This window comes from Pleurodeles waltl, chromosome 6 (genome assembly GCF_031143425.1).
Source record: "Pleurodeles waltl isolate 20211129_DDA chromosome 6, aPleWal1.hap1.20221129, whole genome shotgun sequence".
Classification (NCBI taxonomy): domain Eukaryota; kingdom Metazoa; phylum Chordata; class Amphibia; order Caudata; family Salamandridae; genus Pleurodeles; species Pleurodeles waltl.
Genome location: NC_090445.1, coordinates 402,246,342 through 402,390,520, shown reverse-complemented (window position 1 = coordinate 402,390,520; position 144,179 = coordinate 402,246,342).

Here is a 144,179-nt window from a genome sequence, read left to right as displayed (position 1 = left end):
TCATTCAGGTGCTGAGTATTTTTGGCGTGGCACTTTCTTTCTCTTTGATCTCCTATACTTGACCCTCAGCATCCCTGTCACTTTGACTTCTCACGAATATTGAACTGGATTTGAACTGTTAAAGCAAAAGTGTACAAATTCCTTCTCCCTGTCATGTGCAGCAAAATATGTCAATTCAGGTGCTGAATATTTCCAGCTTGGCACTTTCTTTCTCTTTGATCTCCAGTTTGCTTGACCCTCGGCATCCCCGTCACTTTGACTCAACCCTTCAATCTCATCAGCAATAGACGGTGGCACTTGCATAGCTGGCATTGAGTGCTCACTTGGTCAATTGTCTCCTGGTACAGCTCTTTTATCTACAGCAACTGGTATTGTATCAGCATCCTTGCTCTTGATTTTGTCTCGACCCTTCTTCACCATCCACTGTTGTTATTTAGTTATGTTCATTATTTTGATGGAGTGCTGGAATAGGCATCTTGGCGCTAGTTGAAAGCCATGAGAAATGTCCTAGTAGCCTGAGTCCTGGTAAACATCACAAAAGCCTAATTCCTGATACAAAGCCATGTTTTCAATGTATACTTGTTGAAAATGGCCTTTCTGCAGGGTCCTCCCCAAACTTTTTGCCTTCCTCCTCCTCTTTTTCTGACCTCATTTTTGCTGGCTTTAGGACTCTGCACACTTTACCATTGCTAACCTATGCTAAACTACATATGCCCTCTCCTTAAAACATGGTGACATTGGATCATACCCAATTGGGCAATTCAATTTACTTATAAGTCCCTAGTAGAGTGCACTATATGTGCACTGGGCCTGTAGATTAAAAGCTACTAGTGGGCCTGCAGCACTGATTGTGCCACCCACCTCAGTAGCCCCCTAACCTTGTCTCAGTCCTGCCATTGCAACGCCTGTGTGTGCAGTTTCACTGCCAATTCGACTTGGCATTGAAAAGTACTTGCCAAGCCTAAAACTCCCCTTTTTCTACATATAAGACACCCCTAAGGTGTGCCCTAGGTAACCCAAAGGGCAGGGTGCTGTGTAGGCATGAGGCAGGACATGTACCTATGTAGTTTACATGTCCTGGTAGTGTAAAACTCCCAAATTTGTTTTTACACTGCTGTGAGGCCTGCTCCCTTCATTTGCTGACATTGGGGTTGTCCTTATATATTGTTTGAGTGATAGCTGCTGATATGAAAGGAGTAGGAAGGTCATATTTAGTAAGGACAGAATGGTGATATAAAATCCTGCTGACTGGTGAATTTGGATTTAATATTACTGTTTTAGAAATGTCACTTTTAGAAAGTGAGCATTTCTCTGCACTTAAATGTTTCTGTGACTTGCAATCCACGCCTGGCTGAGTTTAGTTGATAGCTCCCGGTGCATTTACTCAGACACACCTCAAACACAGGACATTCAGCCTCACTTGCATACATCTGCATTTTGAATAAGTCTTCCTGGGCTAGGAGGGTGGAGGGCCTGCTCTCAAACAAAGGACTACCACACCCCCTACTGGGACCTTGGCAGACAGGATTGAACTGAAAGGGGACCTGGTGGACTTCTAAGCCACTCTTTGAAGTCTCCCCCACTTCAAATGCACATTTGGGTATATAAACAGGTCCTCTGCCCCTTCCAAATCATACACTTGCTGGAGAAGAAACTTGTAACCAGAACCTGCATCCTGCCAAGAAGAACTTCCTGGCTGCCCAAAGGACTCACCTGACTGCTTTCTGTGAAGGACTGCTGCCTTGCTGTTGCCCTACTGCCTTGCTGCTCCCTGGCCGTGGTGAAGAAGTGCTCTCCAAGGGCTTGGATAGAGCTTGCCTACTGTTCCCTGAAGTCTCAGGACCAAAAGGACATCTCTCTTGCAACTGAACTCCTTGTACGGTGAAAATTTGACGTACAGCTTGCTAAAAACGATGCCCAACCTGCCCGCGGTGAAAGATTCACTGCACGCCGAACCGGAGCGACGCAGCCCGACTTCGCAAGGAGAAGATTGTCACGGTGCCTGCGTTGCAACCGGAACTTTGATGCACGGCCCACCGGCTCGACGCAAAGCCGACCTGGGATAACGCAGCCCGACTTCCAGAGGGGAAATTGACGCAGCGCCTGCCCTGCGGGAGAAACTTCCCCGCAACGCCCACCGGAACGACGCAGTGCTTGCGATTTTGAGCCACAAGCCCAGGATTCCATGCACAGACGGGGCGTCTGAAAACCCTGCAACCCGAAGAGGATCCACGACCAAGCGCCGGAATTCAATGCACAGCCATCCCTGCGTGGCAACTAAATGACGCATCACTGTGTGCGGCCCAAGAAATCAACACACACCTCCTCTGTTTCCATGCTTCTCCTCCTCTGCGGCCCATTACGGAGATTTTTCACTCAAACCAGGTACTTTGTGCTAAAAGAGACTTTGGCCCTCATTACAACATTGGCGGTAAAAGCCGTTTACCGCCGTGCAGAAGACCGCCAACACACCGCCGCTGCTGCGGAATTCCGCCACAGCTATTATAACCCACATCTCGGAACCCGCCAAAATTGAGACACACGCACAAGTCCGCCACACCAAAGGTCAGTAATAAACTGGCAAAAACAAAACCTCCACCATCATGCCAACAGAAATACGCCCACACTATCACAACACACAAATCCCCGTGGTGGTCTTTCAACCACGGTATTCCATTGGCTGTACACACCGCCGCGCTCAAAATACACACACTCTTACAAAACACAGCCACATTGGACAATTCAAAATACACACACCTGATACACATACACACACCACTCCCACTCACCCAATACAATATAAAACACACACCCACATCACCCACAAACCCCTATGACAACAATTGAGAACGAAGCACAGAGAGAGACACCACCAGCAAGTACAACACCATCCACAGGCACATAACACCATCACCCACACAACTTCCACGCACCTCACACAACACACCACTACATATCACCACACTTATCACCACACACCCCACCCCACACATCACCTACACCACCCCATGGCACGGCAAAGACACCCCAGGTTCTCGGAGAAGGAGCTCAGGGTCATGGTGGAGGAAATCGTCCGGGTAGAGCCACAGCTATTTGGATCACAGGTGCAGCACACCTCAATTGCAAGGAAGATGGAGCTATGGCGAACAATAGTGGACAGGGTCAATGCAGTGGGACAACACCCAAGAAACCGGGAGGACATCAAGAAAAGGTGGAACGACCTATGGGGGAAGGTGCATTCCGTGGTCTCAAGACACCACCTGGCGGTTCAGCGGACTGGTGGCGGACCCCCATCTCCTCACCCACAACTAACAACATGGGAGGAGCAGGTCTTGGCGATTCTGGATCCTGAGGGCCTTGCAGGAGTAGATGGAGGAATAGACTCTGGTAAGTCAAATCTTAACTATTAAATCCCCCACCCTACCTGCATGCTATCACATACCCCCACCCTCGCCCTCAACCCTATCACTCCAACTCCACACAAATGTACCAATATCACAAACCACACATCTTAACACCAAGCCCTGCATGCAACAACAAAGCATGGACACCCATCACCAAAGCATGCACACTGCACATAGCCATACCCCCCCAAACCATCATCACACAAGCTCCCACACAGGAATGCCAGCACTGGAGTACACGGTCACCCACCCATTGCACACCATGCCACACACAGATGCAACAATCATGCCTTTACACCCCTGTAGGACCCCTACCCAACGTCACCAGACAGGAGGGTCCAGACATGTCCACTCCACCCACAGAAGAGGCCCACAGTGATGACAGCACCTCTGTCCAACTGGATCTAGATGACCAGCCCGGACCATCGCGGGCCTCGGGACAGTCGGTTCCCCTCACACAGGCACAGGCCACCACAGACCTTCCCCCCTCTGGAAACACCAGCACAGCACCCACCTAGCGGGCCCATACCTCCGTCCCCAGGACACGTCAATCAGCTGTGTGTCTACTACTACAAGGAACCCAGGATAACCCACCACCCCAACAACAACAGGGACCTGGGGGCAGTGGCAGTGGGCACACGGCCGAGGGGACAGAGGCCCAGGAACACAGGGGAACTGGGAGGGCTGCCGTGCGACAGAGGGCGGACAGGCCAAGGGAACCCACTCTCCACGAGGCCCTCTCCTCCATCATGGAAGCATACCACCACTCCCAGGAGATGATGGCAACGGTACTGGCCAAGTTTCAGGAGACCCAGAGCCTGCAGGAGGAACAGTATATGTGCTTCAGGGAGGAACTCAGAACCATCAGCTCCACCCTGGGCACCATCGTAGGGGTGCTGAAGGAACTACTTAACACCAGGAAGGACACTGTGGCACTCCAAGGGGCCCCTGACACTAGCATGGACGATGAACTGCCCACCACCTCCGCCGGCGCTAGTGGGCAGGATGCCCTGCCACAGGATCACCACACCAGCAGATGGAGAATCACCCCGCAAACAGTCCCTGAGATCCAGGAACAAGACAGAGCACGATGCCAAGACCCCCGCCAATAAATGAGACCACACTGATTGTCATCCCACTGTCCCACTTTGTCACCCTGTCCATACTTAAACTGCCCCAGCTCCACTTCCTATCCCCATATGGGCAATGCACCTGTGAGACTAATAGACTGGACTCTTCCATGGACACTCCTCCGCCATAACCCCTCACCATTTAACTTCCCCCTCCAATATTATGCATTTAAATAAACATACCTGAAGCACAAAATTATCTGGAGTCTGTCTGTGATTTCGAAATAGTGTATTTGCAATTACAGTGACCAAATGTTCTTGAAATAGTAATGTCAACATACCTATGTCACACAGCTCTAGTCCATGAGGAATGTAAGCAGATGACACACGTTGGGACCCACATCTGTGAAACAGTAAGGGAAAGTGACAAGTCAGTGACATTACACTGGGTGAAAACGACAGACAGTAGAGAGGTAGTAATATAAAAGTACATGTAGTAGGCAGGAATGTATTTCACCTGTGTTTCACTGGAAATATTGCAGGATCACTGAGTCCGTGTTCTGCATGTCTTCTTCCTCTGCTTCATCGTCATCACTGTCCACAGGCTCCACAGCTGCCAAAACACTGCAATCTGGACCATCAACCTGCAGAAAAGGCACCTGTCATAGCAAAGCCAAGTTGTGAAGCATACAGCAGGCCACGATAATCTGGCACACCTTCTTTGGTGAGTAGAATATGGATCCACCTGTCATGTGGAGGCACCTGAACCTGGCCTTCAGGAGGCCGAAGGTCCACTCGATCACCCTCCTAGTTCTCCCATGGGCCTCATTGTAGCGTTCCTCTGCCCTGGTCCTGGGATTCCTCACTGGGGTCAGTAGCCATGACAGGTTGGGATACCCAGAGTCACCTGCAAATGGCGAGGGACAACTGTTAGACACACACTAACTCGGAGGGATAACACGAGACAACCATTCCCACTGTCTTGCTTCCAGGGGCTCACCTAATAGCCACACACGGTGCCTCTAGAATTCACCCACCACATTAGGGATGCTGCTATTCCGCAAGATGTAGGCATCATGCACTGAGCCAGGGAACATGGCACTCACATGGGAGATGTACTGGTCTGCCAAACATACCTTCTGTACATTCATAGAATGATAACTCTTCAGGTTTCTGTACACCTGTTCACTCCTGTGGGGGGGACCAAAGCCACATGGGTCCAATCAATGGCACCTATGATGTTTGGGGATATGTCCAAGGGCATAGAAGTCACCTTTCACTGTGGGCAAATCCTCCACCTAAGGGAAAACGATGTAGCTCCGCATGTGCAGACAACACTCTGGACAATACGTTGGAAAACATAGGCTGGGACATCCCTGATGCCATGGCCACAGTTGTTTGAAAAGACCCACTTGCAAGGACATGGAGCACTGATAGCACCTGCACTTGAGGGGGGATTCCTGTGGGATGGCGGATTGCTGACATCAGGTCTGGCTCCAACTGGGTATACAGTTCCTGGATTGTGGCACGGTCAAACCTGTAGGTGATTATCAAATGTCTGTCCTCCATTGTCGACAGGTCCACCAGCAGTCGGTACACCGGAGGATGCCGCCATCTCCTCACATGTCCCAGCGGACGGTGCCTAAGAAGGACAACAGCGACCACAGAGTCAAACAACTCAGAGGTACGTACCCACAGTTTACACAGAACACCAATCATACACAAAAGGTGGCCTGTATGTGTGTTAAATCTAGGCCTAGGTATGTGTGACGCAGTTGGAAATTAGGGCATGTGGGCCCCTGAAATGGCGGCTGCCTGAGCTCTGAAGTGGGACAATGGGATGTGAGGTAACTGCGCTGGCGTTGTACACTGTTGCGGTAGGCGGTCGGAGACCGCTGCGCAATGCTGCATTGGTTAACATTGGACCCTATGGGTCCCAGGAGCCAATGACGATGTATGCCGGTGGTGATGGTACACACCGCTGCGGACGTGACCGCCATTTTATATCTATTGAATCACTCGATATCTGATCTTCGACAGGAGAGGACCTACACTGCAATTGCTGCTGTGACCTCAGTCTGGAAGAGACAATGGCTCGTGCGTCTGGAGAAAGGGCCCCTGCCTTCACATCGGAGGAGTTGGAGAAGCTCGTTGATGGGGCCTTCCCCCAGTACATGCTACTCTACGGTCCTTCAGACAAACAGGTAAGTACACAGGGAGCATGTTGTATGGGCTATGCCTGTGTGGAGAGGGCTGGATGTAACAAGGAACGGGTCAGAGTTCTGCGTGCATGTGCCACATGGCAAGGGTAGGGATGGGGGCCACTCACTTTGACGGTGCAGTTGGTAATGACTTCTCTTCTTCCCCTGTACATTTCATGTAGGTCAGCGCCCACCAGAAGAAAGATATTTGGCGTGCCATCGCCAAGGACGTCCGGACCCTGGGGGTCTACCACAGACGGAGCACCCACTGCCGGAAAAGATGGGAGGACGTTCGCCGCTGGAGCAAGAAGACGGCGGAGGCTCAGCTGGGGATGGCCTCCCAAAGTGGGAGGGGTGCCCGTCGAACCATGACCCCCCTGATGTTCAGGATCCTGGCGGTGGCCTACCAGGAGTTGGATGGGCGCTTGAGGGCATCACAGCAGACACAAGGGGGTGAGTACACTCTCATTTAGCTGACTTTGCGCGCAGTGGAGTTGTCCCGGTGGGGGAGGAGGGCTGTGGGTTTCCAGGGTGAGTTCCATAGGCTAGGCCCTTCCATAAGGCATGGCCCTGTGGCCCCCCCACCCCACCTCTGTAGAGTGCCAAGTACAGCTATTCATGCCCCTGTGCCATCTATGTGTGCAGATGTCGTCCATAGCCTTGTAGGCCATTTCTCAGGAATTGCACTGTAGAGCCCAAGAGCGCGGCGTAGTGCAGGGGGCTTCTGTGTCTGTCTTGTCGGCCAATGGTAGCGGTAATCCATGCACTCAATTCAATTCAATTCAAAGAAGCTTTATTGCGGCTACAAGAGCCAAAAAAGCGCGAGCAGTAATAAATACAAGTAAATGCACGTAATAAAATAAAATTGCAGGTAAATATGGTGATAAAAGGGAGTAAAACATAAATAAAAATTAAAATGGAATAAAAATGAGATAGAATAAAATGGAATAAAATTAGATGAAATGAAATGAAATGAAATGCACTGTGCAGGATGTTGGGACAGTCTTATTTGGAGTCTTTGTCCAGGAGAGTTTTCCCTCTAATAAGCCAACTAGCTCCGAGGAATTTGGCGATAGCGATCACTAGCGTTGGCCTGGTGTCTGATCTAAGGATTCGCAGAGCTAGCGCAGAGCAGCGTGCTCCCAGTAGTCTGCATGCCGGGGCCAGCCATTTCCTACGGGGGCAGTATACGCGGGGCATGCAAAAAGGAGGTGAGGGAGATTCTCGACGGGGGCTTTGCAAGCAGGGCATGCAGTGGATTCGTTGCGTGACCAGCTGCTGGTGAAAAGACTTAATGGGAGTGTTCCAATGCGGAGCTGGAAGTACAGTTTCCTTTCCCTTGGGACCGTGATTAGGTCCCAAAAAGATTCGTACTTCCATGCACTCAACCTGTCTTTCTTCTGTCGCCCCCCCCTTTTTGTGGTCTCCCTGTTCTTGTGTGCATCAGCATCATCAGGCGGAGGTACAGTGGCACCGGAGCACGAGGGAGCTGCATCCCACATGGCCATGGAGGGCCACACTACAGACTCTGAGTTCACCAGTGGGACGGAGGGTGAGGGGAGCTCCACGGCGGGGACAGGAGCTGAGACCAGCGACACGGACTCGTCCTCTGATGGGAGCTCCCTACCAGCACCGCCCTCCCAGCAGCCCCTCAGCCTTCGCCCGTGCCCGCTCACTCAGGAGGGTGGGCATCACCTTTGCCCCAGGCACCTCAGGCCCTGCCCCAGTCGCCCCTGCTGCCCTTAGTGAGGAGGCCGTTGACCTCCTCAGGTCACTCACTGTTGGGCAGTCTACCATTTTGAATGCCAGCCAGGGTGTAGAAAGGCAGTTGCAACAAACTAATGCATTCCTGGAGGGCATTCATTCTGGTGAGGCGGCCCTTCACCGAGCCTTTCAAACTCTGGCCTCAGCACTGATGGCAGCCATTGTACCTGTGTCTAGCCTCCCCCTCCAACTTCCTCCACCCAGACCCAATCCCCTGTACCTCTGCCTATCCCAAGCACACCATCAGACCAGTCTGCACACACCTCACAACACAAGGGAAGCTCAGGCAAACATAAGCACCACACATCCCACAGGCACTCACGCAAGCATCAGACACATGCAGACACACCAACATCCACTGCCTCCACTGTGTCCCCCTCGTCGTTGTCTCCCTCCTCCCTCCCAGTCTCGTGTACACTCACACCTGCATGCACTACCTCTACAGCCACTACGTCTCTCACCAGCACACCCACCAGCACACCCCGCTCACGTGCAGTCACCACCCCCACTACCATTCACACGTCCCCTGTGTCCTCTCCCAAGATACAGAAACGCAGGCACACACCCACCCAACAGCCATCCACCTCATGACAGCCTCCAGCGCATGCACCTGTGCCCAAAGTCACCAAATGTACACCTCCTACTACCACCACCTCTTCTTCCACTCCCAAACACCCTCCAGCTACCCGTCCCAGTGTGTCCAAAAAACTTTTCCTGTCCAGCCTTGACCTTTTTCCCACACCTCCCCACCCTGTCCATCTAATAGGTCCCGAACTAGCACCTCAGCCACAACATCTCCGGGACCAGTGGTGCCTGTAGTCACAGGTATGTGGAGTGCACCGGCCACCAGGACAGCCAGTGTGACACGGAGCCACAGCACAGCCAGTCCCCCCCTGTGAAGCATCAGAAGTTGGCCAGTGCCCAGCGGCAGAGGGGGAAGACTCCAGCCACCAAATCCGCTCCCAGGGGTCCCGGTGGGAGTGTGGACTCAGCTGTGATACCTCCCAAAGTGGGGAAGGGCCACAAGAAACCCAGCAAGTCTGTGAAGAGCAACACGGCGGAGAAGACCGCCATCATCCCCGCTGCCCAGGAGGCAACGCAAGCCCCATCCCAGCTGCCCAGGAGGCCACCGCCAGCCCCATCCCAGCTGCCCAGGAGGCCACCGCCAGCCCCATCCCAGCTGCCCAGGAGGGCCCTGCCAGCCCCAGCCCAGCTGCCCAGGAGGGCCCGCCAGCCCCAGCTCAGATGCCCAGGAGGGCCCCTCCAGCCCCATCCCAGCTGCCCACGAGGGGCCCGCCAGCCCCAGCCCAGCTGCCCAGGAGAGCCCCGCCAGCCGCATACCAGCTGCCCAGAAGAGCCCCGCCAGCCCCAGCCCAGTTGCCCAGGAGGGCCCGCCAGCACCAGCCCAACTGGGCCATGAAGGACCGCCAGCACAAGCCCCGCTGGGCCATGAAGGACCGCCAGCACAAGCCCCGCTGGGCCATAAGGGACCACCAGCACAAGCCCCGCTGGGCCATGAAGGACCGCCAACTCAAGCACCGCTGAACAGGGCACCGCCAACTCAAGCACCGCTGAACAGGGCACCGCCAACTCAAGCACCGCTGAGCATGGCACCGCCAAATCAAGCACCGCTGAACAGGGCACCGCCAACTCAAGCACAGCTGAACAGGGCACTGCCTACTCAAGCACCGCTGAACAGGGCACCGCCAAATCAAGCACCGCTGAACAGGGCACCCCCAAATCAAGCACCGCTGAACAGGGCACCACCAAATCAAGCACCGCTGAACAGGGCACCGCCAACTCAAGCACCGCTGAACAGGGCACCGGCAAATCAAGCACCGCTAGCCCATGAGCGGCAGGGGCATTGACGCAACTGGGACCGTCACGGGATGAGTGATGCACTCTGGGCACCAGTCTCCCTCCAGAACCAGTGGAGAGATCCATCCACTTCCTCTGTCCTTCACAGGATGAAGCACTCTGGGCACCTGTCCCCCTCCAGAACCAGTAGAGACATGCATCCACTACCTCTGTCCTTCACAGGATGAAGCACTCTGGGCACCAGTCCCCCTCCAGAACCAGTGGAGAGATCCATCCACTACCTCTGTCCTTCACAGGATGAAGCACTCTGGGCACCAGTCCCCCTCCAGAACCAGTGGAGGGATCCATCCACTACCTCTGTCCTTCACAGGATGAAGCACTCTGGGCACCAGTCCCCCTCCAGAACCAGTGGAGACTGTTATCAACTTGAGAGACTGTGGCTTTGCACTCCCCAGGACTGAACAGTGGGCAAACCATCCACTGTAGAGACTTGAGAGACTGTGGCTTTGCACTCCCCAGGATTGAACAGTGGGCAAACCACCCACTGGAGAGACTTGAGAGACTGTGGCTTTGCACTCCCCAGGATTCAACAGTGGGCATTGAGACCCCTCATGGATGTGGTGTTGTGCACTCATCCGGCTGAGGTGCCCTCCCTTTCTTCCCCCTGAGGTGCCTGTTGTATTTCTATCTGATGCCCCTGCAGTGTTCTCTCTGTTTTGATCTGGTATCGAGTGTGGGCCTCGCCAAAGCATTTTGGGCCCAGTGGTCCACGAACTATAAATGGTGCAATACCTGGACTTGTGTTATTGGTGTATTTGTTTATAGTGTATATATATTTTATAGTACTGTATTTTAATAGATTACAATGGTTACAATTGTTTCCTTTGGTCTTTGCATTCTTCCAGGGGGATTGGGGGGTGTAACTATAATGTATAGATATGTATTAGTGTGTGTGTTGTAGTGGGTGAGGGTGGGGGTGGGGGTGGCGGTGTTACGTGTTGCTTGTGTGTGTCACTCTCTTTTCCCTCCCCCCCCGTGTGTCGTAGGTGTAGTACTCACCGTGGCCTTCGCCGCCAGCGTTCGTGCTCCTGATACAGGAGCAGGAAGACTATCGCAGGTAGAATTTGGAGTTCTGGGTCCATGGTATCCTCGTTCCTCATGGAGTATGTAGAGGTGAGCGTTTTCCCTTCGAAATTCCTGTTTCCGCTGTGTTTTTATCCGCGGTGAATCCGCCCCGGAAAAGGTGGCGGATTGGCCTGTCATAATGGTGTGGGCGGTACATTGTCTTCAGCCTGTCTGTTGGCGGTGACCGCCGCGCTGTTTGTTTGTACCGCCGTGGCGGTCGGAGTGTTAAAGTGGCTGTCTTTGTTGGCGGTTTCTGCCATGGTCGTAATTGCTCAATTTTTACCGCCAGCCTCTTGGCGGTCTTACCGCCGCTTTAACACCGTCCGCCAGGGTTGTAATGAGGGCCTTTGTTTGCTCTAAAAAGACTTGAGACACTTTGGGGGGTCATTACAACATTGGCGGTAAAAGCCACTTACCGCCGTGCAGAAGATCACCAATACACCGCCGCGGCCGCCGAATTCCGCCACAGCTATTATGACACACATCTCGGAATCCGCCGAAATTCAGTCACCCACACAAGTCCGCCACACCAAAGGTCAGTGTTAAACTGGCGAAAACAAAACCTCCACCTCCACGCCAACAGAAACACGCCCATGCTACTACGACCCACAAATCCACGCGGCGGTCTTTCAACCGCGGTATTCCATTGGCGGTATACACCGCCGCGCTAAAAATGCACACACATCTCCAAAACACCGCCACATTGGACAATTCCAAATACACACACCTGATACACTTTCAAAGAACACTCCCACACACCCAATTCAATATAAAACACACACCCACATCACCCACAAACCCCTACGACCCAAAATTAGTCACGAAGGCCAGAGAGACAGCACTGATTAGACAATCCCACCACACAGAGTCACACAACACCATCACCCATACACCATCCACGCACAAAACACCACACACCACTACACATCACTACACTCATCACCACATACACCACCTCACACACACCACCCCATGTCACGCCAAAGACACCCCCGCTTTTCCGAGGAGGAGATTAGGGTCATGGTGGAGGAAATCGTATGGGTAGAGCCACAGCTATTTGGCTCACAGGTGCAGCACACCTCCATAGCCAGGAAGATGGAGCTATGGCGCAGAATAGTCGACAGGGTCAACGCAGTGGGACAGCACCCAAGAAATCGGGAGGACATCAGGAAGAGGTGGAACAACCTACGGGGGAAGGTACCATTCAGCGGTCTCCAGGCACAACATTGCAGTACAGCGGAGTGGTGGCAGACCCCCACCTCCTCCCCCACAACTAACAACATGGGAGGAGCAAGTGTTGACCATCATGCATCCAGAGGGCCTCGGAGGAGTCAGTGGAGGAATTGACACTGGTAAGTCTAATCTTAACTATCATATCCCCCACCCTACCTGCATGCTATCACACACCCCCACCCTCACCCCCCCTTCACCCCAAATCCTCAATAATGCACTAATAACACAAACCACTCATCCCAACACCAAGCCCTGCATGACACAACTAAGCATGGTCACCCCTCACCAAAGCATGCTCACTGCACATACCCAGAACAACCCCCTAACCATCATCACACAAGCCCCCACACAGGAATGCTAGCACTTGTTTACACAAACACCCACCCATTGCACACCATGACACACACACATGCAATAATCATGCTCTTATGCCCCTGCAGGATCACGAAGGACCGTCACCACACCGGAGGGTCCAGACATCTCCACTCCACCCACAGAAGAGGCCCACAGTGACGATAGCAGCTCTGCCCCACTGGAGCCTGATGACCAGCCCGGACCATCGTGGGCCACGGGACAGTCAGTTCCCCTTGCACAGGCACAGCCCAACACTGACCTTCCACCCTCTGGTAACACCAGCACAGGACCCACCCAGCGGGCCCAAACCTCTGTACCCAGGACAGGTCAATCAGCTGTGTGTCCACCACTACAGGGAACCCAGGATAACCCACCACCCCAACAACAACAGGGACCTGGGGGCAGTGGTAGTGGGCATACGGTCCAGGGGACGGAGGCACAGGAACACAGGGGAACTGGGAGGGCTGCTGTGCGACAGGGGGTGGGCAGGCCAAGGGAACCCACTCTCCACGAGGCCCTCTCCTCCATCATCGGAGCATACCACCACTCCCAGGAGACGATGGCGACGGTCCTGGCCAAGTTTCAGGATACCCAGCGCATGCAGGACGAACTGTATTTGGGGTTCCTGGAGGAGCTCAGGACCATCAGCTCCGCCTTGGGCACCATCGTAGGGGTGCTGAAGGACATACAGCAGACCTTGAGGGACACCGTGGCACTCCAAGGGGCCCCTGACACTAGCCAGGACGATGAACTGCCCACCACCTCCGCCGGCGCTAGTGGACAGGACGCCCCGCCACAGGACCACCACACCAGCACCCCACGCCCTGCAGATGGACAACCACCACGCAAGCGGTCCCTGAGATCCAGGAACAGGACAGAGCAAGATGGCAAGACCCCCACCAGGAAATGAGACCACCCTGATTGTCCCCCCACCGTCCCACTTTGTTACCCTGTCCACACTTAAACTGCCCCAGCTCAACTTCCTATGCCCAGATGGGCAGTGCACCTGTGAGATTAATAGACTGGACTCTGCCATGGACATTCCTCCACCATCACCCATCACCATTTTACAACCCCCCTCCATTTTTGAGCACTTAAATAAACACCCTTGAACCACAAAACATTCTGGAGTCAGTCTATGATATTGTAAAATGTATTATCAATGACATTGTCAAAATGATTTTTTAGTTGTTAAGGCAACATACCAATGTCACACATCACAAGTCCTTGAAGGATGCATGCAGATGACACACGTTGGTAACCACACCTGTGAAACCATAATGGAAAGGAACAACTCAGTTACCAAATAATCCCAGTAAATTACACACAGGATAGAGTAAGACGTGTGACAGTGAATGTAAAGTAAAGAATGAAAATGTTCTCACCTGTGTGTCACTGGAAATATTGCTGTATGACTGACTCCCTGTTGTCGTTGTCTTCTTCCTCAGCTTCCTCCTCATCACTGTCCACAGGCTCCACAGCTGCCACAACACCGTCATCTGGACCATCCTCCTGCAGAAAAGGCACCTGGCGTCGCAAAGCAAGATTGTGAAGCATCAAGCAGGCGATGATGATCTGGCACACCTTCTTCGGTGAGTAGAATAGGAGGCGCCTGAACATGGCCTTCAGGAGGCCGAAGGTGCGTTCGATCACCCACCTAGTCCGCCCATGGGCCTCATTGTAGCGTTCCTCTGCCCTGGTCCTGGGATTCATCACTGGGGTCAGTAGCCAGGAAAGGTTGGGTAACCAGAGTCCCCTAATAACCTCACACGGTGCCTCTGGAGTTGACCCATCATATCAGGGATGCTGCTATTCTGCAGGATGTAGGCGTCATGCACTGAGTCAGGGAACATAGCATTTAACTGGGAGATGTACTGCTCTGCCAAACAGACCATCTGTAAATTCATCGAATGATAACTCTTACGGTTCCTGTACACTTGTTCACTCCTGTGGGGGGGGACCAGAGCTACATGAGTCCCATCAATAGCACCTATGACGTTGGGGATATGTCCAAGGGCATAGAAGTCACCTTTCACTGTAGCCAAATCTTCCACCTCAGGAAAAATGATGTATCTCCTTACGTGTTTCAGCAGGGCAGCCAACACTCTGGACAGCACGTTGGAAACTATAGGCTGGGACATCCCTGATGCCATGGCCACTGTTGTCTGAAAAGACCCACTTGCAAGGAAATGGAGCACTGACAGCACCTGCACGTCAGGGGGGATTCCAGTGGGATGGTGGATTGGTGACATCAGGTCTGGCTCCAACTGGGTACATAGTTCATGGATTGTGGCACGGTCAAACCTGTAGGTCACGATTAAATGTCGCTCCTCCATTGTCAACAGGTCCACCAGCGGTCGGTACACCGGAGGATTCCGCCATCTTCTCAAATGTCCCAGCTGACAGCGCCTAGGAAGGACAACAGCGAGGATTGAGTCAACTTTTTTCCAGGTATGTACACACAGTTACACAGAACACGACACCAAACACAAAACCCTTCCTTTATGTGTGTTGAGTGTAGACCTAGCTATGTGTGACGCAGAAGTAAATGAAGCCATGTGGGCCCCTGAAATGGCAGCTGCCTGAGCTCTAAACTGGGACGATGGGATTGTGGGGTAACTGCGTTGCCGTTGCACACCGTCGCGGTGGGCGGTCGTAGACCGCTGCGCAATGCTGCTTTGGTTAACATTGGACCCTATGGGTCCCACGAGCCAATGAGGAAGTGCGCCGGCGGTGATGATACGCAGTGCCGCGGACGTCACCGCCATTTTCTATCTGTTCAATCACTAGATACCTGATCTTCGACAGGAGAGGACCTACACTGCAAGTGCTGCTGTGACCTCGGTCTGGAAGCGACGATGGCTGCTGCGTCTGGGGAAAGGGCCCCTGCCTTCACTGCTCAGGAGTTGGAGAGACTGGTAGACGGGGTCCTCCCCCTGTACACGCTACTCTACTGTCCTCCAGACCAACAGGTTAGAACACAGGTAGCACGTTGTATGGGCTAGGCCTGAGTGGAGAGGGCTGGTTGGAAGAGGGAAGGGGGCAGAGTTCAGGGAACATTAATGCATGTGAATGAATGTGCCACATGGCTAGGGTAGGGAGGGGGGCCACGCACATTCATGTATATGACTTCTCTTCTTCCCTTGTGCATGTCATGTAGGTCAGCGCCCACCAGAAGAAGGACATTTGGCATGCCATCACCAAGGACGTCCGGACCCTGGGGGTCCACCAGAGACGGGGCACCCACTGCCGGAAAAGATGGGAGGACATTCGCTGCTGGAGCAAGAAGACGGCGGAGGCTCAGCTGGGGATGGCCTCCCAACGTGGGAGGGGTGCCCGTCGCCACATGACCCCCCTAATGTTCAGGATCCTGGCGGTGGCCTACTCTGACTTGGATGGGCGCTTGATGGCATCACAGCAGACACAAGGGGGTGAGTACAACATCATTCTGCGGACTTTGCGTGCAGTGGAGGGGTCTGGGTGGGGGAGGAGGCCTGTGGGTGTACCTAGGCCAGGCAGAAATAGGTAGACTAGGCCCCTCCATAATGCAGGCCATGTGGCACCCTACACCACCGCAGTAGAGTGCCATGTACAGGTATAGATGCCCCTGTGGCATCCATGTGTGCAGATGTCCACCATAGCCATGTAGGCCAGATCCCAGGAATTGCATCTGTAGAGGCCAGGAGCACGGCGTAGTGCAGGGGGCTGCTGTGTCTGTATTGTCCGCCAACGGTCGCGGTATGCCATGCACTCAACCTTTGTTTCGTCTGTCTCCCCTCCCTTTTGTGCTCTCCCTGTTCTTTTGTGCATCAGCATCATCAGGCGGAGGTATAGTGGTACCTTGGCCTGAGAGAGCTGCATCCCACATGGCCATGGAGGGCCACACCACGGACTCAGAATGCACCAGTGGGATGGAGGGCGAGGGGAGCTTCACGTCGGCCTCCGGATCACCAACCAGCGTCACAGACTCGTCCGCAGATGGGAGCTCCCTTGTGGTGGCAGCACCATCTGTGCGCCCCCTACTTCTACAGGTACAGCCGCCACCTCCCCTACCAGCACCGCCCTCCCAGCAGCCCCTCAGCGTTCGCCTCGTGCCCGCTCACCCAGGAGGGTGGGCACATCTTCGCCCCAGGCACCTCAGGCCCTGCCCCAGTCACCCCTGCTGCCCTCAGTGAGGAGGCCATTGACCTCCTCAGGTCACTCACTGTTGGGCAGTCTACCATTGTGAATGCCATCCAGGGTGTAGAAAGGGAGTTGCAACACACAAATGCATTCCTGGAGGGCATTCATTCTGGTCAGGCTGTCCTTCAGCGAACCCTGCAATCTCTGGCCTCAGCACTGATGGCAGCCATTGTCCCTGTGTCTAGCCTCCCCTCCAACCTCCTCCACCCAGACCCAATCCCCTGTACCCCAGCCTATCCCAAGCACACCATCAGACCAGCATGCACACACCTCAACACACAAAAGTAGCTCAGGCAAACATAAGCACCACACAACCCACAGGCACACACACAAGCATCACCCACGTGCAGACACAGCAACATCCACTGCCTCCACTGTGTCCCCCTCCTCGTCATCTCCCTCCTCCCTCCCAGTGTCGTCTACACTCTCACCTGCATGCACTATATCTACAGGCACTAGGACTCGCAGCACTACACCCAGCACGACACCCCGCTCACCTGCACTCCCCACCTCCACTCCCATTTACACTTCCCCTGTGTCCTCTCCCAGTGTGTCTGTGATGCCCCCTCCCAAAGTACACAAACGCGGGCACCCACACACCCAACATCCATCCACCTCACGACAGCCTCCAGTACCTGCACCTGCACCCAAAACACCTAAAGTGACACCTCCTACAACCACCTCCTCTTCCTCCACTCCCAGACCCCCTCCAACTACCCACCCCAGTGTTCGTCAGAAACTGTCCCTGTGTAAAGTTGACCTTTTTGCCCCCCCCTCCAATTCATCAGTCCCGTTGTAGCGCCTCTGCTAAAAAGCCTCCAAAACCAGTGGTGCCTGTTCAAGGTGTATGGAGTGCACCGGCCACCAGGGCAGGCAGTGTGACCCGGAGCCAAGGCACTGGCAGCCCACCCCCTGTAAAGGCTCTGAAATTTGAAAGTGGGCGACGGGACCCTGTGAAGACTCCTGGAGGCAAAACAACTCACAGGGTTTCCAGGGGGATTGCAGAGTCAGCTGTGACTCCTCCAAAGGTGGGGAAGGGCCAGAGGAAGTCTGCACAGCCTAGTGTGAGCAGCACGGCGGAGAAGGGCGGCATCCTTCCCGGCGGTTGGGACGCCACCGCCAGAACCGTCGTCACTGGTCAGGAGACCACCGCCGGAGTCATTGCCCAGGAGGGCCCAAGTATTGTCACTGGTCAGGAGACCACCGCCGGAGTCATTGCCCACGAGAGCCCAAGTATCGTCACTGGTCAGGAGACCACCGCCACCACCGGAGTCATTGCCCAGGAGGGCCCAAGTATCGTCACTGGTCAGGAGACCACCGCCAGAGTCATTGCCCAGGAGGGCACAAGTATCGTCACTGGTCAGGAGACCACCGCCAGAGTCAGTGCCCAGGAGGGCCCAAGTATCGTCACTGGTCAGGAGACCACCGCCACCGCCGGAGTCATTGCCCAGGAGGGCCCAAGTATCGTTACTGGTCAGGAGACCACCGCCACCGCCGGAGTCATTGCCCAGGAGGGCCCTAATATCGTCACTGGTAAGGAAACCACCGCCAGAGTCAGTGCCCAGGAGGGCCCAAGTATCGTCACTGGCCAGGAGACCACCGCTGGAGTCAGTGCCCAGGAGGGCCCCAGTTGCCACAGCCCCGCTGGGCAATGAGGGAATGTCATGCCACACACCAATGCCCAGTCCAGAGAACGTCATGCCACACACCAATGCCCAGTCCACAGAATGTCATGCCACACACAAATGCCCAGTCCAGAGAACGTCATGCCACACTCCAATGCCCAGTCCAGACACCGCCATGGTAAAGCACCGCTGAACAGTCCAGAACAGCCATGGTAAAGCACAGCTGAACAGTCCAGATCCGCCATGGCAAAGCACCGCTGAACAGTCCAGACACCGCCAAGGTAAAGCACCGCTGAACAGTCCAGACACCGCCATGGTAAAGCACCGCTGAACAGTCCAGACACCGCCATGGTAAAGCACCGCTGAACAGTCCAGAACCGCCATGGTAAAGCACCGCTGAACAGGGCATGCACCGGGGAAGAATGAAAAGGCCGCCACTTCAAGCATCGTTATCCCATGTGCAGGTGGGACAGTGACGGGACAGGAACTTCCACGGGGAGACCAATCCAGTCTGGGCACCAGTCCCCCTCCAGAACCAGTGGAGGCTGTTATCTACTTGCGAAACTGTGGATTTGCACTCCCCAGGATGGTACAGTGGGCAAACCACCCACTGTAGAGACTTGAGAGACTGTGGCTTTGCAATCCCCAGGATGGAACAGTGGGCAAGCCACCCACTCTAGAGACTTGAGAGGCTGTGGCTTTGCACTCCCCAGGATGGTACAGTGGGCAAACCAACCACTGTAAAGACTTGAGAGACTGTGGCTTTGCACTCCCCAGGATGGGACAGTGGGCAAACCACCCACTGTATAGACTTGAGAGACTGTGGCTTTGCACTCCCCAGGATGGTACAGTGGGCAACCCACCCACTGTAGAGACTTGAGAGACTGTGGCTTTGCACTCCCCAGGATACATCAATGGGCATGGAGCCCCGTTGTGGATATGGCTTTGCAGTCATCCTGCTGAGGTGCCCCCCTTCCATTCCCCCTGAGGTGCCTGTAGTATTTCGATCTGATGCCCCGGCAGTGTTCTCTCCGTGTGTGGACAGGTATCTTTTCTGGGCCTCGCCCATGCATTTTTGGACTAGTGGTGCACGGACATTGATATATTCACATCTGTACTACTTCTCGGAATGTATATACTTTTGTATGATTTTCTAATATATGTGTATATTTTTGAGACATGTATATTGATACATTACAATGTTTGGACTGATTTCGTTTTGTCTTTGCATTCTTCCAGGGGGGTTGTGGGTTGTTACTGTGATTTTTGTGAATGCATTGGTGTGTGTGTTATAATATGCGAGGGTGGGGGTGAGGGTGTTGTGTGTGTGTCCCCCTGACTTTTGCCTCCCCCCCTCCCCTATGTCATAGGTGCAGTACTCACCGTTGTCTTCGGCGCCTACGTAGATGGTGATCGTGGAGGAGCAGAAAGACAAGCACAAGGAGTATTTGGAGTTCCGGCTCCATGGAGTCCTCCTTCCTCATGGGATGTGTTCAGGTGAGCGTTTTCCCATTGAAATGGCTGTTTCCGCTGTGTTTTTATCCACGGTGAATCCGCCCCGGAAAAGGTGGCGGTTTGGCGGGTTGTGATACTATGGGCAGTACATTGTCTTCCGTCTGTCTGTTGGCGGTGACCGCCGCGCTGCTTGTCTGTACCACCATGGCGGGCGGTGTTTTAAAGTGGCTGTCTTTGTTGGCGGTTTCCGCCATGGTCATGATTCCCTTTTTTTGTCCTCCGGCCTGTTTGCGGTATTACCGCACCTTTAACACAGTCTGCCAGGGTTGTAATGACCCCCTTTATATCACTTTTCAGTGATATCTCTACATTTACTTATTGCATCTTTGATTATTTTGACCTGCAAATATCCAAATAAATATTATATATTTTTTGAAACACTGTGTGGTGTATTTTTGTTGTGCTATATTGTGTTATTGTCTGATTTATTGCATTGCCTTCTATGCTAAGCCTGACTGCTCAGTGCCAAGCTACCAGAGGATGGGCACAGGATCATTTGGATTGTGTGTGACTTACCCTGACTATAGTGAGGGTCCTTGCTTGGACAGGGGGTAACCTGACTGCCAACCAAAGACCCCATTTCTAACAATACTTAAAAAACATAATCAAGGGCAATGTTTTTATGACAAAAAAGAAGATAATTCCAAGCCATTGCCGAATTAAGTACGAAGCCTCTGCCACCCCAACTAGAATGCTGAAAACTAGGGAGAATCAGGTTTTTTTTGTAGCTAGATCTCAACAGGACCCTGGCCATGCAGAACCTTATAGGTGAAACAAAGATCCTTAAAAAGATCTTTAACCAATGCAAGCTCCGAATGGCCAAAGAAGCAGAATTATATTTTTTAATATGAATCAGACTTCTTGCTGTCACATTCTGCAATGTTTAAAGTTTATTTAAAACATGTTGATAAGCGCTTTAGTAGAATGCATTAGCATAATCGATTTTAGATAGAACCAAGGCAGTAGCAACAGTTTTTTGAGAAATTATTGGTGTTAGAATGAGGTCTCTGGTTGCCAGCCAGTATGCACTCTGTCCAAGCAGAGACCCTCACTCTAGTCAGGGTAAGGGAAGTACACAGGTAGGAGAACCCCTACTCACTCCCTTGGTAGCTTGGCACAAGCAGTCAGGCTTATATCAGAGGCAATGTGTAAAGTATTTGTACTACCATCCACAGTAACACAGTCAAAGCACTACAAAATCACTCAACACCAGTTTAGAACAATAGCATTTATCTGGGTAAAACAAGACCAAAACGACAAAAATCCAACAGACACAGGCAAAGTAATACATTTTCAAAGATTAAACTTCAATAAAATGCTTAGGAACACAAATGCTTCAATTTGGTGCTATCACGGCATCATGACAGAGTTGTTCCCAACAATGCGACGCCAATGGCACCAGTCACAGACTCACACAGGTACAGTACCTTATGAAAATGAGTAAACAAGCTGGTGCACAGAGTCAGAGATCGATGTTTCTGGATCTGGTGCAGCGCCGGTTCCAGTGCTGAGGAGAAGGGGAGCTGAGGCATCAATGTGAGGCATCGGGTCCTTGCTATGGAGATGAGGCTGTGTCGGTGCGAAGTGTCAGTTCCGTATGCTCCGGTGGGGTCCTTGTCGGTGGTTCAAGATGCGGTGGGGCAACTTCACAGGGTTACGGTCACACCATGAGGCTTCAGGCACCACGGCGAAGTTGGGTGTCACAGACGTCGGTGACACAGCACTTTGGAACTCATGGAGTCAGGCCTGCGGGGTCGGTTGTGAGCGTCGCACTCCAGTGGGGACCATGACTTTAGTTGCAGGTGGGGTTGCTGGATCTAGCAGTGACAGCAGTCTGGGCATCGTCCAAAGTCAATGCACTTGTTTTTTCTTGTTTTTTCACAAGCTTCTCCTTTCAAGGGCCCAGAGACTGGATTAGGCACCACTTGGCAGGGTAGGAGCCTCAGCAAGAGAGTCCAAGTGCTGGCAGAGGAAATTGTTGATGGCCCTGAGCTTCAGAACAGGGGGCAAGCTCAGTCCAAGCCTTCGAAGAACCTTCACAAGCAGGATACACAGGAAAGTCCAGTCTTTTCCTCCTATAAGGCAGTAACAGCAACTGCAGGCCAACCCAGCAAAGGACCCACAGCAAAGGAGCAGTACTCCTCCTCCAGCTCACCAGCTCTTCTCTTTGGTAGAGGTACCAGTTGATCTAGACGTGTTCTAAAAATCGGGGGTTTTGGTGCACTACTGATACCCCTTTCTGCCTTTGAAGTAGGCAAACTTCAAAGGAAGTCTCTGTTGTTGACAAGATCCTGCCTTGCCCAGGCCAGGCCACAGACACATACCAGGGGCTTGGAGACTGTGACTGTGTGAGGACAGGCACAGTAATTTCAGGTGTAAGTGTCAGTTCCTCCCTCCCCACTCTAGCCCAGAAGACTCATCAGGATATGCAGGCGACACCTCAGCTCCCTTTGTGTCACTGTCTAGAGGGAATTCACAACATCTCAACTGTCAGACTGACCCAGACGTGGAATACACAAGCAGGCAGAGGCACAGAATGGCTAAGCAAAACAATGCCCACTTTCTAAAAGTGGCATTTTCAAATTGACAATCTAAAAACCAACTTTACCAAAAGATGTATTTTTAAATTGTGAGTTCAAAGACCCCAAACTCCAAATCTCTATCTGCTCCAAATGGGAAACTACATTTAAAATATATTTAAAGGCAGTCTCCGTCTTAACCTATGAGACGGATAGGCCTTGCAACAGTGAAAGCCGAATTAGGCAGTATTTCACTGTTAAGACATGGAAAACACATCAGTACATGTCTTACCTCTAAAATACACTGCACCCTGCCCATGCGGCTACCTAGGGCCTACCTTAGGGTTGCCTTACATGTACAAAAAGGAAAGATTTGGGCCTGCAAGTGGGTACACCTGCCAGGTTGAATTAGCAGTTAAAAACTGCACACAGAGACACTGCAGTGGCACGTCTGAGCCAAGTTTGCAGGGCTACTCATGTAGGTGGCACAATCAGTGCTGCAGGCCCACTAGTGGCATTTGACTTACAGGACCTGGGCACCTCGAGTGCACTTTACGAGGGACTTACTAGTAAATCAAATATGCCAATCATGGAAAAGCCAATTACACATACAGTTTACACAGAGAGCACTTGCATGTTAGCACCAGTCCGCGGTGGTAAAGGTCCCAGAGTACCAAAACCAGCAAAATCAAAGTCCAGCACACAATCAACAAAACACAGGAAGCAGAGGCAAAACTCAGAGGTAACCATGCTGAGGATGCCAGGTTTAACACATGTCACCCCCAGATGAAGGTGGGGAGAACTACATAACCTTATGGGAGTTCTCATCGCTTAGGCGGAAGAGTCGGACAGACTATCATCATTGGCGTATTCTGTTCCAGGGACGTGTTCCACCGTAAAGTCTATTCCCTCTAGGGAGATAGACAACCTCAATAGTTTTGGATTCTCCCCATCATGTGTATTAGCCATCTGAGGAGTCTGTGGTCCATCTGAACCCAGAAGTGAGTTCCAAACAAGTAGAGTCTTAGCTTCTTCAGCGCCAAGACCACAGCAAAAGATTCTCACTCAATTGCACACCACCTACGTTCCCATGGAAGCAACCTCCTACTAATGAAGGCTACAGGCTGTTCTAGGCCTCTTCATTTAGCTGTCCAGCACTGCTCCCACACCATGCTCTGAAAAGTCAGTCTGCACAACAAATTTCTTGGAGAAGTTGGATGCCTTAAGCATGGGTGCTGTGCACATGGCTACCTTCAGGGCATCAAAAGTGGTCTAGTAAGCCTCAGTCCAGATCACCTTTTTCAGCTGCCTTTTAGAGATCAACTCAGTCAAGGGGGCAACAATAGTGTCATACCCCTTGACAAACCTCCTCTAGTACCCTCTGAGACCTAGAAAGGCTCTCACCTCTGTCTGGGACTTCGGTGGCTCCCGAGCCAAAATGGTATTCATTTTTCTATTGCAGGGGAGCCTCCTGGCCAATCCCAACCTAGTGTCCCAGATAACCCAGAGATCTCTGATCTATTTGGCATTTACTAGCCTTAATAGTGAGGTCTGCCTTCTGCAGAGCCTTCCACGCTTCACAGAGGTGCCGCGGGTGTTCCTCCCAGCTGGTGCTGAACACTGCAGTGTCATCCAGGTAGGCTGCACTGAACTCCTCCAACCCAGGCAAAACCTTGTTGACCGACCTCTGAAAGGTGTCAATTGCATTTTTAATCCCAAAGGGCATAACCTGGAACTGGTAGTGCCCATCTGGAGTGCAAAATGCTGACCTCTCCTTTGCCCCATCAGTTAAGGCAATCTGCCAGTACCCAGACTTTAAGTCAAACGCGTTAAGAAACATGGCAGCTCCCAACTGATCTGTGAGCTCATCAGCTCTGGGGATGGGATTCTCGTCAGTCTTAGTGACAGCGTTGAGTCCATGGTAGTCCACACAGATCTTTAGTTCTGGAGTGGCACTGGGTGTAGCAGCCTTTGGAACCAAGACCACAGAACTCAATAACCCCCAACGCCAACATCTTGGAAACCTCATCCTTAATGCTAGCCCTAACCTTGTCATTCACCCAGTAAATATTGTGTTTTACAGGTGGACTGGCCACAGTGTCCACATCATGTGTACACAGATTAGTGACCCCTAGGGTCTAGGAGAACAAGGGGGCAAACTGTCCCAACAACTGGTGACAGTCCTCTGTTGTTTTGGGGCCAGTGTGGGGGAGAGGTGCACACTCTCCACAGACTCATGTTTCTCTTGGGCAGACAGGAGGAAAGGAAGAGACTCACTCTCCTGTTCTACCCCATAATCTGTTACCAAGAGCATTGTTAGCTCAGACCTCTCAAAGTGAGGTTTGTGGTGGTTCACATGTAGGACCCTTAAAGGGCTCCTCGGAGTTTGCAAGCTCACCAGATAGGTGACATCACTCTTGCACTACACCACCTCAAAAGGCCCAGTGCACATTCCCAGAGAACACGAGGCTCTACTGGGGCCATGACCCATACTTTCTGTCCAGGCTGAAACATGACCAGAGTGGCATTCTGGTCATACCAGAGTTTCAGGCCCTCCTGGCTTGCTTCTAGGTTCTCCTGAGTGAGTTTCCTGAATTCGGCTGTCTGTTTTCTAAAGACCAGCATGTAACTAAACACATCCTGGGGGCAGGGGGCTCACTGGAGGTCTTCCCCAAGCCGTCCTTCACCAGACTCAGAGGTTCCCTCACAGGGTGGCCATACAAGAGTTCAAACGGGGCTAAAACCAAGTCCTTTATGTGATTCCTCTGTGTAAGCAAATAGAAGGCATGGCAAGAGGACGTCTCACTTATGCCTTAAGGGTTCTGACAGATCCATAATCATGCCCTTCAGGGTCCAATTGAACCTCTCAACCAGCCCATTTCCTTCGGGTGGTAAGGAGTGGAGAACCTGTAGGTCACCCCACTCTCCTTCCACAGAGACTTCAAATAAGTAGATATGAAGTTGGTACCCCTGTCAAATACCAACTCCTTGGGGAACACCATGCGGGTAAAAATCCCCATTAATGCCCGGCCCACCGTAGGGGCTGTCATTGACCTCAGAAGGATGGCTTGAGGGTACCGGGTGGCATGGTCCAAGACCAGGATAGATCTGTTGCCCATGGCTGTCTTGGGATCTAGAGGCCCCACAATGTCAATCCCCACCCACTCAGAGTGTGATGACCACAAGGAAAGGTTGGAGGGGAGCCTTACATTTCCCCCCCTCTTGCCACTTGCTTGACATGTTTGGCAAGACCTGCAATATGCATCTGAGTACCTGCAAATTTGGGGCCAGTAAAATTGGGTGACAAGCCTCTCAAAGGTCTTTCCCTGCCTCAAATGTCCTGCTAAAGGCTCATCATGAGCCAGACTGAGTAGCAAGGCTCTGAAACACTGGAATACCCTCTACACATGTGGTGACCCAGGCTCAGCAACCATAGGCTCACTATACAGGAGGCCATCCTCCCAATAGATCCAGTGTGATCCAAACTCCTTGCCAAATGTCTGGCCTGCAGCCTGTCACTGCAGTCCCTCAAGAGAAGGGCATGATTTATGTGCCTCAGAGAAATCTTCCCTTGTGGGACCCCCTTCCTGCTGCCAATGGGTCTGCTCAGTCACCTCCCCTAGTTCAGCCACTTCTTCCCCTGTAGGCTCCAGGGCGTCCCCCTCAGGTTCAGCCTCCTCCCAGACCGTGGGAACTTCTGGGGCGGTTTCCCCACCTAACCCTTCCTCTCTTTCTATTCCTGGCAGGCAGATGGGCCACTCTTTCAGGCTTCAGGGCCTCCTGGTCACCCTGACAGGCTGCCAGGACCGGGTGGTCACACTCACCCACCCGGGAAAGACCCAACATCCTGAAGTGTGACCGGCATTCCACGTCACTCCCAAGAGGAATCCTCCAGGTCATTGCCTAGCAGAAAATCAAAAGTCTTGGATGGACTCACAGCTACTCTTAAGGCCCCTGAGACCTCCCCACTCAAAAGGAACCTGCACCACTTTACACAGGTGCTCTTAGTTGTCTACTTCAACTACTTGGTGAAGTACATGGGAACCTACCTGCTCTTCAGACACCAGGTGACACCTCACAGTAGTCACACTGGCTCCTGTCTCTCTCAGATGCTACACCCTTTGTCCATTGATGGTTACCCACTGCCTGTACTTCTTAGTGTCCTAAGGCACAAGGGTCCTCTGGACCATCTCACTGTCCCCGAGAGAGACACAGGTCATCTCAGCTGGCTCGCACTCACTAGGAACCAACTCCTCCCCAAGAGCTGTACCGGCCAAACCCGGTGACTGAGCACCAGTGGGTACCTGTGTCCCCTTGGGACATTTGGGATCCCCCCTCATGTGACCCACCTGATCACATGCAAAGCACTTTCAAGGACTTCCCTCTACAGGTTTCCCTGTACAGTCCCATGGTTTCTTTTCAACTTGGAGCTAGGAAACTTTACCTTGGGAACTAGGTTGGGGCCCTTTTAGAGAACTCCCCCTGTTTACCCTTACGCCCCACTTCTTCTGATGTGGACCCTGCCCACACTTGGCAGGCTCTCCCCCATACCTCTTCTGGTCCCTGTTGCTCTCTATCACCAGTCCTCTACTTGAGCAAGCTTCCTGGGGTCAGTCAGCTTGCTGTCAATTATGTGCTGGCTCAGCTCTGGAAACAAATACTATACAAGTGCTCCCAAGCAATCAAATCGTACAGCCCCCCCATAAGCTGTTACCTTACTGCCCTTCATCCAACCATCCAGTGACCTGCAGACAGAACCTACACATTCCAACCAAGTTTGGGACTCCTTTTTCTTATAGGATCTAAACTTTTCTTTGTACTGCTTAGGAGTGAGACCATATCTGGTGAGTAAGATGTCCTTCATAAAATAAGTGAGTCCCTGAGGATCCCCTAAGAATGTCAAAGTGTCCCTCTACTCCGCCTCAACATGCTTTAACAGACCCCCCCCCAATGTGCTTCAAAGACCATGTTCATGTGGAAAGCTGACTTATATTACTTAAACCACAGATAGATGTCATCCACCCTTTTGTAATCTTTCACTAAGACCTTTGGGATGTGTTCTCTCCTCTCAGGCTGTACTGAAAGAGCACCCTCAAACTTAATTATTGAGCCAAAAGCATAGTTTTCTCTTCTGTGGCTAATCTTCTCTCTTCCATCTCCCTTTTAAGTTTTTCTAATTCAAATTGGTGCACCCTTTCTTCCTGTCTGTCCTGCAACACCTCAGGGGTCAGACCTTTGGAAGAAACACTACTTTCTGCCCAGGAGGCCCTCCCCCGAGGCGGTTTAGGGTTACCCAACACAAATTCATGTATGCTCTACACCTCCTCATCACATTCTCCTCCTCTGTGTGCCCTCCAGACTCCTTAGCTGCCAACCAGGCCCTGAGTGCCTTTTGCAGCTCCTCCTTCCTAGCAGAGCTTTTGATTGGGCAGGAAAGTTAATTGCAATATTGTTTAAGCTGAGCCACTTTGTATTCCTCGAGCTTCTCCAACTCAAACACAACCTTTGTAGCAACAGCTTGTGCATCCCCAGATTGAGACATGCTTGTGGGTGGGGTTCAATAAAGATGCAAGCGTTCCAAAAATCCAAAAAGACAGAGCGGTCCCAAAAGAAAAATAAAACAAAAATCCACAGAGAACAAGTAGCATGTGGTCACATATACAGTAGTCTCCACTGAAAACAGTAGTGTATACCAATCACTGTATGTAGGGTACAAATATAAGTCCTATCTCCACCGCTGATCACCAAAGGTTAGAAACAGGGTCTCTGGTTGGCTGTTGATAAACATTCTATCCAAGGAGGGACTCTCACTCTAGACAGTGTAAAGGAGATACACACCTAGGATAACCCCTGCTCACCCCCTTGGTAGCTTGGCACAAGAAGGCAGGCTTATCTCAGAGGCAATATGTAAAGTATTTGTACCAACACACACATTAGCACAGTAAAAACAGCCCAAAATCACTCAACACCAGTTTAGAAAAAAAGCCAATATTTATCTGAGTAAAATAAGACGAAAATGACAAACATCTAACATATAAAAGCAACGTTATGAATTTTCAAAGATGAAACTTCAATATAGGACTTAGAAACACAAATGCTTCAATTTGGTGCTAACACGGCATCATGACGGAGTAATTCCTAGCAATATGACGCCAATGACGATAGTCATAGAGTCATATGGACCGCCACGTACAGTTTCTTGCAAAAATGAGAAAACAAGCTGGTGCACAGAGTCGGGGATCAAGGCGTCACTGGATCTGGTGCAGCATCAGTTTAGGTGCTACTGAGCAGGGGAGCTGAGGCGTCAGTGCAAGGAGTTGGGTCCTTGCTGCAGAGCTGTGGAGATGAGTCTTCGGCTATGAGAAGCATCAGTTCCGTGCCCTCTCATGGGACTGATGTGTTGTGTTTCAAGACACGGTGGGGTGACCTCACGGGGTTGCGGTCACATCATGAGGCTGCAGGCGCCACAGCAGAATCGGGTGTCACAGACGTCAGTGACATGTTACTTCAGGACTCACAAAATCGTGGACTTCAGCGAGGCTGCAGTGCTATCAGGCTTGCAGGGTTGGTCTGGGTTATGGCACTCCAGCAGGGACCACGGCTTCAGTTGTGGGTGGCAACACAGGATCAGGCAGCGATGTCAGTCCATGCTTCGCCTGAAGTCGATGCACTTGGCTTCCCTTTGTTTTTCACCAGTTTCTCGTTTCAAGGACTCAGGGACTGGATTGGGCACCACTTAGCAGAGTAGGAGTCTCAGCAAGAGTGTCCAGGTGCTGGCACAGGAAGTATTTGATGGCCCTGAGACTACAGAACAGGGGTAAGATCAGTCCAAGCCCTTGTGGAAACTTCACAAGCAGGATACACAACAAAGTCAAGTGCTTGCCCCATCTAAGGCACAAGTAGCAACTGCAGGCCAACCCAGGAAAGAACACACAGCAAAGGGGCTCTTCTCCTTGGCAAAGATTCCCCTTGATCCAGAAGTGTTCTAAAAAGCTGGGGTTTTGTGTCTGTTACTTAACCCCTTCCTGCCTTTGAAAAAGGAAAACTTCAAAGGAAAGTCTCTGTTATTGACAAGATTCTGCCTTGCCCAGGACTGGCTCCAGACAAACACCAGGGGGTTGGAGACTGGATTGTGTGAGGACTGGTACAGCCCTGTCAGGTGTAAGTGTCAGCTCCTCCCTTCCCACTCTAGTCCAAAAGAATCACCAGGATATGCAGGCTAAAGCTCAGCTCCCTTTGCATGACAGCCCAACTGTTAGTCTGACACAGACGTGGAATTCACAAGCAGGCAAAGGCACAGAATGGCTAGGCCAGAAAATGCCTACTTTCTGAAAGTGGCATTTTCAAACTGACAATCGAAAAACTAACTTTACCAAAAGATGTAATTTTAAATTGTGAGTTCAGAGACCCCAAAGTCTTGATCTTCACTTAAAATATATTTATAAGCAGTCCCCATGTTAACCTACTAAAGAGATAGGCCTTGCAACAGTGACAACCAAATTTTGCAGTATTACAGTGTCAGGACATGTAAAACACATAAGTACATGCCCTACCTCCAACATGGGGCTACCTCGGGCATACCTTAGGGATGCCTTACATATTCAACAAGAGACGGTTTGGGCCTGCAAGTGGGTACACCTGCCAGATCGAATTGGCAGTGTAAAACTGCAAACACAGACACTGCAGTGGTAGGTCTGAGCCATGTTTACAGGGCTACTCAAGTGGGTGGCACAATTATTGCTGCAGGCCCACAAGTAGCATTTGATTTACAGGCCCTGGGTATCTCTAATGCACCTTACTAGGGACTTACTAGTAAATCAAATATGCCAATCATGGAAATGCCAGTCTAATTAAGCATACAGTTTACACAGAGAGCACTTGCACTTTAGCACTGGTCAGCAGTGGTTGAGTGCCCAGAGTAACAAAATTAGCAAAAACAAAGTCCAGCACACAGTCAACAACACAGGAAGCAGAGGCAAAAAGACAGGGGAAACCATGCCAAGGATGCTAGGTCTGACAATTGGAAGGAACAGCAAAATGTTCTTGATCAATCTTAGAGTACAGTAAGCAACTGACATAATGGCATTAACTTGGTCATGAAGGGAAAGTTTGTCGTTTATGATTACTCCTAGATTCCTGGCAGTTCTGACAGGTGCAGGAAGTGTGCCTACCTCAGAGGGCCAACAAACGGAGGACCAGAAAGATGGTTTTGGGGCCGAAAAGCAGGACCTCCGTCTTAGCAGAGTTCAACTTAAAGCAGTTGCCCGTCATCCAGCAACTGATTGCCTGCATGCAGTTGCAGAAGTTCGAACCATGTGCAGCATCATCCAAATTCACAGAAACCATGATCTGGGTATCATCTGCATAAGATGTAAGTTAAAACTCAAAAGGTCTAATCAGTTTATCTAATGCTGTGAGGTAGATGCTAAACAATGTTGGACTGAGTGAGGACCCCTGAGGGACCCGCATGGCAGTCTGTTTACTAGGCCTGGGCAAAGTTCATGGAGTTCTGCTATCTGGAACTCTGCGAAGAGTCAAAAAAACTCTGCTGCATTAAGCGGAGTTCTGAGAGTGGCAGAGTTTGGTTAAGTTGCGCTGTTCATGCTGATTTTCAGTGCTGAGAGTTTCTCTATGCTGTAAAAGCATTGCAAATGGCATCTTGTAGAGCCCCAGAGGGAGCTAAGTTCTTTCTGACGTTTGAGTACATTTTCTACTTGAGCAGCAGCTTCCTCAACGTGAGTGGCAGCTTTCTCATCAAGAGCAGTCGTGGCCTGTGACCACTCTCATTTAGAAATCTCTCTGATGCTCGCCAACTTAACGTTGGTGATCGTGAGTGACAGAAAAAACTTTGCTCTGCTTCACTTTGCAAAGTTTTTCAGAAATCTGCTCCTTGCCGGGATCATGTAGTGTGGAAAACTACATGAACTCCGCCAGCAGAGCGTAATGTTTCACCCACCCCTACTGTTGACTCGCTCAGACCCCCCATCAAACCGTACTTATGCTGTAGGAGCCACTTGTCCAGCCCCAAACAGCTTGACTAACCTGATCCTTCTTGCTCACTGTAACTGACCCTTATAGAACAGGTGCTCTATCATCTAGGGTACCTGGAACTTTGCAAGTGTGGCTAGCATGTACCAAGGCAGGAAGACCAGCACACTTCACAGCTGTAGTGGTTACCAAAACCACCTAATGAGTGTCTCTTCATTGTAGTTCCAAGCATGTTTTCACCTACTTTTTCACCATGACCTAGTTGTCTGGACATAGGTCATGGCAAAGCTCCTGCTGTGGCTGTGCTGTAGCTTCCCCAACCTGATGAGACAAAAAATGTACCATGTCAGCCAGTCCCTTGCAATAATCCTGCTCCAAGTCATCTCTAATATTCACAGATGCATTCACAGGCACTGCTGGCAATCTGAATGCCCTCTCCATGACAATTTCATGAAGGGGTAATCCAGTCTTTCTGTTTGGTGTACTGCAATACTCCTCTAGACAAGAGCCAATGTGTCTGGCCATTTCAAAGTAGTAGATGCACATACATTCGTCAATCTGGACTTTGGGGTGCCATTACTCTATTTGACAAATCCTGTAGCTGTGATCTACCTATGTAACTCACTGTAACAAATGTGTGATTTCCTGCATTCGTCTGCTGGCATGTGACACATTTGTGGCTTCTGCAGTTACTCTGAATCTGGAGTTAAACCATGTTTGTCTAAAAGTTCTGAGCATTGCATCCCTACCTATATGTGCCTGTCCATGATAAAATCTAGGCATGGGTAAGAACAAGATATTGGGCAACACTGTTCTTCCTTCACTTGAAAACCAAATAGCATACTAATTTCTCTTGACACATCGTGTTCTAGCCAACTTTGCTGCTCTTCTTCTGTCACTTCTTCTTGCAGCCTTTTAACTACCTCCCATGTATCAACAGCAATTAACAGGATGGCTCATCACACATCTAATTATTTCATTCTGTTTTGAAGGAAGTACAGTTTAGGGCACAATATCTCACAACTTAATGAGAAATGTATTACCTAATGTTACATAGTCAGTTGATTTCTTATAGGCTGCACATTTCACAACAGCAACTTTTGTAGGCAGCTGTAATCCATTCAACAGATTATAGATCTTATCACCATTGCGGATCGGGTATCCATAGGAGGTCATGAACCCTCTCTGGGACCACAGCTGTCCGAAATCATGAAGGACACCAAAACCATACTGACTATCAGTGAAGAAGGTCACTGGATCTGGTAAAAGTGACCAATTCAGCTTCTTGGGCAGAAAAGACTCCTCAAAGCCAGGAGGCTTCAGTGACACCTGAAACCGTGCAAACTGTGTAACCAGCTCTCAGGGTACCATCTTTATCTCTTGAACAAGAGCCATCAACAAACATGACATAGTAATTCTCAGATAAAGAAACATCTTGAATTTTAGGACCACACAATAATTGTCATTTTCAACAGGATTTGTCAATAATGTAGCAGGATCTCAAACTGTATATCTCTTGAGGTTAACATTTGGGGAAGCGAGGATGACCCGTTCATAGTGGGTCAAATGTCCACTGGTCAAATACTGTTTTGGTCCAGGTTAACAGTATCTCCAGTATATCAGCTGACGCTCAAGGCAGCGACTGCCGTCAAACAACCTGGCCGCTCAGAAGCCATAGGTTTGAGTGTGGCAGAAAAATAAGCCACAGACTTGTTTGCATTTCCATGCACCTGTGTCAAAACTGAGAGAGCACATTCATCCCTCTTACAACAAAACAAAGAAAAACATTTGTTGTAATCAGGCATTCCAAGAGGTGGGGCTCGGCATAGACTTTCAGCTCTGTAAAAGCACCTATGCATTTGTTATCCAATGGTTTCAGGTCAAACACATCTTTGTGTGTCAGCCTCTGTAAAGGCTTGGTCAAAAGGTACAAGTTTAGAGCCCACTGGCAATAGTAGCCAACCATTCCCAAAAACATTTGGACTTCTTTCGGTGTGGCAGGGGGATTCATTTTCATTACTGCTGAGATTCTTTCTTGTGACACTTTTTGCATACCTTTCTCAATGTGGTGACCTAAGTGCAGCAAGTAAGTCATCTGTCTACTGCACTAAAGCTGAGTGGTAGGGCATTTTAAGGGATTCCAGATTCTTTTTCAAGATCTGGTTGAAAATCAAAGGACTCTCAGTATGTCCTAGTGGAATATGGCACCATGCCAAACCATGACTGCTGAATGTAAACATAAAGAGGAGTTGGCTTTCCTCATGCAATGGTATGGAGAAAAAGGCATAGCTTAAATCAATCAGAGTAACCCATTCTGCTTCGCATGGAATTTGGAATAAAATCACTACAGGTTTCGGTACCATGGGTCAACATGGAACAACAATCTCATTTACTTTTATCAGCTCCTGGGCTAAGCAGTACTTTCCATTGGACTTCTGCAGTCCTAAAATGGAATTACAAGGACTTCTCATTATATCTCTTTCAGGATACCTTGTTCAATTAAACTGTTAATCTGGGGAGTGATTCGAGCAATTGTCTTAGGTGTCATGTTATCTGGGGGAGTTCTGGATACACAGTGTTTGGCTTCACTGTTATTTTATTAGGCTCTACACATTTAATGAGTTCTATTTCGTTTCCTGAAAAACCCTAAACTTCAAGTGTGACAGTGTCTTTTAACTCTTGGCCTATTGAGCTATTCAGTACATGTCAGCATAGTGTGCTATATGACACTTGTGTACTTCCCGCAATTTTACAGGGCACATCTTTCTTATTTGTTTGGATGGCAATTCCTCAGGGTGTGCAGCTAATAGAAAAATTCAGCTTACATAATAGGTTGTGTCCAAGTGAACTTACGGGACTTAAATAAAATACCACAAATTAGTGCTCATCTTCAAATGAACTTATCTTTACAGGGGCAGATACTATTACAGGGTTGTTCAACTGTTTCTTTGCAACTTCTACAATTTGGATTCTCTTTCCTGAAAATGGGTACATTTGGCACTTCTGCTGTTCTGATAGTGAAACGTGTAGCTCTAATGTCAACCAGGAATGACACATCATGACCAGTAATCTTGGCCTTTACATAGGGACCATGTTGATCTACTTCTAAGGATGTACCTATCATGCAAATCTCATCTGCTTAAAGAACTTCAGAAAATTTCTCATTACTCAAGTCCATTAAGGGATTAAGGGGGACTGTAATGCTACTTGATCCAAATTTGTGTTCTCAATTTGATTTAAATTTTATTGGGGAACAACCAATTGCTGTTGAGCCATCAGGGCTTGTGGTACCTGCATCTGCTGTCCTGGGGACACATTTACATTATTTACTTGTGGTCTTTGAACTCTTTGAATTTGAACTTGAGTATTGTCTTGTACGTAAACAACTCCAGTATCCTGTATCTGAATATTCATATTACTAAAGGGGCAGTCTCTTCACCAATGAGCCACATTTCCTCATATGTGACATGGATTAGTACTCTTCAAAGCCTGGAAATCCACAACACCTCTACGTTGATCTATCTGAACCCCATGACCTCTACTTCTAGGCTAGACAACATTTGTTACCTGCTGTGGTACTCCTTGCATAGCACCAGCGTTCACCATCATCTGCGGGCTCTGACTAACTTTTGGTGCTACTTTCAATTGCATGACCACAACCTTCTATTTCAACTTTTTCTGCTCCAATTCCAATTCATCACTACAGTACTTTGCATACTGCAATATTTCATCAGTTGGTTTAATCTGCCAACAAATCTGGTGCTGCTGAATCATTTCACTTATGCCTGGTTTTAAATCCTTGCACAAATGTTAACACAAAATGACCCACATCTTTGGCTTCTATAGACTCTGCACCACATTGAAGTTTGAAAGCCTGCAGCTATCCTTTGTAATAAGCATGAATCAACTCCTTTGATTCATTGGTCATCCTGTCAATCTTCTGCCAATCAATATTTTTCAGTGACACCTTGTTTTTCAAAAACTCAATCGCCTTGTAATACTTTCTTATCACCTGTTACTATGTCTCTTCAGGGGTCACAATCAGGACAATTAACATTCACCTTGCATTTAGTCTACAAATCACTCAGAGCCACAATGTCAAACAATGTATTCAAATCCTCCCATAGGTATTTTGAAAGTTTCACAAATCTCTCTGTCTGCTAGTACCATTCCACTGGTTTGTCTCTCAGTCTCAGGTAATCATTTGTCACTCTTACTCCGGGGGACTTGAGCATAGCCTCCATGTGGTATCTTTCTCATGGGCAGCATTTTAGCATTTTTGCATTGTCCTCAGCTTGATTTGCTCCTGCTGGCAACACATTTGACTTTGCTTTTTTTAAATCTCTTTTCTTTGCCCATCTATCTTCCCACTTATCTATAGCACCCTATTTTTGAATGTTTGAGTTTTCATTTGAGGGTTTGTCATGTTAACTATATTTTTTGTGCTGAACTCTAATCTGTCTCTTAAAGGCTTTGATTTCTCTAGATCCGAAACATATTTCTTTGCTACTTCTGCTAATCTTTTATAAGCCTGTCCTGCACGCTGATTGGTGTTTTTGCACATGAACTGTAGTTCACCTTTAATGTAAGTTTCTAATTGGGCTGAGTCTAATGTTCCTAATATCATTTTTTTTAAACTCCAATTTCAATCTGGGCACATTCCCTGATCTATCTCTCCTTGGTGTCTCTTCTGTTCTCGCATTGCAGTTTGTTGTCTGTAGCACATATTCAGGACTCAACTTATTTAACCAAGTATTCAGCTGATCTGCACTGAAACCTTGCATTTAATATTCTGAAATATTTCTGCTCTTAAAGGACTTACAGTCTGCTTATTTGGGGTACTAAAGTATGATATGTTCTCTTGTGTGTTAAAGGTACTTCTCCTTGTTTAGTGCTGCAATTTACATTCAGGATCTGATCGGCCCTGGGCACTGAAGGAGGCTCGCTCTATATATAGGGGCATATTTATAATCCGTTTGCGCCGAATGTGCGTCAAAAATTTTGACGCACATTCAGCGCAAACATTGCCCCATATTTAAACCCTGACGCCCGAGCCGGCGCAAAAGGGAAATGGCGCTATGTGCGTCAGTTTCTGGAAGCGGCACCCCGCCCTGCGTTAATGACATGCAGGGTAGGCGTTCCCGTCCAAAAAAACACGCACACAGCGGTGCGTCGTATTTATGCTTCCGGGCAAAAATGAATCCCGGGCGGCACAAAAAAATGACGCAAAGCACGAATAGCGTGAAATTTCAACGCCTGGGTCAGGGCAGGCGTTAAAATGGGGCAAACACACCTGTACTTAATCAGAACACACAGAACAAACAACAGAGCAGCAGAGCAGCAGAGCAGCAACAGGGAGACATGGAGGTGCTTTTTCTTCAGCGTGCACGTAGACGCAGAGCCCTGCAGCAACAACAGCAGCTACAACAACAACAGCAGGGACCCCAAAGACAGCGCAGAAGGCAGGAGAGGATATTCCGCCCAAGAACAACCCTGCATGGCCTCAGGGAACGGGACATCATCCGGAGGTACCGGTTGAACTGGCAGGCCATTCAGCAGCTGCTGAGAAATATTGAACAGCAGTTGGCCCCCACTTTAGTGACACCCCGCACTATCCCAACAGAAACAAAGCTGCTTGCCGTACTTCACCTCCTGGCAAGTGGCTCGTTTCAGACAACTGGTGCCCTGGTTGGTGGAATATCACAACCATCATTCTCCGCATTCCTGCCTAAAGTACTGGATGCCATCATTCGCCTGACACCCCACCACATCTGCTTCCCTAACACACTGCCGAAGCAGCAGGAAACTAAACAGGGGTTCTACGCCATCAGTGGCTTCCCGCACGTCCTTGGTGCAATCGACTGCACACACGTACGCCTTGTGCCACCTGCTGCAACAGAACACCTCTACCGCAACAGGAAGCACACACATTCAATCAACGTGCAGGCCATAGTCGATCACCAAGGACTGATCACCAACATTGTGGCAAAATATCCTGGGAGTGTACATGACGCATTCATCTTCCGTCACTGCACCATCAACCAACACTTCCAGGATGGACGATATGGCAATGGACTACTTGTTGGTAAGGACAAAAACCAAACTCATATACACACTGCACAGAAACCCTCTAGGACAAACAACACATACACCACAATAGCAACACCTAGCCAGGAACACACTGAGGTACTCACATCACTAGCCAGGTTTCAGAAGTCACCATTGAACCTGTCACACATTGGAATTTACTCTACAGCTTAATGTGAAGACATTAATGACTGTGGTTGCCTAAATGTCACTTTGCAAATTGGAAGTCTTACAATAACTTGTACACTAATACAATGCATACGTTTAAAGGTATGGGATGGCCTGGGTTTTTTCATATGAAGGTTTCAAATACACTTTCATGTTTCAACTCTGCATGGAACTATCATCACACCCCCAGTGAGGACACACGGACACCTGTATCACAAGTCACAATGCTAGGGAGGGCACACTGTACTGGAAAAACAAATACATCCTGCTGACAAACAGTTAGCCAACAAACACTTGCTCAGCCAAGGCACAAAACTCAATGCAAAAGTTTTCACCAACAACCATAGGTTGTCACATTAGTACACAAAAGAGTCACAGACAACACAAGACAACTACTGCCATCAAAGATCCGTACAACAGTGCCTCCTACATCTATTTGATTCCATTCTGTGTTTCTCTTTCAGCTGATCAGGGGTATGGCATCCAGCCTTGGATAATGACACCATTTGGGAACCCAAATACTGCTGCAGAGCGGGCATACAATGACGCCCACAAGAGGACACGCAGCATTGTGGAGCGGACCTTTGGGATCCTAAAGTGAAGGTTCCGCTGCCTTGACATCACTGGCGGTAGCCTACTCTATTCCCCAGAGATGGTCTGTAAGATCATACTCACTTGTGCCATATTGCACAATATATGTGTAAAAAGGAATATTCCCCTCCTTGAACTGGACCCAGACATGCCTGAGGAGGATGCTGGCCTGCAACAGGAGGGGGAACAACCTAACACGGCAGCAGGAGTGCGTAGGCGCCAACAGCTTGTCAATAATTTTTTTTCTTAATGTATCATAATAACTTGTATTCCACAATTGTAAATAAACACAGATAACAAACACCACATCATGCTTTGGCCTATGCATTTCTGACCACCTTTAGTTTGAAATTGCTGAAGAAGAATGTCGTCTCATTGAGCAAGAATGCTATAACAATCATCACAACAAAAATTAACATTACAAATGTATGCACAGAGGGTAGGATGTGACATGATACATTACCATACACAGAGGCCAACAGGAGTACAAATGTGGCAATTCCACATGCCGGATCCAAACACCTGAGACAGTCTCTCACCCAGCCCAAAAATGTAGATCATTTGAAAGTCACATCACACGTGTTCAGAGACAGGGTGGGACCATCCATGTGTACGTGACCATGTCACCAATGGCTTCTCTCAAGTGTGTGATATGAGCAATACACAATTGGAACAACATTAGCTGCCACTAACTCAGGAGGAGACCTTGAAGTCACAGTGACAACATACACCCAGACAGTTGATAGTGGATCCACATTCCAACACACATGTACACATATGTCATACAATCAACCTAATATTTGAAAGTAGACCATCACAGTTGTGTCCCAGTTTGAACCTAGCAGGATGAATGTAACATGCCACTTAACCAGTTAATGCAGAAAGGGACACAGACAACAACTAAATAATTTTCATCAGCACATCAGGAACGCTGAGAGTCTTGCAAACATAGTCATTGGAAAATGGTATGCATGTTTGCTCAAAATCATCATTACTGCAAACGTCAAATGGGCTAATGAGATGAATGAATGGTCAACAGTCATTCATACCATATGGCCTTACATTAGCCTACTGCTGCAGGTTTGCCATAATATAATAAATAAAAGCCATGGATACAGTAGCTATTCTGGATGGTCAAATCCTAGGGTGCTGGGGGCCTAAGTCCACCTCTACCGCCCCCCAAACATACAAGAATCTTGTACTTGTGAACTAAACACATGCATAAGGCACATGTGTGGGCTACATGTCAAAAGTCAAACACAAATCAGAAACACAAAATCATAATAGGACATGGTTAGCCCCATAAAAACTGTAAGTGACTATTGCACTCCCTGTTAGGACTACAGATAAAAGCATCACCATCATAATTGTGGACACATTTTGGAGAAGGAATACATCATGGTTTCCCATCCATCATTTCAAAATAGCCATCAGCAATTACCCAAAATATGTTGACAAATATGGTCAATACATTATTTAACGTATCCGAAACATTACAGTGTGAATGCCTTCTATACATACAACAACGGACATGTGTCATATCCAACCACAAATGTGTATCACATAGCACCGTTTGACCATGACAAATCACCTTCCCCAAGTTAAAAACATGAAGACATAATAAAAAAAGTTGCTCAAAATTCTACGCATACAGCATGGGCGTCATAATTTGTTCACGTACATGAGTGCACAGAATGCAGAGTCAAATATAAATGTATCCAAAAGTTTCACATATTTAGCCATCAAAATATAATTTACATCATATATTTTTTTTGACTCAGCATCATGTGCACTCCTGTACGTGGAAAAAATATGACGCCCATGATGTATGCGTGGTAAAATTGACGCAACATGGACAATATGTTGGACATCTCATGTACATAAAACAATTATTAATATTCTTATCATATTTTTTGACTCAGCATCATGTGCACTCCTGTACGTGGAAAAAATATGACGCCCATGATGTATGCGTGGTAAAATTGACGCAACATGGACAATATGTTGGACATCTCATGTACATTAAAAAATTATTAATATTCATATCATATTTTTTGACTCAGCATCATGTGCACTCCTGTACGTGGAAAAAATATGACGCCCATGATGTATGCGTGGTAAAATTGACGCAACATGGACAATATGTTGGACATCTCTTGTACATTAAAAAATTATTAATATTCATATCATATTTTTTGACTCAGCATCATGTGCACTCCTGTACGTGGAAAAAATATGACGCCCATGATGTATGCGTGGTAAAATTGACGCAACATGGACAATATGTTGGACATCTCATGTACATTAAAAAATTATTAATATTCATATCATATTTTTTGACTCAGCATCATGTGCACTCCTGTACGTGGAAAAAATATGACGCCCATGATGTATGCGTGGTAAAATTGACGCAACATGGACAATATGTTGGACATCTCATGTACATTAAAAAATTATTAATATTCATATCATATTTTTTGACTCAGCATCATGTGCACTCCTGTACGTGGAAAAAATATGACGCCCATGATGTATGCGTGGTAAAATTGACGCAACATGGACAATATGTTGGACATCTCATGTACATTAAAAAATTATTAATATTCATATCATATTTTTTGACTCAGCATCATGTGCAATGTTATGCGTCAAAAAAAATTACGCACAATTGTGTATGCGTGAAAATATGACGCATAACGGGAAAATAAAAACGGCGGCCATTTTATGCAGGAAGTGATGTAATATGATATCCTGTTTACAAAATCTGTACTGGGAGTTAACTTTCACTTTCACTTTGCAGTCTCAGATTTATCTAGACTGTGTGGTTCTGTGAAAGGTGTTGTCCTGTGTTTTACTGCTTTTGTGTCCTGTGTACCTTGTATTTTGTCTTTTTGTGAATCTATTCTTGTTGCATAACATTGTCTCAGTCTGTTTAGTCTAGTTTTGTCTATTCCTGTTTTTGTTTGTATTGTCTGTGGGAGTCTGTTGTGGGTAGCATAGTTTTTGGGGTTAGTTGGGCTATTTTTCTCCTTTTTCTTTTTCCTTCCCCATTTCCCACTTTTACTTTATTATTTCATTTGTCAATTACTCTTGCTGTCAATATGTCAGGTAGGCCTCGCCTGTCCAGGATGGGTGAGGATGAATTGGGGGGATTCATATGGCTAGTTTGCCATTTCCTCCCACTGATGCTGGAGGCTGGGGGCCGGGTGATACAGGGGTATCACACGGAGGCAAGGAAAATCCGGTGGGGGAAGGCGCGCCATCACCTGGTCCGGGTCTACGGGAGCATGTGCAATGTCCATCAATTGAAGCACTGCTGGGCAGATCTGATAACCAGGGAACAGGACCTGCTGGACCACCTGGGAATCAAGATTGGTGGCCATGTTGGTGAGTACAAATCAATTACATGGGAATAATAGAAATCTGTGTGGGAACATGTGATGATTGTTACCCAATCTGCTAGATAAGTAGCTGACTGTGTGTAATGCTAGGGAAACCTAGTCCCATGTTTATACATATATATCCCCAATTTTGCACCACATTTTCACGCAAAAACAGCAGCAACTTACAACATATATCTATATTTTGCAAGTTTGCCCCGTCTCTGCGTGAAAAAATGATGCAAATGCTGCGCTACAAAGGTATACATATGTGCCCTAATGTGTATTTGTTGCACAATGTGTATGAAGACCAATGCTAGCAGTCAGATGGCTCATTTTTTCTACACATACCAGATGCCTGTAGCTGTATGTAATGTAGTGTTGCATTTGTGTCAGACAAGCAACACGTTAACGGCTCTATTTGTACTCTACATGTCATAATGGCCAGTGAGTAAGTCATGTAGAAACAACATACCTACATATGTAGACGCCATAGCTAGACAGAAAATTTGAAACCCATGATGATGCTATACATGTGTGTTGCCTTCACGTCACATGAAGTTAGATATGTTGTCCACAGATATGTCACATGTGTGTGTGGTTGCTGTGTGTTGAACATGTCCACCTAGCCTGTTTGATTGTGAGTGGTCATGCAGTCCTCATGGAACCAGTTTTTGGATGTCTCTCTGGGATGCACATGCTGAGATGTATGGATAAAAATATTGTTGGGGCATACTAATGGAGGGTTAACTTGGACAACACCTGACTGTCCTGGCCACTGCATGTGTGTAGTATGGTGTGTAACTGTAGCAGGAGACTCATCCAATGTTAATGTTGAATACAAAGTCATCCATGCAGTATGAGCATGTGGGAAAGTGTATCATTACCATGTCATATTCACACAGTGTCATTGTAACTGAAATTATTTGTCAGTTCACCCAGTCTGAGTATATTCTTCCTTTCATGCTTTACAGGTGGACCAGCCCCGTACACCGTGGGAGAGGTGGCACATTTTGAGGACCCCGATACCTACAGTGATTGTCACCTGAGTGCTATTTTCATTCTTTGGTAATGAAGCATGATGGACTTCTGAATGTTTAAGAGAATTCATGATTTGATGCACTGGCCGTTCATTGGCATTGTTGTTTTAGTGTGATATCAAATAGGACTTATGTTTCTGTAAAGCAATACCTAGCCATCTCTGAGATTGAGGGGCTGTAGGTCAATCCAGTTGGGCCGCAATGGGGAATGGGATGAGTCATTTCGAATACACTGGTCAATGTAAGACTTGGTCGGGGACTTGGCATGAACTGAGTCTGCATATCAGACTGACAGTCTCCCATATAGCTTAGGCACATGGCTTTGATGACAAGTGCTTCTTCCTAGTTGAGGATGGACTGTGTACACTGTAGGTTGGATCTTCCGGGGGCATGTACTTCCACAAGGTGAACTAGAAGTGTGTGTGACTTGAGTGCAATGGCCTAGGTGTTCTGTTGAATCATGAGAATGGGTGTTCTACCTCCTCTGTGTGTGTTGTAAAACATGCCTCACTTTATAGTATGTCATGTTGGCCTAAGTCATATCATTTTGACATGTGTGGACCTTGGATGTGACAATGTTTGGCTGACTCCAACGTGTTGCTAGCCATTCATAGGTGTTGTGTGTGAAGGCACATACTTGTTGAACTTTCTATAAACTCCTGGGTGTGCATTGAACATGGGATTGTTGGTTGTTCTTCCCACACCACCCTCAAAGACTGGGATGTTAATGTGAAACAGGGTACCTAGGACTGTAGCAACCAGTATGTTACACGTACTTGACACCTTTTGTGACTTGAGTTAGTACCTAGGGCCAGATGTAGCAAACTGTTTACAAATTGCAAATGTCATAAATTTCTGTTTGTGAGTTGCAAACGTCTGTTTCCTATTCCGAAATGTATTAGGTGATTATGAACATATTTGCAAAATGCTTTTCCAAATCCAAAATATGAAGGGGTTTTCCAGTCCTATTTGCAACTCACAGTGGTATGCAATTCCATTTGCAACCGAGTACGTGGTTGCAAAGTGAGTCACAGTTATCATCCACTTGAAGTGGATGGTAACCCACTTGCTAACTGGAAGGGGTCCCCATTGTAACCCTTCACCTTTGTGAGTGGACCTAAATAATCCTGTACAGAACAGCCAGTGGTCCAAGGGACCACTAACTGCCGTGAAATTATCCAAGATTGAAGTTGTTGTAATTTATTTCTAAGTGCAGCTCATTTTCCTTTCAGGTAAACGGCCTACACTTGGGGAAAAATAACCTGCTTTATTTAAAAGCAGTCACGGCCATGGAGGTCTGCTGTTCCCAGCAGGCCTCCATCCCCGTGAGTGCCCATAGTCGCTAAGGTGGCGCAACTTGGAACCCACATCATTGATGTTAATGAGGTGGGTCTTAGCGACCCCATAGCGACTCGCAGACGGTGTCAGAGACACCTTTCTGCATTGCAAATTGCTAGTCGCATTTTCCATCTTCCTACATCTGGCCCCTAGTGTAGACATTTGGTTATGGCCCATGGGTTCAATCTTAGCACACAACTAATTCCAAATGGCATTGAGTGAGGAGTGTGATTGTTATCACATAGAGTGACATATGTAGTGAAGTAAGTATGCGGAAGAGGTGCAGCCATGATGTCAAAAGCCTTAGGTATGATTTGGATGAGTAGTTTAGGGTGATGTCATCCATCATGTAGAGACATGGATATGCTAGGTGTGATATGCCCTTATGTATGCATGCTTCACATGTACTTCCTCTGAGCCCTTCCGTGAACTATGTTGTGACAATTGCTGCAACCAATACATTTCTAGTAATGTACAAATAACCCATTGTGCTATTCCACCCAATGCAAATCCAAAGGTAAATATTTGCCTTTTCTCTTCACAGCTGCAAACATGAGTGCCGCAGATCGCAACCATTTTGAGCGCCGTGCCATGAGATACAGGCACATCCTGCAGGTGCAGTGTGGGTATCGGAGGATGGGCCGCAAGTACCATTCTGATCGGGCCTCCGGGGCGTGGTGGGCCACACCACAGGCTCCCCCGACATTGCCACCAACATCCACCAACACCACATCCACCAGGTCTGCCCAAGTGGACCCATCAACGTCTGCAGCAATGGACCCTGCATCTTCCTCCAGACCTGGACCCAGCCGTGTGGTGGTAGCAGGACTGTCCCGTGGCCAACCAACTCCTGCCACAACATCAACCTCCGCCGGCACACAAACCAGCACAGACCCTCCTGTGGACCCAGCTGCCTTCCTGGCATTGACCAGAAAATTGGACAAGTTAGTCAAAAAGGTGGACAACCTGAGGGAGGACATGAGTTACATCAAAAAGAGGGTCCGCTCCATCAGGCGCACACTACGGAGGGCAAACCTGTAGCACGTTTGCCCTCTTGAACTTTTACCCCTCCCCTCTCACCCCTTTCCTATTTTCTACTGTTAGATGGGTTTGGGGGATTAGTATTAGGATAAGTATAGGTAATTAGCTTAGTTAGTGTTAGGGAAGAGGGTGGGGGTTCCTTATTCTTTCTATCTAATTTTTTTTGTGTGGGTGGGGGGCAATGTTGGGATTCATGTTTAAAAAAAAATCAAAAAAATCAACAAAAAAATCAGAAAATTACAAAAAAATATATGTTTGTTTAGGATAGTATAGTATGTGTGTAGGTTAGTTAGTGTTGTCCTGCATGTGTCCTGTCTCATAATGGTGGGTGGGGCGTTGATGTTTAGATCGTTTCGTTACATGTGTAGAGTAAGTTTAGCTTAGGTTAGTTAGGGACAGTTGTGGGTTATTAGTAGTCAGGTTAGATTAGTGTAGGTTTACCTTTCCCTTAGTTGCCTCTTGTATTACTCGATTGAAATAAATATATAGTTAACTCTTTACATGATGCGTTAGGTGCTACTTTATCATGGCCTTGACATCAGTGTAGCAGAATGTTTTAGTATGACATTTGTGTCCTATGCTCACCATCCCCAGGAAATGGAGGTTTAACATCCCAGCTACCCGTGTGCTAACTTGTTAAGTATCCACCATTTGGGAGACTCACCATTGGTAGTGTGCATTGATCACCAAGGTTTTGTTTTGGTATGTATCCTACTTCACAAAGAGTGCTTCCAGACTTGTTAATGTGGGTAAATTGATAGGTCGGACAGCAGTGTGAAGTTCAGGGAGATCTTTGTAGATGAGGAGTTGTTCACACTCTTGTATTGTTGCTTTCATTGCTGACCTACATCATGTGTTTACTGATTCAGCATGACTTTCCTTCATGGAAGCATACTCCGTAAGGGTGATTGATGCAGTGTAATTTGTTCAGGATTCCTTACATTATGCGGCATTAATTCTTATTTAAGTATTGCATGGTGCCTACATTTCTCAGCCACCATTTGTTCTCTGGAATAGCGATAGATGGTGCATCATTCTGTCCAACACAGCATGATTGTGTGTGCTTAGTTCCTTCATCAGTTATTTTCCTCAGTATGGTAAGGCTATGATGCAATCCTGGCCACTGCACAGATGTTTCAGTATACATGAAATCAGGACAGTAGTATAGAGAATCGACATGGTTGCCACACAGCCACTTTGGAGTTAGGTACTGCACAGTTGAAGTGTGAAATGACACAGAGACACAATAGGTGTACAAGTGCTATTTATTTATAGGTGGTGTAGTGCAAATTGTCCATTCACCATATTTGCTGAGTCCGTTCTGGTGCATTCTTACATGGTGATCCTACAGAAGGTGTGTGGATGATGCTCCTGACATGCTGGGGTGATGTCACAGACAGTGCAGAGGGACAGGAATTGGCAAATAGTAGGAGAGAGACATTCACTGGCAATGGGGACAAGTCATACAGTGGATTGCCAAACAGTCATTGAGTGTAGTTGTAGTGAGACTGGCCTTTGACAAAACGTAGGACCTTGGTCAGAGTAGGCCATGGTGCAGGGACTAGGGCTTCCGGGTACTCTTCCGTGTGAATGTTATCTGTTCCATGTCTTCTTCTTCTGATGTGTGTGTTGCCTGGTGTGTCCGTGTTGTTGTTGGTTGTGAAGGGGCAACACACACCTCAGTGTTAGAAGACATGGAGGCAGACATCCCGGGGGCTGCTCCCTGTGGAGTTATGAAGGGCAGTATTGCAGCAAGGAGGGCCTGCTGGTTTTTCAGAATGGCAGCCACATCACGATGGTAGGCAGCCAGGTCGGCCCTGAGGGGTTCTATGTAGCATTCGTGCACACGTTGACTGGCTTGCAGTTGTAGTTATTGTGTCAACTGGATGACAGCTGTGCAGATTTCCTTCTGTGTTTTTAAAAGTTCCTGCAAGAGCGATGTTCGGGCTTGCATAGCAGCTGCCTGATCAGCAGTAGACATCATGCACGAACGCACCCCCTCAAGGCTGGCTGCCATAGTTTGCATCCCAACCCGCACCTCCTTGGCCAGCTCCTGCTGTACCCCAACGACGGTTCTTTTGAAGCTGGTGCCAGTGTCGTCAGAGTCCTCAGCTGTGTTGGAGCTGGCAGGTCTTACAATTGGGGTGGCGGGTGGTTCTCCTGTGGTGGCTGCTTCTTCTGTGCTCCTCCTTGTGACTGAAGGTGGGGTTTGGAGGCTTTCAAGGACCATTTGAATGGTCTCCTGTGGGATGTTTATGGGCTCGTCATCCATGTCATCAGGGAAATCAGGGACAGGCATATCGGCAGGAGATCCGTGTTCCTCTGCAATGAAACAGGGTACAATTAGTGTGTCTGTGTTGTGACAATTTTGCACTAAGGTACAAGCCTTTGGATGCCTTAACTTTGTGCTCTGTGTTTGTCTTGGTATCTGCTGTCCGTCATAGGGCATTGTTGTAGGCCTATGGCCCACCTGTGTGTCACATGTATGATATGGAGCTATCACACATGTCTGCCTGATCGCCTCTAGGTGTTGCTTTGTAATTATTTTGGAATAGGCGTGTTTTTGTCCTACTCCTCCCTCGGTGTTTAACAATTGTTATGGAGGGACATTTTGTTGGGTGGGCTCTCATTATCCTACATGTGATTACTGACTTTCTAGGCAGCATGATAGCTAATGGTGTGGGGGACTAAGTCTGACCCACTTGTAAATAACTCTGTCACCCTGATATTTCTTTTTGGTCAGACTAACTAGCAGTGCCTCTGGTCTCCCACAGCAAAGGAATGTTTAGACATCCGAGCGCATGACATCTTTGAAACTTCTCAGGGAAGTCGTGGTCACTCAGATCCTACACAATTCTCTCTTTTCCGGTATGTTCCCATACACAAATGACAAAAAAAGTATTTGTTTAATATGAGGTTTCATTGTACAACTGACTGGTTGATATTTAGGTGTGAGCCACAATAACCCAAACAATACACACTGTTAGAATTGAAATAGTCCGCAGGAGAGTAATACATTAGTACACATCTATCATGGTGCCTAACAGTTTCTACTCTCCCTCTGCTTGTTCTATGTATAGCACAGCATGTTAAGTTTGGAGCTTGCCTGTCGGAATCACTGGGGAGACATCATCCCTCATATCAGAGGAATGGCCTGGGATCTGGTTGTGCATCAGCAGCAAGGCAGGCACCATCTAGTTGTGTTTCTCTGTTTGGAAACTCCCTCTTGCGTGTCTTGGGACAAGGAAGTGATTTTATAAGTCATATGTCATTGTGATGACAAAGCTTCCCTACGCAGGAATGCCAAATCTTAACCCCTACCACATCTATCAGCAAAGTACCAGACTGTATCCTTGACTGGGACACAGAGTGAATATGTTCTGGCAAACTCCAGTGCAGAAGTAGGCAAAACAGTGTGATTTGACTAATTAACAACACCCTAGGACTGGCTATTTGCTATATTAACTGATAGGAAGGCCAATGAGAACCATTTAGTGCAAAGTGCTCTGAGGCTCTTAGATGTGAGCAAATGAGTAAAAGTACATTCAGGGTAAGGTGCACAAAGGCCTACAGCCTGAGGCTAATGCGCAAAGTATAAGTTACACTTGCCACAATACACTTTGACTGACTGTGGGTGTTGTGACTGCCCTGCCAGCACACTTGTCTCTCAGGACCTGCCCCATACACTTTTTATTCACATTGCATGAACTGTACATGTTACGTGGCATTACCTATGCATGTTAATGTTAGGATGTGGTATGGATGTAAACATTGTTGATGTTTGAAGATGATGTTGGGTCATGTGTGTTTAATTGTATTGGCCTGTTTATCGTATGAAGGTCCTATTTGGTTGTCAGACTTTGCAGGTGTGTTTCAGTGACCAGTTGCCTGTGTCCCCTCCTCAGGTGTTGTCTGCGCAGTATGACATTAGTGATGTAGCCTTGTTAGCCAGGCACGTGAGGGACCCTGACGTATGCAGCATGTGTGTGTCGTTAGTGTTGTGTGGCTCCTATTGCTGTTTACTTTGGCTTATGTATGTGTCAGGTATGGACATTCAGCATTTGAGTGTACTGGTGCCTTTGTCTTATTTCTATGAATTGTTGAGGATGTCATCCTCACACCCTAATTTGGGTATGTATATTCCATGGGGAGGTTCCTGCCATTTGGTACTGTAGCTGCACAGAGATGAGAGGTGTTATTGTAAGTTGTTGTGGCAGTTACATTGCAGTTGTTGTTTTGGCTACTGGATTACTGATAGGGACCTAGTTGATGTAGGATAGATTTTAAAAAACAAGTGCCTGGATGTGAGTTTGAGGTAGTGGCCTTCCCACCTGTCGCTGCTTTCCCTTGGCTCTATTGTTGTCATTACAGGATGTCCCCATGGGACTGTTGCTGTTGCTGTCTTTTGTCGTGCCCCAGCTTCAGTCTGTGCTGGGCATGCCCCCCTGCTGTGCCCCTTTACCCATGCCAGTTCATATATGTGCAGACTTACATGCATTGTGTAGTAGGTATTCCCCCCCCCGGTTGCAGTTATCATTATTGTATTATAATTCCCCATGCGACTTACCCTGCATGTGCGTTGTGTCGTGGTAGTCTGCGCTGTCCTGTCCTTGAATCCCTGTGACGAGCTCCTCCGGGATGACGGCTGCGACCATCTCCTCCATGTGGTCCAGGGCCTCCTGTTGTGCTGGACTCCCCCCTCCAGTCTGCATTGCTGCCTTCCTGTTCCTGGCCATTTTCTCTTTTGTCCTACGTTTGCAGTCATGCCAGCGTTTCTTACACTCAGTGACTGTGCGGCGTTCTTCAGCCACACTGTTGATCTTGTCCACTATTTGTTTTCATATGGCCTCTCTCCTACTGAGTGGCAATTTAGAGGAGATGAAAAGTTGGTGCTGGTGTTCCGTCACCTCTTTCACCAGGATTTCCTGCTCCTCTTCACTGAAGCAACACTTTCTTTTTTTTCTGAAAATGTCCTGGTTCCTGTATGGATCCTCCTGGCTGGTTCCTGGTCTGCTGTCATCCTCCTGGGGTCTGTAGTGGCATCTGGGATCCATTTTGGCTCTCCTCTGCTGAAAGGGCAGTTTTCACGCAAAAATTTGACGCAATAGCGTGAAAAAAACCAGCGCTTTCCGGATTGCGCTGTCGTAAATCGACCCACAGTGATGTGCGTCGCCTTAACGTTGGTTTCCTTTACGACGGAACGCCGCTGTGTGCGTCACGAAATAATGACTCCCACCTGTTGGTTGCGCCGCCGTACGTCAAACTATAAATTTGACGCCCGCACGGCACTTAAAAAATGGCGTTAGACGGCGCTAATTTTTTTGACGCAAAACTGCGTTAGCGCAGTTTTGCGTCAAAAAGTATAAATATGGCCCATAGTGTATAAAAATGATGTGCACTATGTATGGAGTCCAAGCCACCCCACCTTGGTTTACAGAGGTAAAAACTAGACCACCAAATGATCTAATTTTTATGGTAGCTTGGTTGAGCAGTTAGGCTAATCTTGGAGATGTGCTAAGCATTTGTTGTACTCACAGTATTAATAAAGCAAGACACACATTCAAAAGAATAACTTGTGACCAATTTACAAAAATAAAACAGATACACCTAGAGCACATCAAGTTCATGGAAGGTCTGCTGTGTTGAGCAGGTCCAATTTATTGGAGAAGTTAAATGCTTCAGATAGAATTGCAAGGGTATTTCAGTTGACAAGTCACAAAAGACAAAACCAGAGAGTAATCCAGCAAACCAAAAATCAGAATAAAGCCAACACATGTTTCCTCAAAAGATGACTTTTTTAAGGCTGCAAGTTCAATATAACACATAATCAAAAACTTGACATTCAGATTAAGAACTAAACATATAGCATTGTGGTATTGCCTCAGAAACCAACCCAATATAGTGAAATTCAAGAAAAAAAAAATGAAAAAACAATAGCAGTACTTTGTTAAGTGCTTCAATTAAGTAGAGCGAAAAAGATATAACATATCCAACTAGAAGAGTGAGTCCTATATGCTCAGTAGTGCAATAGATGGTAAGTAGATTGAGTGGAAAGATGACTAGAAAGAACAAAGTGAAGTACGTATTACTTTGAAGAAGTCAAAATGCCCATGCTGTGCGTATTAGTGACGGGTATTGTCAATATGTACCAAAATCAGTAAATAAATGACTGCATCAAAAATGAAAAACAAATGTACATTTTAGAAAAGTCCTGAGGTCCTATATCAGACAGAGATAGATGACTACACTTAGATGTCAGAATAAACAATATCAAATACCCCAGTGTCTGAGGGTAAGTTGAATATGTTTATACTGAAAGTAACAAACCTCATACCTTGAGGAAAGTAAGTGTAATCCTGAAAATAATCACAACCGGCAGGCCATAATAAGCCCCAAGCTAACGTCTGCACAGGATTAAAAAAGAGAGTCACCAACAAGCACTACCATATAAAGTGTCATTGTAACATATATAATGTGTCCAGAAACACATTCTAACTCTAAAGGTGCTTACCTCCAAAGTGGCAAATTGCTAGAGAAAGTGTAATCTTTACCGGAGTGCCAAAGATGCTTAAAAAGTGTGCAATGGAAGAAAGTGAAGATGGACTGACCACATGGTGGATGTTTCGCAAGCGCCATCTTTGAAGTCAGTCAAGATTCCACCTTGTTGCAGTAGTCTTAAACTACATTGTGGTAAGTAAAAACAAAAAGAGGGAAGACTAAATCGTAAACACCCCAAGCTTGCATAGTAACAAGTGTTAAAACTACGTCCCATCCTTAACAGATCTAAAAATATGTGTTTATGGTACCACAAGCCTCATCAAGTAAAACTTAACAGGTCGGCTAACTCTCTGAAAGAGACAGCAAAGTAAACGCCATCTTACATTTGACAAACCAAGGTAACAATGCTGTCAACAACATAAATAAGAACTGAAAGGTAAAAAGGAATTAACTGAAACCTGAAAGAAACAGAACTCAATGGAGAGGTGTGAGTGAACACTAGAATCCCCTCAAGGGAAAGTGCAAGTAGAGGAACTTGGCCTGCCTGAATGTATGTACTGTGGCAATTGAAGGCTGACCCTGCCATAAATGGGGATAAAAATAAGTGTTATAGAGACTAGAGTACCCCGAAGACTGAAATGTAAGAAAACGAAAAAAACAGAACGTTATAACACAACATGCAAAATGGTGGAAAGAAACAAAAGAAACAAAGAGGTCAGAAGCATAACAGTAATAAAAGCAATATAAAAAAATAATTTTACTGTCATCACCATGCAGTTAGAGAGTGTAAAACAAAAAAAACATTGGGTGCCATCCTAAGGCCCTATAGCAAACCTAGTCACATTTAAAATATCTGTGAAGAAAGTGAGGCCATGGTAAAGTAAATACGTACATACTCAAACCATAGGAGGTACACAAAATGAGGCAACTCAATTTAACTACTCTTGAGTCAACCACACATATTACCAAATGAGGGTAAGTAGGAGTTGGGGAGCACTTATTTATCCAAAAATACATATAGTTCAAGGTCAGTAGTGAGTCTCAGATCCACCCCCGCAGTTGAGTGATCCAGGTAGTTTCTATTTTTCGCAATGTTCAACTTTGATCACTGCCCTGGGATGTTCCTTGGCGACATCCAAAGCATGAAATCTTACTTGTGCAATTTCCGTGATCTTGTGTTTGGCGTTGAAGTCGCTGGCAAGTGGATAATTTTCATTGTGGTTCCAAAGGGCTCATATAAATTCCTAAATCCTTTCTTTGAGTGGTCTGACAGTGCGTCACACATATATAGGAGGGACACACAGAGATAATTCAATAAACAAAAATCTTTGGGTTGCAGTTGGCAAATGTATCAACCACATGTTTAGAAGATCTATTGTATTGAAAAGCAATGGTTTTGTTAACAGAAAATGAGCACATATTGCAACGGCCACATTTATAAAAAAAAACATTAGGGAGCATCAGTATCCACCCTGATTGGACTACCCTCTTGTGTGAGCCTGAAAAACTAGGGCACAGTATCTTGCGTAAGGTTTGTCCTCATGTGTATATAATAGAAGGTTTGTTGGAAATGAATTTCTTGAGTACAGAATTTGTATTTAATAGGTGCAAATGTTTGTACAAAATCCTATAAAGCAAATTAATTGAATTGCTAAAAGGGGTCATCCTAGACACAGCAATGCAGTGTTTTTTTCTTTTTAACACTATCTTTGAGCAGAATCTGGTGCTTGGTGCCTATCATACACTGTTTTGCCTTGTCTAACACAATCCCAGAATACCCTCTTTTGTTTGGTCTATTGACCAGTGTAACAAGTTGCATTTTAAAATTAGATTCCTCACTACAGTTGTGTTTGATCCCGGTCATCTCTCCAAATGGTATGGAATCAATTTGTGATCTGGGATGTGACCTAGTAGCATGCAGAATGGAATTACAAGCACTTGGCTTCCTTAAGACCATAGATTGAATCACAAAGCCTTTGACCTATAATAAAAGGTCTAAAAAGGCAATTTGTATTTGGCTATACTGATATGTGAAGGTGATGTGTTTCCATTAAAAAATGAAATGAAGTCCTTTAAAAGTGGTTCACTGCCTTTCCAAATTATAAGAATGTCATTGACATATCTGCCATAGTATACAACGTGTGTAGAGCAAGCGGGTGGACACTTGAACTAAGTGTAAAACTTCTCCAACCAACCCATACACAAATTTGCAAAGGAGGGAGAAAATTTGGAGCCCATCGCCACACCCTGGAATTGTCAGAACCAAGAGTCATTGTGTAGAAAAACATTGTTATCCAAAACCAAGAAAATCATCTCCAGTATCATATTTCTATGCTCAAGAAAGGTTGCATCTCTTAAAGAGAGAAAATTGTTAATTTCTTGTAATCCCAAATCTTTGGGAATTGATGTATACAAGGAACTGTCTAGAGGAATTGTCTAGAGTGACAAACATACAATCTGTGTCCCAAACAAAGTCTACAAGTAGACTCTACAGATGTTTGGTGTCTCGGACATAAGAAGGGAGATTAATAACAAATGTTTGAAGAAAGATATCTATGTATTCAGAAATGCGTTCAGTAGGTGAATCGATTCCTGAAATGATTGGTTTCCCCGGTGGGAAATTGACTGGTTTATTTATCTTGGGCAAGATATAAATCCAAGTAGCTGTGGGCTGGCGATTGAATAGGTATCTGTATTCCAAATCCAAAATCAAACATCTCTCTCACAAACCCTTGAGTTGTGTTCCAAAAGTGTAGTGATATCTCTGATAGGATTCTTGTCTAGTTTGGAGTAAGCTTGCCTATCAGAAAGTTGTCTGTCAATCTTAGCTATGTATTCATGATGACTATGTTGCCTCCCTTGTCTGCCTCTCGTATAACAATCTCATGAAGAGATGAGAGTTGTTTCGAGGCTTCTCTTTCACTATGGTCCAAATCATCATGTCTTGTATGTGGGCGTGATGTTTCAGAATTCTCCCATTGATACAAGTCATTGGTGATTAATTTATAAAATCTACCAATAGCATTGTCAGAAGTGAGGGGGAGAAGAAAAGTGGATTTAGGACATAGTCCACTATAAAGATTAGGGTCCATAGAGATGTTCAAGTCTGATAGAATTTCTGAAAGGAACTGTGGGAGTCACTCTGGTTTGTTCAAGGATGATACAGTTTTCAAGTATACTATGGCCCTCATTCCAACCCTGGCGGTCTCTGACCGCCAGGGCGGAGGGCAGCGGAAGCACCGCCAACAGGCTGGCGGTGCTTCCAGGGCTACAGCCGCGGTCAGAAAAGGGGAACCGGCGGTTTCCCGCCAGTTTTCCCCTGGCCCAGGGAATCCTCAGCAGCGCCGCTATGGGGATTCCGACCCCCTTCCCGCCAGCCTGTTTCTGGCGGTTTTCACCGCCAGAACCAGGATGGCGGGAACGGGTGTCATGGGGCCCCTGGGGGGCCCTGCACTGCCCATGCCACTGGCATGGGCAGTGCAGGGGCCCCCTAACAGGGCCCCACAAAGACAATCGCAACGGGTGCCACTGCACCCGTCGCACCCCTGCAACTCCGCCGGCTCCATTCGGAGCCGGCTTCATTGTTGCTGGGGCTTTCCCGCTGGGCCTGCGGGCGCTCTTTTGGAGGGCACCCGCCGGCCCAGCGGGAAAGTTGGAATGGCCGCCGCAGTCTTTTGACCGCGGGGCGGTCATTCGGCGGCCAGATATTGGCGGGCGGCGACCGCCACCCGCCAATATCAGAATGAGGGCCTATGTCTTGAATAGTCTTGTGACAGGGAACCGAACTGGTGTCTGTGGCAGAACTCCCAGATAGCGGCTTCAATGCAAAGAATTGTTTCAATTTAAGTTTGCAGATAAATTGAAACACATCAATGTGCATATGCCTGGTTTGGTCTAGAAGCAGGAGAAAACCCAAGTCCCTTTGATAGCAATTTTATTTGAGCTTCATTCAACACATGGCTAGACAAACTTACAATAGAGATGGCATCAGAATGGACAATGTTGCTTGTAGAATTAACACGTAGCAGATCTAGGCAATGATCTAGTTCCTCTGAGCTTTGGAGTAAGAAAGGTGGTGATGGGCTCATTTTTTGCTAGTGGACCTTTTCATTCTTTTATCTCTTCGTTTTTTTTTAAAGGGTTGTTTGATTGGAAAAGTTTGTTTTGGTACCTTTACAATAGCTTTCCATTTCCTTCAACAATTTGGAGTAGGAGTTCAAATTGGATGGAGCTGAAGTGTTAGAACTAGTGCTGGGTTTGTCGGTGAGGTCACTTCTAATGCTAGAGATATCCTATTCACTATTGAGGTGACAACTTTTGGATCCCAAGGTTAAGCTTCTCATCAGGTAGGTTTACCTGAATGTTATCAAATGTACGTACAAAAGTAAAGACTCACCCACTCTTGTAATAAACCTAATCTCTTTTTATTTTGCATGATTTTTTATCTTTCCACTAAAGTAGATGTTTATGCAGTACCTCTTCTAATATCTTCTAGTTCTTTTGGGGGCCTCCACTAGATTTAAATCACTAATTTATTGTTAAGTTTAAAGATTTCCACTAAGATTAACTCTCTTTTTCTTTCTGCGTGCTTGATTAGTATGAACATCATGACATAGGAAGACTTTTGAAGTTACTGTTCCCTTTCTAAAAGTAGATCCTCTCCCAAATCATCAAAAGAGGAAAAAAATATAATTATAAGCCCCCTTGGAACCTGTTTAATTTCTAAATATTGCTTGAGAACTGTGGCATCCCACCAATGGACGGCCTCTTGTTCTTCAAATTTTTCAAAGAGTATACATTTCTTCTTATGTCCTTATTTTCTATTGGGCCCTGTTTCATTTGTATGGGGAAGGATTTTATTATTAATTTAAGTAGAGCGAATAAGTCGCAAAAGATCCAACCAGAAGAGTGAATCCCATCTGTTCACATACTACATTTTGTTCTTTCTTGTCATCTTTCCACTCAATCTTCTTTCCATCTATTACACTACTGAACACATGGGATTCACTCTTCTAGTTGGATCTTTTGCATCTTATTCACTCTGCTTAAATTAAAGCATTTAAGAAAGTACCACTATTGCTTTTTCATTTTTTCTCACTTTCTTTGACTGCACTGTATTTGTTCAGTGTCTGAGGTTATACCACAATGCTATATGTTTACTTCTTAATCTGAATTCCAAGTTTTGGATTATGTGTTATATTGAATTTGCAGACTTGAAAAAGTAGTCTTTTGAATAAACACGTGTAGGCTGTATTCTGATTTTTGATTTGCTGGGTCACTCTCTGGCTTTGTGGATTGTAAAGTAAAATACCCCTGTGATTGGAAGAACTCCATCTGAAGCATTTAGGCCCATATTTATACTTCTTTAGTGCCGCATTTTGACGCAAAAGCGGCACAAACGTACAAAATACAATTGTATTTTGTAAGTTTGCGCTGCTTTTGCGTCCAAAAATGGCGCAAATGCGGTGCTAAAAAAAGTACAAATATGGGCCCTAATTTCTCCAATAAATTGGACCTGCTCAACACAGCAGACCTTTCATGAACTTTATGTGTTCTAGATGTATCTGTTTTGTTGTCCCTGTGGACTCTGTTCACTTGTTTTAAACACTAATGGGTAGCATAGTGTGTGTTGCCTATTGAGCACTCTTGACTTGGCTCATATCCCGTCACCTAACCCACACAGGAGGTGCAACATTAATTGTTATCAATTTACAAAACTACTTCAGATTTTTATAAGCTTTCAAAGACCAAGGTCATCAAAATCGTGATTTTTCAAGGGTTTGAAAGTGTCTTGGTTTTATGCATCATTACGCACCTTTGGAATGAATGGAAGAACATTTTAAAAGTGCATATAAAATCAGACAATGCTTTTACCAATGTCTGCTCTTGGGTTTAGGTTGAGGTCATCGTTGGGCCCTATGGACCATCTAGAGAGGTTTGGGCTGTTCCAGGTTTCCACGGGAGCAGCTGCTGAAATTCTTCAGAGCTGACACAGGACCACTGTGTGGGACCACTTGGAAAAGCACTGCACAGGTAGAATTCAAGGTGAGTCCACTGGGTCCCCTTTAAGTGCTGATGTCGCAAGGGGTGGGGGACCCTTTGAACATAGCTGGATCACTGGTGCAGGGCACAGGGAGGCTGGGTGCAGAACTGTGCACAAAGGTGCCCTTGGAAGCAGGAGGTAGGTCACTTTTGAGGGTCGCTTGCAAGTCAGCAGGGCCAGCAGGGCCACTCTAGTTGGTGGTTCTTGTAGTTTCTGAAGTCTCTCAACTGAAACTCCCTCCTGATCCTATTGGACTCCGGAGTGGATTCTCCTTTTGGGTGTCCAATGTTGGGTGTCTACGACCACTGACTATTGCACGATTCAGCCACTGGAGGATGCAGTGCCACCAAACATGGCACACTTGCAGGATTTGTCCTCCGGGTCCATTGGGTAGATTTTAGGTTGCCTGTGGTATCCGTTTTTTGACAGCAGCTGGTCACTTCATCGGCTTTTGGATCTTTGCTTGCAGTAGTGATGTCTTCACTCTGGAAGGAGATGTTTGGCAATTTTTAGATGATGGGATGTCCTCTGGGGGTTTGTAGAGTCTGTCCGATATCCAAGCAACCCCTCATTGGTGATTGTAGAGTCTTTGGTACAGCATTCAGGGTTTGGTGCCTTTTTCCTGGTGTAGCAGAGTAGGAGGCTGGCCTGGTTTGTAGTGGGTACCTATGGTACTTACACCCTATACCAGTTACCCCTTATTGTGAAATGTAGGCAGTGTCTAGAAGCCAGGCTCTCTAGAGGTAGCTGTAGCCAAGTGTAATGGAGCCGGTTCAGCTACATTGCAAACGGACCCCCGGGATATAATAAACAGTCTCCCGGGGGCACATTCCTGTGGCCGGAAGACGCGTCATCTGACACTGACCCAGATGTCGGATTAAATGCGTCTCAATCGAAAAATGGGCGTCCAATGCCAGAGTGAGAGACGGAACGCCGAAGAAAGGAAGAGAAGACCGAGGCGTTGGAGATCCAAGGACCGAGAGGGACGTCAGAGGGACGTCAGAGCAGGAAACGGAACGTGGAGTTGAGGAGGAGGAGGCCAAAACACCAACAGCCACGATGACTCCCAATGGAGAACGGCCGCAGGAGCAGTTCATATGCCACAGTGCCAGCCACATCCCTGGAGGGACATGGCTTTCGCAGGTACGTGTCTGCATGCTCAACCCTTTGGGGTATTATTGGTAAAGGGGCTTTGTAGCTCCTTACCACTTGCACTGCTCTGTCTTTGTTTATTTATTTTTCTTTCTCTTTCCTTTCACTGGGTGTATATCCATACTTTTCATTTGACTTTTTTCCTTCCCTGCACCGCTGCCAAAGTGAAAGGAATTCCGATCCCTAATACAGAGTTAACAGTTTAAGTAAAACCTAATATCCCTAGCTGGAAATCTTAAAAAAAAGGCTTGGTTTCTCCTTTCAAAATCCTTAATTAAATACTTGCTAAAACCTACCTACAGAGTCACATCTATTGTTTTTTTTGGGCTGTGTAAACATTCCCCCACCCCCTGTCCCAAAAAGAAGAAGGTCTGAAGGACAAGACCCTTACCTTAATTTTCTTTATTATTTTTTCCTCTCTCCGGGAAAACACCATCAACGCCACTCTGCTCAGGGAAACCAAAACCGTACCTGAGAAATAAGAAAAAGAAAAGGAGTAAGGAAGAGACTCTGGAAAAACAAAGAAAGACTCAAGAAGAGCAGAAACTAAAAACAGAGAAAAGTAAACATAAAAGAAAATTAAGAAGATACACTTAAATAAAGAAGTGACAACCAACTCATTTTTTTTTTTAAAAGCGTCATCCATCTTTATGGTACAAAGAACCAACTACACCATGACTAATCTAGAAGACATGAAAAGCTCACGCAATACCACTGTAGTCACACAGTACTCAAACACATGAAAGAAAGAACTCAGGTGGTCATTATGACCTTGGCGCTCAGGTTACTTCAACGCCGGCGATGGCGGTAGTACCGTCGCCAAGCGTAATGACTGCCATATTGTGACCATGGCAGTGATCCCTCCCATTGACAGCCACTGTACTACACCAACCACCAGTGCGGTACGACCACTGAACACGGGGGTAGACACCTACTGCCAGGCAGAAGACAAGAATCTGCCCACCATATTATAACGTAGCACGCCACCAGGATTTCCAGGGCGGTAGCAACAACACCAAAAGCCTTGCGGAAACACATCATTTAAAAGGAGACACTCACTTCCAGGGACACAGAGAAGTCCACGGCTGCCATGGAACCAGAACTGCAAGTCTTCCCGATGCTGTACCGCTCCATGGCCGTCTTGGAACCCCAAAGTTGATGATGAGTACAGCCACCTAGCAAACAAAGGAGGGAGCGAGGGAGGGGAGAGTGACTCACACACGCACAACTCACACCATACACACATACCACACACCCAGAACCAGGTGCAGAGTAAATCGACCATAACAGTACCCAGGAGCAAAGAAATTCAGGACACATACCTCTGTTTCAACCATGTTGGATGAAATTCAGAATCCAAAAACATACACAACTGCATTTGTACATTGTTAGAAATGGGGTCTTTGGTTGGCAGTCAGGTTCCCCCATGTCCAAGCAAGGACGTTCACTCTAGTCAGGGTAAGTCACACACAATCCAAATTATCCTGTGCCCACCCTCTGGTAGATTGACACTGAGCAGTCAGGCTTAACTCAGAAGGCAATGTGTAAAGTATTTGTGCAATAAATCATACAATAACACCATATAGCACTACAAACATACACCACACAGTGTTTAGAAACATATATAATATTTATCTGGATAAATGTAGGTCAAAATGATTAAAATGCAATAAGTAAATGTAGAGATATCACTGAAAAGTGATATCAAGTGTCTTAAGTCTTTTTAAAGCAAACAAAGTCTCTTTCAAGCACAAAGTACCTGGTTCACGTGTAAAATCTCCGCAAAGAACAGCAGAAGAGGAGATATGTGGAAACAAAGGTGGTGTGCGTCAATTTCTCCGCCCGTAAACGGCGATGCCTCATTTAGTTTCCACGCAGGGACGGCTGTACATCGATTTCCGGTGTTCGGTCGTGGATCCTCTTTGGATTGCAGGGTTTTCAGATACCCCGGGGGTGATGTGTGGATTTCCTGCACTGGCAGGATGAAGTGACAGGATCTGCGTCGATTCCTCTCTGGAAGTCGTGTTGCATCGTTCCGGATCGCCTGTGTGTCGATCCAGTGAGCCATGCGTCGATTTTCTAGTCGCTATGCTGGCGCTGCATTGATCTTCTCGTTGCGAAGTCAGGCTGCGTCATTTCGGTTTGGCGTGCGGTGAAATTTTCACAGCGGTGAAGGCTGTGCGTCATTTCTGGCAGGCTGTGCGTTGAATTTCACCGCACAAGGAGTCGTTCTTGAAGAGATGAAGTCTTTTTGGTGGTGAAACTTCAGGGAACAGGAGGCAAGCTCTACCCAAGCCCTTGGAGAGCTCTTCTTCACCTCAGCCAGAGAGCAGCAAGGCAGCAGGGCAACAGCAAGGCAGCAGTCCTTCCCAGAAAGCAGTCAGGTGAGTCCTTTGGACAGCCAGGCAGTTCTTCTTAGCAGGATGCAGGTTCTGGTTACAAGTTTCTTCTCCGGGAAGTGTCTGAGTTGGTTGGGCAGAGGCCCTTTGTATAAACCCAAATGTGCCTTTGAAGTGAGGGAAACTTCAAAGAGTAGCTTAGAAGTGCACCAGGTCCCCTTTCAGTTCAATCATGTCTGCCAGGGTCCCAGTAGGGGGTGTGGCAGTCCTTTGTGTGAGAGCAGGCCCTCCACCCTCCCAGCCCAGGAAGACCCATTCAAAATGCAGATGTATGCAAGTGAGGCTGAGTATCCTGTGTTTGGGGTGTGTCTGAGTGAAAGTACAAGGAACTGTAAACTAAACCCAGCCAGACGGGGATTGTAAGGCACAGAAAGTTTTAAGTGTTGTTTCCCTTGCAGCCGCTGGTTCTCCTGCATGATGTTTATCAGCTGACCCATCTTGTCCTGGGATTGTTGGGAAGCCCCCAGGACATCAGTGAGTGCCTCCTGGGCAGTCGGTTCCCTGGGCCTGTCCTCCCCCTGGTTCACAGCTGTCCTCCGACCATCCCTGGCCCCCTGTGTCTGTGTCCCCTGAATGGTGTTCCCACTGCCACTGACCCCAGGACCCTCATTGTCTGGCCGGTGAGATGTGAACTGGGGTCCCTGTACAGGTGGGCACACTACTGATTGACATGTCCTGGGGACGGAGGTCTTGAGACGTTGGGTGGCTGCTGTGGTGTTGGATTCTGAGGGGGAGGCTCTGTAGTGGACTGGGTGTGGGCTGGGGTAGCCAACTGACAAGAGGTCCCTGATGGGCCAGGGAGTTCACCCAGAGCCAGAGCTCCAGATTTGCTGTCATCACTGGGGGCATCTTCTGGTGGGGGATTGGTAGGTGTGGCACCTCCTCGCCTCTGAGATTGGCTGGGGCACCTGTGAGGTTGTAAGTGGTGTATCATGCTACATATCTGTGACATATTCTGCATCACTAGCTTCACCTATATCATTGCTGTTGCCCTACCACCTTTGTTTGTGTATGGTGATGGATTTTGGGATTGATAGTTTTCCATGCTGTGCATGCATTGGTGGTGGGTGTACATTCAGGGCTGGAAGGGATGTGCATGCAGGTGGGATGGCATGCAGGGTTTAGCATTTAGGGTCATTAGTTGTGGTGGTGCACTGTGTGGGATGGCGTGGGGTGATGGGTGTCAGGGTGAGGGGTCGTGGTGGAATGCAGGTATGGGTACGTGATAGGTAGTAAATGTTGACTCAGCAGTGTCCAGTCCTCCAGCAACTCCAGTGAGTCACTCAGGATGCAGGATTGCAAAAACTTGCTCCTCCCATGCTGTCAGCAGTGGGGGAGGAGTAGGGGGTCCACCGCCAGTCCTCTGGATCGCGAGCTGGTGCCTTGCTGTAATAGAACGTACCTTCCCTGTAGGTTGTTCCACCTCTTCCTTATGTCATCCCTTATGAGTGCATGTAGTCAAATGGCATTCACTCTGTCCACGATCCTCCGCCATAGCTCCATCTTCCTGGCAATGGATATCTGCTGGACCTGTGCTCCAAACAGCTGTGGCTCTACCCTGACTATTTCCTCAACCATGACCCACAACTCCTCATCGGTGAAACAGGGGTGCCTTTGTGGGGACATGGGTGTTGTGTGTAGGTTGTGCAAAGGGTGATGTGTGATGTGGTATGTGGTGCGTGTGGGATGAATAAGTAGTTGTGATATGTGTGTGCAGTTCTCTTTTGGAATGTTGTTGCAAAGTGTAGCCATCTTATTGTGTTTGCAAAGGATTGTGGGTGATTTGGGGGTGTGTTTTATAGTGCTGTTGGTGGGTGTGTGGGGTGTGTGTATTAGTGTCAGGTGTGGGTTTTCTGTATTGGCCAATGTTGTTATGTTTTGTATTTGGGTGGCCTTATCCTCCTTGGTCGTGTGCAGCGCCAAAGGTTTACCTCCTTTGAAATTCCACTGTGGTGATTCGTGTGTCATTATTTGGAGGGCGTAGTATTGGAGGCATAACAGTATGGGTGGTAGTTCCGACAGTTTACCACATTCAGTGGGTCTGGCAGATTTGTGTCTGTGGCTGTTTTATTTTGGTTTTGTGTGTATGTGTCGTAATCTGGCGGATGGATGTTCGCCTCAGCGGGAGTATGTTGGCGGCAGTCACCGTGGCAGTATTCGGAATTTCTCGCCAATGTCATAATGAGGGACTGAGTGTTAAAAAATAAACGTACTTTATTTTGATGACACAAGTGCCAAAAATACCATAGAGACTATACTCCTTTAAGAGGCAAGTAATACACAAATTGTCTACGCTAGTATGTAGATATAGGCATAAAACAGTTAGAAAACAATTCAATTAGTGTAAATCACAAAAGTTAGATATGTGGCTAGGTGGAACACAAACCATATACTAAGAAAGTGGAATAGGAATGCCGATTTCCCACGTAGACAAGTGTAGTGTGTAGAGGGACACTTGGAGTATTAGAAAACACCAACGGTAAGTAATAGAACCCACCCCAGAGCCCAGGAAAGCAGGAGTAAAACACAGTAACTATCCTAGAACACACAGAAACACAAGAGAGAAGATAATGTAAGAACCAGAAGAGACTGCAAGACACCAGCAATGGATTCCTGGACCTGAAGCTCTGTGGAAGAAGAGGACCAAGTCCAAGAAGCACAGAAGAGTCCAGGGAGTATAGGAGCCCCTACTAACCCGGGATGAAGGTGCAAACGATAAACTCTGATGAAGAAGAACAGTCAGTACTGCACCCAAGAAGACAGATTTGGGTTCCTGGTTGGTGCAGATGATGTCCTCCGCCGGATGGAAGATTGCAGTCTGGTTTGTGTCGCTGGAGTCCACCAGCAAGCCTTGGCACAGGCAAAGCTCGCGGTTAGCAGAAAATGGTGCTACTCGGGACCATGAGGGACCTGATGGACTCTACCTAGGAGGCAGAGTCAGAGGGGGCTCTCAGCAACTCACAGAGCCCACAGAAGACCAGGCTGCATGCACAGGAGTCCCACAGCACCGGGACAAAGAAGGTGCAAAAGGAGGCTGACGCAGCACAATGACAAATGCTCCCACACCACCGGAGAACCACTAAGGAAGATGTGCGTCACAGGCTAGAGTGCTGGGGGCTGAAGCTGCACGGTGCACAAATTACTTCATGGAAGGATGCCAACAAGCCTTGGCAACTGCAAAAACATGGTGCATGGGGGTACTGTCTTGTGTGGGGACGCAAGCTCTTACCTCCACCAAATGTGGACAGCGGGACGTCTAGCACCTGTGATGAAAGATCCATGCATCTCATCAGGAGAGGGGACCCACGTCGCCAGTCGTTAATGCAGTGAGGCCCCTGCTGAAGCAGGGGATTGACTCCTTCACTCCAACAGAGATTCCTTCGCTCTTCTTGTGCAGGCTGAAGACAGGCTGTCCTCTGAGGATGCACAACTGGGAAACAGTTGCAGTTGCTGGCAGGAGATGAAGATACAATGTTTCAGAAGTTGTCTTTTCTTCTTTGTTGCAGTTTGTAGAGTTCCTGGAGGGTCCAGATGCCGTTTCTTCGGTGAGAAGGTGAAGTGCAGGACGCAAAAGATTCCTTCTGGAATCTTGCAATCTGAATCTGAAGAATCACCCAAGAGAGACCCTAAATAGCCCTGAAAGGGGGATTGGTCAGGTAAACAGATAGGCACCTATCAGGGAATGGCTTTGATGTCACCTGCTGGCACTGGCCACTCAGATGCTCCCGGAGTTCCCTTCCAATTGAAATCCAAGATGGCAAAACCCAGGGACCCTCTGGAGGAGCTCTGAACACCACCACTGGGGTGGTGAAGGACAGGGAGGTGGTCACTCCCCTTTCCCTTGTCCAGTTCCATGCCAGAGCAGGGACTGGGGGTCCCTGAACCAGTGTAGACTGGATTATGTAGGGAGGGGAACAAATGTTCCCTTCAAAGCATTTCCAGTGGCTTGAGGAGGGTACCCTCCCAAGCCTGTAACACCTATTTCCAAAGGGAGAGGTTGTAACACCCGTCTCCCAAAGGAACTCTTTTATTCTGCCTTCCTGGACTTGAGCTCCTCAAGCAACAGGAGGGCAAAACTCTGTGTGTGTGGTGGCAGCAGCTGGGGCTGCCTGGAAAACCTCAGAAGGCTGGAATGGCAATACTGGGGGTCCTCTTAGGAGCCCCCAAAGTGCATGGAATCATAAACCAATGCTTGCAAAAGCCTTGGGGTATGATTCCAACATGTTTGATATCAAACATGGCTATGCTCAGAGTTACTATTATGTAGCTCAATATAGCTAGTGACCTATGTCCAGTACACGCATAAAATGGCATCCCCGCACTCAGGAAGTCTGGGAAACTGGTCCTGGAGTTCGTGGGGGCACCTCTGCTAGTGCAGGGCTGCTCTCACCCACAGGTAGTCTGCACCCTGCACTCTGTGCTGGAGGACCTGCTATAGGGGTGACTTGTAAGTGATCTGGTGCAGTGTAAAGGCAGTGAAAGGGTGCATGCACCATTTCACGCAGGCTACAAAGGCAGTTCTGCAGAAGCCTTTGTGTGGGCTCCCTATGTGTGGCAAAATATATGCTGCAGCCCATAGGTCTCCCCTGGAACCCCAATGCCCTGGGTACCTAAGTACCACATACTAGTGACTTATTAGGGGGCACCAGTGTGCCAATTGTGGGTGGGGGGAAATACTGGGTTACCAGTATGCAAGAACCATCATTTAAGGGAGACAGCATAACTACTGGGGTCCTGATTAGCAACAACCCCCCCCCCCCCCAACGAAGGACAATAAGGATAACCTTGGTCAGTTGAGACTTCATTGTCTAAGTGGAGAGTAACTCTGCAATAGAGTGGTTACTCCCTCTATCATCCACTATGTGTCCCTTCTCTTTGGGGAGGTGAACCACCCTGGTTGGTTACTTTTAGCTAGAGAACAGTGAAACCGCAGACTCTGAGATTCCCTATGTTTAAGGTTAGGCAAACGTTTTAAAGTGAGGGCAGGATGTCTGTGTCTGGGACCCTATGTTTTGGCAGAGTTGTTGTCCTAAGGGTTGCAATGTCGCACATGGATGCTGTCTTAGCAAGGCTAGAGCAGGGCAAAAAGTTTGTCCCCATGGCTCCACAGGAGGACAGTGTTCCTGTCCTACTTGGGGTAGAGTAGGACTGGAATGTTGTCCCAAGGACTATACATAAGGACAGGATTGCTGTCCAATATGGTTAGAGGTAGTGCAGGGGTGCTGCACCAAAGTTTCCCTGGGAGGGCTGGAGGGTTGCTCCAAATTTGCTAAGACAGGGCAGGGTTGCTGTTTTGCCTTAGGTTTCTAACAGAGAGGTACTTTTATTGCTGGGAGTTCAGCTGTGGTAGCGTTTGACTCCCTTGATACAGGCTCCACCCTGGGAGTAGTGTCTCCCACCACAGGAATGATATCCTTAGTGGTAGGGTGGGTAGGGGATACTTTGATATCCTTTTTACCTGTGGTTTGAGGAGGATCCTGAGGCTTCTGGGCTCCTTCTCTTCTTTGCTTTTTAATCTCTCTTGAGATTAATTGAACCAATTCCTTAGGTATACCCAGCATGGATGCATGGGTCATAAACTCTACTTCAGACCAACCTGAGGCCTCTAGGTAATTTCCTAGGAGACAGTCTACAGGTAAGCTAGGTGACACCACTACCTGCTTAGAGCCAGTAACTCCACCCCAACTAAGTTGCACTGTAGCTAAGGGGAGAGACTGAGTGGAGTTGTTAACATCTATGACTTGGTGTTGTGCAGGTTTTCAGTGACTAGAGTGATTCTGGCACCTGTGTCTCTGTAGGCCTGGGCCTCAACACCATTTATCTGTATGTGCTGCTTGTATTATCCATGCTAACGGGACAAGCAGCTAAGGTGGCAAGACCAGGGCCACCAGGTGAGACAGAAACTGTCTTGGAGGTTTCTACACCTACCATAGTTTCTATTATGGACCCAAATATGAACCCAACTACACCTTTGCTTTGACTACTACCAGTAGTCCCACCACTACTACTACTACTACTACTACTAAGGGCACTAGAAGTGGCTGTGGAGTTAGTAGTGGTGGTAGGTTCAGGGGCTTTACCTGGGCAGGATTTGTCCCCTAGCCTGTGGCCTTTATCTCTACACACATAGCACCAAGGCTTTGTTTTTCAATTTTTTTTATTGGCATTTCAAATAGTACAATTTGGTTCATTCATATTGCCATGTTAGACTGCTCATGGAACTACGTCACATTGGTATACGGCTTGTGGTAACCATCACCTTTTTCGTGAAACCATAGGTGTAAGTGTCCAGCACCTTAGTCAATCCCTGGCAGACAGAGTCACAGTAGCAACATCTCAGTCTCTCTCAAAGTCTCAGTTACATGTTTGCAAGACAGGGAGCTGGTGATCAGTCCACACAACATTCCAGTGATGCATACCACTCTTCCCTGTGCATAGAAGCCAAAAACAACGTGGAAAACTAACAGAACATCCAACTGAATTAACCCAGTAACTTGCCCAGCAAGTTACTGGTTTACGGTTGTCTATGCCAGCCCCTTTCCCAGGGCCCGGGGGTTGGGGGATAAGAGGGCACGCGCTAGAGTCAGGGCACAGATGGGAAGTCCATGGGGGGAGTCCCTCCCACGTCACAGCCTGACAGTGGCCCAGTCTGTATCAGGGCACAGCCACCCCTGTGTCGTTCAAGGCCAGGGCTCCACCCACATTATCGTCTGCCTCGACGTCCAGTGTCTCCCATGCATCCACCACTTCCCCCCACAAAGGGGCAATCGGCCGGTGCCTCAGTCCCTTCATCTCCTCTCTCAGGCGACCCTCTCCTCCACCCTCGTCCAATGAGTGACAAACGTCACCCATGTGGCAAGACGGGGTCCACACTTACTTTTCCAGGCCATCGTCACTCTCCTGCGTGCAAGCACCAATGCCAAATCTGAAAACCTATTCCCCACTTATTTAGCTAGGGGCTTGTCAAAAAGGCACAGCAGGCACACCACAGGCCCATCGTCTAGTTGTCTTTGTAAAACTGTATTGAGTCGGGCAGTCACCCTGCTCCAAAAGGGTCTTAGCCGGGGGCAGCCCCATGTCATATGGCAAAGGTCTGCGTCAACCAACCGGCACCAGGGGCACGCTCCCACCAACCCTCCGTAAATCTGGTTAATTCTGTGCGGTGTGAGATAGGTCTTTTGGACATAGTTGTATTGTATAAACTTCAGATGTGTATTACGTGAAATCTTAGTTGTCGAGGCTAAAGTCCTATGCCATTCGGCATCCTTCATGGTCTTATCTATGACGGCGACCCATTTGAGTCACAGTCCATCCAGTGGCCTCTAAACCATTCCATTTAGAACCTTATATATCTAGGTTACTAAGGGCCAGATGTAGCAAAGGGTTTTTCCAATTCAGTGACAATGGGAAAATGTGTTCGTACATATGGCCCTAAGTGCGTGCCTCCCCCCCACAACCAGCAGAGTCTGAAGGGCTGCCGCTGTGGGTGGTTCTTCACTACTGTCTCCCACCAGTATTTTCATGGCCTGCACTTCATAAATCAGGAATTGGCTGAGCGGTATACCCTCCTGGTCTAAGAGGTCCCAGAAGGAGATCAAAATCCCCCCTGGTATCAGTCACCCACATTAGTGATCCCTGCCTCTGTCCAACACCTAAGTTGTCCGAGGGTAAAGGCGGGCCCAGCTGCGTCACGTGGGAGTCCCACAAGGGGAAGTGCATGCGCATAGGGGTTAATTGTATTTTTTCTCCGAAGGGCTCTACACCATGCCGCCAGGGCTGTGGATACCAGTATGTTCGGTTTCGGCAGTACTGTTTTCCCCCATAGCACAAGGGTTATGGGTTCCTCACCCATGTTCACCGTCCAGCGTTGGCTCTGTCAGGTTTAGTCCATTTAACCATCTCGCCAGCCACTGTAATTGAGCTGCCAGATAGTAGACTTCAAAATCTGGGGGTCCCACTCCCCCTTTTTCAGTTGGCAGACAAAGCATCCCCAGTGCCACACGCTGGCCTCCACGTCCCAGATCAGTTCACATTGTAGAGAGTCTTTTGTCTGGAACCACGATACAGGCACAGTCAACGGTGAAGTAGTAAAGGAGTCTAGGGAGCATCACCATGTTGGTAAGCGCGATTCTGGCCATAATGGTAACTTTAAGGTTCGCCAAAAGGCTACCTCCTCTTTCAGATCCCGATACGCTTTCCCCAGATTGCCCTCTCGGAGGTCTTTGTTATTGACATAAATCTGGATCCCCAAGTACTTAAACATCCGAGGGGCCCATTGTACATCCATCGGACATAAGGGTGGGCACATCATCCCCTCTATCATAGGGAACACATACGTCTTTCGCCTGTTAAGCCGCAAGCCAGAGTGTTTACCAAAATCCTCCAGCTTATGGAGCACCTGTGGGAGCACTACGTCCCCATCTCGTACATAGATAAGGAGGTCATCTGCGTACAGGGAGATAACATTTTGGACCACCCATCTGATCACAAGCCATTCCCGTCCTCTACTCCTGAACATCTCTGCCAAGGGCTCTATAACCAGGGCAATTAATAGGGTGAGAGCGGGCAGCCCGGTCTAGTTCCCATATGAAACTCATAGCTGGCTAGCTGGCAGAGATCGTGCACCCAGTTTTAACCCTAGCTGTAGGATGAGTATAGAGTAATTTTACCCAATTCCCCCACTCCAGCCCCAGGCCCATGCGTTGCATTACGGTGTCCAAGAAATCCCAATGTACTGTGTCAAAGGCCTTTTCTAGATCTACCGACACTATCAGAGCTGATGGGTCATGTAAATGAAAGTTGTTTATAGAGCCTCCATAGGTTACTGGAGGTGCTTCGCGTAGGGATGAACCTGTTTTGGTCTTCATAGATGAGGTCCCTCATATGTTGGAGTAGTGGGTTCACTAGTACCTTGCTGAGTATTTTAAAGTCGGTGTTTAACATTGACAGTGGGCGATAATCAGCAACCGTTGCCCCGCCCTGCTTCCCCTTAGGTATCGGTATCACCAACGCCTCTCTAACAGAGTGGGGCAATTCCCTCCTCTCGTAGGCCTCTGCATACATCTCTACCAGTCGTGGCATCAGGACACCCTCAAACCTTTGATAAAATTCAGGGGGGAGACCATCAGTCCCAGGGGTTTTCCCAGTCACCAGGTCTTTGATAGCAGTCTGCACCTCTAATGCTGTCACTGGCGCCCCCAGTTGTTCACTGTCGGGTTACTTGCAGCATTCACAGTGGTAAGACACTCAAATAGGTAGCGGCAGAGCTCTAGAGTGACATGTAGTAAGATCCAAACTCATCATTAATGTGCATCGGTTCATGCAGTATAGTCCCATCGTGGGTTGTCAGGTGGGTAATTGGAGTGCCCCTGCTTTCCGGTTTTATCAACCAAGCCAGAAGTTTCCCAGCCCTCCCCTCCTCCTTGTGGATTCTATTGGTGTGTACTTTATAGTCGTGGCAGCAAAGGCGTTCCAGTGCCTCATTATGCACTTCTGTCGCAGCTGAGAGCAGTCGAGGCACCTCTGGGTTGGTGCCCAATTCCAACTCCCACCTACGTAATCTTGACTCCACATGAAGGACTTCGGACATCAGTTCCCTTCTGATTCTCACTGTTTGACCTAGGCAATGGTCCCGGATTACCACCTTCGGGGTCTCCCATTCCACCTTCCGATCTGAGGCTGTCCCTTTGTTTAACGTAAAGTACTCTGTCAGTTTAGTCGCTAAGGTGCCGCGGAAGGCCTCGTCCTCTAGGGCTCTAGGACACAAGCTCCATATCGGGACCGGTGGCAGTTTTTCAGTTGTCTGCATCGTCACTAGTAGTGGACTATGGTCTGACACTGTGCAGCCTAAATATTCTGAGTGTGTGAACGTACTGCTAATATTGGCCGTGCAGAGCATATGATCGATTCTGGTATGAATTTGATAAATGTAGGAATAGTGGGAAAACTCCCTGCTGTGCTGGTGCTGCAACCGCCAGATATCTTCCAGTTCCCAACCAGATCTCCAGCTAATCAGGCCCTTAGCCACCCGAATTGTCGTTGCCCCCCGCAGGGAAAGAGTGAAACGGTCTACATCGGGATCAGGGGCTGCATTGAATTCTCCCGAGGAGATGGGGACCGCCCAGGTGTATGGCCAGCCGAGCACACATCCTGTGTAAGAAGGAGACCTGATCTTGGTTGGGTGCATATATTCTTCCCAGTACCACTATACGTCCGCACAAGTGGCCCTCCACCTAGACATAAAGGCCCTCTCTGTCCGCGTCTACCAAGACTGGCTCAAACGGCACACCCACCCTCACCTAGACCAGTGTTCCACGGGCATAGGCAGAGTATGTGGGGACAAACAGCTGCCCCTGACATCTTTTATGGAGGCGGTCAGCCTCAATCTTAGTGAGGTGTGTCTCCTGTAGTAGTGCAATATGGACTCCCCTTCTCTTCAGGTATGTCAATATACTGTAGCGCTTCAACATACTCACCATACCCGGAATTTTCCAAGACATCAGTTTAAGAGTTGTTACTACAGGCATCAGGAAGTTAGTCTGTCGCACGCCGCCAGCCCCCCACGCTCCCCACCCCACTTCACAACCCCACACACCAATCCCCATCCTGGGTATCATCAACAGCAAGAATATCAACAGTAGTAATCAATTCCCAACTCCCCATCCCCAGGGCAGAACAGCAAGACCAACCGCCCAAATCTGTGTTAAAAGTCTAAAACTGGCCATCATCTTCACCCTATTGGAACAGTCCAGGGGCAAATGGGGGAGTACGTTCGTCTATGAGCTTTGCAATGGTGGCAATCCTCAATGTAGTCCGGACCAGCCCATACGTACACTCTGGGCGCAGATCCTATAGAGCAGAGTGCCATGCAAGAGCATGAAGCTGCCGGGGCTAAAAATGTCTTCAGCTGTTAGAGGTGTCATGTGTGGCAGGCCGCCAAGTGGGTCCACAACCGATTCATGGTCCGATGAGTCCCCTGACTCGACCATATCCGTGTGGCTTAGTTTGTGGAGTTTGAGTAGGGCGACTCCGTCAGGGATGCGGCTGCTTGAATTGCCACCCACTTGCCTTGGCTAGCCTGCGTCTTCATTGATCCAAGCACCCTACTTCTGTGAGTGCAGTCGCCGGAATGGCATCTCTTTTTCGGACGTCTAGCCGGCGTGGATTCATGTGGGTTCTGCTGTACTGTCCCATTTTTATATGTTTCAAGCCAGGACCAAGCTTAATCCGGGGTCTGGAAGAAATGAGTGCGGCCATCACACATTATTTTCAATTTTGAGGGAAAAGCAGTGCATATCGAATCCCTTCAGTCCGGAGGGTCTTCCTCACTTCGGTATAAGATGTCCTCTTGGCCTGCACCGTAGCTGTGACCCTACTGTTTTTCATGGCAAAGGGCCCCTCTTCCTGCGCTTTTTAAAGTAGTAAGTCCCAATCTTTGTAGTGGAGCAGCTTGGCCACGACAGGTCTGCGGGGTCGTCCCGGTGCAGGGGGCTTGGCTGGGACCCTGTGTGCCCTCTCCAAAGCAAAGAATGATGTGAGCTGATGAGGGTCCATAAGTCCTTTCATCCATGGTTCCAGGTAGGCCACCATGTCATTGCCCTCCACACCTTCCGGTAGGCCTACTATTCGGACATTGTTATGCCGACTGCGGCCCTCAACGTCTTCGCCCCTATGTTCCAGTCTCTGTACTCTGTATGTAAGTTGGGCAAGTATGGGTTTGTTGCGCTCTGTGGGGCGTGCCAATTCAGTCAGCCTGTCCTCTACATTGTCTACTCTCCCCACCAGTTTTTGGTGGTCCATTCTGAGAAGGCCCAGTTCCTCTGACACTTTCCCTATTTCTTGTCTGAGGGTGCTCTTAAAGTCCTCAATTGCCTCCAGTATCTTCTGTAGAGTATCTTTCACTTGGGGCGGTTGGAGTGCTCGCTGCTTGGTTGGCGCCGTGGTCCCACGATCGGTGTCTGGGCTCGCTGCCCGTGATTCCTGAGGTCAAGGGCATTGCTTCCCCATCGGGCCAGTCACAGCAGCCAGGTAGGAGTCCAAGGGGGGCCTCTTGCCATCAGTGTTGGCCCCCTCTTTAGTGCGCGGGGTCTGGTGCGTCACAGCAGGTTTTCAAGGACACCAGGCCGCCAGCAACCGAGTCGTCCATCAGTTGCTGTATGCGGCTCACCCTTTGCTCCTCTCTGGCACTGTTCGTCACGCCCAGGCAGGCTATGAGCAGCCAGACCCGCTGCTCTCACCAGCGCAGGCCCCTCCTCTCACGTCACACCCCTCGGCTCTGACCAACCACAGCGCAGCAGCTCACCTCCTGTGCCGCGAGGGTCCGTTGGCTCCACACCAGGTACCACTCGCCCCTACCCCTATATGCCAGGTTTGGTGGGGGATGGGCCCAAGCCCTCCCGGCTCTCAACTTCTCCTGGGTTGCACCGTCTGCCACCTCATCCACCTTTTGCTCCACGAGGGCCAGGGGCCCCTGTAGTGTCAGTGCGCGCCAGCGCTCCACACCAGGCACCACTCGCCCCTCCTCGTCTATGCCAGGCCAGGTGGGGAAGGGGTCCAAGCCAAGTCTGCCCTCAGCTTCTTCTAGGTTGCTCTGTATGCCATCTTATTCACCTTTTGCTCCACGAGGGCCAGGGGCCCCTGTAGTGTCCATGTGCACCAGCGCTCGGAGCACCGGCGCTCTCTGCTCACCAGCAGCAGGCGGCTCACACGGCCAGCAGCTCAAAGACGGCGCACGCCCACCATTTTGTAAGGCTGCGCCATCTCCACTCCTCCGCCTCATTCCCCAGTGGGCCGTCGCCCTCTGTCCAGCGGCCTCTCCGGTCCCCAGTTGCGTGCCACCGGGACCTGAGCCGATGCAGCCTGAGGCAGCGCTTGGGTCGCCAGCATTCGTGGCAGGCTGGTCCGGACCCACTCGTCTATGACGCCTCCATCTTCGGCGGTACGCTCCGCCCCCCCACCAAGGCTTTTTAGTGTGTGCAGAAGAAGAAGAATAGAAGGTTTTATCCCCACCCCCAGAGGTGATTTCTGGACCTGATGAGGATTCTTTACTTTTGTCTATGTCCCCACCCTTGTCCTGAAGCTTACTATCTTCTTTCTTCTTGCCTGTATGAGCTTTTCTGCTCACTCTTGCTCTGACCCATTTGTCTGCCTTCTTTCCCAATTCTTGGGGAGATGTCAGATCTGAGTCTACCAAGTACTGGTGCAACAAGTCAGACACACAGTTATTTAAAATATGTTCTCGCAACAGAAGATTATATAAGCCCTCATAGTCAGACACTTTCCCACCATGTAACCAGCCTTCTAAAGCTTTAACAGAACAGTTCACAAAGTCAAACCAATCCTGTGAGGCCTCTTTTCTGGCCTCCCTGAACTTGATTCTATATTGCTCAGTGGTGAGACTAAAACCATCTAGGAGTGCTGTCTTAAGACCACTGTAATTATCTGAATCTTCTTCTCTGACAGTGAGAAGTCTATCTCTTCCTTTGTCAGAGAAGGAGATCCAGAGAATAGCATCTCACTGCCGTAGAGGGACCCTCTGTACTTTATAGAGCCCTCCTCTGAACATGAGTGATGATGCTCTAATTCTATGGGGTCAGAATCTCCTTCCTCCTCCTGGCTACCAGCATGCTCCTGTCATCCTGGAGAAGGGGGTTCAAAAGGAAATTCTTGTTGGGGTTCTTCCCCACATCCAGTTTTCTGTTTGTACAAAGCTCTTTCAATTCCTTGAAGGTCATGCCCTCACAGGGAGTACTCATGACTTCAGAGCTAGGCCCAGCAGTAGACATGATGTGTCTGTTAGGGTGGTGTAGTGTGAACCCAACATACCTAACCTCTAGTCTCTAAGAAAGGAAAGTAATAGACTGAACCCTTATACTAGGTATATTTGTATAGCTCTAGGTATAGAGTAGTCTTTCCTGTGGAAAGCAGCAGGTGACAGAGTGATAAGGCAATTGCAAGTACTTATCCTACTGCTGCATCACCAATGTAGGAGGCTGGCCTGGTTTGTAGTGGGTACCTATGTTACTTACACCTTATACCAGGTCCAGTTACCCCTTATTAGTGAAATGTAGGCAGTGCCTAGAAGGCAGGCCCTCTAGAGGTAGCTGAGCAGCCAAGGCTTATCTAGGAGACATGCAAAGTTCATGCAATATCATTGTAGTCACATAGTACTCACACACATGAAAGAAAATACTCAGGCCCTCATTTTGAACTTGGCGGTTTGGCCCGCCATGCCAGCAGTGGCGGCTAAAGCTGCCAGCCGGCATGGCAGGCCAAACCGTCATAGAAAGAACATGGTGACGGCCAGCAGCGGCAGCCGTCACCCACCGCCATGCTCCCGCCGCTAGGCAGCCTGGCGGCGGGAGGAAACACCATCCGCCATAATGTTTCCAATGCCACCAGCCTTTTCCTGACAGAGGGGGTGCCCCGGGGCAGCCCTGGGGGCCCCTGCACTACCCATGCACTTTGAATGGGCAGTGCAGGGGCCCCAGTGCAGGCACCCGTCGCGCATGTCACTGCCCAATCCTCATGGAGCCGCCCTCAATGTTGCGGCTGTGTTCTCCGCCAGGCCGGCAGGTGGAGACACTGTCTCTGCCCGCCGGCCTGCCAGACAGTTCATTTTATGACCGGTGGGTTTAACAGGAGGCTGTCTGTCGATGGGAAGACCGCCAGCCCGAACATGGCGGGAATTCCCACTGTGTTCGTAATGAGGCCCTCAGTGTTACAAAAATAAAGGTACTTTATTTTGGTGAGACAAATGCCAAAAACAACATAGAGTCTATGGCCCTCATTATGACATTGGCGGTAAATCCCACTTACCACCATGCCAACTGCCTCCAACATAACCCCGCCACCGTGGATAACCTCCAACCATATTATGACATGCACATACCAATCCGTCACTATACAGCCACACACTCAAGTCCGCCAGCCCAAAGCTCAGTGATCAACTGGTGGTAGCAAAACCCACACCTTTACACCAACAGAACTACGCCCACAGCATTATGACCCACGAAACCATGGTGGACATTCAATGGCAGTAAACCATTGGCGGTACATACCGCTGCACTCAAAATACACACAACCTAACAAAACTACACCACATTGGACAATTCAAACTACACACACATGACACCCATACACACACCAAACCCACACATCCACACCACTATAAAACATACACCCACACTACCCACAACCCTTTACGACTAGATAGAATTGCCAACAGAGAAAGACAGCAAGAGCACACACACAACCAGAGCAATATAAAATCATCACCAATACACCATCCACTCACCTTACATCACACACCCCAAAACATCACCCCACACACCCTCACCCGCACCACTCACACTACACCCATGGCACCACAATGACACCCCAGATTCTCTGAGGAGGAGCTGAGGGTCATGGTGGGGGAAATCATCCGGGTAGAGCCACTGCTATTTGGACCACAGGTGCCACAGACATACATATCTAGGAAGATGGAGCTATGGCGGAGAATCGTGGACAGGGTCAATGAGGTGGAACAGCACCCCAGAGCAAGGGACAACATCAGGAAGAGGTGTAACTACCTACGGGGGAAGGTATATTCCACAGCAGCAGACACCAACTAGCTGTAGAGAGGACTGGCGATGGACCACCATCTCCTCCACCACAACTAACAACATGGGAGGAGCAGTTCTTGACAATTATGCATTCTGAGGGCCTGGCAGGAGTAGGAGGAGGACTGGACTCTGGTAAGTCAAATCTCTATTACCATCAGCCTCCCACCTGCATGCCATCACAAACCCCCATATCTCCTTGGTATGGTTACCCCCTGACTTTTTGCCTTTGCTGATGCTAAGTTTTGATTTAAAGTGTGCTAGGACCCTGCTAACCAGGCCCCAGCACCAGTGTTCTTTCCCTAAACTGTACCTTTGCTTCCACAATTGGCACAGCCCTGGCACTCAGATAAGTCCCTTGTAACTGGTACCCCTGGTACCAAGGGCCCTGATGCCAGGGAAGGTCTCTAAGGGCTGCAGCATGTCTTATGTCACCCTGGGGACCCCTCACTCAGCACATGCACACTGCCTCACAGCTTGTGTGTGGTGGTCATGAGAAAATGACTAAGTCGACATGGCACTACCCTCAGAGTGCCATGCCAACCTCACACTGCCTGTGGTATAGGTAAGTCACCGCTCTAGCAGGCCTTACAGCCCTAAGGCAGGGTGCCCTATACCACAGGTATGAGCACTATGCCCCTACAGTGTCTAAGCAAAACTTTAGACATTGTAAGTGCAGGGTAGCCATAAGAGTATATGTTCTTTGAGTTTGTCAAACACGAACTCCAGTTCCATAATGGCTACACTGAAATCTGGGACGTTTGGTATCAAACTTCTCAGCACAATAAATGCACCCTGATGCCAGTGTGGAATTTATTGTGAAATGCACCCAGAGGGCACCTGAGAGATGGCCCCTGAATACCAATCCGACTTCTAGTGTTAGGCTGACCAGTTTCTGCCAACCTGCCACAACCAGGCGAGTTGCTGGCCACATGGGGAGAGTGCCTTTGTCACTCTGTAGCCAGGAACAAAGCCTGTACTGGGTGGAGGTGCTTCACACCTCCCCCTGCAGGAACTGTAACACCAGGTGGTGAGCCTCAAAGGCTCACCCCCTTTGCTACAGCGCCACAAGGCATCCCACTAGTGGAGGTGCTCGCCCCTCCGGCCACTGCCCCCACTTTTGGCGGCAAGGCTGGAGGAGATAATTAGGAAAACAAGGAGGAGTCACCCACCAGTCAGGACAGCCCCTAAAGTGCCCTGAGCTAAGGTGACCCCTGCCTTTAGAAAGCCTCCATCTTAGTTTTGGAGAATTCCCCAAATAGGATTAGGGATGTGCCCCCCCCTCCCCACAGGGAGGAGGCACAAAGAGGGTGTAGCAACCCTCCAGGACAGTAGCCATTGGCTACTGCCCTCCTAGACCTAAACACACCCCTAGATTTAGTATTTAGGGGCACCCCAGAACCCAGGAAATCAGATCCCTGCAACCTGAACTAAAGAAGAAGGACTGCTGACCTACAAGCCTGCAGAGACGACTGAAGACGACAACTGCTTTGGCCCCAGGCCTGCCAGCCTGTCTCCTGGCTCTAAAACCTGCACCTTTCGACGCATCCAACAGGGGCCAGTGACCTCTGAAGCCTCAGAGGACTGCCCTGACGCCCAGGACCAAGAAACTCCTGTGAGCAGCAGCTCTGCTCAACAACCTGCAACAAGCTTCTACAACTTTAAAGACCTCACTCTTCCCGCCGGAACCATGAGACTTCACACTCTGCACCCAACGCCTCCGGCTCGAGATCCAGAGAACCAACACCACAGGAGGGACTCCCTGGTGACTGCGACCCCGTGAGTAGCCTGAGATGACCCTCCTGGACCCCCACAGTGACACCTGCAGAGAGAATCCAAAGGCTCCCCCTGACCGCGAGTGCCTGTATCAAGGGACCCAACGCCTGGACCAAGCACTGAACCTGCAGCCCCCAGGTCCTGAAGGAACCGAACCTCAGTGCAGGAGTGACCCCCAGGCGACCCTCTGCCTAGCCCATGTGGTGGTTGGCCCGAGAAGCCCGCACCCTGTGCCTGCCTGCACCGCTAGAGTGACCCCCTGGTCCCTCCATTGAAACCAATACAAAACCCGACGCCTGCTTTGCACACTGCACCCAGCCTCCCCTGTGCAGCTGAGGGTGTGTTTTGTGTGCCTACTTGTGTCCCCACCCAGTGCTCTACAAAACCCTCCTGGTCTGTCCCCCGAGGACGCGGGTACTTACCTGCTGGCAGAATGGAACTGGAGCACCCCTGTTCTCCATAGTCACCTATGTGTTTTGGGCACCTCTTTGCCCTACGGTCAGGAACTGAGACTTGTAAGTGTCTTGCTTACCTCACAATCTAACCAATACTTACCTCCCTCAGGAGTTGTTGATTTTTGCACTGTGTTTTCTTATAAAATAGCTTATTGCTATTTTAACAAAACCTGTATATGTTATTGCTCTAATTCAAAGTTCCTAACTTACCTGTGTGGAGTACCTTGCATTTTATGTACTTACTTCAAATCTTGAACTTGCGGTTCTAAAAGTTAATTAAGAACAGATATTTGTCTATGGAAAAACTATTGGCCTGGAGTTAAGTCTTTGAATGTGTGTACCTCATTTATTGCTTGTGTGTATACAACAAATGCTTAACACTACCCTCAGATAAGCCTACTGCTCGACCACACTACCACAAAATAGAGCATTAGAATTATCTAATGTTGCCACTATCTTACCTCTAAGGGGAACCCTTGGACTCTGTGCACACTATTTCTTATTTTGAAATAGTATATATAGAGCCAACTTCCTACACCCACCCTCAGCCTCACCCTCTTCACTTCACCGCGTCCTACATGCCCCACTATCACAACCCACTCATCCCAATACCAAGCCCTGCAAGTAACACCAATGCATGGGCACCCCTCACAGACCTGCATGGACACCTATCACCACTGTATGCACACTGGAGAGAATCTCCTAGCCCTCCAAATAGCTACTCACTCAAAGGTAAATCTGTCAGGGTAACAACAACCATAGAGGGCAACAGACCCATGCACAAAATGTCACATGCAGAAACAATAACACTGCCTTTAAATCCCCACAGTTCCCCCAGCCAATGCCACTGGAGAAGAGGTGCCAGCAACATCCTGTCCCCCCACAGAGGAGGCTCACAGTGGTGACAGCGGCTCTGCTCATCTGGATCTGGATGACCAACCTGTCCCATCAGTGATCTCGGACAGTCGGTTACCCAGGTACACTCTCACACCACCACAGAGCCTCCCCCCTCAGGAAACACCACCACAGCACCCACCCAGCAGGCCCATACCTCTGTCCCCAGGACATGTCAATCAGCAGTGTGTCCACTACTACAGGGACCCCAGGCCACACCACAAACACAGGACGATCAGGGACCTGGGGTCAGTGGCAGTGGGCACACGGTTCAGAGGACAGAGGCACAGGACAACAGAGAAGCTGTGCACCAGGGGGAGGACAGGCCCAGGGAACTGGCTCTCCAGGAGGCACTCACCGCAATCCTGGGAGCATACCACCATTCCCAGAAGACGATGGACTAGATACTGGACAAGTTGCAGGAGAACATGCGGTTGCAGGAGGGACAGTACTTGAGGATCAGGGAGGACTTGAAGAACATCAACACCACCCTGGTCTCCAAAGCAGGGGTGCTGGCAGACATGGCCAGCACTATGAGGGAGGCAGAGGCACCCTACCGGGCCTCGGCCACTAGCCAAACCGATGAACAGCCCTCCACCTCCTCTGCCGCTAGTGGACAGGAGGCACCGCCAAAGGACTACCAGGCCACCAGCACACCTCCCTCTACAGAGGGATAACCACCCTGCAAAAGTTTCCTGCGAGCCAGACGGAAGCCACAGACTATTGCCAAGACCCCCGCCAGGAAAAAAGACTTTCCTGATTGTCACCCTTGTGTCCCACCCTGTCCACCTTGAACTGCCATTGCTTTCCTTCCTATGCCCCTTTGAAAAATGCACCTGTGATACAAATAGACTAGACTCAAATCTGGACTTTGCTCCATCATCCCCCCAGCCCATTGCACATAATCCTATGCCTCTTAGCACTTAAATAAACAACCCATTGAAAAAAGTACAAGTATGGAGTATGTCAAACAATTTAACTATGTATTCATTTAACAAGGTTTAAACATTGAAAATCCGAAATTTATACATAGGAATGACCTGTAGTTTGCTGTAGTCAACACACCATGAGTGTTAGAGGCTGGTTCTGACCATCAGGTCTGCCCTGGTTTTTCCATTTTTGACCACCTGGTTTTTGACTTTTTACTGTGAGGAAGCCTCCAATGAGGTGACTCACACACAGTAAACACATGGTAAAATGGACTGCGCGTGTTTACTGCCGTTGCCACTGTGCTGAGGGAAGGCTGCTGTGGCGCAGCAAGGGCAGGAGGCCCCAGGCAGGTTACATGTGATCATGGGTGCGCCTGGATGTGCACCCATGTGAGGGCTGTGGGAGGAGGATTCCTGGTGTGCGCAGCCCAAGAACTGCGCTTAGGTAATCCTGGTGCAGGAGGAACTATGCAGAGTGGGTGGTGACCTGGAGTAGGTCTCTTGAGAGGGTTGTACAAATGTGAGGAAGAGACAGTGGCCCTCATTCTGACCTTGGCGGTCTTTTCGCAAGACCGCTGAGTTACCGCCGCGGTGAAGACCGCCGACCGCGGCGGTGTGCCGCTGTGCGCATTCTGACCGCTGGGAGCGTTCCGCCGGAAAACCGCCAACAGCCACACTGGCGGTCGGCGGGAAAGTGGAGACTGGTCAACCTCCACCGCCACGCCAGCAGAACACCGCCCACAGAATTACGACCCACATTTCCGTGTGGCGGTCTTCTGTTGGCGGTCTTCTGTTGGCGGTCACGTCCCTATGGCTCCCGTCGCCTCCCGGAGGACCAACGCACAAGGTAAGTTGATCGTCCGTGAGGGGAGGGGGTGGGGGGGTGTTGTGTGATGTGGGCGTGCATGGGGGTGTGCGTGTGAGTGTGTAGAGGGGGTGTGTGAGTGCGTGTATGCGGGCGGGGGGTGCTGCTGTGTCTATGGGTAATGTGTGCTGTTCGGCAGGTGCGCATGTCGGCATGTATGTGTGCGGGTATGTGTCCCCGTTGTGTATGTGTGTGTAGGGGGTGTGTATATGTGCATGTTGGGGGTGTGTGCATGTCGGGGTACATGTATGTGCATGTCGGGGTGGGGGTGGGGAGGGGGTTCGTACCACCTCTGGGGGGTGGCAGGGGGGTGGAGGGTGTGGGGGGAGGACTCGGGTGGGTAGTGGGTGGTGGTGGAGACCCCTATCAGTGCCAGGGAAGGAATTCCCTGGCCCCGATAGTGCTTACCGCCATGGTTTGCACGGCGGTTCCCGCCCGCAAGAAACCGCGGCGGTAGGCAGGGTCATAATACCCTTGGCGGTCTTGGGACGACCGCCGGGCCGGAGTGCGCAAACTCCAGCCCCGCGGTCATGACCGCCGCGGCGGTCGGAGTGGAGAAGTAGCGGTCGGTCGCGGCGGGGACCGCCGCGGTCAGAATGCCATTTTTAATACCGCCGGTCTGTTCGCGGTCCGACCGCCGTCTCTCCGCCGACCGCCAGGGTCAGAATGAGGGCCAGTGTGCTTACTGTCTTTTCACTGTAGGGACACTCAGTTGAATGCCAATGTCAGTGTGCTTAAGGTATTTGCATTGTAGGGATACACCATTAAATGCCAATGGGAAAGGAGGGCCTAGGGTACAACTCCAGTTCTCTGGGGTCCACCGAGACTAGAGTCACACCAAAGTACACTGTAACATGTAAGAAAAGAATGATGCAGTAGGTTACAAGAGCATAGTTGTACAACTTATGGGTCATCCATGGATGTCATCTTTCTCTGACTCAGCTCAGGATTAGTGCCAATTACTGCTGTGTCCAGTTGCTTGAGCAGGGCCTTGCATCAATCAGCCAGCTGTCATTCTGTGCCAGGAACAGGCTGTAGAGGCCCTGCGAGGAATGTCAGTGAGGAGGGGCTTAGACTTTCAGAGCACATGTGGCAACTAACTCCTGGAGGATGCCATTTTGAGCTATCCCAGAAGACTGTTCAAGAAGGAGGGGACGGGGTCAAGGAAGTGATGTGGCACATCTGGATAGGCCAGAGGTGCAGACCTGCAGGACACTTCCGCCCCCACTTAAAAGGTCCTGCACAGGGGAGAGCTCTCTCTCTTGGCTGTGCTTCACTGCTGGACACTGGGACTGCAGACGGCGTCATGGATAACTGGAAGGAAGAACTTCCTGACTACCCTTGGGACAGGGACTCTGCCCCTGAAGGATTCTAGGCCAGCGAGGCGAATGCCAGGGCCAGGCAAGCTGGCCCCATTACCCCACCAGAGGACTAGTTGGGGGAAGGACTGGGCTAGCGCAAGGATAGCACGCAGCCCAGAAGGAAAAGAGGGAACCCAGAGGAAAGGTTGGCACAGGGAGTATGTGGGGCTGGCTCCCTATGATCTGGGAACCTTTGAGGCCAGGAGGACTAAAGAGAGTGCTCCTGGTGGCAAGGGCTTGTCACCAGGAGCGAAACAACACAAGAATGATGAAAATCGGTCCTTGGGGGCTTGAGATATTCCCGGAAAAAGGATGGCGACCTTTGACCTTTGGAAAAACAGCTACGAAGTGTGTGGGGCTCCGCAGCTGCTCGAGACTGTGCCCCCGGGGTGGGCCAGGGCCCGGGGGTTGCCCCCAGAAGAAGAGCGAGGGGAGTGCTGTTGCACTCCCCCTCTGGAGGAGGAAGGGGCCCCGGACCCCATCCCGGGGCCCCATGAAGCCTGGCCCAAAGTGAGTTGATGGGGGGGCGCTGTTGCACACCCCCCCTGCTGCGGTGGGAAGGGACCCCGGACTCCATCCCGGGGCCCCCTGCGGCGAAGCGAAGCTGGGGAGCGCTGTCGCGCTCCCCGCGAAGATGCGAGGTTGGGGCCCCAGACCCCATCTCGGGGCCCCAGACCGCATCTCGGGGCCCCATGAAGACTGAGGAGTGGGGGACGCTGACATGCACCCCCACCAGATGGCCGCCGGCTGTGAAGGAGCCAGCGGCAAAGCAGAAGCCGGGGAGAGCCGTCACGCTCCCCATGAAAGCAGGCCCGGGGGGACCCAGACCCCATCCTGGGGGCCCCCAGCAGAAGTCAAGTTGGGGGGGCGCCATCAAGCCCCTTGGAGATCCCGGGACCCCAAGAAGATGCAGAACTTGGGGAGCGCCGTTGCAATCCCCACAGAGACAAGGAGGGGCCCCGGACCCAGTCCCAGGGCCCTGGAGCTGCAGGGAGGAAAGGCGGGGGTGCCGTTGCACTCCCCCAAGCAGCCCGTCCGGCCGCGAGCCTTCCCGTGTCTGCCCGCTGGAGCGGGCAGACAACACAGAGAAGGCAGTCTCCCGCGGCAGCACAAGGAGGTGCTGGCCATGCGGGAAGCCGGCGGGGGTGGCCAGGGGTGGGCTCCCTGCGGCGCCCTCCAACGAGGGAGACCGTACCAGGAGCAGGGGTGCCCGGGTGGGACCAACACCCCCCAAGAACCAGCAGCTTTGTGCAACAACGCGGCTCTCCCCGGAGCAGCGTGAGAGCCGCCCATTTGATATGCAGCCGCCCCAGCATGCTTTGCGGGGCTGGAGCCTGGCATGGTCCCCTAACCAGGCTTGTGGTGGCCCCAGGAAGATGGGGCCACCACCAGATTAACACCCAGAGACAGGGGGAGCTACAGGAGCAGCGCAGCCTCCCTCCATCGTTTTGTGCCCCCACCCTAGGTAGGGTGAGACAAATGAATGATAACCCCCCCAAGGGTTCGAACTGTGTTTGCAGCATAAGCTTGTGTGAATTTTTGTTCCAGCTTGTGGGATGGTGCCTACTAGAGATGTATGCTGTTATTACCCAATGTATTGAACTGTTATTCTATAGTCAATTAGAAATAATCCAAAAGTAAGCTAAAAGTAATCCTAATGGGTAAATTGCTTGAATATGGTCCTATATTTTCCCTGATTATGCTAATTTGAATAATGACCCTGACAGTCACCTCTTGGCAAGATTGAAGTATTTAATTGCAAATGTAGGTGTATTCATTTCACCTTACTGTCAAATGTTCAATACTGTCAAATGTTCAAATGTCGCAGGGGGGATTGTTTTACCATGTGGGTTGTTGGATTATATTCTCCCTTGAGGAGACATGAGAGATTACACAATGTTTTCCCAGAGTGATTCCATTACTTTTTGTACATTTGTAGATTATTGCATAGTATTGAGTAGTGTGTGTGAATAATAAATGTACTTTTACTTTAGCGAAAGAAAAAGCACAGACTGGACAATCATTTATTTAGAGTCATGCTTGTGTGCTCGTGAATGGGGATTACTAGCCCACACCACCTCCCTTGAGTAAGCCTTGGACTGTTCTGCAACACTACCCAATGAGAGTCAAGCGCTACAATGGGGTGTTTGGTTCCCAGTGGCGGTTGTGTGTGGACTCATTACTTGTGCAGGCCACACAACTAATCACCCACCTTCCAACAAGGAGCGATAGTTGGGCACAAACTTCTGCAAGTAGAGATGCCAAAGGCTACAGTGAGCGGCCATAGAAGTGGGAAAATCAGCCTGCCAGTGACAATGTCAAACACAAAAACGGTCAATTAAATGCAAAGTTATAGTGTGTTACCTGTGTGTCATTGGAAGTATTGACAAATGATTGCACTTCTGGTGTCCTCATCCTCATCCTCTGCCTCCTCATCTTCACTGTCCACAGGGTCCACTGCTTCCACATGGCCATCTCCAGCCTCACCCTCCTACAGAAAAGGCACCTGGTGACGTAATGCAAGATTGTGCAACATACAGCATGCCACGATGATCTGGCAGACCTTCTTGGGTGAGTAGTACAGGGATCCATCTGTTAGATGGAGGCAACGAACCTAGCCTTCAGGAGGCCAAAGGTCCTCTCTATAATTCTTCTTGTTTGCCCATGTGCTTCATTGTAACGTTCCTCTGCCCTTGTCCTGGCATTCCTCACAGGAGTCAGTAGCCATGAGAGGTTGGGGTAACCAGAGTCACCTGCAAATATCGAGGGACAACTGTTAGCCACACACCAACCCTTAGGGCCCACACCATACCCATACACCGACATCCACTGGGTGGGAACCAGGGCTCACCTATTAGCCACACCCTGTGCCTCTGGAGCTGAGCCATCACATACAGGATGCTGCTATTCCTTAGGATAAAGGCATCATGCACATACCCAGGATAATTGACATGGGAGATGTACTGGTCCACCAGGCACAACATCTACACATTCATCAAGTGAAAGCTCTTTCGATTTCTGAACACCCGTTCATTTCACTGGGGGAGGACAAATGCTATATGTGTACCATCAGTTGCACCAATAATGTTGGGGATGTGTCCCATTGCATAGAAATCAGCTTTCACTGTGGCCAAATCCTCTACTTGGGGGAAAACGATGTAGCTGTGCATGTGTTTAATAAGGGCAGACAACACTCTGGTCAGCACTACTGTGAACATTGGCTGAGACATTCCTGCTGCCAAGCCCACTGTCACTTGGAAGGAGCCAGTTGCCAGTAAATGGAGCACTGATAGCACTTGCACAAGAGGGGGGATCCTGGTGGGGTGACAGATAGCAGATATTAGGTCAGGCCCCAGTTGGGCCCACAGCTCTGTGATTGTGGCCCTGTCTAGTCTATAGGTGAGGATAATGTGCCTGTCCTCCATTATTGCCAAGTCCACCAGCGGTCTGTACACGGGGGGATGTCTCCATCTCCTATTCATCCACAGCGGTTGCAATCTATGCGGCAAAATGGTGAGCAGCTGGTCATTATCTCTTATTTCCAACCACTACACTTAAATGCATGTTGTGATTGTAGCATTATTTTGTTTGAGTGGTCCAAATGGTGCATATGTGTACTGTGACGCAGTTAGGAGCCATGGCCTTTACCCCCCACTGAAATGGTGTCCGCCAGTCCTGTTTGGAGGGACAGGTGGAAATGAGGTAATTCTGCTGATGTTGTGCGTCGTTGCGGGAGGCGGTCGAAAACCCCTGTGTAACTCCTCATTGGTTAACATTGGGCCCTATGGGGTACAGTGGCCAATGGTGATGTACGCCGGCAGTGACAGTATGCACTGCTGCAGACGTCACCACAATTTTCAATCTAATTCCTCACTTGCTACCTGACCTTCAACAGGAGAGGCTCTACACTGCAAGTGCTGCTGTGACCTGTGTCTGGAACTGACCATGGCTCATGTCACTGGGGAAAGGGCCCCGCCTTCACCTCGGCGGAATTGGAGCGACTGGTGGATGGGGTCTTACCCAAGTACCGAATGCTGTATGGGCCTCCAGACAAACAGGTGAGTACACTGTGAGTACAATGCATATGGCGTGAATTCATGGAGTGCTGTGTGTGAAGGTCTCATGGTCAGCGTGCTGCATGTACGGTGGGCCATGTCTGTGCTAATTGGGATGGGAAGTGGAATGGTGGGCCATGAGTGTAACAGGCAGGACGGTCGGACTAATATCTTTCCCTGTGTCCATTTCCCTGCAGGTCAGTGCCCATCAGAAAAAGGGTGTATGGCATGCCATCACCAAGGACGTGCGGACTCTGGGGGTCTACGGCAGGCGAAGCACCTACTGTTGCAAACGGTGGGAGCACCTGAGACGATGGGCACGGAAGACGGCGGAGGCCCAGCTGGGGATGGCCTCCCAACGAGGAAGGGGTGCCCGTCAAACCCTGACCCCCCTGATGGCCCGCTTACTGGGGGTGGCCTATCCAGAACTGGATGGGCGCACGGGGGCATCACAGCAGCCATAAGGGGGTGAGTACAGTGCCCCAATATACAAACTGAACCTGGTGGGGTGGGATCCGGGTCGGGGATGTGGGCCTGTGGGTGCCCCTAGGCCTGGCCTGACATTGCTATGTAGGTCCCATGTTGGACAGGGTTCTGATGTAAAATACCTCCAAACAAGCTAGTAGGCATCCGCTACTGGGCAGGGGTCTGTGAGTCTCAGGTATGCTGCAATTGGGATTAGGTGTCCCTATCCATGGGTTGGTGATTAGCATTGTGACTGGTAGTGCATTGCCTAGTATGTAGGGCTGTTCCCTGTGTGTGTGTGTGTGTGGTGTACGCCAACAGTGGTGTTGTTTCCGCCATTGACCAAGTGTATCCTTTGTCTCTTACCCCCCCTTTTTGTTTTGTCAATCTGTCCTTATGTGCATTGGCATCATCTGGCAGGGGAGCTGAGGCACCGGCGACGGAGGAAGCTGCATCGCACATGGCCCAGGAGGCCATATCCACTGACGGTGAAGGCACCAGTGGAATGGAGGGTGAGGGGAGCACCACGGCGGACACAAGAGGTGACAGTTCGGACGCAAATTCCTCCTCCGCTGGAAGCTCCCTGGTGATGGCAGAAACTTCTGGGCCCACTCCAGCTACAGGTACATCCGCCACTCCCTGTACCTGCACCGGCCTCCCAGCAGCCCCTCAGCGTGTTTCCTGTGCCTGCTCACCCAGGAGGGTGGGCATCACCTTTGCCCCAGGCACCTCAGGCCCTGCCCCAGTGAGCCTTGCTGCCCTGAGTGAGGAGGCTATTGACCTCCTGTGATCCATTTCTGTTTGGCAGTCAACCATTGTGAATGCCATCCAGGGGCTGGCAGCCCAAATGCAACAGATAAATGCATTCCTGGAGGGCATTCACACTGGCATGGCGGCCCAACAGAGATCAATCCAGGCTCTGGCCTCCTCTCTGATGGCAGCCATTGTCCCTATTTCTAGCCTCCCCCTTCAACTTCTTCTACCCAATCCCATTACCCTCAACCCCAGCCTATCCCAAGCACACAGTCAGATAAGCAGGCACCCAGGACAACACACAAGAGTGGAAATGGCAAACACAAGCACCACACTTGATCCCACAGGCACTCACACAAACACCATCCAGATGCAGACATACCAACATCCACTGACTCCACTGTTGCCCCCTCCTCCTCCTCCTCCACCTCCCTTCCAGTTGTGTTTACACTCACAAGTACATGCACTACATCCTCATCCACAACACCCATCACCAGCACACCTATCAGCACACGCCCCTCATTGGCAGTCACCACCCCCACTTCCATGCACTCGTCACCTGTGTCCTCTCCCACTGTGTCTTCGCCCCCTCATCCCAAAGTACACAAACGCAAGCACTCAGACACCTAACAGACATCCACCTCACAACAGCATCCAGCCCATGCACCTGCACCCAAACACAGCAGACAGACACCTCCTACAATCACTCCCTCTGCGTCCACTCCCAAACCATCTCCCTCTTCCTGCCCCAATGTCCCTATGAAGCTTTTCTTCTCCACCTTTGACCTCTTCCCCTAGCCCTCTCCCCATCCCTCATGTCAGGCCATGGTGATCAGAACCCAGCCAAGCACCTCAGCCATCCAATCCAGGGGCACAGTAGTGTCCACAGCTACACCAGATGGGAGAGGATCCCAGGCAGCCACACTGATAGGGTGCCTGCTCCAAGTGCTGCAAGGAAGGGCAAGGAGGCACCCCCAGCTGCTGCAAGGAAGGGCAAGGAGGCACCCCCAGATGCTGCAAAGAAGGGCAGGGAGGCACCCTCGGCTGGTAAAAGGAATGGAAGGAGCAATCCCCGGCTGCTAAGAGGAAGGGCAAGGAGCAGTCCCCACTGCTGCCAAAAGGAGCAAGGAGCCATCCCCAGCTGCTGGCAGGAGGGGCGATGGGCCTGCACCAGCAGGCAAAAAGGACAAGAGGCCTGGTGCTGGGACTCAGTTGGAGCCCCCACCACCAACCATGGTGGTTCAGCCATCCAAGGCTGCAGGCTATGGGCTGAAGCTTCCCCCTACAACTGCTAGCACTGCCACCAGCACTGCCACCAGCACCACCACCAGCACCAATGCCAGCAGCAGCAGCCCCAGTGGGCAGCCGTCCGAGGCTGCAGGGGAAGGGCTGGAGCCTCCCCACACCACTGCCAGCACCGACACCAGCACCACTGCCAGCAGCAGCAGCCCCAGTGGGCAGCCATCCGAGGCTGCAGGGAAAGGGCTGGAGCCTCCCAACCACTGCCAGCACCGACACCTGCACCGCCACTGCCATCACTGAGCAGCTGTCACCGCCGATGGACAGTGTGTAGTCCTGCGTCCATGGGCTGTTGTGTGGCCTGGCCCTCGCAAATCCTGTGGGTCTGACACCCAGGTGAGAGACTGTCACATTGCACTCCCCAAGACCTGCATCACAGGGCACAATGCCCCCTCCAGAACCAGTGGAGAAGCCATCCACTCATCCCATCCTTCCCAGGATGAAGCACACTGGGCACAATGCCCCCTCCAGAACCAGTGGAGAAGCCATCCACTCACCCCATCCTTCCTAGAATGAAGCACACTTGGCACAATGCTCCCTCCAGAACCAGTGGAAGTAGTCACCCACTAGAGAGACTGTGGCCTTGCACTCCCCTGGACATATCAGTGGGCAAATCACCCAATTGAGAGACTGTGGCCTTGCACTCCCCAGGACCAAGCACAGGGCATGTTGCCCCCTCCAGACCATGTGATCAAGTCACCCACTTGAGATACTGTGGCCTTGCACTCCCCAAGACCAAGCAGAGGACATGTTGCCTTCTCCAGAGCACGTGGGCAAGTCACCCACTTGAGAGACTGTGGCCTGTACTCTCCAGGACCAAGCACAGGGCATGTTGGCCCCTCCAGGACCAGTGGCACTGTACCATCTTCCGGCTGAGGTGCACCCCCATTTCCCGTCCCCCTGAGGTGCCTGTCTATTTTTGACCTGATGCACCTGCAATGCTCTCTCCGTGTTGTTGCAGCAGTGAGGTTGGGCCTTGGACTTTGTGATGCAGCTCTGTGGCCCACAGACATTGAGGACTGGGCAGTGTCCGTTGCATTGTAAATATGTATATACTTTTTTATTTGGATGCATGAATTTCACCTATATTTATCTTATTACAGCCTTTTTACACTATAGTAGTTGTCCTTGCATTATTCCTGAAGGGTATGGGGTGTATATGTTATGTTACAGCATCTGGTTGTGTGTGGGGTGTTGGGGGTGGGGATGTTGCGTGTGTGTGTCACTCTCTTTTTCCTCCCACCCTCCCCTGTGTGCTAGGTGGCTGTACTCACCGTGGTCGTCTTCACCGGCATTGCTGTTTGCAATGGAGCAGAAGAGCATGGGGAAGACATGCAACTCGGGCTCCATGGCGGCGTGGTTCTTCCTTGAGTGTCCAGAGGTGAGTCGTTTCTCTTCTGTGCAGTGTTTCCGCCAGGCTTTTGATGTTGTTGGTACCACCCTGGAAAAGGTGGCGGATAGGTGTGTCATATTACTGTGGGCGGTGCATTGTCTTCCACCTGTCTGTTGGCGGTTACCGCTGTGGTGCCTGGTGATTTCACCCTGGCGGTCGGTGTGTTAAAGTGGCTGTCTGTCTGAGCAGTTTCCGCCGTGGTCATAATATCATATTTATTACTGCAGGCCTGTTGGGGGTATTACTGCCACTATATCACTGACCGCCAGGGCCTATATTCTCTTAGGAGGTAAGTAAAACACACATTATATACACTATGGTGCAGAAATAGGCATACAAACAGTTAGAAAACAGTGCAATTAGTGTAAATCACATTAGTTAAAAATGGCCCTAGACTACAAAAGTGGAATGCAAATGTTGGTTTCCCACCTAGGCAAGTGTAGTGTGTAGAGGGGCAAAGAGTATTAGAAAACACCAAAGGTAAATAATAGAACCAAAGCACAGTAACTTTCCAAGAACACACAGAAACACAAGAAAGAAGAATGCAAGAATCAGAAGAGACTGCAAGACACCAACAATGGATTCCTGGACCTGAAGACCTATGGAAGAAGGGGTCCAAGTCAAAGAAGCACAGAAGAGTCCAGGGAGCACAGGAGCCCCCGGATGAAGGTGCAGAAGACGAACCACTGAAGAAAAAGAGTCAGTACTGCACCCAAGAAGACAAATTCGGGTTCCTGGTTGGTGCAGATGATGTCCCACGCCGGATTGAAGATTGCAGTCTGGTTTGCGTTGCTGGAGTCCTCCAACAAGCCTTGGCACACGCAAAGCTCACAGTTAGCAGAAAATGGCGCTGCCCGGGACCAGGAGTGACCTGGTGTACCCTACACAGGAGGGGGACTCAGACGGGGCTCTCAGCAACTGAGAGAACCCACAGAAGACCAGGCATCATGGACCGGAGTCCCACAGCACGGGGACAAGCGAGGCCCATGCAGCACAACGACAAAGGCTCCCACACCACCGGAGAACCACTAAGGAAGATATGCATCACAGGATAGAGTGCTGGGGGCCAGAGCTGCAGAGTGCCTGAAAACCTTTGTGGAAGTATGCCAACAAGCCTTGGCAACTGCAAAACACTTGGTACACAGGGGTACTGTCTTGCATGGGACGGCAAGCTCTTGCCTCCACCAAAGTTGGACTGTAGGACGTCAGGACCGTTGGGACCACTTTATTCTACAAACTGTGGTGCAGGAACTACCCAACTTGTTGGGAGAGGGTACCCACGCCACCAGGCGTCGATGCAGTGAGGCCCCTGCTGAAGCAAGGTAGTGACTTCTTCACTCCAAGAAAGATTCCTTCGCTCTTCTGGTGCAGGATGAAGATAGGCTGTCCTCTGAGGATGCACGACTGGGAAACAGTTGCTGCAGGAGCTGAAGACGCAATGTTGCAGAAGTCATCTTTGCTTCTTTGTTGCCATTTGTAGAGTTCTTGGAGGGTCCAGATACAGTTTCATCAGTGAGAAGGAGAGTTAGAGGATGCAGAGGATTTCTGCTGGAGTCTTGCAATTCGAATCTGAAGTACCACTCAGGTGAGAGACCCTAAAAAATCCTGAAAGTGGGATTGTTCAGCTAAACAGGTAAGCACCTATCAGGGGAGGGCTCTGACGTCACCTGCTGGCACTGGCCACTCAGATGCTCCCAGAGTTCCCTGCCAACTTGGAACCTAAGCTGTCAAAACCCAGGTACCCTGTGAAGGAGCTCCGAGCACCACCACTGGAGTGGTGATGGACAGGGGAGTGGTCACTCCCCTTTCCTTTGTCCAGTTTCACACAAGAGCAGGGACTGGGGTCCCTGAACTGGTGTAGACTGTGTTATGCAAGGAGGGCATCACACGTGCCCTTTAAAGCTTTTCCAGTGGCTTGGGGAGGCTACCCCTCCCAAGACTGTAACACCCCTCTCCCAAAGAAAATCCTTTGTTCTGCCTTCCTGGGATTGACCTTCTCAAGTAACAGGAAGGCAGAAACCTGTCTTAGAGGTGGCAGAAGCTGATGCTGCCTGGAAAACCTCAGAAGTCTGGAATGGCAATACTAGGGGTCCTCTAAGGACTCCCCCCTTCCCCCCGGAGTGCATGGAATCATACAACCAATACTTGCAAAAGCCTTAAGGTTTGATTCCAACATGTTTGATACTAAACATGCCTAGGTTTGGAGTTACCATTATGTAGCTCAACATAGATAGTAACCTATGTCCAATACACACGTAAAATAGCATCCCTGTACTCACAAAGTCTAACAAAAGTGGGGGCACCTCTGCTAGTTCACGGTTGCCCATACACACAATTACTCTGCACCCTCCCCTCAGGGCTGGAAGACCTGCAATAGGGGTGACTTATAAGTGACCTGGTGCAGTGTAAATGGCAGTGCAAGTGTGCATGCACCTTTTCACACAGACTGCAATGGCAATCATGCAGAAGCCTTTGCATGGGCTCCCTCTGGGTAGCAAAATATATGCTGCAGCTCATAGGGATCCCCTGGAACCCCAATGCCCTAGGTACCCAAGTACCATATACTAGGGACTTATAAGGGTGCACCAGTACACCAATTGTGGGTGACATATTGGGTTACCAGTATGCAACAACCATAATTTAAAAGAGACAGCATAACTACTGAGGTCCTGATTAGCAGGATCCTAGTAGACACAGTCAAACACAATGACAGACAGGCAAAAAGTGGGGATGACCAAGCTAGAAAGGGGCTACTTTCCTACGAGCAAGACTTCAGTTCTCAAGCCTTGGGTCTTCGTTGTTGCTGGTCTCTTTGTGTTCTACGATCTGATCTGCAGGTCTAGGGGTGCCCACTAAATATGGTATTTTTTGGGCATTTAGGGAAGTAGATAGTAGTGACCAATGGGTCATTTACAGCACATGCAGTTAAAATTGCTGCTCTGTTCACTTACTATATCTCAGGGTTGGCAAGGACACAGTAGGGCCATATTGCCCATGCATCTATGCCCACACATATAGTATAGTGCTATGTTCCATAGGGCTGCAAGGTCTGCCAGAGAAGTGATTTATCTCTATTGCATGCAGTGTATAGTGGACAGGTCACACCGGCAGTGTGCCATGTCAGGTGTGAGTTTCAGGATTGCACTAGAACACTCAGCCTGCAATTGCAGTGCTGGGTGCACTTAGATGCATGGTCCCTGACGGTGATACAATCTGTGCTGCTGCCCTCAGGGGTCTACCCTTAGTACCTCTTGGCCTGAGTACCAAAATACAGTTTACTAGGGATTTATAGGGGCAGCTAAAGGTGTTGCCAAATGTATCAATGCTTTTGCAATTTTAGGGAAAGAACACTGGCACTGGGGACCTGGTTAGCAGGATCCCGGTGCACTCCAGTCCATGTTGTGTCCAGAAGCCAGACAAAAAGTGTGGGGGGGGGTCACTGCAAAAGGGTGCCAGTTTCCCAAACAATTCCCCCAGGTCCACAGCAAGAGATTCTGCCAATATCTGGGAGAGGCTTCCTAATCTATTAGGAAAGGAAGAGTAGGGTAACATCTGGCTGGTTGCAGGGCCTACTCTGCCTCACATCATACTGTGCAGGCCATCCCTTCTGAGAAACTGGTCTACCTCAACAGTGAAAGCACCCAGTCTGAAATGTCTTACACCTGTACCACCAGTGTCTGCACTTTTCCTTTCTGTCCGGGAGTCAGAGGTGTCCATCTCTGCTGTCCCTAGCTTACTCATAGAGGTCAACCATAACTTGAGTAACCCCACCATGACCAACAGGGTCAGGGGGACTACCTTACTATCTGGTATGGGGTCAGACCACCATGCCAAGACAGTGAAGCCATAAAGGCTAGGACCCAGCAGAGGTCACTGACAGCTGTCAGTGACCAGAACCACACCTTTAACCCCATATCCACAGGGAACAGGGCTAACTTACAGGCTTCTTTGGGTTCATGAGTCCTGTCCACTATGAGGGAGTAGGGGTTCCCTACATCCTGCAGAGAACTCCCTCCTTCTACTCACTTTTCTGTCAGTTGAGGAGCCACCAACTCAGACAGAACAGGTGTCCGACTAGTCAGGACATCTTGGGGATCAAGCTGGGCTTCACAAGTTCCAACAGTGGAGTTCTTCCCTAATGGAGCAGACACTCCTTGGCTCTCTGGTGCCTAGTTAAGGGTTGCCCGCCTTTCCTTCTTTTCTTTTGCTTTTTCATTTTCTTCCTGGGTCTACTTGTACTCACTGCAGGGGCAGCACCTCCAGACACCCTGGAAGAGGACTGGCACTGGACCAGTTCCTACTTTGGGCTCTGATCAACCTTTGAGTGGTCATTTCCAAGGATACAGTCAAAGAGAAGGTCTGTACCGACTACCTTCCTTCTCAAGCTAAGGGACCCAGCTATCTCTATAGGCACTACAACTACTGGGCTATCAGTGACTTTCCCTAGGATAACCCTTACACTGGCAGTCTATCCTGGGATATACTGGTTTTGGAGCACCAGCCTGTCATGCAAAACTGTGTAACTGGCACATGTGTCTCTCAGGGCAGTGGCTGGGATTCCATTCACCAGTAGGGGTGGAAGTGTCTACTCACCTCTAAGATATCCATCTCACCTGTAGGGCCCACTTTCCAGTTAAAGGCTATGGGGACCTCATCTGAAGAACCATTCCCAATGGCTATCCGGCTACCCATGAGGGTTTATCAGTAGGGTTGTTGATGGGACAAGAAGTGTCCTTGGTGTGGTGTTCTGTCTGTTGACAGTTATGGTACCATGCCTCAGTGGAATCCCAGTTTTTACACTGATACCCACCTTTGCTTCGTGAGGTGTCTTTGGGCCTACCTTCCTGTGCAGACTTTTGGAGGCATAAGGACTCCTTTTTTATTTTTAGGGTGACCAATCTTTTTCTCTTGGTGGGGGGAGGGCTTCCCTGACTCTTTCTTTTGGTATCCCTCACCCATTATGGTTTTGGACACCGTAGTTACTACCCAGTGATCAGCTTTCCTCCCAAACTCTTGAGGAGAGACTTGCCCCAAATCTACTAGGCACTGGTGCAACTTTTCATGGACACAATTACTCAAGAGGTGTTCATTCATCCTCATAGAGTCCTTCATAACCATGTATCTTGTTGCCCTCTAACCAACCTCCTAGCATCTTCACCGAGAGGTCTACAAATTATACCCAGGACTAACTCTGGGATTTTTGAGTCCCCCTGAATCTTATGCAGTATTCCTCAGTGATAAATCCAAATCTCTCAATATGGGTGCCCTTCATGAGGTCATAGGATTTAGCATGTGTTCAACTTAGTGTCAGGAGCCGATCCCTGCACTTTCCTGAGACTAATTCCCGGAACAAAGAGCCCAAGTGCTTCTTTTGGATTTCCCTCCCAATGCAGGCTCTTTGAAAGGCAATGAACCACTTCAGGATATCACTACCTTCTTGGTAGGGAGGACAACTCCTTTTGGGAGTCTTAGGTATGGAAAGACTTTGTTCCTCCCTATGGATTGGTATACTGCCACCAGAGATGGGTGCTAGGCCCAGCTCTTTTCTTTTCATTTCTGTTTCTAAAAGTTTGGCCTTTAAGGCCAACCTTTGGGATAACCTATCTAGACCCACATCCTCCTCTAAGGAGGCTCTGGGACATGGGGCAGAGGAGTTACCTTCTCCCCCATTTCCCACAGCATCATCTTCTCCACCAGAGACTTCATCATCTACCTCGGATGTTGAGTTCTCTTGTTCATACTGGGCCACTTGAAGCCTAAGCTTGTCTGTGCTGGCATGTTTCCTAGTATGTTTCTTGTACAGCCTGCAGAGTTTACTTACTGCTCCTAGCTATATGCCAGGTAAGAGGCCAGGCTGAGTGCCTGGCTCTGGTTCTTTGAGTCGCTTATGTTTACTTCATTAAAGCTGGGACCTTTTTATAAATTGTGAACCACTTGTGGATAAGGCCAACTAAAGTTAGGACTTTTAAATTCTAAATATTGTTGTAGGGACCTAACCAAGGCCCTATCAGTTATTTTAAGAAGTTGCTAACATTTTAGGGAAATTAAAAAAATGCAATTAAGCTAAAGAGAGTTTTGAGAGTTATTCATGTGCTCACAAATTGGCAAAGTGGTATCAGCAAATGCAAAGTCATGTATCACACCTCTGAGACACCACGGCCCATATTAATACTATGTTTGCGCTGAAATAGTGTCATTTTTTTTACGCTAATTCAGCACAAACCTAACTTCATCTTTGTACTTTAGCGCTAGACACATTAAGTGACAAAGTTATGGAGTTAATGTAATTTTCTGGACATGAAAACCTACCTTGTGTCAATGAGATGCAAGGCAGACATTCCCATCCAGAAAAGAACGATATGACCTTTGCAGCATATTTATCCCCCCTGCTAAAATCCAGCATGGGGGGTGGGGGCCTTGAATAATTGTGCTAAGCTTGCTTAGCGCCATTATTTAATGCCTGGGTGTGGGCAGGCATTAGGGGACCTGTAGGCATATTTCCATGGTCACAGACCATGGAAAGAGCCCACAGGTGCACTTCCTTGGCCCCATGGACATCCCCACTCACCCCCACCCACACCAGAGGGACACCACAGGATGGGGGACACATCCCAGGTAAGTCCCGGTAAGTATATATTTTTTTTCTATTACTCCGCTCGGGGGCACACTGCACAGCGCGGGCCCCAATGGCCATGCCCAAGGGACATGTGTCCCCTAGGCATGACCATTGGGGTGGTGGGCATGGCTTCTGTCTTTAGCAAGACAGGAGCCATGTCCATGGGGGTTGTGTGCCAGAAAATGGCACTACACTGCTTACAGGCAATTTTTCTGCCTCTAAACAGTGTAGCACCATAATTCGGTGCACAAGCCCTGGTTTCCCATACGCCTTTCCAAGGACGCTAAAAGGGCATTATCGCCGGCTAGCGGCATTCCATAAATATGATGCCCGACTGGCATCTTAGAATGGCGCTAGCCGGCGCTATACTTTTTCACGCAAAACTGCGCTAATGCAGTTTTGCGTGAAAAAGTATAAATCTGGTCCCAAATGTAGGAGGCTGACTCTATATATAGTGCACAAAAATGATGTGCACTATGTATAGAGTCCGGGCAACCTCACCTGGTGTAGAGAGATAGAAACAAAACCACCTAATACTCAAATTTTTATGGTAGCCTGGTCGAGCAGTTTGGCTTGAAGATGTGCTAAGCATTTGTTGTACTCACAGTATCAATAACGCAAGCCACATACTGAAAAGAATAATTTGAGACCAATTTAGAAAAATACAACAGATTTGTGTACAAGTTTTAGGACCAAGATCATCAAAACTGGTTACTTTTTTTTAAGTTGTGATTTTTCACAGTTTGGAAAATGCCTTCTTTCTGTGCTTAGTTACGCACCATTGAAATCAACGGAAGAAAACTTCAAAAATGCATTTAAAATTGAGCAATGTGTTTACCAATGTCGCCTCTTGGTTTTTGGTTGAGTTCATTGGTGGGCCCTATGGACCAGCTGGAGAAGTTTGGTGGGTCGCGTCATCCATGGGAGCAGCTACAGAAAGGGTTACAACTCTATCGTCCCATTTGTAGGGGGCAATGTAAGGGGACTCTTGGTAGCCTAGGAATCACCTTGAACATTATATATATAGAGAGTCCCTTGCTGACTCCTGTTTGTTTCTTTTTTCGCCATGGTATACTTGTGTAGTACTACATTTGCTTCCTGGGACTGCAGATCCCATAATGCACAACCTGGTAGTCAGGAAAGCCTGGATTCTGTTTCCCATTGTTTTCTATGGGAGAAGTCCAGTTGCTCCTTTTCACAGGATCCTCTGCTCCAGGACTTGCGAGTGTCTGAAACTACACACACCTGAGACCTCTCCTGTGCAGCCCAGCTTTGAACTGCTTATAAGCAGACATTTACTCAATATCCCCATTGTGCATTGGAGTTTGATTCCTTTGTGTTACAGACCCTTTATCAGATGGTGTTCCAGTTTTGTTCCTGTGCTGTTCCAGCTTGATCCTGTTTCCTGTTTCTCTGCCCTGTTCATGATTGTTACAGCCAGAGCCTGCTCCCTATCTCTTCGCCTTGTACCTGTCTGTTTCTTCCAGAGCCTTCTCCCTGTTTCTCTGTTCTGCTCCTGCCTTGTTTCAGCCTGAACCTGTTCTCTGTTTCCCAGTCCTGTTTACTGTTTATTCCTACTCCCTGTATTCCAGCCCTGTACTTGCTTGTTCCAGCCAGAGCCTGCTCTCTGTTTCCCAGTCCTGTCTCTGTTTGTTCCAGCCAGAAGTTTGCCCCCTGTTTTCCAGTCCTAGTCATGCCTTTGCTTCAGCCTGAGCCTGTTCCCAGTTCCAGCTTCTGGCCCTCATTACAACCCTGGCGGTCGGTGGTGAACTGGCCATAAGACCGCCAACAGGCTGGCGGAAAAACAAATGGAATCACGACTGTGGCGGAAACCGTCAACAGACACAGCCACTTTAACACTCCGACCGTCATGTCGGTACAAACAAACAGCTTGGCGGTCACCGCCAACAGACAGGCGGAAGACAATGTACCCACCACACTATTATGACAGGCCAATCCGCCACCTTTTCCGGGGCAGATTCAACGCAAACAAAACACGGCGGAAACAGGACTTGGAAGGGAAAACACTCACCTCTACACACCCCACGAGGAATCAGGACGCAATGGAGCCGGAACTCCAAATGCTCCCTGCGATTGTCTTCCTGCTCCTCTACCAGGAGCATGACCGACGGCAGCGACGACCACGGTGAGTAATGCACCTACAACACAGAGGAGAGGGAAGGGAAAAGAGAGTGACACACACACGCAACACGTAACACCCCCACCCCCACCCTCACCCACAACAACACACACATGAAATACATGCTGAAACATTACATTTCCCCCCAAATCCCCACTAGAAGAACGCAAGGACAAAAGGAAATTATTTGAACGAATGTAATCAAGAAAAATCTATTATTCAAAAATGTATGTACACTATTAACAAATATGTACACCAAGAATTCAAGTCCAGGTACTGCACCTATATAGTCCGTGGACCACTGGGCCCAAAATGCATGGGCGAGGCCCACACAAGATACCCGATCCAAATGGAGAGAACACTGCAGGGGCATCAGATCGAAATAAAACAGGCACCTCAGGGGGAAGGGAATGGGGGGCACCTCAGCCGGATGAGTGCATGACGCCAGCTCCACGAGGGGGCTCCATGCCCATTGATGTATCCTGGGGAGTGCAAAACCAGTCTCTCAAGTCTCTCCAGTGGGTGGGTTGCCTACTGCTTTATCCTGGGGAGTGCAAAGCCACAGTCTCTCAAGTCTCTCCAGTGGGTGGTTTGCCCACTGCTTTAACCTGGGGAGTGCAAAGCCACAGTCTCTCAAGTCTCTCCAGTGGGTGGGTTGCCCGCTGCTTTATACTGGGGAGTGCAAAGCCACAGTCTCTCCAGTGGGTGGTTCGCCCACTGCTTTATCCTGGGGAGTGCAAAGCCACAGTCTGTCAAGTATCTCCAGTGGGTGGGTTGCCCACTGCTTTATCCTGGGGAGTGCAAAGCCACAGCCTCTCAAGTCTCTCCAGTGTGTGGTTTGCCCACTGCTTTAACCTGGGGAGTGCAAAGCCACAGTCTCTCAAGTGGATAACAGTCTCCACTCGTTCTGGAAGGGGCTTAGTGCCCAGAGTGCTTGATCCTGCCAAGGACTGAGGTAGTGGATGCCTGTCTCCACTGGTTCTGGAGGGGGCTTTGTGCCCAGAGTGCTTCATCCTGCAAAGGACTGAGGTAGTGGATGAGATACTCCACTGGTTCTGGAGGGGGCTTTGTGCCCAGAGTGCTTCATCTTGCCAAGGACTGAGGTAGTGGATGCATTTCTCCACTGGTTCTGGAGAGGGCTTTGTGCCCAGAGTGCTTCATCCTGCCAAGGACTGAGGTAGTGAATGCCTTTCTCCACTGTTTCTGGAGGGGGCTTTGTGCCCAGAGTGCTTCATCCTGCCAAGGACTGAGGTAGTGGATGCCTGTCTCCACTGTTTCTGGAGGGGGCTTTGTGGCCAGAGTGCTTCATCCTGCCAAGGACTGAGGTAGTGGATGCCTTTCTCCACTGGTTCTGGAAGGGGCTTTGTGCCCAGAGTGCTTCATCCTGCCAAGGACTGAGGTAGTGGATGAGATACTCCACTGGTTCTGGAGGGGGCTTTGTGCCCAGAGTGCTTCATCCTGCCAAGGACTGAGGTAGTGGATGTGATACTTGACTGGTTCTGGAGGGGGCTTTGTGGCCACAGTGCTTCATCCTGCCAAGGACCGAGGTAATGGATGTCTGTCTCCACTGGTTCTGGAGGGGGCTTTGTGGCCAGAGTGCTTCATCCTGCCAAGGACTGAGGTAGTGGATGCCTTTCTCGACTGGTTCTGGAGGGGGCTATGTGGCCCAGAGTGCTTCATCCTGCCAAGGACTGAGGTAGTGGATGTGATACTCCACTGACAGTGGGGCAACATGGAAGCTGCCCAGGCCCCTGGAACTGACCACCAGCCTCGGACGAATTACCACTGGGGATGGCAGCCATGTCTGCGGTGGGGCCACTGGCTCAGGATGTGGCGTGGCCGCTGGCGGTGGGCTCGGTAGCGGCGGTGCTTGCCGCAGTCATTGGGCAGCGGTGCTGGTGGGGGGCTCACTGACCTCGGTGCTGGCGGTGGTGTCATGAGGAGCTGTGCTGGTGGGGGGCTCACTGGCCTCGGTGCTGGTGGTGGTGTCATGAGCGGTGGTGCTGGTGGCGGGCTCACTGACCTCAGTGCTGGAGGCGGTGTCATGAGCGGCGGGGCTGGTGGTGGGCTCACTGACCTTGGTGCTGTTGATGGGCACAGTGTCTGCGGTGCTGGTGAAGGGCTCAGTATCTTGGGTGCTGGCAGCAGTGGCCGTGGCGCCGGTGCATGTGGCAGTGCCGGTGGTGTTCTTGTCCGCCGTGCAGGTTGGCGGCGACTTGCCTTTCTTTTTCAGGTCTTTCCCCACCTTGGATGGTGGCGCAGCTGTCTTGCCACTCCCAACTGTTGTCTTGGCTGAGGCCTTGGTGGCAGGTGTTTTGGCCTTCTCCCTCTGGGATGTGGGCAATTTCTTTTGTTTTGGAGGTGGGGGAATGTCCTTGGCCTCGCTCCTTCGGACACTGGCAGCCCTGCTGCTTAGCGCACTCCAGAAGCCGGTTACTGCTGGCACCACTGTGCCCGGTGATGTGGTGGCTGATGTGCTGGGTTGGGACCTGGAAAGGCGGGCCCTAGAGGACAGAAGGGGTGGGGGAGGTGAAGGGAAGAGGTCAAGGTTTGACAGGAAAAGTTTTTTAGACACGCTGGGATGGGTAGATGGAGGGGGTTTGGAAGTGGAGGAAGAGGTAGTGGTTGTAGGAGGTGTCCGTTTGCTGACTTTGGGTGAAGGTGCATGGGCTGGAGGCTGTCATGAGGTGGATGGCTGTTGGGTGGGTGTGTGACTGCGTTTGTGTACTTTGGAAGGAGGGCTCACAGACACATTGGTAGAGGACACAGTGTGAATGGTAATGGGGTGGTGACTGCACGTGAGCGGTGTGTGGTGATGGGCGTGATGGTGATGGAGGTAGTAGCTGAAGATGTAGTGCATGCAGGTGTGAGTGGAGACGTGAAAGGGAGGGAGGATGGAGACGTGGAGGAGAGGGACACAGTGGAGGCAGTGGATGTTGGTATGTGTGCATGGGTATGATGTTTGTGTGAGAGCCTGTGGGATGTGTGGTGCTTATGTTTGCCTGAGCTACCCTTGAGTGTTGAGGTGTGTGCATGCTGGTCTGATGATGTGCTTGGGATAGGCTGAGGTACTGGGGATTGGGTCTGGGTGGAGGAAGTTGGAGGGGGGAGGCTGGTCACAGGGACAATGGCTGCCATCAGTGCTGAGGCCAGAGTCTGAAATACTCGCTGTTGGGTTGCCTCGCCAGAATGAATGCTCTCCAGTTATGCATTTGTCTGTTGCAACTGCCTCTCTACACCCTGGATGGCATTCAGAATGGTAGACTGCCCAACAGTGAGGGATCTCAGGAGGTCAATGGCCTTCTCGCTGAGGGTAGCAGGGCTGACTGGGGCAGAGCCTGAGGTGCCTGAGGCAAAGGAGATGCCCACCCTCCTGGGTGAGCAGCCACGGGGCACACGCTAAGGGGCTGCTCGGAGGGTGGTGCTGGTAGTGGGGTGGCGGCTGTACCTGTAGATGCGGGGGGCACAGAGGGGCCCACTACCGCAAGGGTGCTCCCATCAGAGGAGGAGTCGTATCGCTGGTCTCTTCTGCAGTCCCCTCTGTGGAGCTCCCCTCGCCCTCCATCCCACTGGTGAATTCTGACTCCATAGTCTCGCCTTCCAGGGCCATGTGGGTTGCAGCTCCCTCCCGCTCCGGTGGCACAGCTCTTCCGCCTGATGATGCTAATGCACACAAGAACAGGGAGAGCACAAAAAGGGTGGGGGAAAGAAAGTAGAAAGACATGTTCAGTGCATGCAACACCTCTATCGTTGGCAGACACTACAGACACAGCAGCCCTCTACGCCATGCACTTAGAGTTCCCTAATTTATCACAGGGACATGGGGTACAAGGCCTATGCCCGATTGCTGCACACATGGAAATCACAAGGACCTGACTAGGAGTAGTTGGCTCTTACCACTGGTGGGGTTAGGGTGCCACGTGGCCTGCCTCATGAAGGGACCTTGCCTACAAAACTCGTCCTGACCTAGGGGAACCCACTGCCCACCTCCCCCACCCAGACACCTCCTAATGCACGCAAAGTCAGATAGATGTGACTGTACTCACCCCCTTGTGGCTGCTATGATGCCCTCAAGCACCAATCTAACTCCGGATACACCACCTCCAGGATCCGGAACATCAGGGGGGGTCATGGTGCGATGGTCACTCCTCCCACGTTGGGAGGCCATCCCCAGCTGGGCCTCCGCCGTCTTCTTGCTCCAGCGGCGAAGGTCCTCCCATCTTTTACGGCAGTGGGTGCTCTGTCTGTGGTGGACCCCGAGGGCCCGGACGTCCTTGGCGATGGCACGCCAAATATCCTTCTTCTTGTGGGCGCTGACCTACAGGAATAGTACAGGGGAAAAGTTAAAACATTAACCGTCCGGACCGTCACAGTCATTGGCCCACGTTCCCACCCTTGCCCTGACGCACATACACTCACCGTCGTATCATGGACACCTCATTTCCCCCCGTTATCTCCCATCCACACCACTCCAAACAGGCATTGCCCATACAGCATGCTCACAGTGTACTCACCTGTTTGTCTGGAGGACCATAGAGTAGCGTGTACTAGGGGAGGACCCCATCCACTAGTTTCTCCAACTCCTCTGATTTGAAGGCAGGGGCCCTTTCCCCAGACACTTGAGCCATTGTCGCTTCCAGACTGAGGTCACAGCAGCACTTGCAGTGTAGGTCCTCTCCTGTCGAAGATCAGGTATCAAGTGAGTGAACAGAGAGAAAATGGCAGTCACGTCTGAGGCAGTGCGTACCGTCACTGCCGGCGTACATCGTCATTGGCTCCTGGGACCCATACGGTCCAATGTTAACCAATGCAGGATTGCGCCGTGGTCTTCGACCACCTACCACAACATTGTACAACGCCAGCACAGTTACCTCATATCCCCTTGTGCCACATTACAGGTCAGGCAGCCGCCATCTCAGGGGGGCCACATGGCATTCATTTTAAATGCAGCACACATATCTAGGCCTTGCATGCACACTAAGACAGGCACATAGCGGATTGACAAATGTGTGCAATAAAGTTGTCGTTTTTATACCTCAGTGTTGGCTGACCCTCTGATCACTGTTCTCATCCATAGAGCACGTCCGCTGGGGCAGGTGAGGAGATGGCGGCATCCTCCGGTGTAGAGACCGCTGGTGGACTTGTCGACAATGGAAGAGCGACATGTAATAGTCACCTACAGACTTGATCGTGCCACAATCCAGGAACTGTGTGCACAGTTGGAGCCAGATCTGATGTCAGCTATCCACCATCCCACAGGAATCCCCCTCTAGTGCAGTTCCTGTCAGTACTCCATTTCCTGGCAAGTGGGTCTTTTCAAAGTACAGTGGCCATAGCATCAGGGATGTCCCAGCCTATGTTCTCAAACATGTTGTCCAGAGTGTTGTCTGCCCTGCTGAAACACATGCGCAGCTACATCGTTTTCCCTCAGGTGGAGGATTTGCCTACAGTGAAAGGTGACTTCTATGCCCTGGTACATATCCCCAACATCATAGGTGCCATTGATGGGATACATATGGCCTTGGTACCCCCCCCTTCAGGAGTGAACAGGTGTACAGAAACCAGAAGAGCTACCATTCTATGAATGTGCAGATGGTGTGTTTGGCTGACCAGTACATCTCCCATGTGAACGCCAAGTTTCCTGGCTCAGTGCATGATGCTTACATTCTGAGGAATAGCAGCATCCCTGATGTGATGGGGCAACTCCAGAGGCACCGTGTGTGGCTATTAGGTGAGGACAAGAACCCTATATAGTGTGAATAGTTGTCTGGGTCTGGGGTTGTCCTTAAGGGTTGGTGTGTGTCTAACAGTTGTCCCTCGATATTTGCAGGTGACTCTGGCTACCCCAACCTGTCATGGCTACTGACCCCAGTGAGGAATCCCAGGACAAGGGCAGAGGAATGCTACAATGAGGCACATAGGCGAACTAGGAGGGTTATAGAGAGGACCTTCGGCCTCCTGAAGGCCAGGTTCCGGTGCCTCCCTATAACAGGTGGTTCCCTTTACTACTCACCAAAGAATGTGTGCCAGATCATTGTGGCCTGCTGTATGCTGCACGACTTGGCTTTGCGACGACAGGTGCCTTTTCTGCAGGAGCATGGTCCTGAAGGAGGTGTTGTGGCAGCTGTGGAGCCTGTGGACAGTGAAGAAGAGGAGGCAAAAGAAGAGGACATAGACAACAGAAACACCGTGATCCAACAATACTTCCAGTGAGACACAGGTAAGAAGACATCACTGCCTCCTACATCTGATAAAATTGACCTATCATCTGTCTGTCACTTTCACCTAGTGTATGGACCCTAATTTGTCACTTTCCCTTTCGATTTCACAGATGTGGGTTCCACTGTGTGACCTCTGCTATGTTACCTCATGGACTAGAGCTGTGTGCCATAGGTATGCTGACAATAGAATGGACATTGCTGTTTCCCGCAGTTATTGCAAATACACATTTGTGAAAGCACAGACTGACTCCAGATTGTTTTGTGGTTCAAGGGTGTTTATTTATGTGCTAAATAGTGGAGGGGGTTGTAAAATGGTCAAGGGTGATGGTGGAGGAATGTCCATGGCAGAGTCCAGTCTATTCGTCTCACAGGTGCATTGTCCAAAGGGGCATAGGAAGTGGAGCTAGGCCAGTGTGAGGATGGACAGGGTGACAAAGTGGGACAGAAGGATGACATTCAGGGAGGTCTCATTTCTTGGTGGGGGTCTTGACATTGTTCTCTGTCTGTGTCCTGGATCTCAGGGACTGCTTGCAGGGTGGTTCTTCATCTGCAGGGGGCTGGGTGCTGGTGTCATGGTCCTGTGGCAGTGCCTCCTGTCCATTAGTGCAGGTGGAGGTGGTGGGCAGTTCATCGTCCAGGCTAGTGTCAGGGGCCCCTTGTTGTGCCACAGTGCCTCTCCTGGTGTTCACGAGGTCCTTCAGCACCCCTACAATGGTGGCCAAGGTGGTATTGATGGATTTGAGTTCCTACCTGAACCCCAAATACTGTTCTTCCTGCAGGCGCTGGATTTCTTGAAACTTGGCTAGTACCATTGCCATCGTCTCCTGGGAATGATGGTACACTCCCATGATGTTGGAGAGGACCTCGTGGAGAGTGGGGTTCCCTGGGTCTGTCCTCCCCCTGTTGCACAGCAGACCTCCCAGTTCCCTGGTTTTCCCTGGCCTCTGTCCCCTGAACCGTGTGCCCACTGCCACTGCCCCCAGGTCCCTGTTGTTCTTGGGTTGGTGGGTTAGCCTGGGTTCCCTGTAGTGGTGGACACACTCCTGCTTGAAGTGTCCTGGGGACAGAGGTATGGGCCTGCTGGGTGGGTGCTGTGGTGGTGTTTCCTGAGGGGGAAGGCTCTGTGATGGCCTGCGACTGTGTGAGGGGAACCGACTTTCCCAAGGTCCCAGATGGGCCAGGCTGGTCATCTAGATCCATTTGGACAGAGCTGCTGTCATCACTGTGGGCATCTTCTGTGGGTGGAGTGGACATTGGGTTGGGGTCCTGCAGGGGTGTAAAGGCATGATTATTGCATCTGTGTGTGCCATGGTGTGCAATGGGTGGGTGACCCTGTACCCTAATGCTTACATTCTTGTGTAGGACCTTTTGTGTTAATTGTTTAGAGGTCTGTGTGGGTATGTGTAGTGGACATGCATTGGTGATGAGTGTCCATGCTTTGTTGTTGCATGCAGGGCTTGGTGTTGGGATGTGTGGTTTGTGATAGTGGGACATATGTGAGGAGTTAGAGTGATGGGGCAAGGGCGAGGGTGGGGGTATGTGATAGCATGCAGGTAGGGTCAGGAATGAAGTAGTGAAAGATTTGCCTTACCAGAGTCCATTCCTCCAGCTACTCCTGCGAGGCCCCCAGGATGCAGTATAGCCAAGACCTGCTCCTCCCATGTTGTTAGTTGTGGAGGAGGAGGTGGGGGTCCACCGCCAGTCCTCTGAACTGCAATGTGGAGTCTTGAGACCACGGAACGCACCTTCCCCCGTAGGTCATTCCACCTCTTCCTGATGTCATCCCGTGTTCTTGGGTGCTGTCCCAGTGTGTTGACCCTGTCCACGATTCTGTGCCATAGCTTCAGCTTCCAAGCTATGGTGGTGTGCTGCACCTGTGATCCGAATAGCTGTGGCTCTACCCGGGTGATTTCCTCCACCATGACCCTGAGCTCCTCCTCAGAAAACCTGGGGTGTCTTTGCGGTGCCATGGGGTGATGTGGGTGATGTGTGAGGTGGTGTGTGTTGTGATGTGTGGGGTGATGTTTAGGGGTGTGTGGTGTTTTGTGCGTGGATGTGGATGTGTGATGGTGTTGTGTGCCTCTGTATGTTGGTGTGGTCTTTGCTTTGCTGTCTCTCTGCTTCTGCCAAATTGTTGTAAGGGTTTGTGGGTAATGTGGGTGTGTGTTTTATATTGTATTGGGTGTGTGGGTGTGGTGTGTGTATGTGTATCAGGTGTGTGTATTTAGAATTGTCCAATGTGGTAGTGTTTTGTAAATGTGTGTGTATTTTGAGCGCGGCGGTGTGTACCGCCAATGGAATACCGTGGTTGAAAGACCGCTACGTGGATTAGTGGGTCGTGATAGTGTGGGTGTATTCCTGTTGGCCTGATGGTGTCGGTTTTGTTATCGCCAGTTTATCACTGACCTTTGGTGTGGCGGACTTGTGTGGGTGTCTAGATTTTGGCAGATTCTGAGCTGTGGGTCGTAATAGCTGTAGCGGATTTCGATGGCCGCGGCGGTGTGTTGGAGGTCTTCTGCACGGCGGTAAGCGGGATTTACTGCCAATGTTGTAATGAGGGCCTCTGCCTCTTAGTTTGTTCCCTTCTGTTTCCGTTTCTTCCCTTCTGTTTCCGTTTCTTCTTGGTTATTTGTGTCTGGTAAGTGTTCTATCAGTCTTCACCAGTGTATAAAGTGTCCTCCTTTGTACTGGGGTTGGCTCCTGGGTTCCAGGAGGCAATTCCAGCCCCCATCCTTGTATAATGTTATATGTTGTCTTTCGTGCCTAACAGTGACAGTGTGCTATTGCTTTTTTCTCAGGAATTGCCACTGTTTTTCCAGCTGGACCCTCAAGAGCGTGTCTTGTGTATGTAAGTACTATCCTCGTTTGTGCTCTAGGGTCCAGAGACAGAATAACTTCTGCTGCCTTCTTTCTATGGGGCTGGCAGGGTGACTATCTGTAAGAGCAAACTGTACAGAGGCATTGACATTCCCTGTCACTGTGGGAGGTTCTGCGCCTTACTCTGTGTACAACCCCAGCGTGTTTGTCCATTAGTAATCCGTTTCCTGTTTGTTCACACAAGGGTTGCTCTGGTTTTACATTCCTGCTTCCTGTGCCTGTCCATAGCTGTCCTTTCAGTGTATGCCTTTAGCTGCTCTTATACCCCAGTACACTACCTCTTTAGGATATTCGGTGACCTCAAGGGGTGTCCCAACCAGAGTCCTGATCAGACCCGCCCGAAACCGTGACAGAAAGTCTTTGGAGCTAGCAAAAGTCTACTGTGGGGGACCACTTGGAAAAGCACTGCACAGGTGGACTTCAAGGTGGGTCCCCCTGTAGTGTCAAGGTCACAAGGGGTGGGGGACCCTTACAACATAGCTGGATCTCCAATGCAGGGGCCAGGGAGGCTGGGTGAAGAACACATTGGTGAGCCAAGAGCTGTGCGCAAAGGTGCCCTTTGAATCAGGAGGTAGGTCACTTCGAGGGTTGTTTGCAGATTAGCAGAGCCACTCTGGTTGGTGGTTTTGGTGGTTTCTGAAGTTCCTTGACGGGGGCTTCCCCCTGGTCATTTTGGAGTCCGGATTGTACTGTTTTTCTGGGTGTCCATTGTTAGGGGTCCAGTACTATTGGCTATTGCATGGTTCAGCCACTGAAAATTGCATTGCCACCAAACTTGACACTTGCAGAGTTTGTCCTCTGGGTCCATTGGGTCAACTTTGGTTTATCTGTGGCATCTAGTTCCTTGGTAAGCAGCTGGTCAGTGAACAGGACTTTACTGGCCTTTGGTTCTTTGTTTGCAAAGGTGATGCCTTCACTCTGGAGCGAGATCATCAGTGATTTTTAGCAGAATGGAGGTCCTCTGAGTATTTGTAGAGCCTGTCCGATGTCCGAGCAACCCGTCAGCAACGACTGTCGAGTCCTGTGTGTGGCAGGCAGGGTTTGGCACCTTTTCTTCGTGCAGCAGGACTTCAGTTCTCAAGCCTTGGGTCTTTTTTATTGCTGGTCTTCTTGTGTCCTTGGAATCTGACCTGCAAGTCTAGGAGTGACCACTAAATACTATATTTAGGGGAGTACATAGTAGTGATCAATGGGTCATCTGCCTTTAGGGTGGCTACACCCAGTAAGTGACCACATCTAGTGGGCAGAGGTCACTTCCCTATCCCTGACTGACTATTTTCCCTACCATGCAAGATGGAGGAAAATTAAACGGAACGGTCACCTCACATGCAACACATGTGGGGTGTTGCAAGATGAGGGTGGCAACTCCCCCTGTCCTTTGTGAATTTCTCTGCCATTCCACCAGCCAAATGTCAGGGTTGGCAATGGGGGCCACCATATGCTCCTAGCAGCAGGCCTGGGCTTAGAGTTTCAAAGGCAGAAAGCCATCTGAAGCTTGCTAGAGGGCAGTGCACATTTCTAGGATAGGGGGTGTAACACCTCCACCTAGGCACGGCTTTGTTCCTGGACCCAGAGAGCAGGATCTCTCATCCCAGGGTTCCAAAATCTTGTCTGACATTCCTGCTGCCTCAGGGGCCTACCCTTATTACCTCATGCCCTGGGTACCAAAGTACCATTTACTAAGGACTTATAGGGGCAGCTAAAGGTGTTGCCAATTGTATCAATGTTTTTGGAGTTTTAGGCAAGGAACACTGGTAATGAGGACCTGGTTAGCAGGATCCCAGTGCACTATAATCCAAGTTGCATCCAGCAGACAGGTAAAAAATGGTGGTGGGGGACACTGCAACAGGGTGCTAGTTTGTCACAGGCAGAAAATAAGGTGAGGCTACCTGAGGAAACCTCGCATCAGGGTGAAACCTGTCTGACTTGTCATGGATTTGGATCTGCAATCCGTGTAAGAGTTAACAGCCTCACAAGAGAACCTGTTTTCTCCATTTCCGAGTTGTTAGAGTATACTGATCTCTGCATACCAATTGGTGATATTCCAGTGGATCTAATTGGTTTATCAAGAACTGTTGGGAAGGGAACAACGGGACCTATAGTCACTGTGGAAACTGTTAATGCATCTGGCTTCATATGATTTGTCTGATTCTGAGGAAATGTCATTCCTACACTGTCTGGTTAGGAAAGTACTGAAACTTTTTCCTGTTTGGCTTGGCAAAACATTTAGTATTATCTGACCTAGACCAAACATCTGCACAGGTTGATTCAGAACAAAATGTTGTATTAGCGCACTCACATATGATGACCGCACTGTTTGGTTCAGTCCCTGTGGATTCCTTGTTCAGTCCCTGTGGATTCCTCTGTGGCCTGGCTACTTGGTTGTACTTTGAATGCTTAGGGTGCAATCCTGAAGGATCCAACTGAAAAGAGGTAGATTCCTCACTGAAAAAGTGTAGGGAATTGAGCTGTTAGTTGCTTAGGATATGATTCATTCACAAGGAATACATCCACAATTGTATTTTTACTGGGAACAAATTACTCCGTTGTAGCATTTTACACTCTCAGGATAGCTGTACAAAGTAGTTCAAGACCTACTTAGGAGAGGTGGGGTGGGCTAGTAATCTCATCTCATTGGTGTGCACAAACACCCAATACATCATTGTCCTGTCAGTGATTTTTCTTTTAAAAAGGAAATATATTTTTATTTTAGACACACTATTACTACTACAAATTAAAATCCAAATAAATACAACCAGGTATTTGGAAATACCTTCAGTGACACCTCAGATTCCATTGCACCCCTAGTGGGTCCTGAACCCACTAGGCTACCACCCACCTTCCTCCCCCCACCTATACTAGATGCAGGATCACAATACAAGAAGCTGTTATTATCAATACGGCAGGCCTTTTGGCTTTGTCAGGGTGTCACCACATTAATACGCATAAACACATTCAATATATATCATTGCACCACCGTTAAAATCAATGACCACTGCACCATTTAAAACAGTTACTGTAATGAAAACACTATGATGTAGACATCTAATTTTGTCAATAAGTCATTGAGATTCACAACATGGGTCTCTGAGTCTTTCTTTTACTTTTATTACACTGCCTTTAAAGCCATAGGACCAGAACCACAGTTTCCCATCTCAAAGAGCTTTATTTAACACATACATCAGATGACAAGAACCCGAGACAACATATGTAGAAGCAATTAATATAAAAAATAATAATAAAACAGAATAAGAACATTCCATACCAAGGTGAATAAAACAAAAACAAACTATTTCACAACCTTGTGAATACAATCAAGCAAAGAAACAATCCAAAACAGCAGGGGAAAAGTAACAAAAACTGTATCTAATCCATAAGAATGTGGAAGACATCTAAAATGAAGAGAACAACAAAACTGGCTACTAAAGAATAATGCAACTAAAACTGTTACTAGTCCACTCCTATCCCAAGAGCTGCTAGCAAGAATATTCAAGACAGCTATTCACAAAAACTAACAAGAGACGACATATATTCATGAAACAATCATCAAATACTTTGCAAGAACTTTTCACTTTACATTCTTTTTTCCCACTGCCACCATCATCATATTCAAGGCCTAAATCACACATAAAATCAAAATGTATACAGGGCAACATAAATCCCTGTAATTAAAAACTCAATTACTCCTAAAGCTAAAAACTAATAGCATCAGACAGTCGGTCATAAATATTTTATTCGACTCATACGGGATGCAGAGTGGCATGTGACTGTTCTTGCCAGTCCCCTGCTGATCCGCAGCCATATGAGTGGCATGACTGTGCTGATGAAAAAGCTCTTTAACTCTAAGCATTGCTTTGGGTGTAAGGGTGTCTTGGGTAAAAAAGAATTCTGGGACACCTAAAGTTGTCATAACAGCTTTAATATACTTGCGCCATGCTATCTCCAAGCCCCTTTTCAGGGCTCTGCAGTCGGCCAGGACTACAAAAATTGGGCTTCCAGGATGTTCCAAAACTCTGAGCCAAAGTAACAGAAGCTGTAGTTTGATATAGAATTCTATACACCGTAGACCAACTTCTTTGTGGCAGACGAATGTAAGGGTCAGTTGTAAACATTTATTCTCAACAATTTGGAGGGAATTACTATTAACCTAGCCCCAGACACTGCACCAAAAGAGGTGATGGATAAACACTTCCTCCTAAAAACCCAAAGTAACTATTTCATAGGCTTGTACCCCAGACTTTTAGAAAATCTAAAAACAGCGTCAACTGACATTTGGAATTGTAAAACTCTCGGGCACACTAAAAATGTCCAATTAAAATTAACATCCATAGGCCCACCTAGGTAAGTAAAATGGGGGCTTTTGCAATCTCATAGCCACCAAGTACAAACTTCCCAGTTCTGGCTAGTTTTGGGTCACATTTCTTTATGAACAATTTTGTTCTATTTGTCCTAAGGCCCACGTTAGTCATAAAACTAATGAAGTTGCCCAGCAGAATTTGAAGGCCATTGACTGTTCTTGCTATGAGAACTGCATCATCTGCATAAAGTATGACAGGGTCTTGCCATGAACCAATTATTTGTAAATCCTTCCCAATACTACAGAGATGGTCCTCAAGGCCATTAATATATAAAAGAAAGAGAAAAGTAGATGTGAATTCTTCTGTCCGATTGCCTTCCTTGCTGTAATGCACTTTTGCTCGAGTATATGCACGGAGCCTGCGGAGCACTGTTACGATTGTGGTGTTGACCCCTAACTGTGCCATAATATTCCAATGTTGTGTGTCGATCCACTGTGCCAAGAGCCCAGTTTAGGACGATAAAAGCTAGATGAATACATTCTTTTTTGCTTTTGTGTGTTTTTGAACAATAAATGAGAAGTTCAGTGTCTGCTCTATTGTTCAAAGGCCAAGATGAAACCCAAACTGAATATCAGAAAAGCCTTGGGTTTCCATTGGCCAATTTTCTAGTTTTGCTAGAATTACTCTACCTAAGATCTTCACTGAGCTCTCTAATAGGGAGATAGGGTGATAGCAGTGGCGCTTCACTTTATCCCCTTCTTTCTAAGTATGATTTCTTCCTGACATGTTTTAATTAGGGACCACCTATTACAGATCATTTAACAGTGGTAATTACTGGAGCCCGAACCTGCAGCAGAGATTTATATACATCTGACTGAATTCTATCTTGGCCTGGGGCTATATACTTTGTATGTACAGTAGTAGTGCTGAAAAAGCTGGGTGACTATATTCTGCATACACTTGTTGGTGTAAACTAGTCGGTAGTTGTAAAATTCTGGATTAAGAGTTTACGTGTTAGGAAAATATATGCAAAAGGTGCTTATTGGTAAATGTATACATGGGCACCGATTCTCACTAATTAAATATCAACAGACGCTGATGTGCTGTCTTGTACGATAATTGTTAGCAAATTGGTATCCATCACATGCAACTGCTGCAGAATTGCATGAACTATAACATATGGAGTCAGGCACAACTGCTAGAAATTCAAGGTCTGCAATAACTCTTAACCTGAAAATCACTGTTAGCTAACTAGTGATATACTATGTGCCGTCTTCCAGAACAACAGAAAACCATCCTGCAGAACCACTGTTAAGAAAAATGTAATATTATGTTGTTTGCCAAGAGCTACAGCATCTATCCATTGTTAGACCTGAAGTAACCAGTTAAGCACTCAATTCAATTCAATAAACTTTATTTGATAGCTGATTAGCAGCCATAAACGTTAAGCACAATTAAAAGAAATATGAGTGTAAAAAGTATTACATATAAAATCTCGATAAAATAAAATAATTAATTAATAATTGTACAGATCATCACAAGAATCGCGATACATAATTCCGAGCACAAAAACAATAAAACAGAGAAAAAAATAAAACAGTCATAACATTGTTCTCCGCGAGTGTAGAGCAGCTTTCGAAAATGAAACAACTTTACAGATTACCTCTTCATTTTCTAATAGCAATAAAAACCTAAACGCCACCCTGCATGATCTAAGATAAGGGTGGAGCTTTCTCAAAAGCAGATTTAAAATCACTTTAGTAAACTGCATGCAATGTTTATAAAAGAAAATAAAATGGAACATTTTCTGATCAGAAGTGTTATCACGTGGACATGGCATGAACTCAGAATTGTTTGAATATCCCAAAAGGGAAAGAGAGCAAATATTTTATGGTGTCAGATCTGAAGCGAAAAAGCAGGGAACGTCGCACTTGTTGTGGACAAGCCAAATATAATTACTATGATGATGAAACTCCCTTAAATTCTAGTGTTTGGCTATCTTAGTTTTCCCAGATGCACTTCTGATCCATGTGGATTCCACAAATTCAGAAAACGCATCCACCACCGATTTTTTGGAGATGGAAATACACGAAGAATGATCTGAAAAACATCTCCCTAAACCAAGGGATTCAAAGGTTGATTTTACATAGCTTAGCCAGGGAATGTGCAAGTCTTTGTCCACGGAAAGACAGTCCAATATTATCTCCTTGGTTAAAAATTCCTCTGGATTTTTCCAAATCGACAGCCAAAAAGTACAACTGGACAAACCTGAATTAATTTTCAAGGTATGACAGCTCAAACTCTATATGATAAACATAAGTAACAGTAGATAAAGGGAGGGATAATAACCTATGAAGAAGTCTATTTTTCTCCCTTTGAATGGCAAAGCAGTTCAATATGCCCCAGACCTCAGCACTATACTTTGCAACTGGTACACAGTAGGATTTGTATATATGAAGCAGTGAAAATAAAGAGCCGCCTCCCATCGACTAAAGAAGGCTACACACAACCCCATTAGCCTTTGAGAATTTATTTGTAGGATGCGTTATATTGGGTGACCAAGAGCCTTGAGCTGAAAAAAGCACACCTAAAAATGGAAAGGTAAAAAAATCAGACCCAATCAAGAGTATAAACAAGATTTTGCACTTTGAATTGCAAGACATGAAATGCGATTTAGTAAAATTGGTTTTAAGATCAAGTAATGTCATAAAATTTAACAAAAGCAAAAGCAAGAGAGAGCAAAGCATTTGGGGTCCGCGCCATAAGTACTGCATCTTCTGCATACAAAAGTGCAGGCATGGGCTTATCCTCAATTTTTGGGACATCTCGGGTAGCACTAGTAAGTGCTAAATGCAAATCATTAATATAGAGTATAAATAAAAGAGGGGCCAATACACAACCCTGTTGAATGACCTGGTGAATATTGATATCTCCAGAAATCTCCCCGGACTGAATAATGCAAGCCTGTGCCTTCATTCCCTCATGCAAAAAAGCTACAAAATGCACCAAGACAGCATCAAGTCCCAGCTTCAACAGCATGCCCCATAATTTTCCTCTGTTTATGCAATCAATGAGGACAGATCCATAAATGCATATACTACCTCAAAGTGAGAGATAGTGTGCACAGAGTCCAAGGGTTCCCCTTAAAGGTTGATAATGGCAAAATTAGAAAATACTTCTGCTCTATTTTGTGGTAGTGTGGTTGAGCAGTAGGCTGATCAGAGGGTAGTGTTAAGCTTTTTTTGTACACACACAGGCAATAACTGAGGAACACACACTCAAAGACCATGCCAATAGGTTTTTATATAGAAAAATTTGAGGTAAGTACAAAAAATGCAAGGTACTTCACAGTGGTAAGTATAGAACTTTGTTTTAAAACAGTAGTACACACGGCTTTGGTAAAAATGGCAAATAGCTATTTTAAAAGTGGACACTCAAAAATCAGGTAAGTAAATGTTAGTTTCTCAGGTAAGTAAAGCACTTACACAGTCAGTCTCGTGGGCATAGGGAGCCCACCATTGGGGGTTCAAGGCAACCCCAAAGCCTCAGCACCAGCAACATAGGGCTGGTCAGGTGTGGGGGTGAAAGAGGGACCCAAAACTCATAGGTGCCTATGGAGAACAGGGGTGCTCCGGTTCCAGTCTGCCTAGCAGGTAAATATCTGTGTCATCGAGGAGCAGACCAGGGGAGTTTTATAGAGCACTGGGGGACACACACACAAGCACACATAACACACCCTCAGCTGCTCAGGTGTGGCCGGGTGCAGTGTGCAAAGTAGGTGTCGGGGTTTGCATTGAAAGCAATGGAGAGACCCGGGGGTCACTCTGGCAGTGCAGGCAGGGCACAGGGGGGGCTTCTCGGGCCAGCTACCAACTGGGCTAGGATGAGGGCCGCCTGCTGGTCACTCCTGAACTGGTAGGTAGTTCCTGTCAGGCCTGGGGGCTGAGGGTGCAGTGCTTGGTCCATGCGTTGTGTTCCTTTGTTGCCAGGCAGTCGCGGTCAGGGGGAGCCTCGGGATCCTCTCTGCAGGCATCGCTGTGGGGGTGCGGGGAGGTCAACTCAGGATGTCCACATCGTTGGAGTCACCTGGGAGTCCTCTCTGCAGTGTTGGTTTCTCCAAACTCAAGCTGGTGGCATCGGGTGCAGAGTGTGAAGACTTGCGTTTCTGGTGGGAACTGAGAGTCTCTTTAAAGTTGTTTTGTAGTTGTTTCTGAACAGACCCGCTGTCCTCTGAAGGTTCTTGGTCCTTTAGGTGCAGGTCAGTCCTCTGAGTCCTGAGAGGTTGCTGGTCTCGCTGGATGCGTCGCTGTGTAGGTTCTTTGAGTCTGGAGACAGGACAGTAGGGCTGGGGACAAGTCAGTTGTCTCCGTCGTCTCTGAGGGGCTTTTAGGTCAGCAGTCCTTCTTCTTTCTTCAGGGTGCAGGAATCTGATTTCCTGAGGTTAGGGTCACCCCTAAATACTGAATTTAGGGGTGTGTTTAGGTCTGGGGGACAGTAGCCAACGGCTACTGCCCTGGAGGGTGGCTACACCCTCTTTGTGCCTCCTCCCTGAGGGGTGGGTGGCACATCCCTATTACTATTGGGGGAATCCTCCAAAACCAAGATGGAGGATTTCTTGTAGCAGGGGTCACCTAAGCTCAAGACACCTTAGGGGCTGTCCAGACTGTTGGGTGACTCCTTGTTTTTCTCATTATCTCCTCTAGACTTGCCACCAAAAGTGAGGGCTGTGTCCAGAGGGGCAGGCATCTCCACTAGCTGAGATGTCCTTGGGCGCTGTAACAACAGGCCGGAGTCTTTGAGCCTCACCGCCAGGTGTTACAGTTCCTGCAGGGGGAGATGAGAAGCACCTCCACCCAATGCAGGCTTTGTTCCTGGCCACAGAGTGACAAAGACACTCACCCCATGTGGCCAGAAACTCGTCTGGTGTGGCAGGCTGGCAGAAACTGGTCAGCCTAACATTAGAAATTGGACTGGTTTAGAGGGGGCACCTCTAAGATTCCCTCTGTGTGCATTTTTCAATAAATCCCACACTCGCATCAGTGTGCATTTATTGTGCTGAGAAGTTTGATACCAAACTTCCCAGATTTCAGTGTAGCCATTATGGAACTGTGGAGTTCGTAATTGACAGACTCTCAGACCATATACTCTTCATGGCTACCCTGCACTTACAAAGTCTAAGGTTTGGCTTAGACACTGTAGGGGCATAGTGCTCATGCAACTATGCCCTCACCTGTAGTATAGTGCACCCTGCCTTGGAGCTGTAAGGCCTGCTAGAGGGGTGACTTACCTATGCCACAGGCAGTGGGTTGAGGGCATGGCACCCTGAGGGGAGTGCCATATCCACTTAGTCACTTTCTCCCCACCAGCACACACAAGCTGTGAGGCAGTGTGCATCTGCTGAGTGAGGGGTCCCCAGGGGGGCATAATACATGCTGCAGCCCTTAGAGACCTTCCCTGGCCATAGGGCCCTTGGTACCAGGGGTAATAGTTAAAAGGGACTTGTCTATGTGCCAGAGCTGTGCCTATTGTAGGAACAAAGGTGCAGTTTAGGGACAGAACACTGGTGCTGCGTCCTGGTTAGCAGGGTCCCAGCACACTTTCAATCATAACTGGCATCAACAAAAGGCAAATTGTTAGGGGGTAACCATGCCAAGGGAGGAATTTCCCTACATACATGTTTTGATTAAGCAGAAAAGAGTGCTTGTCCTCTATGCATCTGTTATCATTACTTCATTTAGCCCCCTAAGCTTGAACTTTTAGGGGCATGTGCGTGCACACACACACACACACACAACATTGGAATGCTATTAAACACACACGACATTGGAATGCTATTAAAATGCATTTGATAACTAGATAATGTATTTGGATGTTCTCTGGCAGCACCAGAGATGAGAGTTCATTATTCTACATGGATTTTTAGGTCTGGTTACAACATTCACTTGACCATTTAACCAACACCAATATTATTCTACAGTTCTTTGCTTACACACAAATACATACCTCCCCCAATGCTATATACTTATCTTCAAAGCCAGACCTGTTGCCATTGCCAATGCTTATTTTAAACTTTGACCATGAATTTCTGTGGAATAGCTCCTGGCATTTCAACAAAAGTAATTACAGTTTTTTAAGTTTGAGATGGAAAGATGGGTTTTCAAAGATAGTCTTGCATGTCAGTAAAACTGGTAAAACAGGGTTGGGTTAGGTAGAAATAGGCTGTCTTTGAATGTGATTTATGAGTATCTTTTTGTCATGACAGGCTTTACAAGCAACCGTTGCTACTTGGGTTAAACACGTGCATAATTAACTGATGTTATTTGAGATTTGTGAGGTGGGAAAAGGAAAGTGGAAGGAAAGCCAAGCAAGACGCAGAAATTTGGTTTGCCGGCTCTGTCAATGAATTAGCTCCAGTCATGGATATAAAAGATTAAAAGAACATGGAAGAGGACGTCTGTCACTGTTAGATAGTTGTTAGAGATAGTTGTGTACCTGCTGGTAGATCCTCCAAAGTGTGGCTATGTGATTGCATTCTATGTATGCACCCTTTACTCAGAGACACTGGAAACATGAAAACCTAGAACCAGGTGTCTAAAGTTTAAATTAGCATTCATGGATCTTCCTTCTCTATAGCCTCTATAGATTCTATTCCATATACTATGACCACCAGATGTTCTCCTGTGTATTATTTTGATTCATTCTGATCTCTTTTTCTCCCTCTTTCTCTTCCTCTCTCTACCCCACCCCCCCACTCACAATGGCCCAGGATGATAACATCTTGCAGGCAGTAATTTCCACATCACATGATAACAATGATCTGTAGTAGAAAAGCAAAGGCCTGGAAGCACACATAACGCATTACGCAGATTCACCATGCTTCATTTATTCATATAAAGGAGCATCATTTGAGCATTGTTTTACCTAGCAAGATGATACAATGGTGTATAGTTGTCCAATTGCTATGTGGGCTGTCCATCTTAATCCTTTTAGTTAGTGTTTCTAGAGGACACATCACTACCCCATTTATGCATTTAAAGGAGTAGTATTTGGGACAGCTTCTCCTCCTGCAAGATCAATATGATGCAGAGAAGTTTAATTGTCCAGTTCCTAGAAGGGCAGTCCTCAGGATCTTTTTAGTTAATGTTTCTACATGACACATGTCACTGCTTCACAACTGTTCACGTTCTATACTTTCTTTTCATAAATTAATATCTCAGAGCTCCGCAGTTACTAAGTCCATGCAGTGCTTGGATTGAGGCAGGGCCTTGGGTGCATTCGACACCTGTGGGACACCCCCCTGGGATTACCAGACTTCAATGCTGCATCTGCCTGCGGGGGGCCTGTACTACGCCCCATGGGCCTCTTCTTCCCCAATTACTGACTGCCTTTTGAGTGGTTCCTGGTCACTGCATCTGCTCATGCCCCTCAAATCCCAGGAGTGTGGGACGAAGGGTGTGGCAGGAGTCAGCTCACTCTTCCTTCTCCCATCTGCATAGCATGGGGAAATTTGAGGCTTGACAGTCGAAGCTGGCATTTGAGGGGAAACAACAAAAACACCATGAAAATCACAACAGGAACACTGAGCCTCCCCATGAGCATGTCCTGAATGCCAATATTTAAGACTTTGACATGAAGGAGATGTTGATCCACATCTGCACTATTGACAACAAAAATGATATCGTCACCAGCCTTGTCGACCTCATAAAAGAGAGAATGGATAAACACAACAGCTGTTTGGATCACAAGACAGTTGCACTTCTGATGTGGAGGACACAGATCTGCTGTGCATGGATAAGATCTTGGTGGTTAGTAAGCTAAAAAAGAGGACCTAGAGGTGCGCTCTAGGCTCCATAACCTTCACAACATTGGAATGCCTGAATCTACCGCCATTGATAAAATGGAAGACTATGTCAAGAACATGCTGCAATCACTGTTTGAAGCTGTCCTCTCAGCGGTCCTCATAGTGGAGCGAGTACATCATACGATTGGCCCATGTCCTCCCCCGACATGCCAGCACTAGTCGCTCGACTCCTCAATTATAGAGACTGGTCCTATGAATTGCACAAGAATGCAAAACTATTAATTATCAAAAAAATACCATTGGTTTTTACCCAGACTTTACTCTTGCAGCACAGGCCACTTGCTGAAAATTCTCACCTGCTAAGTGCTTATTTTAAAAAGCAGAGATCACCTACTCCCTACTGTACCTGGACAATCTTGAGATTCAGCATGATGGAAGGCTGCATCATTTCACTGATTTTAAAGCAGAAATAAAATTCACCTGCCAGCTGTCAAGCTCCAAGGCAACTCCTCGAGGTGTGTCTGCATTGACTAGTTGCCCCACTGTTGACACCTGAAAGGAGTTGATCACCTTGCCACAGCCCCGGCTCTGGCCGTCGTGCCTCCAACTACTGCAACACTATGGATGTTGATCTGTTATGCCTGGCAGCTCTCAAGATATAACCTGCTCTGTCCTAAACCCTGGATTTCCTTTCACTGTACTCACACTGACCCCATGGGGGTCTTTCTCCAGTTCTTCGGCCATCCAGTTGTATTACCAATGGGTAGTTCACCTGGCTCTCAGTCACCTAACAGGATGATTCCCACTGTGCTATGCTATTGTTGGGGTATGCTTTTGGGTCGGGGGAGGGATAGGGACTTTCAACTGGTTGGGGGGTTGAACAGGGTGGAGGGTTGATCTGTTGAAATGTTTGTTTCCTGTGAATTTCCCTTACACGCTTCCCATCTGGTGAAACACCGTGCTTCCGCTTTGCGATCCTAGGTGCGCATACAGCGCCCAGCTCACTCATGCTATGACCCATACTTTTCCTTTAGATACAGGATGACTGCCATATGTTGTTTATCCTAGAACGTTTGCAGACTTTTTGATTGGCCAAAAGCCTGCCTAGTACATACATAGACACCATCTTGACATATGCTTTGTGCAAGAACTCCACTTAACTCCAGTGAGTGCTTCCCGCCTTCAGGCTGTGTGGATCGCCAAAACCCATGCATCCCAATATTCCAGTTATGCTTGGGGCACCACCATACTCACCAGAAAGTGACTACATTGGCATACATGTCACACGCTCTGGGATAAAGATAGGAGCTATTTTGTATACACACATTCAGTCATTTTAGTCTCTGTCTAGAGCCCTAACATGGACAGCCCTGAATTTTTTGCAGAAGTCTGGCACTTAGGGCCAGATGTAGCAAGCAGTTTTGCCCATTCTGTGTCTATGGGAAAATGTGTTATTACATAAGTCCCTTAATCGCTACCATGGGCCCTGGTGCCATTCTCTGGGGTGGAGACAATAATTTAATCCTTGAACACACCGCAGACCACTCCAGCGCCTCCGGGAAGCCCCACAACAGTGCCACAGCTCAGCTTTAAATGCTCATGGGCGATAAGTACCTTTTGTTTGTCTAGGAGGTAAAATACACTGAAAATGAGGAGGGCACTTGTATCACATCTACTCATGACACATGGGCCAGAGTTGACTACTGACTGATCGTATTGATGTAGTTAGCTGGGCCATAAATATCACTCACTTACTCCATACCCTATCTGACTGTGCACACTTCCTGCTGGAGATGCTCCCCTGCTGGCCTCTTCTTAAACTTTTACTTGACACCTAGCTCGAATGTCGTCTGAGATTTTGTCTTTCAGGGTGAAATCCTGATGGTGATCCACAAATATTATGCCCATAGAGACGGCTTTGTAACCCCCCATCACAGGCTCCTTTTACTGTCTATCTTGGGCACCCATAGCACATAGGCCCATAGTCTGTGCCTTTAAGAAGCTTACACATTTGATTCACTTTTATTCATTTTATTATATTTTAGTATAGCTTGCTTTCATCTTGCGGTTTTATGTTTTATCAGCTGCCTTTTTTTATGAAACATACTTCTTGTGTTTCACATTTATCTGTCATTTGCATACATTTCACTCTGTGCCCTGCTCAATTTATAGAGGATATTTTACTTGGTATTGCCAATCCAAGAGTTACTGAGCCGGCCTTCTAACCAGAGACATATTAACATGTCAGGCCTGTTCGCAGAACACAACATTTTTTTTATATATACACACTGCACGGGCCAAAGAAGGGTAGAGGTGACATTCAAGCCATCAGTCCTATGCTATGGGCCACTTCATCGACAGCTTCCCTGATATTGGCCTTGTCTTTCTACCAAGCAGGAGGACTGCCAGCAGAACAACAGGCAGACGCTTACCTTTTTCCCAGGTATGGGGTTGGGAGCTCCTTCCATAGAGTAGTATGGTCAGCAGGCCTCACAGTGCTATGCTCCCATGTCAGATGCTAGTGTAGATAGGAATTCTTGGACTCATGATTATGTCAGGACGTTGGGACTGTTTATATGTTTTATTCTAATGGTCACAATCATTACTGTATTATGTTTCATCTCCCTAATTGTTGGAAATTGGGTTTTTGGTTGGCAGTCAGGTTACCCTCTGTCCAAGCAAGAACCCTCACTCTAGTCAGGGTAAGTCACACACAATCCAAAATTATTCTGTGCCCACCCTCTGGTAGCTTGGCACGAGAAGTTAGGCTTAACTTAGAAGGCAATGTGTAAAGTATTTGTGCAATAAATCATACAATAACACCATATAGCACCACAAAAATACACCACACAGTGTTTGGAAAAATATAGAATATTTATCTGGATAATTGTAGGTCAAAACGAATGAAGATGCAATGTGGAATTGGAGAGATATCACTGAAAAGTGATATTAAGTGTCTTAAGTCTTTAAAAAGCAAACAAAGGGGGTCATTTTAACCCTGGCGGTCCAAGACCGCCAGGGCTAAAATGACGGGGGCACCGTCAACAGGCTGGCGGTGCCCCGCAGGGCATTCTGACCGCGGCGGTTTGGCCGCGGTCAGAAGTGGAAAACCGGCGGTCTCCAGCCGGTTTTCCGCTGCCCTTTTGAATCCGCCATGGTGGCGCAGGAACCGGATGGAGGTATGGGGTGTCTTGGGGCCCCCGTAAGAGGGCCCCAAAAAGAATTTCAGTGTCTGCTTTGCAGACACTGAAATTCGCGACGGGTGCAACTGCACCCGTCGCACCTTACCACTCCGCCGGCTCCATTCAGAGCCGGCGTCCTCGTGGGAAGGCTGTTTTCCACTGGGCTGGCGGGTGGCCTTTTGGCGGTCGCCCGCCAGCCCAGTGGAAAACCCAAAATACCCTCAGCGGTCTTTCGACCGCGGAGCGGTATTTTGGAGGGGGAAGTCTGGCGGGCGGCCTCCACCGCCCGCCAGACTTAGAATCACCCCCAAAGTCTCTTTCAAGCACAAAGTACCTGGTTTACAGTGGAAAATCTCCGCAACGGGACACAGAAGAAGAGATACGTGGAAAAATGGTGTGTGCGTCGATTTCTCCCCTGTACACACGGACTTGAGTCGTTATTTTTCACGCGGGGAAGTTGTGCTTCGTTTTCTGGCGCATGGACAGTCTCTCTCTGTGGTTCGTGGGATTACCAGATGTCCCGGGGTCTGTGCGTGGATTCTTCGGCTTGTTTTCTGGCTGCGCGTCGTTCCGGGAGGCTGTGCGTGGAATTTTCATTCTCACGGCAGGCGTTGCGTTGATTTCCCCTCTGGAAGTCGGGTGGCGTTGTCCTTGCGAGGCCGCTCGTCGAAGTTCCGGTCGCCGCGAAGGCTTCGCGGTGATCAGCGTCGATGTGCAGCGATTTTCTCGCCGCAGAGCAAGCTGTGCGTCAAAATTTTCAGTGCACGAAGAGTCCAAATGAAAAAGAGAAGTCTTTTTGGTCCTGAGACTTCAGGGAACAGGAGGCAAGCTCTATCCAAGCCCTTGGAGAGCACTTTTACAGCCAGGCAAGAGTTCAGCAAGGCAGCAGGCCAACAGCAAGGCAGCAGTCCTTTGTAGAAAGCAGATAGGTGAGTCCTTTGAGCAGCCAGGCAGTTCTTCTTGGCAGGATGCAGGTTCTGGTTCAGGTTTCTTCTCCAGCAAGTGTCTGAGGTGGTAGGGCAGAGGCCTTGTTTTATACCAAATTGTGCCTTTGAAGTGGGGGAGACTTCAAAAAGTGGTTTAGAAGTGCACCAGGTCCCCTTTCAGTTCAATCCTGTCTGCCAGGGTCCCAGTAGGGGGTGTGGCAGTCCTTTGTGTGAGAGCAGGCCCTCCACCCTCCCAGCCCAGGAAGACCCATTGAAAATGCAGATGTATGCAAGTGAGGCTGAGTACCCTGTGTTTGGGGTGTGTCTGAGTGACTGCACAAGGAGCTGTCAACTAAACCTAGCCAGACGTGGATTGTAAGTCACAGAAAGATTTAAGTGCAGTGAAATGCTCACTTTCTAAAAGTGGCATTTCTAAAATAGTAATGTTAAATACAACTTCACCAGTCAGCAGGATTTTGTATTACCATTCTGGCCATACTAAATATGAGCTTCCTACTCTCTTCAGATCAGCAGCTGCCACTTCAACAGTGTATGAGGGCAGCCCCACTGTTAGCCTATGAAGGGAGCAAGCCTCACAGTAGTGTAAAAACGAATTTAGGAGTTTTACACTACCAGGACATGTAAACTACACAGGTACATGTCCTGCCTTTTACCGACACAGCACCCTGCTGTAGGGGTTACCTAGGGCACACGTTAGAGGTGACTTACGTGTAGAAAAAGGGGAGCTTTAGGCTTGGCAAGTATTTTTAAATGACAAATCGAAGTGGCAGTGAAACTGCACACCCAGGCCTTGCCATGGCAGGCCTGGGACAAGGTAAAGGGGCTACTTGAGTGGGTGGCACAACCAGTGCTGCAGGCCCACCGGTAGCATTTAATCTACAGGCCCTAGGCACATACAGTGCACATCACTAGGGACTTATAAGTATATTAAATAGTCCAATTGGGTATGTGTAACAGTGGGCTAGGTGATAATAAGGACTCAGATGCTTGAGTAAGTGTGAAACCGTGAGTTTATTTATAGTTCTTATAGTCTTTAGTTTTGCCAATAGTGTAGGGGTGGTGTGTTTCTTCCCATAGAGTGACTCCTCTCTCTTTTCCCAGGTCCCCTCTTGACCGGCGAAAATGTTCTGCAGTACTCCCCAGCTGTACCGGAAAGAGGAATGAAAAGGAAGGTGAGTCAGGGTTATATAGGTTGACAGTCTTAGCTGGAGTAGATAGGAGGGGAAGAGAGAGAGAGGAAAGAAGAGAGAGAGAGAGAAGAAGAAGAAGAGAGAGAGAGAGAGAGAGAGAGAGAGAGAGAGAGAGATAGAGAGAGAGAGAGAGAGAGAGAGAGAGAGAGATCACCCTAGTGTGCAAGTAGTATTATATGAGTGAGTGTGCAAAGTCACCTTCTTGTACTTCACCCCGTGAATATCTCTTGTTTCACGTGCTGTTTATAGTACTTTGTTTGTAGGACATTTTAGAATTCACCTGCCTTTTCTTTTATTCCCCCTCGTCTCCTCCCTGCTCCCTCCAAGCCTCTCCCCTCGCCCCTCTCGTACCGTCCCCCCTCCTCTCCCCTCCTTCTGTAACCCTTGCGTTTCTTAAGAACACTGTCCTTTAAAAAGGACGTACATTTGTCAGACACGTCCCTCCTGGGACATGGCGGTCTGATCGTGTATCTCCGTTCTCTTCGGTTCCCCGCTGGTCGGCTGCTTTCTTGAGAACCGCGCTGTTCACATTCTTGCTGCCGTCGTCGTTTGTCTTCCTTTCCTCATCCTCGGTGCGCTCTCCTTCCTCCTCTCGTCCTGTACCCTCAGCGTCTTCTTTGTCGTCCATGTATGTCCCTCCGGGAAGTCCATCCACTCTTTTAGGTCTGTCGGGAACCAAGATATCCGGGTTCCCGAGGGACGATTCCGGCATCTCTGTTGCCCAGGCAACAAGGCAAGCCATCTTCCTTGCTGCGAACGCCACGCGGCAGACGCCATTCGGAGGCGTCATGAGCCGGGTTCCCCGACAACCGGCTACACACCCCATCCCAAGATCAGGACTGATATAGTACCGAAGGATCCGGAAACTGAGACAAAAAGTCAGCGGGACCTTGGAGAGCACCCGGAATATGTCGGATCTGAAAGGAAAAAGGCTGAAGTTCCATAAACCATCAAAGTATTCTTGAGTTGGAATCCTTATGACAAGGTAACCAAGTCAAAGGGACATGGTCGGTAAACAGCACGAAAGGGCGGCCCAGCAAATAATATTTCAGATTGTCCACAGCCCATTTAATAGCTAAGCATTCCCGTTCAATAATCGGATAATGACATTCCCTTGGAAGCAATTTTCTGCTAATGTAAACAATAGGGTGGTCACGGCCCTCCTCGTCGGATTGTGAGAGTACAGCCCCTAACCCCACATCCGAAGCATCTGTGTGGAGATGAAAGACCTTGGAAAAGTTAGGACACTGTAAGACCGGCTCTGTTGTGATGCAAGTTTTCAATTGGTGGAAACTGGATAATTGTGTATCTGATATGGATGGCAATTTTGATGGAATGTTTATCCTGGGGAGATCCGTGAGGGGGGCGGTTAAGGTAGAGTATTGAGGTATAAAGCGACGATAATACCCCACTAACCCCAGAAAGGACCGAAGCCCCAATTTGGTAGAGAGTATGGGAACCTGTTGGATGGCCTCAACCTTGCTTTTCTGTGGGCGTAGCTGGCCTTTCCCTATGAAATATCCCAGATATGCAATGTGATCGTAACCTAGATTGCATTTCTTAGGACTGGCTGTGAGACCGGCCTGGTGTAAAGTGCGGAATATTTCATGGAGATGCTTCAGATGGTCCACCCAGGTATTACTGAATACCACGATATCATCTAAATATGCGGCAGCGAAAGATTGGAATGGTTTTAAAAGGTAGTCCATTAATCTCTGGAATGTGGCTGGAGCCCCGTGTAGACCGAAAGGGAGTACCGTAAAGTGGTACAACCCTGATTGTGTGGAAAAAGCTGTTTTTTCTTTATCAGCTGGCGCGAGTGGTATTTGAAAGTATCCCTTTGTTAGGTCTAGGGTTGACATATAACAGGCTTTTCCCAACTTCTCTAGTAAGTCATCGACTCTGGGTATGGGATAGGTGTCAAATAGTGATATTTCATTCAGTCGGCGGAAGTCAATACAAAAACGGATGGACCCGTCAGGTTTTGGCACGATGACCACTGCGGAGCACCATGGGCTAGTTAATGGTTCTATTACTTTTAGTTTTAGCATATGTTGTACTTCTTCTTCAATTAGGTGTCTACGGGCTTCAGGAATATGGTATGGCCATAATCTTACTACTTTTCCCTCAGGGGCTCTTATATGATGCTGGATTAAAAAGTTTTTTCCAGGCCTTCCTGAGAAGAACGATTGATATGTTTTTAGTAAGTCCTCTAGTTGGGTCTTCTGGCCCTCTGTAAGACCGATATTTATATGGGGAGTTTTAACTATTTCCTCCATGTTTCTAGGATATAATTCTATGCTTAGGGGTTCTTCAGGGGTTACTAAGAAACCAGTAGCTGATTGTGTTGGGGCCCCTGTAGGTTCTTCCCATTTTTTAGTAGGTTAACGTGGTATATTTGTGTTCTTTTGGGGTGTTGTGACAGTTCTATCAGGTAAGTAACCGGGGATATGACCTTTAAGATGGTGTACAGACCCTGCCACCTGGCTAAGAGTTTATTATCGGAACAGGGTCTTAATATCAAGACTTTATCATTTGGTTGAAAAGATTGGGTTTTCGTTCCTTGATTATAATATCTCTTTTGGTTCATTTGGGATTTTTTTAGGTGTTTACGAACGTCTTCCCACACGGACTGTAGGTGAGTTTTCAAGTTATGTATATATTCTAGCAGAGGCTTTTCCTCCCTGCCCTCTTCTTCGCATAATTCAGCTGCCATGTCGAAGAGACTGCAGGGTTGTCTCCCGAAGACCAGTTCAATGGGGCTGTGTCCTGTTGAAGCCTACTCGTGTGTCATTATAGCATATAAGACTAAAGGAAGTTTTTGATCCCAATCACGTCCCGATTCAGAGACTGTTTTTCGTAGTAGTGTTTTTATAGTACGGTTATAGAGTTACACCAACCCATCCATCTGGGGGTGATAGACCGAGGTTTATAGTTGCTTGATCCCAATGATCTTACAGATATTATTAATCAGTTAGGACATAAAGGACGTTCCCTGATCTGTTAGGATTTTGTGAGGAAATCCAACCCTGGAAAAGAAAGTGATCATAGCTTGGGCCACTGTTTTAGAGGTCATGCTAGAAAGGGGTATGGCCTTGGGATACCTCGTAGCATAATCAACTAATACTTAAATATATGTGTATCCAGTGCTTTAAATGGAAAAATAGAAGTGCAGGTACTCTGTAATAGAGTACCTGCTTGTTTCTCAGAAGTGCCGGTACTCTCCAATTAAAAGTATTAAATTTTTCTTGAGATAAGCCGGTACTCTCCCTCTCAAAATAAAAAAGTGCCGGTACTCAGTACCGGAGAGTACCGGCCCATTTAAAGCACTGTGTGTATCCCTTTGTGGAGGGCAAAAGGGGACCTACTAAGTCCATACTGATCCGGGAGAAGGGAACCTCAATGATAGGTAGGGGTTGCAGTGGTGCTTTCCGGTGGGGTCCCAGATCTATTAGTTGACACCGTGGGCATTGCGCACAGTATTGTCTGAGTTCAGCATATACCCCGGGCCAATAACATCTCCTTAATAGGTATTCCTCGGTCTTTTCCCTACCATAATGTCCCCCTCCTGGTTGGTTGTGTGCAAGAAAAAGGACCTGTAAGTGATATGGTTCTGGTACAACTAGTTGTCTTTTTTTCGATGTTATTATGCTTTATGACCCTATAAAGGAGATTATTTTGGATAAGAAAATAGGGACCCACCTCATTAGTGGATTCGGACTTTGCTGTCTTCCACACATGACATAATGTTGGGTCTTCCCTCTGACTGGCTCGAAACGACGGGGAAGGAGCTGTAGCATTGGCCACCACTCTTTCTTCGACCTCTCCCTTTCCAGTGGCCTGATATGTCTGTTTTACTTGTCTCTTTTCTCGTCTAGTAAGTCTTGGCCGACATGGGTTGTTTTCGATGTGACTATCATAAAACGGTGCTTCCGTCCACCAGTCTTCAGATAGGGTCCTTGCTTTTACCCTGTTTAAAAGTTCAGGGAACCGTATATAGTCCTTTCCCAGAATGCACTCCTCCACTAATTGGTCCATAACCCCAACAGGTAGTAGATCCTGGTTCTCTTCCCAGAGAGCCAGGAGGTAGTTGTTTTTATCCCCATGTATGCAACAGATTGATACCCACTGATTGCTATTTTGGTCTGAATGGTTTAGCAGATCTGCTCGCACCACAGATTGGCTGCATCCTGAGTCTATGAGAGCCAGGAGTACCTTTCCATTTACTTTGATTGTTTGTTTGTACTTGGGGTTACCCCCTCCGGTACATAAGACCCTCCCTCTCGTGACCCCAATTTCCAAGGGTTCTGCTTTTTCCCCTTTTCTAGGGCACAATCTGGCTATGTGGTCACATTCACCACAGCTATAACACTGGGGTTGCTGCATAGGGGGGTTTTCTCCAAGTCTGGGAGGGATTGTCTCTTCTGGGGGTTTCCGAGAAAAGTTCCTGAAAGGTACAACGGCTGGTTTTGGTGACATCTTGGGGCTATGGTTCTTGAAGTCGACGGACCTATGGTAGGCACAAGCTAAATCCACAGCCATGTCAGTATTAACATTTGGGTGCTGCCTTATCCAACTCCGAGTGGATGAGGGAAGAGATTCCAAATATTGTTCCAGTATTACTGCCTTTTTGATATCTTCCCTCTCAGTCCCTAGAGGACCCAACCATTTCAAACCGAGGTCTTTGACTTTAAAATAAAAGGTCCGGGGATCCTCTGTCTGCCCCCACCTGACCTTTCGGAAGCATATACAGTAATATTCAGAATCATGGCCTACTCGCTCCAATATCCTTCGTCTGATCTCTTTGTAGGGTGTGGTACCACCCGGGTTGGCGGCTTGATATGCCGTTTGGAGGATACCGGTTAACAGCGGTGCGATATACTGACCCCAACGCTCTTCAGGCCATTGGGCAGAGGAGGCCACCCGTTCAAAATTAGTGAAGAAAGCGTCAGGATCCTCACCGTCTTGGAACTTCTGCAGGACAGAGCTAGGTACATTGGGGTGGACTTTACTAGCTGCGATAGTATCCGTAAGTTTTTGGAGGGCTGTCTCATGCACTAATTGGTTATTGGCCATGATGGTGGCTTGGCTCTTTAGTGCACTCTGGAAGGCTTCCCGGTCCTCCTTCGCCTCCCTCTGATGTGCCTCCCATACTAGCTGAAGGTGTCGTTGTCCTTCAGCTAGCTGTTGTATCATGTCCTCCAGTGTAGGTTTTTCCCCCATGGTTTCCTGTATATGGTTCTCCTTTTTTCACCTTTCACAATCCCACTTCTGACACCATTGTAACAGTGCGCCAGGTGATAATAAGGAATCAGATGCTTGAGTAAGTGTGAAACCGTGAGTTTATTTATAGTTCTTATAGTCTTTAGATTTGCCAATAGTGTAGGGGTGGTGTGCTTATTCCCATAGAGCGACTCTTCTCTCTTGACCGGCGAAGATGTTCTGCAGTACTCCCCATCCATACCGGAAAGAGGAACGAAAAGGAAGGGGAGTCAGGGTTATATAGGTTGACAGTCTTAGCTGGAGTAGATAGGAGGGGAAGAGAGAGATAGAGAAAAGAAGAGAGAGAGAGAGAGAAGAAGAAGAAGAGAGAGAGAGAGAGAGAGAGATATCACCCTAGTGTGCAAGTAGAATTATATAAGAGTGAGTGTGCAAAGTCCCCTTCTTGTACTTCACCCTGTGAATATCTCTTGTTTCACATGCTGTTTATAGTACTTTGTTTGTAGGACATTTTATAATTCACCTGCCTTTTTTTTAATTCCCCCTCGTCTCCTCCCTGCTCCCTCCAAGCCTCTCCCTTCGCCCCTCTCGTACCATCCCCCTCCTCTCCCCTCCTTCTGTAACCCTCGCGTTTCTTAAGAACACTGTCCTTTAAAAAGGACCGTACCATTGTTAGCCACGTCCCTCCTGGGGCGTGGTGGTTTGCTCATGTATCTCAGTTCTCTTCGGTTCCCCGCTGGTTGGCTGCTTTCTTGGGAACCGCGCTGTTCCCGTTCCTGCTGCCGTTGTCGTTCGTGTTCCTTTCCTTGTCCTCGGTGCGCTCTCCTTCCTCCTCTCGTCCTGTACCCTCAGCGTCTACTTCGTCGTCTGTGTACGTCCCTCCAGGAAGTCCGTCCTCTCTTTTAGGTCTGTCAGGAACCCGGATATCCGGGTTCACGAGGGAGGTTCCGGCATCTCTGTTGCCCAGGCAACAAGGCAAGCCTTCTTCCTTGCCGCGAACGCCGCGCGCCAGATGCCATTCGGAGGGGTCATGAGCCGGGTTCCCCGTCAACCGGCTACAGTATGATCCAAAGTTACCATGTTTAAAGGGAGGGAGCATATGCACTTTAGCACTGGTTAGCAGTGGTAAAGTGTGCAGAGTCTAAAAGTCAACAAAAACAGAGTCCAAAAAGTGGAGGGAGGCAGGCAAAAAGTTAGGGGTGACCACCCTAAGGCATGTCAGGTCTAACACTAATGATTACAGATCAAGCCTTATATCGTAAAATGCAGCTGCTTCAATAAATGCATTGAAACTTATCCTAAATTTCTTTGTCTTCCTTCACATGTGCCAGACTTGTGCAAGCGAGCAAAAGGGTTAGGATCGGTTCCACAACCACTTCCCTGAGGAGTTTGAGTGTACTGTTTTTAGGCTGCCAAAATCACCTTTACCTTCTAGGTTTCGTTGAGGTGTTGCTAGCTAGCTGAGAAGGTCATGTCAACAGCTTCCAGTTGGTGTGGGACTGACTCAGTCACCCACGTGTGAGGGTGCTGTAGCCCTAAACCAAGCAGGCTTACCTCCATGGTATGAGTACTATGACATTCCTCTCCCTAATGTTGAAAGCCTTCAAAGTGGTAATTAAGGAAACCTCTATAGTGGAATAGCTAGGGACAATCAGGACAATATACAGTCAACTAGCCATACCACAAAGGGAGATACCTGCCCATGAACTTGAGTTGTTCATGACACATAATATGCAAACCCTTGCTGCCCTCGGGCAAAAACTATTGATATAAGATGAGGACATTCTTTGAGAAACCAGTTATCTCCACAGGGAAGTGGTCGCAAGGTGCTTCAGTGAGGGTGACCACTCCGGCAGGACACCGGCAAAGCTTGCTCCGAAAGCCATGGGCCATTGCCTACGTCGTGTAGCTCATTGATGATCAGCAAGTAAGTCATACACAACCTGATGACCATGACCTTATCCTACTCCCAGCTACACGGTGTCTTAGTTACACCTGCCACGGGGGCTCTGGCAGCCTATCTCAACATGATCCAGTTGCTCTGGCTTGACAATGGCCAACAACTGTGTCTTGAAGCCCCCTTTACGGAAGAAGAGATAACTCAGGTGATAATAAGCCTCCCTGCAGTCATAGTGCTGAGGTTAGATTGGTTCTCCATGTCCTTCTATTAGTAATGTGCTCCACTTATAGCCCCCCACCTCCTGACAATGTACGAAGACACTCTGGCATCAGGCCAGCCTCCATCGTTACTACAGGAAGTGGTCATTGTTACTAAACTGAAACCTGATAAACCTGCCAACCTTTGTGATTTGTATCAACCACATTCAACGGTAAAAGTTGACAGCAAGATATTTGCTAAATTACATGCCAGTCAGCTCCTCCCCTTATTTCCTGACATGGTCCAACTGGACCAGTCTGGTGTCATACCAGGCTGTTCAACTGCCCATATTCTCCAGCTGATGTTCGCCCTTAGGCACACTGTAGACCCCCACTGGAATCAGTCTCTGAAATGCTAGATGCCACTAAAAACATTTGATTCCTTAGAGTGCCGATTTCTGTTTAGTCTACTCTAGCGGCCTAATCAGCCTTCTATATGTTTCCCTAACAGCATACCTCCACCTTACCGGTGTAGCATCTGCCCCTTTCTCAGTTACCCGAGGGATCAGACAGGGTTTCTGTATCCCATATGTTACTTGCAATAGCAATGGAGCCCCTTCCCACCCAGCTATGACAGCATCATGCCCACAGTGGCTACAACTGCACAGCCAGGTGGATACTGGTGTTCATGTATGTGGATAACAACACTCACACAAATGCACCTGTCTCCTATTACACGAGAGGTAGTTGATTTGGCAGATAGTCAGGTGTCAACATAAATTGTGTGAAATCTATCCTATTTCCTCTGACCTCAGACACACTTCCATCTGAGTCTGAATAACCCCTGCAGTGGGCCACTGAGCCAATCTGATACTTGGGAATATGGTTCAGCAGGGGCTTCGACGAACTGTGGATGGCAAACTATGGCAAGGTTATGGCCTGGCTGGAGGAGCGCATTAAGACCTGGTCTCGGTTACCTCTCTCAATGGCAGGGAGAATTTCCATTTCTAAAAAAGGTGTCCTACCTAGGATACTCAATCTATTCACCAATTTCATTATTACACCCACTGTACATTTCCTGAAACAGCTCCTCTCAAATTTAATCTCTCTGCTCTGGGCAGATCAACAGCCAAAGTTTGTGTGGGAGATGCTTACATTACCATTCCGAAAGGGAGGCCTATGATGCTTGACATGCACTTATATGCGTATTGTGCACAAGCCCAGTACATACATTTTTGGCTTTATCCCACATTGTTCCAGCCTCATGCGGTGATGGAGGCAGAGCAGATGGGCCCCTCTCTATTAGCTGCAGTGCTATATCAGCCTTACAAGCCCCCACATGTGGATATCAACGCAGTGGCCTGAGTCCAGTGTGCATGGGACGGCCTACTGCGACAGTCCCAGCTTTCATGCCTATACGCTCCCTCTGTACCACTCGTTTGCAACCCCATGTTCCCTCCGCTGATGGGAGAGGGAACTAGAGGGTGAGCTTGCCAACTAAACCTACTCAATTTTGGGGATCTCTACCCAGATGATCAGTTTCTACCTCCATTTGGAGCCGGCGGGTGCCCTCCTCACTTTGGTTGATACCCTTTTTTACCACCAGCTTTGCACTGCATGAAAAACAATGCAAAAAATGTTCTCTGCACCACCTGCCACGCAGCATGCACTGGACCACCTGACAGCAAACCACTCTCCCCGCAATTTGGTCACTCGCTTATACACACAATGCAAGTGAAAGCACCAGTGTGCCTCTCTGCAGCTCGTGCAGCCTGGGACCTGCACACAACTCCTCCATCTCTGAGGTGCAATGAGTTCACTGTTGTAGGTAATCTGCTGCTCTATCACACAATTACAGAGTCCAGCTTACACATTATAAATTCCTTAATAAACTGTACTGCACACCTGTGCAGCTGCACTGCATGGGCCTAATTGAGGAGGGCCCCTGCTTGAGGTGACCTGCCCAGCAAGCAGGCTACTTTCCTCCAACTTGGATGGGACTGCCCAAATGTAGATACTTTTCTCAATCCTGCATGGGACTGCCCAAATATAACTAGCTCCTGGACTAATGTTTACTGAGAACTGGCCCAAAATACTGTTCACTCGCATCCGCAAGCCTCTTGGGCTATGGAAAAGATGTCCCCACCCGAATTTGATGCCTCACTGCAATGCTACTGCTTCTGGCTAAAGGGTGAGTGGCCATCGATAGGGGTAGACAGCTTGTGCCTTAAGAGTGGCTACAAAATGATGCATACTGCCAGGAGCACCTCTCCAACTACTGGGAGCAATGGGATCCAATCTGAAAGACATCTGGAGACACCTGGCCCTCCATCTGGGACTGAGGGAAACAAATGGAACTTTATCCTCTGCAGTGACCTAGCCAGCCAAAGAGACGATGCCTCTGCCTGCCCATAGTCCCCCCTTTGACGATTGACTGCCCCCACCCCCTGTACTTATTTTGCAGATCTCTGTGCAGTACAACCCTTTCTCTCTGTATTACTGTTAAGGTTTGTTGGCCCATTTTATATGGTGTTTCTTCACACCCACCTGAATTTGAGATACAATTATTTGATGTGTAATGCATGAAAACTGTCCCTAACTCCCCATCCCCACTCTTCCTGTGGACTTTAACTTGTTGATGTTGTTTCTTTCCAAAATGCCAATAAACAAATTTCAAAAAAGGACCCATACAGTAACACCAGCCTGTGACATGGGTGTTCGTTACTTTGTATCCGAGCTTCCTAACAACAACATAAGTATGATATTCTGGGTTTTCTGAGTTTGTGTGTTAATCATATCAGACACCCCCAATGTTACCATGCTCCGCAAATGCCATCTAAGTGGCTAGGATACCAGGGGCAGTATCACAGACAGTGTCCCAGGGTACAATGGGACTGTGAGCCTTCTTTATCCACGCCCACGGCTCTTTGATATTACAGAAAGGGGTTGAAATGCTTGTGAGGACCCCTTCTGTTACACTGACAATGTTGGTGCACAGGTAGTGCCAGCACTATCGTGAGAGGGCATTCCCTTATTCCTGTGGCGGCATCATCCAGTGCAAATGAGTGATTATCTTTCCTTGATGCCAATGCAGTATTACGGATGCAGGTGCAGAGGTAAAAATGTTTTTAGAAGGGGCACTGAAAGCGTGCCACAAAAAGGTGGTGCACTATCAGTGTGCCCCAGAGGGATCCCTCTGCAGGGCGAGAAGGTGGTTCCATTTACCCCCAAGTACGCAGACATAATGGAAGGATTACCCTGACATGCATACTGAAACCACGAGTGCTAGAAAACACACTTGTAGATGACCACTAATTCTTTTAGCGTTTTCAATTTTTCAGTACCACTTAAAAGCCCTGATGTTTTATTTGTTTTAATTTTTGTAGTGGGCAACAGGCTGAAGGGATAATATTGTGATAGAGCCTCTGCCCCCTCATGAAATTTAGTGTGTTTTCTAGTCCTGCAGAGTTTTATTCCTTTTTTATGGTCTGGGTTAACAGTGAAACTGTTCCTAGACAATTATGTGAGCCCCACTAGAGAGGAGCCTTGGCTCCACCTGCATCTCAAGAGCCAGGAGTACATTGTAGGAAGTTGGCTCTGTATATACTACCTCAAAGTGAGAGATAGTGTGCACAGAGTCCAAGGGTTCCCCTTAAAGGTTGATAATGGCAAAATTAGATAATACTTCTGCTCTATTTTGTGGTAGTGTGGCCGAGCAGTAGGCTTATCAGAGGGTAGTGTTAATCTTTTTTTGTACACACACAGGCAATAACTGAGGAACACACACTCAAAGACTTAACTCCATGCCAATAGGTTTTTATATAGAAAAATTTGAGGTAAGTACAAAAAATGCAAGGTACTTCACACTGGTAAGTATAGAACTTTGTTTTAAAACAGTAGTACACACAGCTTTGGTTAAAATGGCAAACAGCTATTTTAAAAGTGGACACTGCAAAAATCAACAGTTCCTGTGGGAGGTAAGTAAATGTTAATTTCTCAGGTAAGTAAAGCACTTAAACAGTCAGTCTCAAGGGCATAGACAACCCACAGTTGGGGGTTCAAGGCAACCCCAAAGCCACAGCACCAGCAACATAGGGCTGGTCAGGTGCGGGGGTGAAAGAGGGGCCCAAAACTCATAGGCGCCTAAGGAGAACAGGGGTGCTCCGGTCCCAGTCTGCCTAGCAGGTAAGTATCTGTGTCATCGGGGAGCAGACCAGGGGAGTTTTGTAGAGCACTGGGGGACACACACACAAGCACACATAACACACCCTCAGCGGCACAGGTGTGGTCGGGTGCAGTGTGCAAAGTAGGTGTTGGGGTTTGCATTGAAAGCAATGGAAGGACCCGGGGGTCACTCTGGCAGTGCAGGCAGGGCACAGGGCGGGCTTCTCAGGCCAGCTACCAACTGGGCTAGGATGAGGGCCGCCTGCTGGTCACTCCTGCACTGGTAGGTAGTTCCTCTCGGTCCTGGGGGCTGCGGGTGCAGTGCTTGGTCCATGCGTCGTGTTCCTTTGTTACCAGGCAGTCGCGGTCAGGGGGAGCCTCGGGATCCTCTCTGCAGGCATCGCTGTGGGGGTGCAGGGAGGACAACTTAGGGTGTCCACATCGTTGGAGTCACCTGGGAGTCCTCTCTGCAGTGTTGGTTTCTGCTACTGCCCTGGAGGGTGGCTACACCCTCTTTGTGCCTCCTCCCTGATGGGAGGGTGGCACATCCCTATTACTATTGGGGGAATCCTCCGAAACCAAGATGGATAATTTCTAGTAGCAGGGGTCACCTAAGCTCAAGACACCTTAGATGATGTCCAGACTGGTGGGTGACTGCTTGTTTTTTTCATTATCTCCTCCAGACTTGCCACCAAAAGTGAGGGCTGTGTCCAGAGGGGCAGGCATCTCCACTAGTTGGGATGTCCGTGGGCGCTGTAACAACAGGCAGGAGTCTTTGAGGCTCACTGCCAGGTGTTACAGTTCCTGCAGGGGGAGGTGAGAAGCACCTCCACCCAGTGCAGGCTTTGTTCCTGGCCACAGAGTGACAAAGACACTCACCCCATGTGGCCAGAAACTCGTCTGGTTGTGGCAGGCTGGCAGGAACTGGTCAGCCTAACATTAGGAATTGGACCGGTTTAGAAGGGGCATCTCTAAGATTCCCTCTTTGTGCATTTTTCAATAAATCCCACACTCGCATCAGTGTGCATTTATTGTGCTGAGAAGTTTGATTCCAAACTTCCCAGATTTCAGTGTAGCCATTATGGAACTGTGGAGTTCGTAATTGACAGACACTCAGACCATATACTTTTTATGGCTACCCTGCACTTACAATGTCTAAGGTTTGGCTTAGACACTGTAGGGGCATAGTGCTCATGCAACTATGCCCTCACCTGTAGTATAGTGCACCCTGCCTTGGAGCTGTAAGGCCTGCTAGAGGGGTGACTTACCTATGCCACAGGCAGTGGGTTGAGGGCATACCACCCTGAGGGGAATGCCACGTCAACTTAGTCACTTTCTCCCCACCAGCACACACAAACTCTGAGGCAGTGTGCATGTGCTGAGTGAGGGGTCCCCAGGGTGGCATTATACATGCTGCAGCCCTTAGAGACCTTCCCTGGCCATAGGGCCCTTGGTACCAGGGGTAATAGTTACAAGGGACTTGTCTATGTGCCAGAGCTGTGCCAATTGTAGGAACAAAGGTGCAGTTTAGGGACAGAACACTGGTGCTGCGTCCTGGTTAGCAGTGTCCCAGCACACTTTCAATCATAACTGGCATCAACAAAAGGCAAAATGTTAGGGGGTAACCATGCCAAGGGAGGAATTTCCCTACATACATGTTTTGATTAAGCAGAAAAGAGTGCTTGCCCTCTACACATCTGTTATCATTACTTTATCAAGCCCCCTAAGCTTGAACTTTTAGGGGCATGTGCGTGCACACACACACACACACACACACACACAACATTGGAATGCTATTAAACACACACAGCATTGGAATGCTATTAAAATGCATTTGATAACTAGATAATGTATTTGGATGTTCTCTGGCAGCACCAGAGATGAGAGGTATTATTCTACATGGATTTTTGGGTCTGGTTACAACATTCACTTGACCATTTAACTAACACCAATATTATTCTACAGTTCTTTGCTTTCACACAAATACATACCTCCCCCAATGCTATATACTTATCTTCAAAGCCAGACCTGTTGCCATTGCCAATGCTTATTTTAAACTTTGACCATAAATTTCTGTGGAATAGCTCCTGGCATTTCAACAAAAGTAATGACAGGGTTTTTTACGTTTGAGATGGAAAGATGGCTTTTCAAAGACAGTCTTGCATGTCAGTAAAACTGGTAAAACAGGGTTAGGTTAGATGGAAATAGGCTGTCCTGGAATGTGATTTCTAAGTATCTTTTTCTTTTTCTCATGACAGGCTTTACAAGCAACCTTTGCTACTTGGGTTAAACACGTGCATAATTAACTGATGTTATTTGAGATTTGTGAGGTGGGGAAATGCAAGTGGAAAGAAAGCCAAGCAAGACGCAGAAATGGGGTTTGCCGGCTCTGTCAGTGAATTAGCTCCAGTCATGGATATAAAAGATTAAAAGAACATGGAAGAGGACATCTGTCACTGTTAGATAGTTGTGTACCTGCTGGTAGATCCTCCAAAGTGTGGCTATGTGATTGCATTCTATGTATGCACCCTTTACTCAGAGACACTGGAAACATGAAAACCTAGAACCAGGTGTCTAAAGTTTAAATTAGCATACATGGATTTTCGTTAACTATAGCCACTATAGATTCTATTCCATATACTATGACCACCAGATGTTCTCCTGTGTATTATTTTGATTCATTCTGATCTCTTTTTCTCCCTCTTTCTCTTCCTCTCTCTACCCCACCCCCCACTCACAATATCCCAGGATGATAACATCTCGGAGGCAGTAATTTCCCCATTACATGATAACAATGATCTATAGTAGAAAAGCAAAGGCCTAGAAGCACACATAAAGCATTACGCAGATTCACCATGCTTCATTCATTCATTTAAAGGAGCATAATTTGAGTATTGTTTTCCCTAGCAATATGATACAATGGTGTATATTTGTCCAGTTGCTATGTGGGCTGTCCATCTTAATCCTTTTAGTTAGTGTTTCTAGAGGACACATCACTACCCCATTTATGCATTTAAAGGAGTAGAATTTGGGACAGCTTCTCCTCCTGCAAGATCAATATGATGCAGAGAAGTTGAGTTGTCCAGTTCCTAGACAGGCAGTCCTCAGGATCTTTTTCGTTCACGTTTCTACATGACACATGTCACTGCTTCACAACTGTTCACGTTCTATACTTTCTTTTTATGAATTAATGTCTCAGAGCTCCGCAGGTACTAAGTCCATGCGGTGCTTGGGTTGAGGCAGGGCCTTGGGAGCATTGGACACCTGTGGGACACCCACCTGGGATTACCAGACTTCAATGCTGCATCTGCCTGCGGGGGGCCTGTACTACGCCCTATGGGCCTCTACTGCGCCAATTACTGACTGCCTTTTGAGTGGTTCCTGGTCGCTGCATTTGCTCCTGCCCATCAAATCCCAGGCATGTGGGACGAAGGGTGTGGCAGGAGTCAGCTCACTCTTCCTTCTCCCATCTGCATAGCATGGGGAAATTTGAGGCTTGACAGTCGAAGCTGGCATTTGAGGGGAAACGACAAAAATACCATGAAAGTCACAACAGGAGCACTGAGCCTCCCCATGAGCAATGCCAATATTTAAGACTTTGACATAAAGGAGATGTTGGTCCACATCTGCACTATTGACAACAAAAATGATATCGTCACCAGCCTTGTCGACCTCATAAAAGAGAGAATGGATAAACACTACAGCTGTTTGGATCACAAGACAGTTTCACTTCTGATGTGGAGGATACAGATCTGCTGTGCATGGATAAGGTCTTGGTGGTTAGTATGCTAAAAAAGAGGGCCTAGAGGTGCGCTCTAGGCTCCATAACCTTCACAACATTGGAATGCCTGAAGCTACCGCCATTGATAAAATGGAAGACTATGTCAAGAACATGCTGCAATCACTGTTTGAAGCTGTCCTCTCAGCGGTCTTCATTGTGGAGGGAGTCCATCATACAATTGGCCCATGTCCTCCCCCGACATGCCAGCACTAGTCGCTCGACTCCTCAATTATAGAGACTGGTCCTATGACTTGCACAAGAATGCCAAACTATTCATTATCAAGAAAATACCATTGCTTTTTACCCAGACTTTACTCTTGCGGTACAGGCCACTTGCTGAGAATTCTCACCTGCTAAGTGCTTATTTTAAAAAGCAGAGATCACCTACTCCCTACTGTACCTGGAAAATATATAGATTCAGCATGATGGAAGGCTGCATCAGTTCACTGATTCTGAAGCAGAAATAAAATTCATCTACCAGCTGTCAAGCTCCAAGGCAACTCCTCAAGTAAATGTTAGTTTCTCAGGTAAGTAAAGCACTTACACAGTCAGGGCCTGATTCTAACTTTGGAGGACGGTGTTAAACCGTCCCAAAAGTGGCGGATATACCACCGACCGTATTACGAGTCCATTATATCCTATGGAACTCGTAATACGGTAGGTGGTACATCCGCCACTTTTGGGACGGTTTAACACCGTCCTCCAAAGTTAGAATCAGGCCCTCAGTCTCATGGGCGTAGACAACCCACCTTTGGGGGTTCAAGGCAACCCCAAAGCCACAGCAGCAGCAACATAGGGCTGGTCAGGTGCGGGGGTGAAAGTGGGGCCCAAAACTCATAGGTGCCTATGGAGAACAGGGGTGCTCCGGTTCCAGTCTGCCTAGCAGGTAAGTATCTGTGTCATCGAGGAGCAGACCAGGGGAGTTTTGTAGAGCACTGGGACACACACACACAAGCACACATAACACACCCTCAGCGGCACAGGTACGGCCGGGTGCAGTGTGCAAAGTAGGTGTCGGGGTTTGTGTTGAAAGCAATGGAGGGGCCCCGGGGTCACTCTGGCAGTGCAGGCAGGGCACAGGGGGGGCTTCTCTGGCCAGCTACCAACTGGGCTAGGATGAGGGCCACCTGCTGGTCACTCCTGCACTGGTAGGTAGTTCCTCTCAGTCCTAGGGGCTGCGGGTGCCGTGCTTGGTCCATGCGTTGTGTTCCTTTGTTACCAGGCAGTCGCGGTCAGGGGGAGCCTCGGGATCCTCTCTGCAGGCGTCACTGTGGTGGTGCAGGGAGGTCAACTCAGGGAGTCTCCCGGGAGTCCTCTCTGCAGTGTTGGTTTCTCCGAACTCAAGCTGGTGGCATCGGGTGCTGAGTGTAAAGACTCGCGCTTCTGGTGGGAAGTGAGAGTCTCTTTAAAGTTGGTTTCTTGTTTCTGTTATGTAGTTGTTTCTGAACAGAGCCGTTGTCCTCTGGAGGTTCTTGGTCCTTTAGGTGCAGGTCAGTCCTCTGAGTCGTCAGAGGTTGCTGGTCTCGCTGGATGCGTCGCTGTGTAGGATCTTTGAGTCTGGAGATAGGACAGTAGGGCTGGGGCCAAGTCAGTCGTCTCCGTCGTCTCTGAGGGGCTTTTAGGTCAGCAGTCCTTCTTCTTTCTTCAGGATGCAGGAATCAGATTTCCTGAGGTTAGGGTCACCCCTAAATACTGAATTTAGGGGGGTGTTTAGGTTTGGGGGGCAGTAGCCAACGGCTATAGCCCTCGAGGGTGGCTACATCCTCTTTGTGCCTCCTCCCTGAGGGGAGGGTGGCACATCCCTATTACTATTGGGGGAATCCTCCAAAACCAAGATGGAGGATTTCTAGTAGCAGGGGTCACCTAAGCTCAAGACACCTTAGGGGCTGTCCAGACTGGTGGGTGACTGCTTGTTTTTCTCAATATCTCCTCCAGACTTGCCACCAAAAGTGAGGGCTGTGTCCAGAGGGGCAGGCATCTCCACTAGCTGGGATGTCCTTGGGCGCTGTAATAACAGGCAGGAGTCTTTGAGGCTCACTGCCAGGCGTTACAGTTCCTGCAGGGGGAGGTAAGAAGCACCTCCACCCAGTGCAGGCTTTGTTCCTGGCCACAGAGTGACAAAGACACTCACCCCATGTGGCCAGAAACTCGTCTGGTTGTGGCAGGCTGGCAGGAACTGGTCAGCCTAACATTAGGAATTGGACTGGTTGAGAAGGAGCATCTCTAAGATGCCCTCTTTGTGCATTTTTCAATAAATCCCACA